At 49.9% G+C, this 110,563-nt stretch overlaps 8 protein-coding genes and 5 pseudogenes across 9 annotated transcripts; 3 read left to right on the top strand and 10 right to left on the bottom strand.

Annotated features, from left to right (window-relative positions):
* Positions 1 to 18,600: 18,600 nt before the first annotated feature.
* LOC120668562 (polyubiquitin 11-like) lies at positions 18,601 to 20,597 on the top strand. The gene is made up of 2 exons (XM_039948303.1): positions 18,601 to 18,759; positions 19,653 to 20,597. Exon 2 carries the CDS (start codon positions 19,653 to 19,655, stop codon positions 20,340 to 20,342), a length of 690 nt encoding a protein of 229 aa, XP_039804237.1. The 5' UTR covers positions 18,601 to 18,759; the 3' UTR covers positions 20,343 to 20,597.
* Positions 20,598 to 21,777: 1,180 nt separating this feature from the next.
* Positions 21,778 to 34,747, bottom strand: LOC120668560 (annotated as a pseudogene).
* A 2,987-nt stretch (positions 34,748 to 37,734) lies between these two features.
* LOC120668563 lies at positions 37,735 to 41,356 on the top strand (annotated as a pseudogene).
* A 1,471-nt stretch (positions 41,357 to 42,827) lies between these two features.
* Positions 42,828 to 44,312, bottom strand: LOC120669478 (ervatamin-B-like). Its single transcript, XM_039949220.1, has 4 exons — positions 43,808 to 44,312; positions 43,450 to 43,682; positions 43,210 to 43,350; positions 42,828 to 43,100 (listed from the first exon to the last, which is right to left on the bottom strand). The coding sequence occupies exons 1-4, from the start codon at positions 44,310 to 44,312 to the stop codon at positions 42,828 to 42,830; spliced, it is 1,152 nt and encodes a 383-aa protein (XP_039805154.1).
* Positions 44,313 to 52,397: 8,085 nt separating this feature from the next.
* LOC120669477 lies at positions 52,398 to 52,885 on the bottom strand (annotated as a pseudogene).
* Positions 52,886 to 58,355: 5,470 nt separating this feature from the next.
* Positions 58,356 to 60,058, bottom strand: LOC120668559 (zingipain-2-like). The gene is made up of 4 exons (XM_039948302.1): positions 59,486 to 60,058; positions 59,105 to 59,337; positions 58,821 to 58,961; positions 58,356 to 58,713 (listed from the first exon to the last, which is right to left on the bottom strand). Exons 1-4 carry the CDS (start codon positions 59,955 to 59,957, stop codon positions 58,465 to 58,467), a joined length of 1,095 nt encoding a protein of 364 aa, XP_039804236.1. The 5' UTR covers positions 59,958 to 60,058; the 3' UTR covers positions 58,356 to 58,464.
* A 13,822-nt stretch (positions 60,059 to 73,880) lies between these two features.
* LOC120668558 (zingipain-2-like) lies at positions 73,881 to 75,527 on the bottom strand. The gene is made up of 4 exons (XM_039948301.1): positions 75,023 to 75,527; positions 74,674 to 74,918; positions 74,434 to 74,574; positions 73,881 to 74,323 (listed from the first exon to the last, which is right to left on the bottom strand). The coding sequence occupies exons 1-4, from the start codon at positions 75,525 to 75,527 to the stop codon at positions 74,051 to 74,053; spliced, it is 1,164 nt and encodes a 387-aa protein (XP_039804235.1). The 3' UTR covers positions 73,881 to 74,050.
* Positions 75,528 to 86,032: 10,505 nt separating this feature from the next.
* On the bottom strand, positions 86,033 to 86,520 carry LOC120669476 (annotated as a pseudogene).
* Positions 86,521 to 88,237: 1,717 nt separating this feature from the next.
* Positions 88,238 to 89,950, bottom strand: LOC120668557 (zingipain-2-like). The gene is made up of 4 exons (XM_039948300.1): positions 89,389 to 89,950; positions 89,008 to 89,240; positions 88,726 to 88,866; positions 88,238 to 88,602 (listed from the first exon to the last, which is right to left on the bottom strand). The coding sequence occupies exons 1-4, from the start codon at positions 89,858 to 89,860 to the stop codon at positions 88,360 to 88,362; spliced, it is 1,089 nt and encodes a 362-aa protein (XP_039804234.1). The 5' UTR covers positions 89,861 to 89,950; the 3' UTR covers positions 88,238 to 88,359.
* Positions 89,951 to 91,724: 1,774 nt separating this feature from the next.
* On the bottom strand, positions 91,725 to 95,241 carry LOC120668556 (probable beta-1,4-xylosyltransferase IRX14). The gene is made up of 3 exons (XM_039948299.1): positions 94,168 to 95,241; positions 93,498 to 94,046; positions 91,725 to 92,178 (listed from the first exon to the last, which is right to left on the bottom strand). Exons 1-3 carry the CDS (start codon positions 95,010 to 95,012, stop codon positions 91,980 to 91,982), a joined length of 1,593 nt encoding a protein of 530 aa, XP_039804233.1. The 5' UTR covers positions 95,013 to 95,241; the 3' UTR covers positions 91,725 to 91,979.
* A 1,218-nt stretch (positions 95,242 to 96,459) lies between these two features.
* Positions 96,460 to 102,057, bottom strand: LOC120668555 (EH domain-containing protein 1-like). Its single transcript, XM_039948298.1, has 16 exons — positions 101,703 to 102,057; positions 101,523 to 101,602; positions 101,339 to 101,407; positions 101,186 to 101,243; positions 101,045 to 101,097; positions 100,911 to 100,953; positions 100,778 to 100,836; positions 100,122 to 100,235; positions 99,846 to 99,948; positions 99,708 to 99,757; positions 98,558 to 98,686; positions 98,228 to 98,479; positions 98,054 to 98,133; positions 97,674 to 97,800; positions 97,454 to 97,597; positions 96,460 to 97,026 (listed from the first exon to the last, which is right to left on the bottom strand). Exons 1-16 carry the CDS (start codon positions 101,785 to 101,787, stop codon positions 96,841 to 96,843), a joined length of 1,632 nt encoding a protein of 543 aa, XP_039804232.1. The 5' UTR covers positions 101,788 to 102,057; the 3' UTR covers positions 96,460 to 96,840.
* Positions 102,058 to 102,658: 601 nt separating this feature from the next.
* On the top strand, positions 102,659 to 106,528 carry LOC120669475 (annotated as a pseudogene).
* Positions 106,529 to 107,336: 808 nt separating this feature from the next.
* On the bottom strand, positions 107,337 to 109,652 carry LOC120668554. Of its 2 annotated transcripts, XM_039948295.1 has the most exons (5): positions 109,066 to 109,634; positions 108,868 to 108,960; positions 108,212 to 108,283; positions 107,656 to 107,737; positions 107,337 to 107,580 (listed from the first exon to the last, which is right to left on the bottom strand). In XM_039948295.1, the coding sequence occupies exons 1-5, from the start codon at positions 109,159 to 109,161 to the stop codon at positions 107,450 to 107,452; spliced, it is 474 nt and encodes a 157-aa protein (XP_039804229.1). In that variant the 5' UTR covers positions 109,162 to 109,634; the 3' UTR covers positions 107,337 to 107,449. The 2 variants fall into 2 exon arrangements, with proteins under 2 accessions (XP_039804229.1, XP_039804231.1); XM_039948297.1 differs by lacking the exon at positions 108,868 to 108,960 and having other exon boundaries at positions 109,314 to 109,652.
* Positions 109,653 to 110,563: the final 911 nt, after the last annotated feature.

The following is a 110,563-nucleotide window of genomic DNA, read 5'->3' as shown; positions in this document are numbered from 1 at the left end:
TTGATCCACACATGATCCAAGTTTTAATTTGCTACCGGAATCCTCATCTGCCGTAGCACACGGCACAGCTGCTAGACACTCTTTTCCAAAACAACTCACGCCATCCCAACCATTCCTAGAAGAAATACTAATTGTGTAACCAAACCGTAACTCGCCCAGTACTGTGGGCACGGCTATTCGAATATATTCTATACTCTGCAGAGGTGTGCAACTTTACCCACAAGCGCGGTACCACAACACGATCACCTTAGTGTCGGTGCAGATCCCAACAAAGCCATTACCCAACTTAGCTAGACCTGACTAGCCACCACGGGATCCACCAAGGGGCCATCGACCTATCTCTGAGGTTTAACCGGGGCATAAGTCACACAGAGCTTATCCCTTCTCCTTGGTCACCCGTTGCTCTCAGCTCTCCTGATGGCTATCAGACTAACTAGTGGGGTTTATGCTAAGCCATTGCCACATGCAACGGTCGAGTGGTTTGCATGATGGTAGAGTTAGGCAAGATGACACATCAACTCGGTCCTTAATTGTGATAAGATGGATATCTCTCAACCCTGCTCAACCACACAGATACGAGCACACCTTTTGGCAATTCACACAGAAGTGTCATCCATCTCGTCCTTCTTTTCGTTTCCAAAAATTTCCACATTTTCCCTTCCCACACACTCACACATTTTCTTTTTATAAACAAATTGTACCACGTTCAAGGTCCTAAGCGTTCTAGCAGCGATTAACATCCAAATAGAACAGATCATATTTAGATATTAATCTAGGTGGTCAAGGAATAGGTATAACAAATCAAGGGGTGGCTATCCAACCATGTTTTTAGCAGGTAAAATATATGCGATTTTGTAAAACAGGCCAATAGGTTGCATTTAAAAACTGGGACAAAACATGCATCAAATGATGGGATTGAACTTGCCGTTCTCAAAGTCTTCCGGGGAGTCCTGCTCGAGGTCACAAAACTAGTCCTCGCACACTTGCTCGTGGTACTGCTCATTGACGGGTTCTCCCTCGTTTACACCGTGATCTACGACGCACACAAGCAAACACACAATCAATAAAAATAAATAAAGGTTTTATCGTTGAGCTCGAATCGGGAACAATTAAGATATAGGGATAAGAGTAATATTTTTGGGCGGTTTTCGAATGGCGCAGCCGAAATTATGTTAGCAGTGGCGTGGTAAAGTTTTAGGCCAATCGGAGAATGTTTGACGCGTGAAATGATAGGTTAAAGAGAGGTTTAGGGGCTGAACGAGGGTTCAAGGGCCTTTTTGTAAATATTCTCGGGAGTGAAAGGACTTGAATAGAATTTTGGAAAATATTTGGGCTACTCTGGAAAGAGGCAGGGGTATATTTATAAATATGTTTATATGGTGGAAGGGTTGGTTTTGGAAAAAAGGATAACTAAAGGGGTTTCTTTTGGAAATAAACATACAGAGGAGGGGCTCTTAATGGAAAAGGGAAAAGGGCAGGGGGGGTATGGGCAAAATTTCCCTCTCTTCTTCCTCCTCCCTCCCGACCGAAAAACAGGGGAGGGGGCGGCGCACGGCGGTGACCCTGGCCGGCGGTCCTTGGGCCACGGCGGCGGCTGGGGGTGGGGCAAAAGAACGAGGAGAGCGAGGGGGTTCTTTTCCCCCTACTCCCTCGGGCTGGGGTGGAGCGAGGAGGCTTGCCCACGGTGGCCGGCGGAAGGCGGCGATGGAGCTTCGGGGCGGCGGCGCTAGGAGCTCGGGGAGGGAGCGCGTGGTGGCTGGAGGGGTTGTGGGGGTCGAGAGGATCCTATTGCGCCCCTTCCCTTGGGCGGAGATGGCGCGAGGTGGCCGGGCCATGGCGGCCAGCGGAAGCGGGCGGCAATGGTGGTGGCGGCAGCTCTGTGGGCGTGGAGAGGGGGCTAGCGGTGGCGATGGAGGTCGTGGAGGCGGTGGACGATGTTGAGGGCCCTTTTAAAGGCGGGGAGAGGCGATGGAGGAGGGGGTCCGCGGTGGTGGCCGGCCGGCGGCTCGGTGAGGCGACTTTAATGGCGCTCGGCCGCTTGCGAGCGTCGCGGAGCGGCGCGGACGTCGAGGGCGCCGATGTGCAGGGGTGGGTGGCACACGTGGAGGGGCCGGCTGCTGTGCTCGGCGTCGGGCTCTGCTCGCGAGCAGTGCGGCTCGGCGTTGCCGAGGCGGGCGCGTGCGGCGAGACGGGCACAAGAAGGCGGTGGCGGTGCTAATTGACGGGCGGCGCGGTGAGCATCGGGTTGCGTGGAACGCGTGCTGCGCACAGGGCGCGCGCAGCGCGTGGACAGGCGACGGGACGAGTTGGCAGCGGCGAGCGGCGCGATGCGCGTGGGTGCACGGCGCGCGCGCGTGCAGCGCGTGGGAGGGGCGGCGCTGAGCTGAGCGGCGTGCGGGAGGGCGCGGTGCGCGTGGGTGCACGGCGCGCGCGCGTGCAGTGCGTGGGAGGGGCGGCGCTGAGCTGAGCGGCGTGCGGGAGGGCGCGGCAGTGAGGAGAGGGAGGAAGGAGAGAGAGAAGGAGGGGAAAGAAAAAAGAAAAGAGAAAAAAAACAAAGGGAGAGAGAGAAAAAGATAGAAAGAGAGAGAGAGATCGCGCCGGCGGGATTCGCGGCGGTGACCGCGGCTGGACGAGCATGCGCACCGGTCGGCGACGCGCAGCGCGTTGCGCGGAACGAGGAAAAGAAAGGGATGGGACGACGATTGATTTCGGGAAGGAAATCGAAGGATTAGAGGCTCGGTCGGAAAAGGGGGTTCAGGGATGATTTGAGCTCAACGATGAAAGGAAATTTTGAAAATTATTTTTAGCACGTGATTTATTTTGGTAAATTTTTTGGATGTTACAGCTACGTTGGATTGAAGGATGAAGTTGGACCAATTAGGATATATAGTTCATGGATTGAATTGGACGTTTTCATAGTTCAGGGAGCCTAGCACCATAGTTCAAGGACGACAATGGCTATTTTGCCAGAAAAAATCGAACGCACGCTAGACCAGATGGTCTAGGCGGCACGCTTGCACCTTGCCAGCCGGGGTTCGAACCCCCTCGGGGCGGACTTTCAGCTGGAGGTGCGCACTTATGTGCACGTTCAAAAAATACCATCGCTTGTCCCACACCAAAGCACAGGTCTAAGGCCAACCTACTTTCACGTGAGTTGCAGTGCCGTTATGTATGGGGAGGGCGGGGTTCGGGGGTTTCGCGATCTGCTTGAGAAGATCTTCTTAAGCACAATGCCTGGGGGCTGTTTTACCCCCGCTGGTTGAGTTTTTCTTTTGCCAAAAAATAAAACGCTCCAAGACAGCTAAAAGAGGAAAAAAGATCTGAATAAAGCGGTGTGGTATTTAAATTTGAGGGTTAAAATTGGGACACTCGTGGTTGGTCTGGAGCTCCGAAAGTAGACTTCTTCGTCTAGCATTTCTTTTAAGAGTGATTTCTCCGTGTCTAGCATTTGACACATTCACTCTGTTCGGCTGGTTGTGGCTGGTAGGTGGTGCTAATTTGTTGTAAAAAAAATACTGCTGATAGACTGGTGGCTAATGACTAATGCTAATTTAATATGAGAGAAAATATTATTGGCTGGCTGGCTGACAAAACAGCTAAACAGAGCGATTGTTTTTTTAGCTTCAGCTTTACTAGTCTAGTTGGTTGAACTGGCGTCACTGTCCTAGTTGCATGCAGCTACACTAAATTATGAGGAGGCCGGATATGACTTATGCTACACTGTCCTAGTTGGTTGAACATTAATGTTCGTTTATGCATGGCCAAAAGGGTCATGTGGTACTACATTTACTGGGTCTATGCTTCGAGGATCAAACGTCTTCTATTGCATGCATGACACGGCATGGTAAGATATTTAGGGGGTGTTTAGTTGGTGAAAAATTTTAGGTTGAGTACTGTAGCACATTTCGTTGTTATTTGATAATTAATGTCCAATCATAGATTAATTAAGTTTTAAAAATTCATCTCGTTCTAATCAGTTAAATTGCAGTTAGTTATTTTTTCAAGTACATTTAATGCTTCATGCATGTGTCCGAAGATTTGATGTGATGGGTACTATAAATTTTTTTTTGGGAACTAAACACCCTCTTAACCGTACAGATGATATCATCGTAAGATATGCTGATCCTTGTTTTGACATTATAGTTGCAACTTGTACAAATGCAAAAGATATATATTTCCTCTATCCACAAAAGAATGTAACTACATGATCCATGCCAGTCAAACTACTTCGAGATTGACTAAATTTGTAGTAAATAGTATTAATGCTTATATCTTTAAATAAATTTATTATAAAAAATATATTCTATAACTAATCTAATGGTACTTATTTTGTACCGTGAATGTTATTACTTTTTTTAGATAATTTTAGTCAAAGTTCAAACTGTTTGACTTATTGAAAAGTGTGAATTGCGGCTTTTTTTTTTTGTGGACGAAGAAAGTAATATACTGAATGACTGAGAAACATGATCAAGATGTTTATGTCAGTGCCCTCTTCTAGGATCCGAAGAGGTCCATTTTTCAACCGTACCCTTGGACAGTTGGACTGCAGATTTTGCCGATAATGCTCAAATACCGACGACTTTGTACCATTTAGCTATTCAAATCAGGTTTAACTTTTCGGCTGTGTTTGCAGGTGTTTTTCCTTAAGTTGGCTGTGGTTTCACCACATGAAGAATAGGTCTGAATGACTACCATGTAGCTAGGGTTGTCCCACCAATTGTTTTTTTTTCCTCTTTTTTTTTCCCCAATCCGCTGACAGAACTGATGCATGTAGAAAAAACCCATCACCCTTTTGCCAAAACAAAAAAGGTTCCAAGACAGCTAAAAAATATATTTGAATAAAGCTGTGTGGTATTTAAATTTGAGGGCTAAAATTGGACTCTCGATCTCAGTTGGCCTGAAGATCCGAAAGTAGACTTCTCCGTTTAGCATTTTTTTAGAACGACTTCTACGTCTTCTTGTTTTTTTGGCTTCAGCTTTAGTTTAGTTGGTTGAAGTGTCGTCATTGTACTAGTTGCATGCAGCTACACTAAATTATGAGGAGGCCAGAGCTGACTTATGCATAATTGCATAAACAAATAGTTCGTTTATGCATAGCCAAAAGGATCATGTGGTACTAAATTTACTGGGTCTATGCTTCGAGGATCAAACGTCTTCTATTGCATGCATGGCACTGCATCGTAAGATATTTAACCGGATATATATGATGATATCATCTCGAAAGTTGTATTACGCATTTGCTTATGAGAAATGATTGAGATCTGATCTGCCGGCCTATGGCATCCTCGAGCATGCATGCACCAAGGTTCTAAGAAGCGCGTAGCCAACCCCAAACTAATTTACCCGTCGGCGTCTCCTTCAGCGGAAGAAGCAACCCAAATTAAACAGTGCTTAGTGCTAATCCTAACTTGCCTATTGGTCTCTTATATTAGACGCCACGCCAGCACCGCGATCCAAATCGATCTAAAGTTTTTCGCTTGTTTGCAGTAAACAAATTAGTGGTCGGCAAGAGCGTGGGTTCGGTAGTGAATACAGCGGCATCCGCATGCCGGCTTCGATCAATTCTGAGTTGGAGGAGCAGAGAAGACACTTCTGCTAAACCAGCTTGGCGAGTTGCTTGCTTAACCTTTGTTTTAATAATGGTTTTGGATTTTTTTTATTTTTCATTTTGCTGAAAACATGAATTTTCTTATGCACTAAACTCGTTTGAAGTTTTCAGAAACATCGTAGCATAAACAAGTTCTCAAATCTTCATTAGATATTTATCACTACTACAGAATAAGCCTTTGTTCTAGATCATTTATCCCGGTTACCTTTGGGCCCGGGACAAAAGGTGGCTTTTGTCCCGGGTCCAAAGGCTAGCCGGGCCAGCGGGGGGGGGGGACAAGGGCCTTTTGTCCCGGGTGGAGCCACCAACCGGGACAAAAGGCCCCCCTTTTGTCCCGGTTGGTGGCTCCACCCGGGACAAAAGGTCCAACCTCTTTTATCCCGGTTGGTAACACCAACCCGGACAAAAGGGTGACCCTTTTATCCCGGTTGGTGGTACCAACCGGGACAAAAGGACCCTTTTGTCCCGGTTGGTGTTACCAACCCGGACAAAAGGCCCCTCCACGTGATAGTTCAAAAGGGAGTTATTCTTTACTGAGTCACATGTACTACTTAGTTGAGTTGGCAAGGAAGTCATGCGCTAGGCAATAGGTCTTGGGTTCCAATCCCGCAGGGCGCAAATATTTTTTAGCGCGAGGGACATTTTGTCCCGGTTCTACCACCCGGGACAAAAGCCTCCAGCGCTTTTGTCCCGGCGGCCTTGTCCCGGTTCCAAAACCGGGACAAATAGCCCTTTGGAACCGGGACAAATGGCCCGATCTGTAGTAGTGTATGGAACCAATGGTAGTTTCGGAGAACTTTTAAGGTTGTTTCATTGTTTGAACCCGTAGAAAATTGAGATTTAAGTCAGCCTAAACAAAGATTCATGATCATCCATGCTACCATTTTTTTTTTGCGTGGTCCATGCTACCATTTCAGTGTACCTATACGGCTATACCGCCATGCTATGCCAATGACACGTCAATATGCGGGCTCTGGTCCCACATGTGAGATAGACTGACGATATCTCCGATTACAATCGGGGCGGGGGAGGCGCCGGCCCAGCTCGGCCATGTCGGCCGAAATTCTGTGGCCCGTGCGATTTCTATCGCCTAGTTCGCGTGCATGCCGGATCGGCAGCCGGGCAGCTTTGCCGGTGCTTATCCGGGGAGTAGTTGTTGCTTCGCTTGGTCTTTCACGCATGGTGAATCGAGCAGTTGTCTTGCTGTTGCTGCGCGAACCTCTCGCCGACAGGTACGCTCTCTTCGGCACGACACGTGGTTTTTTACTGCTGTGGAGCGTCGCTGTCCGGACGATCCGGGATAAATTCCACCCCGCCGCCAATTGACTGATCCTCATCCTGTGTTTGTGTTTAGTTCCTCCTTCAATTTTTTTTTTTTAAAAACTTGCTATTTAGAAGTATTAACCTACTAAAGAACACACCTTAAACGGTCACTTGCAGTGCTGGAATCCTATGTAATATATGCAGACCAATTACGATGTAATATACCTTCTACTAGTCCCTATTTTCATTTCCATAATGATCACCTCTAGAACACTATAGTTCGCGCGCATGGGCACGCGCCAAACACTAGTAAATAGAAGGTGTTGTTGACACTCAAAATTGGCAAATACCGAGTTTGCTGGATAATCTGGGCGAACTGGTCAGGCCGGTCATATAAACCGGTCAGACCAGTCTGGGTAACAATGTCAAAATACCAATTGAACTGCACCATTGCATAGATCTCGTCGAGACGATTGAAATGCATATATAGAACGTCCAATTTGGACTCCAGATGAGGAAGTTATGCCGCCCGAAAGACTTGCACCCCAGTCTGAATGGTCATACCAATCCTGGACGGTCAGACCGGTCCGAAACAGCCAATCCGAGTTAGAAATTGTATTTGACACGGAATTTATTAGAATTTCGACTCCTAACGGATATAGACCTCCCCACCCTATATATATATGAAGGGCTACGGCCGATTGAGGAAACGCTAATCGAATCAACACATTTATCATTTATTTTTATCTCCAAATCCTAGTTTTTCTAACCCTTTGCTGTGCTTCGTTTGTCTGTACGGCATTCGAGGGCGTTCTGGGTGGCCTGCCGACTCCAGGACAACTCTAGATCTGCGAGCTCCAACGGGTCCCTCCTGAGCTCACAATTTTAGGTTTTTGTGGCGTCTCTGCCTCAACCGATTTGACTAGTCTGAAGAACCAGTCTGACCTGTCTGCGCATAACCTTGCTGATGAGGATTATTTACGATCCGCGCGTGCTAGCGCTTTTGTGTGTTGACCAGATTTGCATCAACAGGTGCACCTCAAATGGTGATGAAACTGTTAGTAGAAAAAACACAGCACAGTGGCAGGCCCCCCTTCTCACAACACTTTGCTTCCTTTTCACTTTTTTTTTTACCTCAGCCCAATTTAGCAGCTCAGCCCAACTGGAAACCGTGCCAACTTCCAGCCCTCAAACCCTCTGCTATGGCTGGGCATAATACCCGAAGCCCGAAGCCCGAATCCGAAAAACCCGAGCCCGAACCCGAAAAATCCGAACCCGAAAAACCCGAACCCCCATTCGGGTTCTAACCCACGGTACCCGAAATTATTACGGGTAGTTCGGGTATTAGGTCACGGTACCCGAATTACCCGAACTACCCGAAAACAGAGCCATCAGCAAACAGAGCAGCCGTGGAGAAGTCAACACCTCCACGCTAGCAGAGGACAGACAAGGCACGGCCGACAGCAGAGCAACCCCGACCAAGAACCGAGGACTAGGTCCCCAGCAGAGGAGGGGGAGGAGATCTGGCATCCGCGAGCAGAAGGAATCGAAAGGCAATGGGGAGGAACACCAAATCAAGAACTCGGTAGAGCATCCAGCAGCGGAGTCGAGGGGATCAAGGTGGGAGAGCCGAGCAAGAAGCCACCAGATGCACACCGGCGGCGGCGGGGGGAGCAGGATGCTGCCGCCGAAACAGCTGCTGACCATCATCATCGTCATCTTCTCCACGCTCTCCTTCATCAAGCTGCTCCTGCTCACCAGCTCCTCGTCCGGGGGCCGGGCCTCCTCCCCCCGCAGCCCGGCGTGGGACGCCGGCGGCGGCAACGGGACGGCCAGGAGCGCGCTCGCCGCCAAGGAGCTCGCGCTGCTCCGCTCCCTCGTCGCCGCGCGCGCGCCGTGCAGGCTGCTGGTGTTTGGCCTCTCCCCGCAGCTCCTCGCGCTCGCCAGGCCCCCAGACGACCAGACCCCCGCGCCCCGCCGCCACCAGACCCCGCGCCCCACCGGCGCCGCCCCACCCCCACCCCCAGTACGCCCGCGCCGCCGCCGCCGCCCCCAGGCCTCCAGTACGCCGCGCCGCCGCCGCCACTCCGTGAGCGCGAGCTTCAGGGGCGGAGGCGATGGCACGACGCGCGGAGGCGAAGTCGCAGCCGGCCACCCTCTCCGGTCGCCGCTCCCTTCCTCCCTCACCGGCACTGCCCTCTCTCTCTCCACCTCGCGTCCCCGCCGGTCCCGAGTGGCGAGTGCCGCGGCGCCGCCCTCGCCACCCGCCGCTGCGCATCGATCTGGGGGAGAGAAGGAGCACCGGCGCCTTGCAGTTGCAAATCGGAGGACCTCGGGTATATCGGGTATACCCGAACCCGAACCCGAAATTGCGGGTACCCGAATTGTCGGGTAGTGATTTTTCAAAGTTAAAATCGGGTAGCATTTTCTGTTACCCGAATTTTGTATTACCCGAATTACCCGACCCGAAAAATTCGGGTAACCCGAATGCCCAGTCATGCCCTCTGCGGCCCAAATTGCGTCTCCTCTCGGTCCCAGAGTCCACACACACTGGGAGTCCGGAGTTTTTTTTTAATATTTTTTTATTCGATTTATCAAAAATATATGTGGCTATTTTTTTTCAAAAATGTCACCCTGCCGCCGGTTCGTTTGGCGGTAAGGAGTTGCCGCCGGTTCGTTTGGCGGTAAGGAGTTACCGCCGGATGAACCGGCGGTAAGATCCTTGGCCCACGGCCCATGGAAGCTACCGCCGTTTGATCCGGCAGTAGCTCCTTACCGCCAAACGAACCGGCGGTAAGTGCTACCGCCGCGCTGTAGCCCGGCTATAGCCGGCTGTAGCTGCCCTGTAGACGGCAGCGCCCTACCGCCGTTTGAAACGGCGGTAGGTGTTCCCACAATTTATTTTTAATTATTTTATATGCTTTCACTGCTATAATTAATTGTATAATTATTTTAAAGACTGTCTGAACTGTAATTATTTTCTTTACGTTTAGAGATATTTCAGAAAATAATAGAGATAGCGGAGGTTAGGGAAATATTTTTTTTAAATTTATACAAATTAGATTTAACTCTAATAGTCTGTGAAAATATATTTTCATGAGATATTCATGAGTTTCAATTACGATTTCGATGTCTTGTCACCTTGCATCAGATTCTTCTGCACCCCCGCTATAATTAAAAATGTGGGAGTACCTACCGCCGTTTCAAACGGCGATAGACATGCGTGAACCATGTCTATAGACCAAATAGCTCCATCTATAAATAAAACATCGCCCCATCTCATATGAAGTCAGTAGCCATCTCATACGAAGTCTTTAGCCATCCACGCACGGCCACCATGTCTTCCTCTGGTTCTACCTACATTCCGTGGAACAAGATTAGAGAACCTGTGCCTCAAGGAGTGCAGGTTCCAATGTGCTTCTGCGGTTCGTTGTGCAAGCTGATGGAGTCCAAAGTTTTGGGCGATGACTTCGGCAGGAGGTTCTTCATGCGTGAGAACTACGAGTACGATCCGCCAAAGCGCTACGGCAAGGACAAAGCGAAGGTATCACCTCGCACTATCTAGTTTGCGCCTTCGGAGTTCAGTATGTTAATTCTAACTCGGCTTGGAAATAGAGTCCACCACCTCTTTGTGATTTCATACAGTGGCTGGACACGGAGCAATCGACCGAAGCTAAGGAACACGTTGAGCGCCAAGCAAGGTGGGCTGCAGAAAGGTGGCAGCGAATGCTGCAAGAGGAAAAAATGGAGGAGAAGCGCAATAAAGATAAAGAAGAGATCGAGAAGAGGTTCGCAGAAGTGGAACGTCGGCAGGCGGAGGAGCGTGAAGCTGATAGGGAGAGAAAACGAGAGAGGGCCCGCCGTGCGAAGGAGGCGGGACCCGAGGCTATTAGGAAGGGGAAGTATCCTCGGTGCACTCAGTAGATGACTATCATGTAATGTTCGAATTTCATATTCCCTAAGGCATGTTAGATCTAGATGGAACACGACGTTAGCGTGTTCCATGTACATGGCAGTGCAATTGTTATTGTAATTTCAATAACAACCGAGCATTACCCATGCGTGTGGGCATTTGAAGAAACGCCGACCGTCATCCATCCCGTCGGTGCACATCTGCACTAAGCAGTCCTCACCATGTCTGCATTTTGGCCACGTTTCTCTACGGTTATCGTATTGTCGAATAGGAGTTTCATTGGTAAATTCAGTCTTGTGCTGTGGCGGAAACTCAAACACTGGTTCCGGAAAGGAATCAGGTCCAAGAGGCCCCTCCCATATTATGGGGTCTCCCTTTCTTCCCCCTTTTCCTTTCCCAAAACCGTAGTAATTCTTCCCGCTAGACCCACCTCCAGACATTGGGTATACAATGAGCTTTGGTGTTTGAGTGGTGCTGGGAGTTCACAAGCTTGTGAGTATTTATAGGCGCAGAAAGGTCTGATACCCGGAGTGTGGAGTGTAAATGTACATGATAAGCCTACTGTATTCGCACGCTCCACAGCGCTCACTCCTACCACTTTAAACACGGACACGACCTCTCGTTGCTCTTGATTTGTACCCTCGCACGCTCAACACCGCTCACTCCTCCCACTTTAAACAACGACACGACGTCTCACTGCTCATGACTTCAGCACTTGCACGCTCCACAGCGCTCACTCGTGATTATTGTACTGCAATGACATATCCCATCGCCCGGAGCACTGCACCGGCCTACTCATCATAATGGTACGTAATGGACACATCGAATCATAGTTTGCATATGCATACATAACATAGTATGACAGAACAAAGTAATTAACAAGCTACAACCTGTAAACTAGATGTGTCCGCGCTTGCCCCCTCTCCTCCTGCCACGTCGCTCTGCAGCTGGCCCGCCCTAGTGTGGTGCTGCAAGTACGTCAGTGGCTCCGGTGGGATGGTCTGGCGAGTGGACCGACGACCCTGCTCAGGAACAGGCGTCTGCTCCACCTGACTGTAGTCCTGCGTCGCGAGTGGGGCACCCCCCAGCTGTGAAGTGCCGACGACCTCCTGCGTCGGTGCAGAAGAGAAGAACGTGTTCACCCACTCCATCTGCGCGAGGTCGTCCACCTCCTGAATCTCCTCGTCGTCGTCTGTCCCTCCCACCTGTCGGTACTCTGATTCACAAACTTCAATCCATCAATATTCAATTAAAAATTCCCTTGTTACCGCAAACTAACAACTGGTCTTACACGTACCTAAATCGTGTATTGGACGACGAAGAGACGAAGATCCAGCGCCGTAGGGATCCATCGACGGAAACAGCGACGAGCCGGGCGCTACACGAATTAGAAGTACAAGTTAATGAATAAAGTTTTACATGATACGATATTGTAAGTGACACGAGGTTAGAGTACGATTTACCTGCCGAGTACAAATGTGCCGGTCGCGACACGTACGTGGGCCGAACTGCAGAACCCGAAGGTGTCGCCATCGTGTCAGGTGGCGGTGGTGGTGGACCTGACTGTGCCGCGGGTGCAGACCGTCGTGACGATGGACCGGTCACAGGAACCGGCCCCGAACTGCGAGGTGGGAGGAAGGTGTCGTCCTCACGACAGGTCACAGCTCGTCGGAATCGCTTGCACATATCGACGATCTTTTGCAGCGTGCTCTGGTGCTGGGCGGGCGTCATGTCATGGTAATGGCCCATACTCGACGAAGCCTCGGACTCAATCGCTCGTATGACATCGTACTGTACCGAGAAAGTAGTAACATCATATGCAACCAGTTTTTTTACTGCAAAATCAATCAGAGAAACATACCGCTATGGCGAAGTTCTGGTCTCGAACTACGGGGTACGTCTCCGACACCCTTGCGGCCTCGATCGGAGCCTCTGGTGGAACGTGCACGACACGTGTGCGCGTCCTCGACAGGTACCACCGTAGGTAGTCCGCGAACGCCTCGTCGCTGTGCGGCCGATCCTCGAAAACGACGTCGTCGAGGGCCGCGGCCCAAGAGTCGATGTAAGGACGGATCTTGTCGGCCCACCGCGAGCCTGGTGGCTGACCCTGCCGTGTCCACCTATAATAGAAAGCTTGAGCGATTCAATGATAAATGGTAGGTTAAAAAAATGATGAATTATTAACAAAACTATTTATTCGGTACCTGTGGACGTGGGCCTCCACTGAGTGCACAATCGGGACCGGGGTCTGCTGGTAGAGACCGAACTGCCTCATAACCCGGTGAACGTGGTACTCCTCGACGTGGATGTCGTAAAGGATCGGCTTACTCGTCATCCAGTACTCGTGATCTCGCAGGCATAAGGACGAAAGACCGCTCGGTGCCCGGGCGTAAATGTCGGCTGCAGTGTACGGAGTCCACCTCACGTCCGTGTCCACAAGAGCGTCAAACTATCCAACGAAGTCGTGGTACGACTTCCTCGTCTGCACGCCGACCCAAGAAGGCTGCATAATGAAAAAAATAAGTTAACCGCTAAATCGTACATTTGTGCACGCATGTAACAATAAGTAAAACAAACGATGTAACGTACCCTCCTGAGGCACCACAACGAACCCGTCGTCGGTCTGTCGACGTCGTCGTGGTCTGCGGACAGCTGGATGTACGGCTCGAAGTCCATCTCTGGCCTACCGACGGGAAAGCGCTCGTAAGATCAGAGTGTAACAGTAGAGGACACCCAACAAAAAAGGGCTCATCTGCTGAGACCTTCGTCACGCCCGTGCAAAGACCCCTGTAACTCACAGCCAAAACAGCAGAACCCCAGCTGAACTGTGGGATCTCGTGAAGTGGAGCGTCAGCTATCGACCTCGCCAAAGGAATGAGCTGTTTGGGGCACGAGTCACCCTGCGAGCTGCAGAACATGACCCAGCCGAACAGCCACAGTAAGTAGGCCTCGAAGTGCCTGGTAACCGTAAAGTCGTCTGCGTCTGCCCTCATGTAGTCCGCCTTCAAAATGGTACGAGTCGTCAATGCAAATACGTATCAATATAAGTACGGAAAGAATCAACATTTTTGTACTCACACTAAACTGTAGAAGCCACCTCTTTGTAGGTCCGTGTGCGTGGTTCGCAGGCAAGGGCCGGTACGGCAACGCTAGCTCGTTGCGCTGAACCCCGGCGAACCGAGCCAAAAGGTCGTCGCGCCACGAGAGTCCCACGTCCTCTGCACCCACAGCTCGTCCAGCACACGGCAAGCCTAGAAGCATCGCCACGTCCTGAAGAGTATGGGTCATCTCACCGACCGGGAGGTGAAACGTGTGCGTCTCCGGACGCCATCTGTCAAGAAGTGCCGCGAGGAGGGACATGTCGAACTGGAACCGTGGAGCCCTGTCCCTAGGTCGACGTGCAGGGTCCGCCATATCTCCCTCCACAAGTCGCGCAATCGGGAGAAGACCTGAAGCGCTTAACCTGCATCGCGAAAATGAAAATCAAGTTAGAACAAAAGGTTAAGGAAACAATTAAAATATGTGACAAATGTAACCCGTACCTAGGAACCCAGCGACGGTGAATCGGCATCGTCGACATGGGCACACGAGCCCGAAACGTCCCTAAGCTGATGCCACGGACCGCAGACATGTACGACCGGTGGCGCTTGTCGACGAGAGCATCTAGCAACTCAGGGGTAGCTACTTCCTCGTGCGCCATACCTGTATAATGAGATTTATTACAAATAATTTCATAACATAAATAACAATATTAAGCATAATAACATTAACGTAAAACAATACTAAATAAAATTTCAGAACATAAATTAAGTAATACAACAAATATTTAATAAAATACTAAATAAAACATAACGTAATAAACTTATAAATGATGCACAACAAATTACATATTATATAACTTCAATTTCCAATTACACCAATAAAGTTAAACATACATTTGCGCCACATATTACAACAAATATTCGTACGCCAAGACGAAATCAGTTTACGACATATTAGTTCATAATATTACATAATTTAACATCGAACATGATTCAATAGCGAATGACACAAATGACAATCGTCATCGATCACATAAGGCCATCGTTGTTAGGACGGCGGCCACGACGACCCGTTGCCTGCGGTGCCGGATTTGGAGCAGCTTCTGATGGGCCCGCTCCATCTATGCGGCCACCATAACTCAATGCCGTACAATACTTGTATGTATGACCCGTCTCATGGCACTTCGAGCAGAGGCGGACATCTCGACCAGCCTCCGATCGATCCATGTTATTTCTAATGCGTTTCTTCTTGCGTCGGCCCACCCCTTGAAACATTTCTGGATCTGGATCCGGAATGTAAGTTGCATTGTGTCCAGGATCAGTTATGAAGTCTCCAAGGATGCGAAACCCATATATCTCGTGCTTCCAAGTCATCCAAATAGTTTCCTTCATGAAGTAATTTGAGACATACATACGAGCCTGTAGTCCACCAGCTTCAAAACAGGCAGCAATGACATGTGTGCACGGCGGGTGCAGCAGCTTTGGCTTATGACATGAGCAAATACAAGCATCAGGACGAAGAACACACTCCTGCACATGCTTCTCACGCCGGCCCCCTATTCGACCTTTGTCCCTACACATCACCTCGTACCGACGTTCCATAGAGCCAACTGGAGTCACCCGATGTAAACGGGCCTTTTTGAAAGCTTCCTCCATATGCTCCGTAACTTTGTATCCGTAACCTTTGCGATTATCGACCATATCTTTCTGTGCCACAGCGTAACGGTCCCTGAAGTACTCGCAAGTGCGATACAAGAAGAACTCCACGATCCCAACAAGTGGCAATGATCTTACACCACGCAGCACCCAATTGTATACCTCCACTAGGTTCGTAGTCATTAAACCGTACCTAGCACCTCCTTCATCAAACAGTAAAGCACATTTCTCTTTTGGTTCGTGCTCAATCCACTCAGAGAATGTCTTAATTGCCCTTCTCCTTTTGCGCCTGACATTCGGACCGTCCAAGCCCACATCTTCAAGCGAGACCTGGTCGTCGTCCTCTGTATTGACAGATCTCTTCGCTAGCTCCGCCGTTTGCTTTTTTGTTAGCTCATCCAATTTTTTCCATAGGAAGTTGAATTTCCTTTCCTGATTCTGGCTGCATAACCGCTTGAATAGCTTCATAAGGATTTTGTTCTTGAACTGGGTATGAAAGTTTGCCCCCATATGCCTCATGCACCACCTACTCTTTAGGTCCGGCCAAAGTGCAGTCCTACTACGCTCAGTAGAACCATTCTGTATGTCATCGATTGCTTGTAATATACCCTTGTGCCGATCATGAATCAAACACACGTTCTCTACATCTTTGACAATCATCTGCTTCACCCTCTGCAAAAACCAATACCAAGTATCCCCTGATTCTTTCCCCACAAAGGCAATTGCCAAAGGAAACAATTGTCTGTTACCATCAGCTGCAACAGCTGTGAGGATTGTGCCTTTATACCTTCCTGTCAAAAATGTCCCATCTATACAAATGACTGGCCGGCAGTGCGGAAACGCCTCAATGCAAGCGCCCAAGGCCAAGAACGACCGTTGGAGTACCTGCTTTCCAGGCTTCTGGGCACATGGATACGTTTTCAAGTCGTAGTAGCTACCAGAATTTCTAAGACATATAGTGTGCAGCAATGCCGGCATATTGTGATACGAAGCTTCATACGTCCCCCACCTCATCTATAGCGCTTTCTGTTTCGCTCTGTAAGCTTTGTTGTAGCTAATTTTATATTTAAACTCCTCCTCAACAGCACAAATAATTGACTTAGGTTCATAACTAGGATTGTCCACGATCAAAGGGTACATGTAGTTAGCTATGAAACCTGCACTGAGGTTGCGGTGCTGTGGTTCTAATTGCTCAAGCAGGCATGTGTGCTCCACAATTTTTTTGACCTCCCAGAAATCCTGCCACTTGCCCATAGAAGCATACACCCTGAAAGGACATTCGCTTCTCACACAATGCACGTCATATGTTCTCGGACTGCTCTTGACAACTTTGAACTATCTTTGCAAAGAGAGAGTCGACCAACATTTTATAGCTTCCTTCATGTTGTCACTATTGGCATACACCGAACCGATGCATATCTCATTTTGCCTGTACTTCCAAGGCACCGCTTCACCTTCATTTACACTTAATTTTGAAAAATCATAACCGGACCAGTTGTGTGGGACATGATAATCTCCGTCATCATCATCATCATCATCATCATCATCATCATCATCATCATCCGAGGAGTCATCATTCATTGCATTGTGCTGTTCTTCACCCTCCCTCTGAAACTCTTCAACTATCTCTGGAATGTTTTCCCCTTCATCAGCCTGACCAGTTGCTTGACGAGGTTCGTGTCCAGCATGTCTATCATCTTCTAAAATCTCGAGTTCACCACCTTCTTCATGAGATTCATGCATCGTCTCAGTTTCTTCCGATACTATATCTCCCTGGCCTTCATGATCCCCGCCCGCTTCAGTTCTAAAACTAATCTTCTCGAATGCTTGAACAAACAACACAAGCGGTAAGCCTCGGCTACTACTTATATTGACATAGTTCCTCCAGTTTTACGTCCCTTCAAGCGGCAATAGCTCCCAAAATACTGGTTCCCTTCGACTGGCCACTGCCATGACAGAGATCTCATGTTCATCTCGACTAAGGCCGAAAGCTTTAAATAGCCAATTGGATATTGAAATCCAAGTCCTCTCTCTAGCTCGGGGTATTTTTTTTGTGATCGAGCTAAACTCTGACAAATTTACCCCTTCAGGACCATATCTAACTTCTCCTGACCCATAGAACACTTGAAAATACAAATCATCTGACATGCCTGCCAATATTTACGACAATAATTACTCTTCCTTAGAATTTAATCAATGCTCCAAAATAATTCTGCTATTTTTACATATATCTTAATTATTTCTCTACAATTTTTATTACTGACAATAATTTCTATTTTTCTGTAATATAATATTAATTAATAATATTTTTATGAGACAAATATGTCTGTTTGAACTCATTAATATTTTCAATTATATTCGTATGTAAACTAATATTTTCAATTACATGTTCTACGATTTTGTATCGTAATAATTTATTTTCGAATCACTAATATTTCTATACATAAAAAACCAATTTCTACACATGAAACTATATTCAAATAATTACACGCTAAAAACTATTTCTACACATAAAACTATATTAAAAAACACTAATATTTCTAATTCTAATGTACCAACTATTATTACTAAAATTAAATTTTAAAATATACCTGCGATCCGAGTGGCGAGCGCCGCCTCGGTGCGGGAGAGCGCTGCGAGCGAGCCGCGCCGCCGGCAAAGCCCGGCACGCGTGCGGGAGCCGCGCGGGGGGCGGGCGTGCGCGCGGGCGCCGGGGCGGGCCGGCGGCGGCGCGGGCGGAGCGGGCGGGCGTCGGCGCGGGCGGCGGCGTGGGCGGAGTGAGCGGGCGGCGGCGCTGGGGGAGCGGGCGCGCGCGGTTTAATACGCCGGACCTTACCGCCGGTTGAAACGGCGATAGGTTCCAGCCGAACCTACCGCCGTTTCAACCGACGGTAAGGTCCGGCCCACCACGGCCCACGGCGGAACGATCCTACCGCCGATTTATCCGGCGGTAACAACCTTCCGCCGGATGAACCGGCGGCTGGGTGACATTTTTGAAAAAAAAATCACGAAATATATTTTTGATAAATAGAAAAAAATAAAAAAAATTCGGGAGTCCGGGATGCAACCGCCTCTCACCGCTGGGCCCACACCGTTCGGTGCCGACGTGCGGGGTAGGGGTAGCTTCACGGGTCTCTCCCCGTTTCCGCCCCGTCCCCCGTTCATAAATTGGCAGCCTCCCCTCGGTTCCTTATCCATCCAAAAAAATCCCCAATCTCTCGAAACAGTTCTCCGGGCGACCGAAGCGAGTCGAAGGAGTCTCTCACGATCCTCTCAAGGTATGCGAGTTCGATACCCCCCTCTCGGTCTCCCCATCTGCTGCGTCTTGTGTGATTCCCTTCGTGTTCCTGTTCGTCGTAGTCTCGTAGATGCACACATGTTGCTTAGGGTTTGATTAGGTTGAGCGCCTGTCCAGTTCTGCTTGCGTCATGCAATCAGTAGTCGATTTGCGGGTAGCGCTGTAGATCCGCGGTCTGCGATGAGGTTATTTGGTGTAGATCGGTGCTTTGTGATTTTTTTACGTTGTATTCGAGTATATTGGATAAGGTTGGACAGAGGGTTCGTTTGCCAGCACTAGGACTGGGCTCATGTCGGCATGCGCGGGATTCCGCGGCTGGACTTGTGTTTAATTGTTGATTCACGTATTCACGTTAGACTTATGTGATATGATTTAGATTGTTGGGTCGATTCATCTAGGTGATGTGGTTCTGATGGATGCGGTTGCTGTTTATTTTTAGTAGCTTTAATCTAGATCGGTGACTATAGTCTGATGATAACCACTAATTGCTGTGGAATTAATTAGTTCTCTGTTGATCAATGTGGATACCGCTGCTTCTCTTGGCTAATTGGTTCATGCATAGCTCATTTGGATACTGTAGCATAATTGCTTAATTGTTTCCTCAGCACGCATGTTAGATTTGTTATTGTACTTCGACACAGTGTCCAACTAGACCATGTCATATGCTGTCCACTTCTATTGCAATGATGTTTTGGTATTGTGTTAATCTGCAGTTAGTACGATGTACTTGTTCCACATAGTACACCGAGCCCTTTATAGACTTGATGATATGTTCATTAATTCTTTCATGTTCTGAATATCTGTTTCCATATAGAGATTTTATTTGAACTATCTATATATGGTGGCTTACTCTGCTTCTGCTAATTTTTGCAGATGCAGATCTTCGTTAAGACCCTCACTGGCAAGACCATCACACTCGAAGTTGAGTCCTCGGACACCATTGATAACGTCAAGGCTAAGATCCAGGACAAGGAAGGCATTCCTCCTGACCAGCAGAGGCTGATCTTTGCTGGCAAGCAGCTTGAGGATGGCCGCACCCTCGCTGATTACAACATTCAGAAGGAGTCGACCCTCCACCTAGTGCTCCGTCTGCGTGGTGGTATGCAGATTTTTGTCAAGACCCTCACTGGCAAGACCATTACCCTTGAGGTTGAGTCCTCGGATACGATCGACAATGTGAAGGCTAAGATCCAGGACAAGGAAGGCATCCCCCCTGACCAGCAGCGTCTCATCTTCGCTGGCAAGCAGCTTGAGGATGGCCGTACCCTCGCTGACTACAACATCCAGAAGGAGTCGACCCTTCACCTGGTGCTCCGCCTACGTGGTGGCATGCAGATCTTTGTCAAGACCCTCACTGGCAAGACCATCACCCTGGAGGTGGAATCCTCTGACACCATTGACAACGTGAAGGCAAAGATCCAGGATAAGGAGGGCATCCCCCCAGACCAGCAGCGTCTCATCTTTGCCGGCAAGCAGCTGGAGGATGGCCGCACCCTGGCGGACTACAACATCCAGAAGGAGTCCACCCTTCACCTGGTGCTCCGCCTCCGTGGTGGCCAGTAAGTCCCTGGCCATGGAGCTGGCTTTTGTCCCTGGGTTCACAAGTACGGTGCAGGTGCCTCCTGTGTCTCTGGAGATTGTCTGTGTTTTGGGTCTTGGTTGAGTCGTGGTCTTTTGTCTGTCCGATGTTGAGTCATGTGTGGTCCGGTTGTATTTGTGAACATTAGCTGCTGTGCAGCAGCTTCGTTGAACTATGTGATGAATAAGTGAACCCTGAACTTCATGTGGTAATCAGATTGTTCATGTTTTCTGCCTTTCTAGATATATCTTTGTTATGCACTATGCCCATGTTTGTGAACTGGAAGCAATATGTGCGTTGCTTAGCAATTCTGATGATGCTCAATATACTGACGATAGATGGTTTTGCAATTCTGCTACTTACTCAAATGCAGTTAAATTTTGGATCATTTTTCAGGTGGTCATGTGTGCTCTGGTTTTTGGGTTTGATACTTCAGATGAACATGTAGGTATTTACCTGGATTATCATTTTATTTAGCTTTTCCAGATGTCATAGGTGCTGACTATTTGGTTGCCTAAACTAATTGCATAGAACAAATATCATTGTACCTGAATCTTATGCACTCTGAGAATACCATTATTCTCTTTTTAAACATTAGCATGTCAGATTATTGGAAGGATAATTCTTGTTTCTTTTGACGAGTGCTAAGGATAATTCTGAAGATGAGCTGAAACATGTTGACAGCCACTCTGTCATATGCACATTAGTTTACCTGCTAGCGAATGGGATTGCGAAAACTCGATGTTCTCTTCATCCAATGGTTGATAAGATGAAATGCAGCCGAAGCGAAACAGAATGACGAAAACTCGATGTTCTCTTCATCCAATGGTTGATAAGATGAAATGCAACCGAAGCGAAACAGAAAGACAGAGTGCAAGTCTTGAATTATGAACCCAAGTGCTGCAGATCGAAAAAACCACAAAAACCCCTGAATAAACCTCATGGTATGATTATCGGCATCAGCAGCAGCCGCTGACTGTGCCATTGAGCTCCCGGTCGTTTGCAGTTTTATTTGCAGCGTGATGTGTGCATTATGGCCAGTTCAGTTGTGACATCAGTTCCTTCCCCTGGTTTTGCTTTACACCCACCAACTCTGATGGAAGCTCTGTGGTGGTTTCAGGGGAAGATGAGACCCCATCAAGCAGAGAATGAAGTCATATACTAAGCACAGACAAAAAACTTATTTTGTAACTTCATTATATTACCCCTAAAAAGGAGTATAATATTTATTACGACTTATTAACTTATTTCCGGAGCTACATGCATGCATATACTTAGTTCAACAAGATCCTCACCTCACGCATAACTCAGAACAACGCTAGTGCAAACAAGCAACTCAACTCCAGACACACACCACTGCAAGTCTTGCAACAAGCAAGGGCAACCTAGCGGCCGGTCATCGCCTCTCTTTCTATGTACCTAAGCAACGACCATCTCCAGCACGGCCATCCCCGCCCTGGCCGCCGCCGGGTTGCTGTTGGAGCTGTACTTCACCGGGTACGACGCGTCCATTGCGATGCCGCACTTGCCCCGGGGCGAGGGCACGTTGCGCGCCATCCGTATGTAGCCGGCCTCGCCCCAGCCGGCGCTCCACGAGTTCTTCACGATCCAGGAGTCCCTGCCGTTCTCGCTGCCGTAGCCCACCGCCGTCACGCCGTGGTCCAGCCTCGTCCCGCACATCCCGTCGAAGATGCCCTGTGCAGAGATCGATGATCAGGAAGAACACGGTTCAGAATTCAGAGCGATGAACAGAAGAGCTCAAGGCCGTAAGCAATGCTAGCTCTTGTGTACGTGTTCCTTCTCACTGAATGTCTGTCACTTTACCGACTGGTAGTGCTGGAACGCAAGACCGGCGGCATCAATGGCGACGCTAACGGGCTGGCTCGCCGTTGTTGGCCGCCACATCCACGAAGTTGTCTATGGTCACAACCTTTTCATTCACCTGCATCGAACAAAAGTACAAACCGCAGATTAATTTCCACCATTATCAGCTCTGCTTAAGTTGCAGTCTAGCTAGTGGAGCAACTTTTTGATGGTACTGACCCGGTTGGCGTCACAAGTGCCGTCGGTTCCGGTGAATGGGTAGTCGGCCTCGGGGTCGGGGTCGATCCCACCGTTGTTGATGACGAACTGGAAGGCGTTCTGCATCTCTCCGCCGTTGCTCCGACAGGGAGATGAGGTTGCCCGTCACGATCGAGTTGATCCTCTCCATGGCTGACACTGCCGAGAACGCCCAGCACCCACCTACGTGCATCGCTCACGGCCAAGAGAGATCATCAGACGATAACACATTAACACACCCTAAATGGTTGCACCCTCCTTGCGGCTGCTCTGCTCTTGCAACTATTCCTGACACCATCACGGCACTGTATCTTCAGGATTTCAGAGTTGATTGCAAGGGTGTATTTGGTCCCTAAAATTTTACAGTACTACAGTAACTTCGAATGTTTGACTACTAATTAGGAGTATTAAATGTGGATAACTGACAAAACTCATTCCATAACCCCCATGTGTAATTGCGAGACGAATTTTTTAAGTTTAATTTGACAATGATTAGACAATGTCATGCTACAGTAAACAATCTCTAATGATGGATTAATTAGGTTTAATAGATTCGTCTCGCGATTTCCCATCCGTCCGTGTAATTAGTTTTATAATTAAATCATATTTAGTCCTTCTAATCTTTGGTTGAAAATTGATATAGTGAATTTCGTCCAAAATTTTACAGAATCTAAACACACCCAAAGTTAGTTTCTTCTCAGATTACTCCTGAATTTTGATCACCGCGCCTTTTCGTCCTGTCTGGCCAAATCCATGCAATGTACCTTGGGATCGCGCTCTTCGAAGGATTGCACAAAAAACCAAACACAGAAATCGATCGATCTGCACGCACAATGGATGTCAGAAAATTCCTACAGGTTCCTGTCGCTGCAAAATTAGCATCCTACCACTTGCTTATCCCTCAAGTTAACATCAAAGTTGAGCTGCCGTCGGGCCTTGATGTCAGCAACCAGGACTTTACTGACAAGGGTGAGGATGATGGGCCTCGCAGGAGCACGCGGGCTGCTCGGCCTAGCAAGCGTTACGCAAATGGGTTATGCTGTAATGGGTTGTGTTCTGAGTGGGCCCAATAATGTGGCATATATATTGTAATAGAGTCGTCTAGATCGGGGAGACCTGAACCTGGAGAGAACTTGGCGGTGGCGGCGGCGAGACTAGAGCCGGCGACGTCCTTTGTATCGTGAATTCGTGATATTATATACTGGTATCCGAACTGAGAGCCTAACAATTGGGTTTTGCTTCCCCATAGTAAAAAAGATAGATGGTACTTGTAGGCTTTGTGTGGATTACAGGAGACTCAATGCCTACATTGTAAAAAACAAGTTTAAATGGCCGTTTAGTGCGAATAAAGAGCTAAATGATAGGTGATCAATTGTTTAACGTTTAGCGTGTATCCTAACATTTTTTACGTGGCTTCGGAATTGAAACAATAAAATAAAACTCTATTTCAAACAGATGTTTTAAATAGAAATAGAAGCGACCATGATATGTAGGTAAACAAAAGGGGAAAAAAATCAAGAGGCACAAATTAATTTTATCAATTTTTTAGAAAAATCACGTGGTTACCGTGAGGAGGAAGTCGTATGGATGGAAACTTCAAAGTTTACCATGAGGAAGTCGTATGAATGGAAACTTCAAAGTTTATGATGAAAAAAATACAACTAAAGGAAAAAATAGTTATAATGCTTTCAATAAATACATAAAACCATATTTCTCCACAATTAACCTCCCCTTTATCACGAAAATGAATTCACATTCCACACCACGGGCTATGATGATAAAAAAGACATTATCTTGGTCGGGCCACTTCAATAAAACAATGATAATAAAAAATAAAATCATTTAAATAGATTTATATCCATCTAAATATACAAATTTAGTACGAAAAACAATATAGCTACCCATGCTATTTGAGCGGGCAACCTTGCTAGTTTATTTTACTACTAAAATGTCTTCATCCAGTACATAATCTTATCCGTGGGCTTGTTGATCTTGTGGTATATCAAATACACGTACAAGAGTATACGTGCGTTGTGAGTGTCTGAGTTGTATTGTGTAATCTCAAAAAAAAAGTTACACGACTCACGAGATTATTTATTTATAAGTCCATAGTAATACATAAGCTCATCTCACCACAGATTACTTATAAGTGTAATTACTACACCAATCCCATATTTATAGATTATTTACGGTTGCACACACAGACACAGCATACCACACGCAGAGCAAGTGTTGTAAACGACTGAACGAGTGTCTCGTGAGTCCATAGCAAGGGGCAATCGCCATCGGATGGCGCCTTAGGCAGCAAGAGCCATCTCCAGCAGCGGCAAGCCCGCCCCCGCCCTGCGGTTCTTCACCGGGTAATACGCGTCCTTGGCGATGCCGCACTTGCCCGTGCGCGCGGCCACGTTCCTCCTCAAGCGGATGTAGCCGCTCTCGCCCCACCGGGGGCCCCACGAGTTCTTCACGATCCAGAAGTCCTTGCCGCCGGCCCTGCCGTAGCCCACCGCCGCCACGCCGTGGTCCAGCTTCGTCCCGCAAGCGCCGTCGAAGACTCCCTGCGCGCGTGATGATGATGATCTTTGTGAGGGATCTTTGTGAGGCTACAGGTGTGCTTGAAGCAGGGACTAAGCTTTACCTTTTTGTAGTGCTGGAAATCACGCCCGCCTGCCTCGATGGAGACACTAACGGGCTGCTTCGCCACCGCCGCCTTCAGTGCCGACTCACTGTGGGCCGGGACATGGTCCACTACTAATCTACTATAAAAACATTGATTTGTTCTGGTTGGAAAACCCCTGTTGTCCCCATTTCCCAACCGGGAACGCCAGTCCGGGATAAAAAGGGTGCTTTTTTGTCCCGGGTCTGGCGACCGGGACAAAAGATGACCTTTTGTCCCGGTTGGTAACACCAACCGGGACAAAAGGGTGCGCCAGCCATGCGCTGGCGCACCCTTTTGTCCCGGTTGGTGTTACCAACCGGGACAAAATGTTCCTTTTTTTCATATTTTTCTTTTCTCAATTCTTTTTCTATTTCAATTATACTTTTGCATTTCAATTAAACTTATGTATTGGAATTCAGTGTGTATGATCTCCACTAATATATACATATATATAGTTACATATATAATATTTGTCCTAGATAGTTTTCATATATAAATTAATTCACTTATATATATATATGTATACACATATCTTGATCTTCAATTCTTTGTCAAATTTGCCTGGATGATTTTTAGCGAATTCTTTCCAAATCCTGTGCATGATTAGAACAATTATAGTCAAGTAACAAAGTGATTCAAATTATCAGTCATCGACGAAGTAGTGGTAGAATTACTTTTTCATCATGTTAAGAAGATTTTCGTATTGTTCTGGAGGTCTCCTCAATGAGTCCATAACCACGAGTAAGCTCTTCTCGGGAATTATGACAATTAGAACCCAGTGTTCACTGCAAGATTATACGGAGGCAGTTCTTGGTAGTTAAGGTTTAAACAATTCGATTACAGAATAGAAAGAATTAGACGGAAGGAATCACTGACGCAAAGTTGTAAGAAAACAATATCATTTGCTTGTTGTGATGAACGCTTATGTACTTGAACAAGTTTTGGAATATCTCATCGGAATTGTCACGTAGAAGCCTCCAATTACAAGTAATTGGGTCGATGAAGCCGAGGTGAGAGTATCACTTTCTTCTGCAAGTATGTATCTCCATTCTACATGATACCGAATAAATCAAGAGATCAGTATGTTGAGATCATGCAAAACAATACGTAAGGAGAGTAAAATACTTACAGAACCCACAAGCCGACCATAGAGATGTCGAGGGCCTCCTGATGGATTAGTTGGTAAATTTCTTCCTAGTTTATCCATATAATGGCCTCCCCCGTAAGAAATCGTCATCTTTAATCTTTGCGCCCTACATGAAGATGCAATCGGCCATCGCACGCATGTAGTGCTGGTGCAGCTTATACATTTGCGTTGGAAGCACAGACACTACTTCGGGGGGTACAAGAGTTTTGCCGATCTCAAACGTCCATTTGACGACCACATCGGCCTTTGGAATATCTTTTCCCCATGCAATCTGAGCCGCTGTCAGGTTTGATTCTTTCAAAAATGTAACAAAGTCTTGTCCTTGCATCGTCTGTCCCACTACGAGAGGCTCTATTGATTGTTTCTTTTGGGCTCCGAGCTGTGGAACGTCGGACGACGATGACTTTGATTGTCTCTTTTTTTTCTCAGTAGTTTTGATAATTGTGCATTCGTAGTCTGAAGGGGGGTTTCTCGGAATGAATTTTCTCTTATTTGCTTCGCACATTCCCTTAAAAAATTTCAAATCTATCGGATTTATCACTTTCTCGGGCTCCGGCTTCGGCTTGAAGTGCTCTTTAACTCTTTCTTGAGTTATCCGATCGCATTCTTCAAGGCTCATGTCCCAGGGTTTAATAGGAGCCTCCTTGGTTTTCTTCTCCTTTTCCTTCTTCTTTGGAGGCTCCTTAGCCGGTGCAGCTACCTTCTTTGCCGGCGGCCGTTTCTGCTTCTTTGCCTGCGGCGGAGGGAGTGACTATGGAGGCGACGGTGACGCTTGAGTGTTCATCGGCACATGAGATGATGGTGATGGAGAATGTGCTGGTGAACCTTGCCAAGACAGTGCTGCCCTTGGGGAGTTTTGCGGAGATGCCGGTCTTGGAGAGGCATGCTGAGATGACGGTCTTGGTGTTTGATCATCCGACTTTAGGACAATGTAGCGCTTATCCCATAGGATGTAGCCATGAATGGCTTCTGCTAGTGTCCTCTCCCCATCGCCTCCAGGAATATCAAGCTCGAGCGTCTCCCAACCCTGGCACACCTGCTCCACGCCAACTCTTGTGTATCTAGGCGGAATTTGCTGCTCGTGGTACACGTCGCCTGATTAGGTTGGCATGCCGGTACCATACGCAACAGTGAACATTAAGTTCTTAACGGCAGTCTGCAGGTCACAAGGTGTCCGCTGGGTGATCTCATCCACTGGAAATCGCTACGGGGCCGACGCTTCAACTGCGGCCTGGATCCCCGTTGGCTCAGCGACGGCGACATCTGTGGAAGCGCAGCTGCTTTTCCGCTGAGACAGGTGATCGGCTGCGACATTAGGCTCTGGAGGCACCGTTTGCGCTTGCTGTTGCTGGCTCATTGCTATGGCCACTTGGCGTTGAACCTCTTCCTCCAGTCTTTGATCGTGTGACATGAGCCGTTCCTCTAGCCTTCGCAAGTGCTCCCGCTCATCATTCTTTCTTCTTTGCCGGCTTCTATATGATTCAATGTAATCCCTGAACCCATACTTCCACGGAACCACGCCTTTGCTTCTTGTGCGGCCCGGATGCTCTGGATTCCCAAGGGCGTAAGTCAGCTCGTCCCTCTCTCTATCCGGCTGGAATGTTCCCTCGGCCGCTGCTTGTATGGCTTCCTGTAGTCTCTGGGCTGCTCGCTGGATGTTTGGCCCATAGATGCAGTCACCAGTCAATGGGTCCAAGCTTCCCCCGTGACCATAAAACCAGGTCCTTGACCTTTCAGGCTAGTTTATGGTCGCAGGTTGGATGCCTCTGTCAAGCAGATCCTGCTCCATCTTCTCCCATTTGGGTACTGCAAGCTTGTAGCCTCCTTGGCCTAGAGTGTGATGGCACACTTTCTTCGAGGCGTTGTCTTTGGCCTTCTGCACCTTCTCAAGCCCAAGCTCTGAAGACTTGTATTCCACAAATGCATCCCAGTGACCCCTGAGCTTTTCGAGCTCGCCAATAAATACGGGTGTGGTCCCGGTTTTGATATATTTCTTCGTCAAAATTTTCTTGAATGATCGCAGCTGTTCGGCCATCTTACTCAGGGTCCAGCGCTTGCATATCTCTTCGGATTCAGCTGGAACCGTGAAGTTTTTCTTAAGCTCCCGCCAGCACCATTCTTTTTCTCTTTCGGGTACCGCATCCCGTTCCTCGCTTGGATTGGAAACTTTCCAGAGCCTGAAGCTGATCGGGATGTGGTCCCTGACAATACATCCGGATTGTCTTATGAATTATTTGGCGGCAGCTTCTGGAGCGATCGGTTCGCCATCTGGACCAACTTCCGTTATAATGAACCGCCCTTCCAGTTTTTTTGTTGGGCCTCGCTTCGTCTTTTTCTGCTGCGACGATGATCCAGACGGCTATAAAAAAACATTCATAGTATTCATATAGATTTAAATGAAAATATGATTGTCACTACAAATAAGTATAGTTGTGATATGTACATTAGCACTTTGTTCAGCAGCAGCGTCATCCTGAATAGATGGTGACTCAATTCCATCACCAGACATATTCAAATATATGTCGGTATTGCTGTCATCATCAGCTTGTTCAGGGACATCTCCTAGACCTTCGCCAATCATATTCAACAGGAACTGTTCGTCTTCCGCGTCTGTGTGTCGCAGGTCCATCAAAACTAAAATATGAATACAAATAAAACCCTTAAAAAATTCTCTAAATAATCCACATATTTGCGATCATTTGACTAAGTACCGATCGATGGACGAGGTCGAGTAATATTCTCTAAGTAATTCAAGAAATAAACTTGAAATATTCTATATATGAAATATTCTAGACAGTTTTTTTCACTAAGTACCGATCGATGGATGAGGTCGAGAAATATTCTCTAAGTAATTCAAGAAATATAAAAGAAATATTCTATCAATAATTTCACTAAGTACCGATCGATGGATGAGGTCGAGAAATATTCTCTAAGTAATTCAAAAAATATACACGAAATATTCTATCTATAATTTCACTAAGTATCGACTGTGAAATATTCTAGATGGTTTTTTTCACTAAGTACCAATCGATGGACGAAGTCGAGTAATATTCTCTAAGTAATTCAAGAAATAAACTTGAAATCATCTATATATGAAATATTCTAGACGGTTTTTTCACTAAGTAACGATCGATGGATGAAGTCAAGAAATATTCTCTAAGTAATTCAAGAAATATACATGAAATATTTAAAAGAAATTTAAACTCACTTTGCACATACATACATGCATACATACATACATACATACATACATACATACATACACACACATTTATACATTTAAAAATTTGTAAATATACCTTTATTTACACAACAAATTATGATTTCACTCTAAACAACAAATTATGATTTCACTCTAAATAACATGAACTCTAAATAATATAATTTCAAAAGTAATTAACACCCTATTTGTCATCAAAATTAAACGAATTAACAAATAATCTATATTTTACAACATAATTTCTAAACAAATAATCCATATTTTCAAATTTAAACAAATAATCCATATTTAAACTAATTTCTAAACTAATTTATAAACACATAAGGGTTAGGGCGGCGGCGGCGGCCGGCGGCGCCGGCTGGGCGCTGCAGTGGCAGGGCCAGGGTGGCGCGTGGCGCATGTACGACGAGGGCGCGCACAGGCGACGGCGGGGCGAGCCGGAGAACGCGGCGGGGCTCTGGGCGGCGGCGTGAGGTCGGCGGCGCTCGGGGATGTTGAGCTCGCGCGGCGGGGTCCGGGCCGGGATGGCGGACGTCGACGGCGGCGGCGGTGCTCGCAGGTACAACGGCACTCTGCGCGGCGGCGACGACGGCGGTGGTGCTCGGGGACGTTGGGCTCGCGCGGTGGGGGGAGCAAGGGACGGCGGCGGCACCAGGCGCAGATGAAACGACCAAGTGTTTGGGAAGGGCGACGGAGAAAGGAAATATATGGGGGGGCCTTTTGTCCCGGGTGAAGCCACCACCCGGGACAAAAGGTCCTTTTGTCCCGGGTGGTGGATTCACCTGGGACAAAAGGTGTTTTTGGGCGGGCCGGGAAAATTCCCAGCCCGCGGCCCACCTTTAGTCCCGGGTGGATCTACCACCCGGAACAAAAGGGGCCCGTTTTCCCTCGTTCCCGCCTAATCTTATGTTTGTTTTTGTTTCTTTTTACTTCTCTTTTAAAATTGGTTTTCATTTGTTAATTCAGTTAATAAAATTATGATTCCGAAAATTATGGAACAAAATTTCTTATCTCTATATAAACTTGATACACGCAACAAAAAATAATTAATTTTCATTCAAGTGATTGGGTCAATGAAATATCTAACTTTTTTGAAATCATATTTGTTATTTTGACCATGCAAAAATATATTAGGTGAACAAAATTTTTCAAACTATTGCTTTTCGACAAAAAGTGGATTCTATCACGATATTAACGTTTAAAAAGTGAATTTTTGATAAAATTAAGCAATTTCATTATATTAATGAGTAGTGTGTGAGTTTGAGAGATAGTTTGTGTTAGTGAGATTGTGTGTGTTAGTGAGAGAGTATAGTGTGTTAATGTAAATGTAATTTCATGAAATAAATAAAATTAGTTGAGTAATCCATTATTGAATGAAAATTATAATTGAGTCTGGTAATTAAGTGAAAAATATATAAAATAATATAAGTATTCGACTTGCGATTATGTTTTTATACAATAATATAAAATGATTCAAGTACATGAAGGATTAACGGTAACAAACTTTCTCTTCACAAATGTCACTTGATTATGATCACGGCGCAAGTATGGAGCATCATCATTGGCTAGCAGGATGCATGGATCAGCATTTACTTCGAAAGGTGGAATGGCAACAAAATTATTATATTCTTCTGACAAGTCTGTCTTGTCCTCCACTCCAACGATGTTTCTCTTTCCTGATAGAACTATGTGTCGCTTAGGCTCTTCCTTTTGCTTGTTTATCCCCTTCTTTGGCTTGCTGGACATGTCCTTAATGTAGAAAACCTGGGCGACATCCTGGGCTAGGACAAATGGCTCATCTCTTTACCCAAGATTGTTGAGATCAACTATTGTCATCTCATACTCATCTTTTGTTACCCCTCCTCCAGATAGCTTAACCCATTGGCAACGAAATAGAGGCACCTTAAAATTGGGACCGTAATCCAGCTCCCATATCTCTTCAATGTAGCCGTAATATGTGTCTTTTTTTCCATTATTGTCCGTGGCATCCATACGAACACCGCTGTTTTGGTTGGTACTCTTTTTATCTTGGGCTATCGTATAAAATGTGTTTCCATTTATCTTGTACCCTTGGTATGTTAAGATATTCCAAAATGGTCCCCTAGCCAATAAGAACAGTTGTTCACTTATAGGGGTGGGCATTCGGTCTATTCGGATATTTCGGTTCGGTCTATTCGGGTTTTGCGAATTTCGAGTTTCAAAAAATGAGAACCGAAATTTTAAAGACAAAATTAGGAACCGAACCCGAATAGACCGAATATTTCGGTTCGGTCTATTCGGTCCACCGAATTAACCGAATAATAAATACACCCTCATCTTCCATCAAAATATATGCAATGAATAGTTAAATAGAAGTACGAGTAATAGCGATAAGTAACTACGAAAAAATAGCATAATGAAATAGACATACAAATATTAAGATGAGATAACAACTATTAGCTAATAAGTTCAAAAATCACATAAGATATCATGGCATACCAAGAGTTTGAATGAATTTCGGGTTATTCGGTCTATTCGGGTTTTGCAGGCTAGGAACCGAACCCTAACCCGTACCCCGAATTAAACCATAAGTGTGGACCGAACCCGAACCCGAGAACCCGAATAGACCGACATTTCGGTCTATTCGGTTCGGTTTGGTTTTTTCGGGTTTTAAATGCCCACCCCTATTCACTTATATCCATGTTATGCATTAGATGCTTCCGCAACCAGCTGCAAAAAGTGTTCATGTGCTCACGTGTAATCCATGCCTCAGACTTTTCCGGGAAATTAGATAGCAGAATTTTCTTGTGTTCCTCGATATATGGGTCAACCAAGGATGATTGTCAAAGAACCGTATAATGCGCTTTCTTGAATGAGAAATCATCTGTGCAGACATAAGATTTTCTTCCCTAATGTACCATTTCCAGTTAGTCTCCCCTCATATCGCGATTCAGGGACTCCAATCGGTTTAAGGTCATCAAAAAAGTCAACACAAAAGTCAATGACCTCCTCAGTTCCGTAGGCACTGGCGATGCTTCCTTCTGGACGAGCTCTATTACGAACACATTTCTTGAGTACCCCCATGAACCTTTCGAATGGGAACATGTTGTGTAGAAATACTGGTCCGAGGATATCAATCTCTTTGACAAGGTGCACTAGAAGATGTGTCATGATGTTGAAGAAAGATGGTGGAAATATCAGCTCAAAGTCAACAAGACATTGCACCACATCGTTTTGCAGCTTTATCAAATTCTCCGGGTCAATTATCTTCTGAGAAACTGCGTTGAGGAAGGCACATATCTTCACGATGGTTAACCGGACGTTATCAGGCAGAATCCCCCGCAGCACAACCGGAAGAAGTTCGGTCATAAGCACATGGCAGTCATGGGACTTGAGATTTGTAAATTTCTTCTCCGCCAAATTTAAGATTCCTTTTATATTGGATGAGTATCCAGATGGAACCTTTATACTGCTCAAGCAGTCAAACATGGCTTCTTTCTCTTCCTTGCTAAGAGTATAGCTGGCAGGACTTAAGTATTGTCGTCCATTATCTCGCTGTTGTGGATGTAAGGCATCTCGTTCTTCCATACGTTGCAATTCTTGTCGTGCTTCTACTGTATCTTTTGTCTTTTCGTACTCCCAAGAATGCTATCAGGTTGACGCAAAAATTCTTCGTGAATACAAAAATCAACTATCCACAATATGGTCATGTATATAAGTACATCACATGAAGTGTCTACACTCATTTTAAAAATTTCTACTATCCACATACTCATCTAAATCTAAAAGAAAAGCACACCTACATATGCAATCTAGCTAAATGTCCAAGAAATGAGCTAGCTACACATTTTCTCTATTTCTAAAGCATGAAATGAGCTATACAAGCCAAGGAAGAAGAGAAAAACAAGCCCCAAACCTTTAGCGCCGATGGATGGACGGGGAATCAAAGATCTTCACAAATGTGGTGAAGAAATGAGCAAGAACTCCTCTCTCTCCTGAGCCGAGAACAGTAAGAAACAAGTGAGCTGAATGGCTCAGGCGGGGGGAGAGGGAAGGGGATAAGGGGCAAGGCCTCTTGTCCCGGTTGGAGACATCAACCGGGACAAAATGGGGGCCTTTTGTCCCGGTTGGTGGTTCCAACCGGGACAAAAGGCCCCTGTCCCCCGCTAGCCCGGCTAGCCGTTGGACCCGGGACAAAAGCCACCTATTGTCCCGGGCCAAAAGGCTGCCGGGACAAATGGCCTGGAACAAAGGCCTATTCTGTAGTAGTGGGCGTATGAATTTATGGACGCGACGCTCTTCTTTTTCTGCACTCAACCAAAATGCAAACCTCCATCACCATTGACGACGTGCAGTGCTGCTGCATCTCTGTACAAATTGTAAAGGAAGAAGAAGAAGAAGTGCGGCGACCTTGCAAGTCCCGTCGCGCCCGGTGAAAAGGGGTAGTCGGCCTCGGAAGCGATCCCGCCGTTTCTGATCACGAACTGGAAAGCGTAATCCATGCGCCCGCCTTTGCATCCGTGGCTCTTGCGGTCGCAGTCGATGAGCTGCTGCTCCGACAAGGATATCAGCTTCCCTGTCACGATCTTGTTGATCCCCTCCAACGCGGCCACCGCCGAGAACGCCCAGCACCCACCTGCATCGTCGTGGCTCACGGCCAAAAGATCATCAGATGATAGCTTGCTGCAAGTTCTTAGTTTCTTACCGGCCGGGCGGCCGGATCGGAGAATTCATGAGCAGCTCCTCCAGAGACAGGTACTACGGACCGGTTGAGCCTTGGTTCTTGACGCGGGTGACGGCGCCGCTCCTGCGCCAGTCGACGGCGGACGGCACTGCCGCCAGCTGATCGCCGAAGCCGTCCTCGTCCTCGTCCGCCGTGTCGTTGCGGCGGGGGCTCTGGAACTGGAAGCCGAGGACCCGGCCGCGGAACTCTTCCAGGGTGAGGTCGGCGAAGGGGGTGAGCCCGAGGCGGAAGTCGTGGAGCCCCGCGTCGGCCTCCGCGTTGCGCGCGTCGATGTAGCGCAGGTTGTCGCGGAACACCTCCAGGCGCAGGCGGTCGTCGCCGCCGTTGCCCGGCCGGCCGTGCTCCACCTTCCACGCCTCGTAGAGGTGCCGCACCTCCTCGTCCGCCCGCTCCCACGGCGCCGCCGCGGCGGAGGCGGCCATCAGTGCCACGGCCAGTAGCGCCGCCGCGGCGAGCATCGCGGCAGCAGCCGCAGGGGAGCGTGGTGGATGCATGGTTCTTGGCGGTGGAGCTGCGCGGACCGAGCCGGCGACCGTAGACCTCGATCGAGCGCTGCACTGTGGTATGAAGTGAGTTGTACTCGACTCCACCTCGTACTCCTACGGTCCTACCTCGGTGACTGTGCCTGAGCCTGTGAATGACGGGTCAATTTATAGGCACAGGAAACGGATATAAATATCCATGCAGCCGGCACCCCGTTGACCCAGCCCAAACACACCCCGACCCATTCTCCTCCATGCCCGCGCTAGCCCGGCCCGTCAACCGTGCCTAGGCTTGGGCCATCACCCCAGGCTGTGGGCTGGCCCGGCCCGGCATGGAATTAGTAGGCCTGCCCGATGTTGGCTCGTCTACCCCAATCCCCCAGCCCAGCCTAGTAGCCTCCCTCCTCGTTTCCTCATCCCCTTTCCCTCTGCCCCTCCCAAGGACCCCAACCCTAGCTACCGCCTACCTGTAGCATGCCGCCGCCGCCTCTCGCGACCTCGCCTCCCCTCTCAGCTCTCAGTCTCTCACGCGTTCGGCTCTCCCTCTCCCCTCCCGGATGGTCCTTCCCAGTCGCTAGCTCGCTGCCGGTGGCAAGCGGCCTCGGCACGGGTGGGCGGGCGTGCGGTGCGGTAGGAGCGGGTGCCATCGGTAGGAGCGTGCGCGGCGAGCGGGGTTGGCGAGGCCGGCGGGCGCGACGGCGTCACCGAGCGAGGCCGGTGGGGCCGGCGGTGTCGGCCGCTTGGCAGGCCGTTGCAGGCGAACGTGACGGCGTCGGCAGGCGGATACGGCGGCGTCGGCGACTACGACCAGCGGGCATGGCCGGTAGCGCAACGCGGGGGGCGGCCGGTGGGCGCGGCAGTTGGGGCTGGCCTGTGGCCGCCGGTGGGTGGCCTCCATCGACGGTGCGGACGGGCACAAGCACGCTGGCTCCACCGTGTTTTTTGGGCCAGTCCGGCATGAAACAGGCTCGTGAGCCCGTGCCGGGCCGTCGGCGCAGCCCGTGAGCTGACCCGGCACGACCCGCTAAGGAATAGGGCTGGGTCAGGCACGGCCCATAGGTGACCGGGCCAAGGGGGCCCGGGCTTCGGCCGAGCCGGGCGGCCCGAATGGACATATATATAGAAGCAGGGCGCCAACTGCAACTGCATCGCCCGGGTCCACGACTTACACCATTCCACAACCTCTTGAAGGTGTCTTTTTTAATTTTTTTAATCTCTATGTAGCGATAACCACTATGCTGATGCTAGTTTTGACACGATAGTTGTAACTTGTATGAATGGAGAAGCATGCATGCATGCTCAGTAAGATGTTTCTGTCAGTACCTTTTTTTAGGATCCGAAGAGGTACATTTTTCAACCCTTGGACAGTTGAACTATCAATTTTGCCGATAAAACTAAATACCAACGACTTTGTACCATTTAGCTAATTAATCAGGTATTTTTTTACTCTTCAGCTGTTTTGAAGGTGTTTTTCCCTAAGTTGGCAACGGTTTCACCGCATTATAGTAGGTCTGAATATATACCATGTATAGGATTGTCTCATCAAGTGTTTTTTTTTTAATTTCAATCCGGTGACATAACTCCTGCATGTAGAACAAGCACATCACACTTTTGCAAAAAAAAAAAAGCTCCAGGACATCTAAAAGACAATAAAATAACAGATTTGAACAAAATTGTGCAGTGTTTAAATTTGAGGGTTAAAATTGGACTATGGTAGTTTGAGGGCTGAAAGTAGACTTTTTTTTAACGAACGGCCACAAGATTGTGCGTCATTTCTATTAGTAAAGAAGGAGTTTACAAATAAGCGCTCTCAGCGGAGCGAATACAGGTGAGGCAAAAAAATAATTGTACAAAGAAACTGTGAACAATCTAAAGCACCACTCAGCAACGAAGCGAGGCGCTTCACCCCTGCCAGTCCCCAAGCTCGGGCTTCCTCCTTAATTTTGAGTAGCAAGGACGTGGCTGACTTCTCCTTTCGCTGGAACGTTCGTGCATTACGTTCCTTCCAACATTCCCAAACCACTAAAAGGATAAGAGAGCGTAGTCCACTTCGCGGAACTCCCGTTTTTGTTCCCAACATCAGCCACCATTGAGCCACACTATCACTTGGTTCCCAATGGGTCGGTCTAAGCTGTGGGTAGTGTGTCCAATCAGCGATCATCATCCAGATGCATGCGTCTCGAGTAGCGACAATCGGCGAGCAAGTGGTGGATTGTTTCTTGGCTTTGTCAGCAAAGTGGGCAACAATCATTCCTCGGCCATTCCCTAGTCGCAAGCTGGCGGTCCGAAAGTAGACTTCTTCATCTAAGTATTTGACACATTGTTTTTTGTGGCTTCTGCATGCTTTAGTTTAGTTGATTGAAGTGTCGTCACTGTCCTTTTTTTTTTTGAAACGAGTCGTCACTGTCCTAGATGCATGAAGCTACGCTATATTATGAGGAGGCCGGAGCTGACTTTTTTTTTTGTTTATTCCATAAGGAGCATATAGTACAGAATTTACTGTATATATGCTTCGAGAATCAAGCATCTTCCATTTGCATGCACTGCATTGCAAGATATCTAATCAGGGCAGATGACATCATCTCGAAAATTGTATTATGCATGTGCTCAAGAGTCAAGAGAAAAGATTGTGGTATCATGGACCACCCTATCACATCCTTCCAGCATGCACCAAGGTTGCGCGTAGTCAACCTCAAACTAATTTACCCGTCGGCATCTCCGCCTTCAGCGGGAGAAGCAACCCAAACCAGTGTTAATTTTAATCCCAACTCGCCTCTTGGACGCCATGCCAGTATCGATCCACAGCGATCTCAAGTTTTTCGCTTGTTTTGCAGTAAACAAATGGTCCGCACGCAGCGTCGGTTCGTGCATCCAGCGTCGTCGGTATGCCGGCTTCGATAAATTCTGAGTTGGACGGGCAGAGGCCTCTGTTTTGATGATTTTGGATTTTTATTAGGGATTCTTTATTTTTCATCACTTGCTAAAAACACGACTTTTCATGCATTAATAAAACTTGTTTCAAGTTTTCAGAAACATGGACGCAAAAACAAGTTCTCAAATCTTCATTACATATTAATGGAACCAATGGTAGTTTGGAGAATTTTTAAGGTTGTTTTGCACCTGTAGAAAATTGAGATTTCAGTCAGCCTAAAAAAGATTCATCCATGCTATCATTTCAGCTCTGACCCCACATATGAGATAGCCTGACGATATAAATAGAAGGTGCACCTAAAATGGTGATGAAAAAACTATTGCTTCCTTTTTATTGTTTCCTTTTTCACTTTTATCCCTCAGCCCAATATAGCACAGTACAGTGGCAGCCTGGCAGGCCCCCTTCTCACAGCACACTAGTGTTTGGCGCGCGTCCATGCGCGCGGTGAATCACAGAATTTGGAACGTCGTGCTCGACTAACTTGAGCCCAGACTGGGCGCGCTGCAGCACGACCGCAAGGGCCAAGCGTCCATGGTCACCACGCTGGTGTAGGTCCTGCGCGTGCCATCGCACGGTGCGGGCTGCGGGGTTCCCCCGGGGACGGCGGGCACGCCATGCTCTCTTTGCCGCGTTCAGTGGCTCGGGAGGAATGCCACGGTCGAGAAGCTGGTCACAGCATGGCCGTGCTCTAGGTGAGTAGCTTCGCGGTCCGGCCGAGCATCAGAGTCCTGCAGGCGTTCCCGCTGAGGGCGAGCAGGAACATGGCAGCATGCGCCTCCGCGCAAGACGGCTGCGCAGCTATGGCCAAACCAAAGAGAAGGGCAGAGCGAAACGAAAGCAGCAGAAAGTTAGCTCAGAAGGAAAGAAACAGACAAAGAGGAGCTGCCAATCGTAGGACCCTGAATTTTTGCCGGAAGATCACCATGGCGAGCGAAGCAGCACAGAACAGAGCACGGCGAAAAGAAAAGAGAGCCAAATCTTGCGAAGGAGCAGTGAATCGGGGGCGGCCAGAACTTCCCGCAACGGCCGCCAGGTAACGTGTCGATTCACTGTAAGGAGACGACAGCGCGTCGGTAAAAAGCCACGCGTTGCGCGGAAGAAAACACGGCGGAAAGGTGCGCGCTCGACGGCAGCGCAGCCGCTCCTGGTTCATCACACGCCGAGAACCAACCCATCGAAAATGTACGGGCGACAGATTACCTGCCGACGTAGCAACCGATTGTTAGTATAGATTGCTTCCTTTTCACTTTTAACCCTCAGCCCAATATAGCACTTTTTTGAGTGGGCTCAGCCCTATACAGCAGCGCAGCCCAACTGGAACCGTGCCAACTTCCAGCCCAATATCACACCGTTCGGTGCCGACATGCGGGTAGCTTCACGGGGAGTACGGCGGGACTCTCTTACCGTCTATCTCCCGTCTCCGCCCCCTCCTCCGTTCCTAAGTGTTTTTTTCTTTTTTTGGTTAATTGGATCTGTGCCATTACAATTTTGCAAGTTCGGAGATCTGTCATTACAATTCGCATAATCGGGTACGTGCCATTACAATTCCCACTCTACCGGGCTGACACCATTTTCTACGCCGGGCGCGACGTCGGGCCCATCTGTAGGGCACCATATACGAACCACTCTTCCGTATGGCCGATTTTGCCCCCGCCTGAAGAGATAAGGCCGTCTCCCCCCTACGTCGTCTTCCTCCTCCGTTTCCTCCTCCGTTCCCCCTCCTACTTCTCCGTCGCCATCGCCGTCGCCGTCGCCGTCGCCGTCGCCTACCCTCTCTCGGACGGGCTTTGCTACGGTACTCCAAAATAACTGTGGACTATAGATCTTGAGGGTGAAAATAAAGTATTACCTTCTAGGAGGTAATAGTATCTATATATTTAATTCTAAAAATAGAGAAAATATAGGAACTAACTTCCTATTAGATCTAACCTCTAAAAGATCTAACGGGACAGATAAAGTTTCATTGTTTTAACGTGACACAACTTCCTGCTCATGATGAGAGTGCGCACGAAAGAATTTCGTTTTTCAATGTGAACGTCAAAATGTGTCAGGTCACTACATGGGTGCGTCAGCCACCAAGAAGAAGATTTGAGGCACCTGCTTGACGTACACATGCCAATTGCTACTTCTCCCATCAAATGGCCATTTAATTTTTTTCCCCATAACTAAACGTGATATGGTTAATGGGTTGACACTTTAGAGAATAATAATGGCATGTGACATTTTAATTCTAAAAATAGGAAAAATATCTTCTTATTAGATCAAGTTATACAAGCATGAGTGTATTAGATCAAACGATTACTTTTTCCTAACATGAATGGTGAACGCGCGTGACATGGATTTGTTCATAACAAAAACGTGACATGGGAGACATGTGAAGGCACACTTGAAGATTTGGTTATTTTTATGGCACGTACCAAACAAGTAGTTATAAGATGAAATTTGTTCCTTCTGTAGGTTTGATTTGAATCATACAATATTTGGTTGTGTTGAGATGGCTGGCATTTTTTTCCATGATGCGTACGTGAATAGCTGCTCTCCGCGCATGAAAGCGTATAGGAAACGGAAGCTGCATGATTTGCGGGATATTGTTGAGATTTTTCTCCTATTTATTTTAATTACTTAATAGATGAAAATTCCAAAAATCAATGGCTGTGATTTCTTTTGACTCTCTTACCTCTTAAGAGGTAATTGGAGTACCGTAGCAAAGCCCCTCTCGGACGACGGCTTTAAGCCGACGATGAGTGAGGGTGGCAGCCCGCACCTGGCCTCATTCGGGTCGATCCCTAGCATGGAGAGGAATCGGCTCCGCCTGGTAGATTGCCCCAACTGAAAGTGTCGATTAATCTGCATTCGGAGCAACCAACCGGAAACGTTTAACCAATTGTTCTTCAAGTGCCCCAACAATGTGAGGGTGAGTTCTTTTGATTTCATTGCATCTCTCCTTTGCTTAAACCCCCTCCAATTTCTTCTCTGAGCTAGGGTTTGGACACTGTACTGGGAGACCCCAACACTTGTGGATGGATTAGGTCTGAGCGTCAGTACGAGGCTTACTTATGCATGATGGATGAGCGGAGGGAGAAACTGAAGCAGCATTATGGCGAAATCGAGGATCTTGTTTTAATTTTGTGTCTGCTGCTATTGTTTGTTCGATTTATGTCTAGTTCCCCACAGTATGCTGGCCCCTTATATTTACTTAATGAGATGTTCATTAATTTTTATATGTTCAGAAATCAAAATTGATCAGTTTCCGTGTAGCAATTTATGTGCCCCTTGCAGTACGGTGGCTTACTCTGCTTCTGCTAATGTTTGCAGATGCAGATCTTCGTTAAGACCCTCACCGGCAAGACCATCACCCTCGAGGTTGAGTCCTCAGACACCATTGACAATGTCAAGGCTAAGATCCGGGACAAGGAAGGCATTCCTCCTGACTAGCAGAGGCTCATCGTTGCTGGCAAGCAGCTCGGGGATGGCCGTACCCTTGCTGACTACAACATTCTGAAGGAGTCCACCCTCCATTTGGTGCTCCGTCTGCGTGTTGGAATGCAAATCTTCGTCAAGACCCTCACCGGCAAGACCATCACCCTGGAGGTGGAGTCCTCTGACACCACTGACAGTGTGAAGGCGAAGATTCAGGACAAGGAGGGCATCCCCCCAGACCAGCAGTGTCTGATCTTTGCTGGCAAGCAGCTGGAGGACGGCCGCACCCTGGCGGACTACAACATCCAGGAGTCCACACTTCACCTGGTGCTTCGCCTCCGTGGTGGCTACTAAGTCCATGGAGCTTTCTGTTCCTGGGTTCACAAGTAAGGTGCAGGTGCCTCCTGTGTCTTTGGAGATTGTCGTCGTGTTTCAAGTCCTGGTCAAGTTGTGGTCTTTTGCCTGTCCATTGTTCCTATGCTGTCTAGTTGTGTTTGTGAACATTTGCTGCTGTGCAGCAGCTTAGTTGAACTATGTGAGGAATATGTGAACCCTGAATTTTGTGTGGCAATCTGATTGTTCATGGTTTCTGGATATATCTTTGTTATGTGATATGCCCATGTTTGTCAAGTGGAAGCGGTGTATGTGCGTTGCTTCAGCAATTCTGCTTGTTACATTTGGGTCGTTTTTCAGTTGGTCATTTTGGGTGCTCTGTTTTTTTTTATACTGAGATTTCAGGTTAGCATATAGTAGGTGTTTACCGGGATTGTCAGTTCAATTAGCTTTCCCAGATGTCATTTGTGCTGACTATTTTGATTGCCTATCGAGTGATTATCATTGTAACTTTCATTTGTCCAGATGTGATAAGCAAGTTAAGATCGCCTGTGCAATATGACTGACTTGGTTAGATTAATATTCATATATACTAGAGACCAAATTCAGAAAAGGAACTTTAAACATGACTGCCTGTATAGAACTTATCATTACACCTGAATCTTATGCTAACTTCCTTTTGCCCTTCTTATTGTTAGCATACGGAATTCAAGCAGGCGTGGTTCAACCAGGCGCTGCATCTCTTACCTGGAGGGATTGACCACCATGCCTGAACCGTGACAGAGGCAACAGGCTCCTGTCTTGAAGATGGGTGAAACATGTTCACAGTCAAACGGGATTTATTCCTCTGACATGCACGTTTTGTTTATCAATTAGCCAACGGGTGTTTTCGGAATTTCAAGTTTCTCGTCATCCAATGGTTGATACAATAGCAATGGAGCCAAAGCCACACAGAATAAAAACTCGGCCTGCGAGGGTAAGCCGCCCTCCGAAAGCCACACAAAATGACAGAATGCAAGTCCTAAAATCTTCTTGCAGATCGAATAAAAGTATAAAACCCATGATCATCTGCATCAGCCGCCGCCCCTGACTGTGCCGTTGAGCTCCCGGCCGTTTGCAGGCCGATCCATTTGTGGCATCAACTCTGATGGAACCTGTGTGGTGGTTTCAGGGGAAGATGATCCTATAATACTCCATAAAAAAAGAGCAGTCATATGCTAAGCACAAACAACTTTATTTGTATAACTTTATTACATTACCCTTCAAAAGGAGTATATTGTTCATTACATGATCTATTATCTTAATACAGCATAACAACTTATTAGTAGCTTATTTCCGGTGCCACATACTAAGTTCAACAAGATCATCGGGCATCACGAGTTCACAACTCAGAACAACACTACTGTAAACGAGCAACTCAGCTCCATACACACACCATGACCATAGCAACAAAGGGGCAACCTAGCGGCCGGCCGTCGCCTCTCTTCTCTGCCTAAGCAACGACCATCTCGAGCGCAGCCATCGCCGCCCTGGCCGCCGGGTTGCTGTTGGAGCTGTACTTCACCGGGCACGACGCGTCCATGGCGATGCCGCACTTGCCCCTGGGCGAGGGCACGTTGCGCGCCATCCGGATGAAGCCGCCCTCGCCCCAGCCGTCGCTCCATGAGTTCTTCACGATCCAGAAGTCCCTGCCGTTCTCGCTGCCGTAGCCCACCACCGTCACACCGTGGTCCAGCTTCGTCCCGCACATCCCGTTGAAGATGCCCTGTGTGCACACGATCAGGAAGAACACAGCTCAGAACGAAGAACGGCTAGCCACCGTTAGCAGTGCTAGCTTTTATCTGCTCCTTCTCACTGAATGCTTGTCACTTTACCGACTGGTAGTGCTGGAATGCGCGACCGGCGGCATCAATGGCGACGGTAACGGGCTGGCTCGCCACCGCCTCCTGCAACGCCGTCTCGTTGTTGGTCGCCACATCCACGAAGTTGTCTATGGTCACAACCTTCTCATTCACCTGCAATTGAAGAAGAAGACGCAAATCGACCTCGATCATCATCAGTTCCGATCAAATTGCAATCTAGTGCAGCAGGTTGTTATATGATGCAGTACCGACCCGGTTAGCGTCACAAGTGCCGTCCGTTCCGGTGAATGGGTAGTCGGCCTCGGTGTCGATCCCGCCGTTGTCGATGACGAACTGGAAGGCGTTCTGCATCTCTCCGCCGTTGCAGCCGTTGTCCTGGCCGTCGCAGTCGATCACCTCCTGCTCCGACAGGGAGATCAGGTTGCCCTTGACGATCGAGTTGATCCCCTCCATGGCTGCCACTGCCGAGAACGCCCAGCACCCACCTGCGTGCATCGCTCACGGCCAAGAGAGATCATCAGACGATAACTCACTGGAGGAGAACATTCTAGAAGCTACTTCGTCGGCGAAGTTATTAACGAGCAGCATGGAGCGGAGGACGGAGACGGACCGCATTGCTCTTGGTTCTTGACCTCGGTGACGGCACCGAGCTGGCGCCAGTCGACGGCGTCGGGGAGCTGGTCGGCGTGTCGGCGCGGGTAGCGGGTGCTCCCTGCCCGGCGCGCCGCGCCGCGGCGGCCGCGGAACCCGAGGACGCGGCCGCGGTACTCCTCGACGGTGAGGTCGGCGAAGGGAGTGAGGCCGAGGCGGAAGCCGTGGAGCCCCGCGTCCGCCTCCGCGTTGTGGGCGTCGATGTAGCGGAGGTTGTCGCGGAACACCTCCAGGCGCAGCCGGTCCTCCTCCTCGCCGCCGGCCAGGTCGCAGTTGCCGGCGGGCGGGCGCGGGCGGCCGTGCTCCGACTTCCACGCCGCGTACATACGCCGCACCTCCTCGTCCGCCCGCTCCGCCGGCGGCGGGACGATGGCGTAGGGGTGGCGGGCCGCCGCGGCGGAGGCCAGCGCCACCGCAAGCGCGAGCAGCGCCGCGGTGGGCACCTGGGAGCGTGGTGGACGCATGGCGATCGTTTTGAGTTGGCGAGAGAGACGATGAGAAGAGAAGATCTGTGAACTGTTGCGGGTCACTGCCGTGGGCCGTGGCTTAGCCTGTGAACGGCCCGAGCATTTTATAGCCGCACGAGGCAACGAACTGGGCCACCCGGGCCCACCGCCAACACGACTCTGCAATAGGAACTTTTTTCATTTTTATATTTTTTAAAAATTAAAATTTCAAAAATATATGTCCGTTTTCAAATATTTCAAAAATATACCCCGGTCGCCCTCCCATATGGCGACAGGCCCAATGTGTAATTTTTTTTTTCAAATTTGCAACGAAGTCCCTGGAGAAAAAAAAGGGCGGGGGGACCTGTCGCCCCCCCAACAGGCGACAGGGGCCTGTCGCCCACCCCTCGGGCGACAGGGCCCTGTCGCCCGTTGGGGGGGCGACAAGCCCCCTTTTTTTTTCTCGGACTTTTATTTTTGCAGGGACCTATTTTGAGCTATTTGAGCGTGTATTCGTCATCATCGTCGGCAAGATCTCGGCCGCTAACTTCTACCGCACGTAACTTGTCCTTCATTAAATCACGGAAAAAAATCGCAAGAACTTCCCTTATTTCACGAGCATTATGGAACCCACAAACATAATAAGTTCACATAAATAATATCTATAAAAACAAATGACAAGTAACCTACCACAATCATAAACATCGGATACAAATAAGCGGTCCACAGCTATCTCATTATAAATAAACATCATATACATCAAACCACCCCTAGGGCGTCGGACCCTCTTAGCCCTCTGCTGGGCACGGACATGTCCCTCGGAGTAGGTGAGAACATCCGGAGACCTCACCTGTCGCTCAGGACGCGCAAGGGGCTGCGGTGTCTGCTGCTGAGAGATCCCAAGTGGTGCTCCTCCTAGCTGTGAATACCCCAAGACATCGGGGTCACCTTGCGCGGCAGGCTCTTCTGGACTCAAGCTGTCGAAGTCGTCTAAGGTGAATGTCTCGTTATCTGGTCGAAAGGAGGAAGAAGAAAGTCCGGCGCCCGCATCGGGGTAGAATCCTACGCAAAAAATATGGATGTTAGCGTACGCTCGTATATTTCGTAATGACATGTAGAAACCGAAATACGAAACATAAATTAACCTGTGTACGCCGGTATCTGTGGCCCCGGTACCATCCCTGGATATGGTCCGCCAACTGGTGCTGTCCCTCTAAACATTCCAGTATGGCCGAACGCAGTAGCTGGATCGTATCCTGTATGTGATATTAGTAAATATGTAGGAACACTTGATGTAATTTTAAAGAGATATGTACGTTACCTGCACTTGGGAAGAACTGCGACGTCGGCCCGTGTATGGTCGACGGACACGGGAACGACGACGACACCTGAGACGACCCGTGGCTGTCTTCGTACTGCACACGGCTTCCGAAGTTGTGCGTTACCTGACGCAATTGATTGCAGGATACCTGCATGCCTATCACTAATAAGGCACACATCTAGACGTGCAGCAACAACATGATTCTTCACTCATTCAAGGAACCAATACCAACTGTCTATGTTCTCATTCTCAACAAATACAAATGCGAGCGGAACAATTTGGTTGTTGCAATCTACACCGATTGCGGTGAGTATCTGACCTTTATACCTTCCAGTCAAAAATGTGCCATCAATGCAGATCACCGGAAGACAAAACTGAAATGCTCTAACAGAAGCACCTATGCAAAAGAAGGCTCGTTGCATAATTCTTTGTCCCCTAGTCACGGCTGGTAAAAGGTATATGTCATAAAAGCTTCAAGGACAAAACATTTCCAGTTTGACTTCCATTTTCCCTTGAATGCATGTACTCGCCATGGACATCCAGCATTCACACACTTCACCTCATATTCTTTACTGCCAGACTTCACGACTCTGAATTCTCGTTTCAATGAGATTGCCCATAGTCTCACAGCATCTTTTACGGCTTCAATGTTTGGATATGTTGCACCTTGCACTACCTCATTCCCTCTGTACTCTCACTCCTGATTTCGTACATCTTCTGCGATATGACTGCCAAAATCATGCTCTTTCCACTCTTTTGGCAATGAGTACTGCTCGTCATCAGATGAGTCCTCATATTCTTCCATCTCTATTGCGGTTTGGTCTTCTGCCTCCATCTCGTCCACAATGCTATGTATCATCTCTCCCTCATCAGCAAGGCCCTGTGGTCCCATGTTTTGGTTCTCTGTCTCTTCTGACTCATCTTGCTCAACATAATTGGTCTCTCTTCGAATACTCGGAGTTCCTTGATCTGCACAATGTTGGATTTCATTTTGTGTCTTCTCCCGGATTTGAACAAGAATGGCCAGAGGCCACCCACGCTCTAGAGCTGCTTGCATGTACTTCTGCCAGTCATCAGTGCTGTGTATCATCATTAATTCCCATAATTCACTTTCTACCTCCCAATTAACAAGAGACTGGACAGTGATCACATGTGTCAACGGATCAACATGGAACCCACGCTGCAGCCACTTACATATGGAACCAAAACTCCTTTCCAGAGGTTTATCTATGCCGCTAGATGTGCGCTTAAAGGCAGAAAGATCTACTCCATTTGGCCCATACATAATATTGTATTCACCATAAAATACTTGAAACTGCATTTTGCTCGACATATCTGTATATCACATAATACTTATCGAGTTATACTCTTTACTTCACTACCTTATTCAATAATCCGTAAAAACTAAGTATGAAATTCAACTACAACGTATAAGTATTCATAACTACGTGATGACTCTCGAATTCTATACTGCATATGCCAAATTCTATTCTAAATCATAATTAATTTATAAACATGTCTCTAATAGCACTGCAATTGTAATAATAAATGCGTAGAACTAATTTTCTAAACTAATTTACTACTACGTAACTACAAACTAAAGTATCATTGAACTCCTACTTAAATGGATCTACTATAGCACTAATTAAATTAAATTACTCATATTTAAATATGTAGTACTTAAATATAACAATATTTAAACTAAATGTACTAACCTGCAGATCACAAGTGCTGAATCCGGCAGGGCTTCGCCGCTTTCCTTCTCCTCACTCCTCTCTTTTTTTCTGGATTTTCGGTGGAATTTTCGGGCTCAAATGAGGAGGGAAGGGGAGGGCTGGGGCTTTTATAAGGGGGGAGACCCCGGTCGCCCGCGGGGGGGGGGGGGGGGGGGGGGGCGACAGGCCCCCTGCCGCGACTGTGGGCCGGGCCCAGCGGCGGTCGCCTGTGGGCCAGGCGACAGGCCCCTGTCGCCGCCCCCAACGGGCGACAGGGCTTGTTTTTTTTTCTCCAGGGACTTTGTTGCAAATTTGAAAAAAAAAATTACACATTGGGCCTGTCGCCCTATGGGAGGGCGACCGGGGTATATTTTTGAAATATTTCAAAAAGGACATATATTTTTGATTTTTTTAAATATAAAAAAGAAAAAACCGCCTGCAATAGCCTCGTCGCTGAGGCCTGACGCCTGTCTCAAACAGAGGGAGAGAGCAGCCGCCACGCCACCATGCATGCCAAGGTGCTGATAATATAGGATGCATGGCTTGGGATTTTTTTGGTATAATATAAAAAAAATCCTAGATCAAATTGCACGTGCTAGGTTGCATTTTTTAACAGAAAATGGATTAAATCATGTGAATAGATGTGCAAATGAGATCAATATATATCCATCTCAATTCTTATAGACCAAACGAGCCGTCATGAACTAAATCCTCATATGTTAGGGAAAAATTCATCGGTGAAAGAAAAAAACGAGAAATCTGATAATCGTGTTTATCGGTGGTGACCGGTTTGTAGAAATTTATCAGTAACTTCGCATCCGTGCCCATCCTCTTCCTCCTAGTCCATATATCTTCTCATTTCTATACGTTATGATGTCTTCCTTTTTTTTGTTAGATTATTTGGACATAATCTAGATTATTTTGTGTATAGTTTGAGAATTTTTTTTAAAAAAAATTGTTTGAAAGAAAAATGACGAATCCGATAAATTTCCAAAAAATCCGATAAACACGTTTATCGTCCACCTCCGATTTTTTTCCTTTACTGGTATTACCAACATACCATGTTATTTGTCTGTCATTGTATAATAGAAGTATCATATATATGTTTATATCAGACATGAGGCTACTTGAAGGAAAACAGATATGGATCAGCTGATCATTATTATTCAATTCGGATCGTAGTTGCCTGATTATATATAGAGCTTAACAACAATCAAATTATCCACGGTCGCACTCGCACCCTCAGCAGTGGCAATACGAAAACATACAATCTCCATCAACAGGGGCGGATCTAGCGTGGGGGCAGGGGGGCTCAAGCCCCCTACCCCCAGAAACTCCATGGAAAGTAGAGGCAAGGAGGGAGAAGAAGGGGAAAGAAAGGAGAAAGGAAGAAGAAAGGGGGGCAGGGGAAAGAAAGGAGAGAGGAAGAAGAAAGGGGGGCAGCCCCCCAGGGCAAATCGTGGATCCGCCACTGTCCATCAACATGCGACCAAACTGATGTGGTGGGTAGGGCGGCTTCATGGCCTCCACCGATGGGTGATAAGGTACTCGGGTTTGGACGAGCCCTCTGCACGGCCGCGGGTAGGATTAGAGCGGCCGGCCGGTTTAGCGAACACGATGGAGAGTAGTGGCACCCCATTTACCCCCAAGCAAGTTGAGCACATCATGCTTTTGCCTCTAATAAAGTCTTGCCACCACTAGAGGCATCGAGATGCTGATTGGCACCGTGCCTTCGCGCTACTCGAACGCTCCCCAGGCGTGCATCCCTCTTTTGCCCGGAACCGTGTGCGCCGGCGGGCGGAACCGTGAGCGTTGCGTGCAGCCATGCCGCCGCCGGCGGGCTCCGTCGGCTGCGACGGTGAAGAACCGGGGGAGCTGCCCCTGCCCGGCCGGTACGGCAGTCCTGCGGTACGGTGGTGTCGCTTTTGGCCAACCAGCGCCTTTCTGCGATTCCAGGAGACCACGTACGAGGCCTCTCCCTCTCCTGCTTTTTGGCGCAAGAACAGCGTGCAGGGCATGCTCGAGGAGTGGACGTTTTAGTGCAATATCTTACCTGGGTACACAGCTCTTGACGTCCGTTTGATTTTTTTGTATTATCTCTTTTTGGAGTAAAAGGTTGCCCCCCCGCCCCGCTCCTCTGCTCCTGCAACTGTTCCTGACACCATCAGGGGCACTGTATCTTCATGTTTTCAGAGTTCATATTCCTGAATTTTGATCTCCGCGCCTTTTCATTCTGTCTGGCCAAATCCATGCAATGTACCTTGGGATCGCACTCATTGAAAGATTGCACAGAAAACCAAACACAGAAATTGATCTGCGCGCACACAGGATGTCAGAAAATTCCTACAGGCTCCTGTCCCTGCAAAATTAGCATCCTACCCACTTGCTTATCCCTCGAGTTAACATCAACGTTGAGCTGCCGTCGGGCCTTGACCTCGGGCACGGCGAGCTGCCGCAGCAACGGGAGAGTCCAGTCCGAACTCCGGCAGGAGCTCCTCCACGGTGAGGAGGACAAAGAAGGGCCGTTCACAAGGAGGAGGCGACCGTCACCGTCGCCGGATGCAAGCAGCGAAGCGCGGGACCAGCGATGAGGTCGCCATGAGCTTGAACTCCTCATTGCTGACGGTGCCGTCGATGGCTGTGCCTACGAGGCTTGGTGCTGTTGCAACCACGATCTAAGGCGCGTCGTACTGCTGCAGCGCCGAGCTCGCCCTGCCCGAACCCCCGGCGTTCGTCGCGTCCAGGAGCACCTACGACGAGGGATGAGCCAGCCATTGTGTTCGGCGTCGGCCGGCGCGCGCGGCGCTCCATTCCTCGGCGACAAGCTTTTCGACGAACGCCGCGAATCCCGAGTGCGGCAACGAGTCCGGCAGCGGCCCGCCGGACGCCAGGGGCAAGCCAAAAAGCCTGCGCAAGCGAGAATGCAGCGGCCGCCGTGCTTGGCGAGGCGTGGACCGAACCCCCGGCGTGGTCGGGGAACGACCAGGGGGTGCCGGGGTGGACGGTAAATGAAATACCGTCCACCCCCAGGGTCCCATCGCGGCCGTCCGATCAAACTTTTGCGACCGAGATTTGCGTATTTACCGTTCTAGAAGGACCATTTGAAGAAATTATTGACCACGAGCCGGTTGTCGAGTAAAAAGGGTGGGGGCACGGCGAAGCCAGCAGCGCACCGGCACCGCGACGTTCATCACGTCCGCCACGACTCCATGAAGCCATCTGCCGCGGTGAGTTCCAATGATGCTGTTCACCTGATGCCGTGCGGCCCTCCAGCTCCAGGCCTCCAGCTTCCTACCACCATCAGACGTGGCCGGTACTCTGTTCAACGGCTGCAGGCTTGACGAGTTGCAAGCAGCGTCGGCGCGTACCTGCCTGCCCACCGCGTCGTCCTACGAATTGGACTTCGGCAATGAGCTTGAACTCCGTGTCGCTAATGGCGCCGTCGCCAGCTCTGCCTAGGAGGCTAGATGTAACTGTGAGTTCGACCGTGACCAGCGCGCCAACGGGTCCTCGATCGACCTGGGCGCGGCGCGCCCTGCTGCCGGCTGCAGCGTTGAGCTCGGCAGCTCGCCCTGTCCGAATTGAACTCCAAACCCCTGGAGTTCACCTCATCCAGGAGCTTATACGTCTACGATTTGCCGGGCATTGCGTTCGGAGGCGTCGGTGCGTCCGTGCGTGCGGCGTGACCTCGGGAATGGCGGCACTGCAGCAGCCCCAGTGAGCGCAGCTCGAACCGCCGGCGTTCATGGTGTCCAAGAGTTCCCGCGTCCTATCAACAAGGAGGCGGTTATCGGCGCCTCGCCCTCGCCGGACGGGACGGGCGGCCTTGAGAGCGGGCGGATGGCGAACTGCAGCAGCAGCCGCGCTTGGCGAGACACGGCCGGAAGCCATGGCGTGGTCGCGAAATGAAATAACGACCTGGGGTGGACGGTAATTAAAATGCCGTCCACCCCTGGGGTCCCTCGCAGCCGTTTGATCGAGATTGTGAGGCCAAGATTTGCAGTCTCATCGAAAGGGTGGGGTCCGTCGCCTACCTCGAGCCGAGGAGCGCAGGCGCCGGCTGAATGCAGCCGCGTGCCGCGGCGTCCATCGCATCCGCCATGACTCCATGAGCCAGCTGCTGCGGTGAGTTCCGCCGGAGTCGTTCCCCTGCAGCCGTGCGCCATTCTCCAGCTTCGTGCCACCACGGATGTGGCCGGTTACCCTCTGTTCCCTGGCTGCAGGCCGGCTTGGCGAGTTGCAAGCGGCGTCGGCGCGTACCTGCACGCTGCGTTCTCCGCATCGGACTCGAGGCTCAGGGTGCAAGCAGCAAAGCCCGGGGGCAGCGACGAGGTCGGCCATGAACTAGAACTCCTCATTGCTGATGGCGCCGTCGCGGGCTTTTGTGCCTGTGTGCCTACGACGCTAGGTGCGACCCCGAGCTCGACCGCGCCTCTGGGCCTCGATCGATCTGCAGGCAGCACTGCAGCAGCAGCAACAGCGAGCCCAGCTCGAACTGCCGGCGTTCATGGTGTCCAGTCCAGGTGTTCCTGCGCTATCAACATGGAGGAGACCGTCGGGGTCGGGCGTCGCCGTCGCTGGACGGGATGGGTGGCTTCGAGCCCGGGCGAACGGCGGACTGCAGCAGCCGCCGCGCTTGGCTAGACATGGACAGAGAGGCCTGCCGCCCTGGGCACGGCGACTGGCGTGGTCGGTAACGAAATAACGACCTAGGGGGTGGACGGTAAACGAAATACCGTCCATCCCTGGGTCCTTCGAAGCCGTTCGATCGGACTTGTGCGGCCGTGATTTGCAGACTCACCGGTCCAAGGGGATAATTCGCGGGTTTTATTGACCGCTGTCACCTCTCGGGAGAGCAAGAGCCGGACCCGGACGGAAAGGGTGGGCCCGGCGGCGACCTCGAGCCGCGAGTGCCGGCACGGCGGACGGCGGCAGCGCACCTAGCGCGAGCACCCGGGCGTTCATCAGGTCCAGGAGCACCTCCACCGTGAGTCAGCCGCCGCGGTGAGTTCCACTGGAGCCATTCCCATGCCGCGCGGCCGCGCCATACCTTCCAGCTTCCCACCACTACCAGAGGTGCCCGGTGCTCTGGTCCATGGCTGCCGCCTGCAGCCTTCTCGACTTGCAAGCTTTGCGTTTTCGTCTTGTACGTTGCTCAGCCCACGGAATATCATAGATGAACACCACGGGTACACAGCAAACTAGAAACCGTTCCAATTTCCAAGTGTAGGTGTGGCAGCGTAGGTTCGATCTAGAGTAGGTCGGCCATGAGCCTCTGAACTCCTCAATGGTGATGGCGCCATCGCCGTCGCCGTCGCCGTCCAGGCACTCGACGATGGCCGCGCAGTCCTCGGCGCTGGCGGCGCCCACGACGCTGAGCGCCCTGGCGAGCTCGTCCGCGCCGACCAGCGCGCCCCCGTCGCCCTCGAGCGTGGGCAGCGCCGACTGCAGCAGGTCGCCGAGTGCGCGAGCTCCCCGGCGTTCATCACGTCCAGGAGATCCTCGATGCTGAGCCGCCCGTCGCGGTCGGCGTCGGCGTCGGTGCGCGCCAGCATGTCGCGCCTTGACCTCGGGCATGGCAAACTGCAGCCGCAACAGGGACGGCAGGTCTGCCCTGAGAAGAGCCGAGGATGAGCACAAGTCGGATGACAACAAGGAGATGACCGTCATCCTCGCCGTCGCCGGACGCGAGGGTGGCCACGGCACACAAGCTCGAGCACGGCGGAGCGCAGCGGCGCCGCGCGTGGCGAGACACGGGACCTGGCCGTAGCTTGGTCGGGCGACGAAACAACGACAGGGGTGGACGGTATTTCATTTACCGTCCACCCCTTGGGTCCTTCGCGGCCATTTGATCGGGATTGTGCGGCCGAGATTTGAAGAAGTTATTGACCACAGTCAACTCTCGGGGCCGCGGGAGCCTGTCGTTGGATCAAAAGAGGGGGCCGGCGGCTACCTCGAGCCATCGAGCGCCGACGCGGCGCGCTGCAGCCGCGCGCTGAAGCTCCACGACGTTCATCACGTCCACCGCGAGCCAGCCGTCGCGGTGAGTTCTGAGCCATTCCCCTGCGGCGGCCGCGCCGTACCTCCATGCCGGCGAGGCAGCCGCCACGGCGCCGGCGTGTACCTACTTGCCGCGTCCTCCGCGTCGGACTTCGAGGATCAGGATGCAAGCAACGAAGCGAGGGTCCGGCGATGAGGTCGCCATGAGCTTGAAGTACTCCTCATTGCCGACGGTGCCGACGATGGCTGTGCCTATGAGATTGGAGCTTTTGCAACCACGACCTAGGGCGCGTCGTACTGCAGCGCCGACCTCGCCCTGCCCCAACTCCCGGCACTCGTCGCGTCCAGGAGCACCTACGACGAGCCAGTCATTGTGTTCGGCGCCGGCCGGCGCGCACGGCAAGCCACTCCTCGGCGCGATGGCGACAGGCTTTTCGTATGAATCCGAGGCAAGCTCGCCGCGAAATCCGATGGCGGCGACGACGCCATTGGCGGCCGCCCAGACGGACGCAGGGCACGGCGAACGCGGGCACGTGCGATACTGCAGCCGCCGCGGAGCTCGACAAGGCACAGACCGAAACCCTGGCGTGGTGTGGACGGTAAATGAAATACCGTCCACCTGGGGTCCGTCGCAGCCGTTTGATCGCACTTGTGCGGCCACGATTTGCACATTCACCGCTTCAAGGGGATGCTCGGGCGAGCAAGAGCCGGACCCAAAAGGGTGGGGCCCGGCGGCTACCTCAAGCCGCGGAGCGCCGGCACGGCGAACGGCGGCACCACGCCGAGCGCGAGCTCCCAGGTGTTCATCAGATCCAGGAGCACCTCCACCGTGAGCAGCCACCGCGGTGAGTTCTACTGGAGGTTCCCCTGCCGCGCCGCGGCCGCGCCATACCGTACCTTCAGACTCCAGCTTCCCACCACCATTAGAGCAGGGTGGCCGGTGCTCTGTTCCATGGCTGCAGCCTGCAGCCTTCACGAGGCCGTAAACACGCGCGTTCTCTTGCACGTTGCTCAGTCCACGGAGGATCATAGATATGAACATCCACTTGATTATTTGCAGAGAAATCCTTTTTTCGAAAAAAAACACGCACTTGATTATTGTCAAGCTCAGTACATAGATGAACACCACGGGCACAGAACAAACTAGACACCGTTCCAAGCGTAGGTGCGGCAGCCTAGGCTCGATCTAGAGCAGGTCGGCCATCAGCCTGAACTCCTCGATGGTGATGACGCTGTCGCCGTCGCCGTCCCCCGTCCAGGCACTCGACAACGGCCGCGCTGGCCAGCATCTAGCTTTATTTTTTATTGATAGTATATATTTGTAACTAGGAAGGTGACCCGCGCAGTAGCTAGTATTTTTTATGTTGATATTTAAGTTTTATTATTTGAAGAAACGGGTGTATAGTTTCATTTAATCCTGTTATGGAAGTCTTAATGATCTAGACTGAAGATATCGCCTATGTTTTCTTCACCATCATATTTTGTGCCTTATTCTTTTGGTAATATGGGTAAGAAGAAAAAGGGAACAATTTATGTAGAGATATTTTTTTAACTCAATATACACTTTAAAATTTCTTAACATGAGTATAATTTTTAATTATTAGCTGGTTATGTAAATTTTTGTTTCAGAGTCTTTGCTATGTGATAAATTCCTTAAACCATTAAAAGACGATCCAGATGAGTATCGATTAGAGATAATATTATTAATTTAATTGAGTTTGAATTTTGAAATGATACCTTAATGCGCATAAGCTAGATCATCTTTTTCTTATGGTGATTGTACCTTTTTCCACCATTAATCATGCACCAGGGTTAGCAAACTCATCGTTGTATTGGTAATATACAACCCTTTCCTAACTAATTAATATAAGACTGTTCCACTCTAGATATTTCAGCTTCAAGTTGTGGAGTCGCTCCCAATTCAAACACCATTACTCCACAAAACTTAGAGTAGCTGTCTTCATGAATATGAAGGCCTCCCCTGCTAGTTCATGCATTTTTGTGGATTTGAAGGCCATGTAAAGTGGTGCTTCAGAAATTTGTGGAGATACACCACCATGGAGTTTCTGGAGTGGACCTGGAAAACTGGAGTGAAGCAGTCCCAAACAGGTCATGTGCTCACTTCGTCTCTCATCATTGCCCGTGGTCATCACAATGCCTCAGCTCGGTGATGACATCGATGCTCTGCTATGTTAGGGTGATACACGACCTCCTGACTCGATAGGGATTGTGTTGCGACGTGCGCTCTCCAAGTCGAGCACTAACTCTCATCACTTTCTAGATTGAGATTGCTTCTTAGCCCTACTGCCCTTCCTCTTCTATCTTCTGATCGTGGAGGCTTCTCCAAATTTGTTGTCCAACTGCGCTTCTTCATGGCTAACACATTGCTTTCACCACGGTTGTCGTCAGCCTCTTGAAATCTTGCCCTCTTTCATCATCATGTAGATTGCAATCGTGTCAAATCTCTACCATGGCCACACCATCCTCACATTTTTTTCTCATTTCTTAATTTTGATAGTAGTTGTTCCCCATGTGCTACCATCAATGTGTGCCTCTCCAAGTCTCCATGATCTCTCCAAAAAAAAATTATTAGCCCCTCTCAAAATTGTGCATAATCCTATTGCCTTCAAGTTTGAAACCACATCACATCTACATAATACCTACACCAAACCATTGTTGTTTTCGAGAAAAAATGGTGTACCCCTTTATGCAAACTGTCTTCAAGAGATCTTTTGGCTTCGATTTTGATCCTTGCTACAGCGGATTTAAGGGGAAATATCCATTCGGCAAACAAAGCGTTGGAGGTAGTCGCTATGTATATATTTCCCAATAACAAATGGAGAAACAATAATATATTCTTCTTTTGTATTCTTTGTTTTGTGTATACCTTTACCTTTCATTCGTGATCAATTGAGCTGAGAATGATCGATGTAACAACTTAGCTTCTCTAAAAAAAATGCCACAATTGTTCTCTCGTTTTTAGAAAATTGAATCATTGTATCTGGAGCAAAACATAACATGTTTTTGCTCTTATTCTCCGTTAAAGGGCTACACAATTGAACTTTTTCCCATGTTGCTCATAGCTAGGCTGCTTCCTCGTGCCTCGGATGCTTGGGAACAATTGTACATGGATCTCTACTGTGGGTATGCGTGCTCCTCGATTGAGGAAGCTAAAAATGTACCCGCAAAAAAGAGCTAAAATGTATTCTAGTTTCATATTTTTTTGCAAGTAAAGAGAAAATTTTATTAATTATTCAAACACTTCAGAAGGGGATTATACTATCCAAGCAATTAAAGATATTTATTGCTTTTAACGCTTCAGAGAGAGATCGTGCCATACTACGCTATGGTTTAGCAGCTTCGTGGTCTAAGCTAGATCATTTGTGATATTGTTCTGCTCTCTTTCACATGACTCGATACTAATTTTGAAGCATTCTTGCAATATGTAGCCTCTTGGTTGGTGAATAACAGAATAAGTATGGCGGGCCCCTTATTTCGATAGTAGTGAATGACCGCCATACAGTCGGACTAAATAATCTATGTAGGCTGAAAGTATGACTTTACATGTGTGATCCCCACTCACAAGGCCAATACCAGCTTGTGATTCTGCATAGAGACAACATCATCAACATTGATTTTGATATGTCCAGTATCAGTGTCAGGAGGCTCCCACAACAGCAATTTCCTCTCATCATGTCCCGGCCATCAGGTGCAAGTGACGTTCGTTCTTCTCTCCTGTCATGACTCATGTCCAGGCCTAAATTTTATTGGACGGAACACAATCAAAGAATTTCAATGGGCCGCCAATAGTTACCTTAGAGCCTGATATTTCCTAATTGGCTAATTGGATTTGGATACTGTATTACAAAATATATTCATGTATAATGACAAAATAAGGACAACATACACGTTGCTACAGCTGCCGGTCTACCTCTCCCTTATTTGGGTTGTTGTTAACCCAGGCTAAATCAGCTAACAGCTTCCTTCTCCCTATCACAGGATTGGACGGGCAAGTACACGTGCAGCGGCCAGACCATGTGCCTGCCGTGAGGCGCGGCCTAGTGCTACCCGGCCGTTCGCTTTCTTGTCCGGCTAGAGCAGGGATGTTGCTATTGTTTTGTCTCGAAGTTTACCCCGTGGCTCAATGCCTTGCAACCCTAGTATCTAGGGCAAATGGAGTCGCCAGCCTTGCCTTTGCAAATGGAGTCGCCACTGTGTCCTACATGAGCTTTGAGCGCACAAAAGATGGCCTAGCAGCGTGCAAGCTGATGAGGACCTTTTGAGATGCTGGCCGGCAGGCTTCTCAGTTCTCATCTCATCTACTCCTCCGTATCCTATACATCTTCGTGCCTCATCTCATCTACTCCTCCGTATCATATACATCTTCGTGGGGGGAAAGAGATAGAAAAGAAAAGGAAACATATATAAAGACAGTATGTATCACGTTGATGAATTGCTTATTTTTAGATTCCTAATCTAGTTATATTTATAATTCGTATTTGGCTTGGACTCTTTAGGTTAATATAGACCCTTAGATCTTCATAAAATCCGACGGTGCAAATCCTTTTCTTTTTAGATTAACGTGGGAATTTCTAGACTCTCACGACGAACGTGGTGGCTTTTTTAGCTTCTTCTAGTATTTGGCTTGGACTCTTTAGGTTAATATAGACCATTAGATCTTCATAAAATCCGACGGTGCAAATTCTTCTCTTTTTTAGATTAACGTGAGAATTTTTTGACCCTCTCGACGAACGTGGTGGTTTTTTTAGCTTCTTCTAACACTCCCTTATTAATATAATAGATTGATACATAGCTAAATGATATTTTATATTTAATTTTTCATAATGGCATTGGTGGGTGATTTTAAATTAGGCACATGGGTATTTTAGGGTAATTTTATCATAACGGTAGTGGTGGGTAATTTTTATTTTTTCTATTTTTTCCAATTAACGTGAAAATTTCTAGGTCTTGAAAGCGAACGTGGAGGCTTCGTTTGTTAGCCAAATAATAAGATAATATATTTATTCGTTACATAATTTCATCAATACTCATTCCCGGTGTAAACGCATCACGATTCACCACAACACACTTGTAAACGAGCAAATCTAGAGTCCACATCCCACACCAAGGGGGCCTAAGCAAGAGCCATCTTAACAATCCCAGCCTTCGCCGTCGGGTTGGGGCCGTTCTTCACCGGGTACGAAGCGTCCATGGCGATGCCGCACTTGCCCGTGGGCAAGAACACGTTGCGCGCCATACGGATGAAGCCGCCCTCGCCCCACCCGGGGCCCCACGAGTTCTTCACGATCCAGAAGTCCCTGCCGTACCCCACCGCCGTCACGCCGTGGTCCAGCTGCAGCCCGCACACCCCGTTGAAGATGCCCTGCACGAACACGACGCTCGGGACGAAGAGCAGTTCGTCAGAACAAGAACGGATGCTTTGCATTGATTATCTGGGTTCCTTCTCCTTCATCCAGATGCTTTGCTTACCGAGATGTAGTGCTGGAACGCAGGGCTGTTGGCATTAATGGCGACGCTGACGGGCTGGTTCGCCACCGCCTTCTGCAACGCCTTCTCGTTGTTGGGTGGCACCATCTCGTATAAATCTATGGCGACAACCTTTTTGTTCTCCTGCATTATGATTTTTTAGCAGAAAAAAGAATGCAAATCTCAATCACCATCCACACACAAATACGTGCTCACAAATTCTTGCGCTTACGATTAAGCTGAAGAAATTTGCTAGTGCACGAATTGGTGAGTGAGAGAGTACGGACCCTGATGGGATCACAGGTCCCGTCTGTTCCGATGAAGGGGTAGTCGGCCTCGGTGTCGATTCCGCCATTGTTGATCACGAACTGGAAGGCGTTGCCCATGTCGCCGCCATTGCAGCCGCTGTCATGGCTGTCGCAGTCAATCAGCTCCTGCTCCGAGAGCGACACGAGGTTGCCCGTCACGATCTTGTTGATCCCCTCCATGGCTGCTACTGCCGAGAACGCCCAGCACCCACCTGCATGTATCTCTCACAGCCCAGAGGTCACCACTGCAAATCTTACCAAGGACAAGGAGCTTGCTAGCTCTAGCTCGGTGAGGTAACTCCCAAGACGAGAGCATGCATAGCCATAGCTAGGATGGAGTTTGTGCGTACGGATACGAACCGCAATGCCGTTGGTTCTTGACCTCGGTGACGGCGCCTGCAAGGCGCCAGTCGACGGCATCGGGGAGGTCGTCGCCGGCGCGGGGCAGGTAGCGGGTGCTGGCGGCCCGTGGCGCCGTGGCGTTGCGGAAGCCGAGGGCGCGGCGGACGAACTCCTCCAGGGTGAGGTCGGCGAAGGGGGTGAGGCCGAGGCGGAAGGTGTGGAGCCCCGCGTCGGCCTCCGCGTTGTGCGCGTCGATGTAGCGCAGGTTGGCGCGGAACACCTCCAGCCGCAGCCGGTCCTCCTCGCCGGCCTGGCCGCAGTTGCAGCGCGGCCGCCGGTGCTCCGACCGCCACGCCTCGTACAGCCGCCGCACCTCCTCGTCCGCCCGCTCCAGCGGCGCCGCGACGGCGACGGCGATGGACGCGGCCAGTGCCACCGTGAGCGCGAGCAGCGCCGCGGCGGGCACCGGACAGCGCGGTGAACGACGCATGGCGATCCCTGGACTGGTTTGGGATGACCTCAATCTCGATCGGCGAGAGATGGCATTATGGCAAGAGGCGAGCGGGAGGAGGCGACGAGAGGAGTCTCTCTCTGAAGTCTGAACTGATGCGCTGCAGTGATGGCTTAGCGTCTGAAACGAGCCGATCAATTTATAGCCACCAGGGAGGCAACGAACTGGGCCACCGGGCCCACCACCAACACTACAAAAACATCGTCCCTTTTGAGTTTTGAGTTGTTGACGCCTGTCTCAAACAGAGGGCTGCCGCCATGGCAAAGTGTTCATTTTGATTCAGCATTTCAGCTGTGTGTGAAGGGATAACCAAAATTGACTACGCTTGTTATTATGGCACGTTTTCTGCTTTAGCTTGAAGTACAAAAAAAAATGCAGGAATCCACCTCACCATATGATGAGTTTAGAAGCCGTGGCTGAAGAAAGCAGTTGTCTTGTTTAGTAGCAAGCTTCTAGCTTACAAGGATGCAGCAGTGACAGCTGACAGAAGTGAATCGACGGCATATATGACCTGAGAAGTAAAGAAAATCCTAGATCGCGTGGTTACAAGTTAGAACACAATTCCTTGAAATAAAACAACACTTTGTTTACGAGAAGCGGCGAACATTTCGACATTCCATCCTTCGAACCAAACACACTTTCTAGACATGATCTTTACAAGACGCGAGGGATCATCCCGCTGTTCAAACTCCAGAGAGAGAAAGAGAGCTTGATGACCAGATTATCCGTCATCCTCCCACGACCGATCACTTCGTTCAGATTACAGTCATCCACCATCATGGCATCATCTCCAGCCTATCAAATCGGTGTCTACGTTGCCCGTTGGACGTCAGCGTCAGCGTCCAAAGTGTCCCCTGTTTGCGATTGCCGGATGAATGCATCAATCCGAAATTAGGTGCCTCTGTGGTCGGATTTGGACGAAAGCAAGAGAGATCCTGATGACTGGCCGAGCGCCTCTGGCATGCGGCTGCCATTTTCGCGAGCCGTGTGCGCTGGAGGGTGTAACCGTGCAGCCACGCCGCCGCCGCCGCCCCGCGGGCACCACCGGCGAGGAACCGGGGAGGCGCGCCGCTCGCGATTCCGTCGTTCAGGTTCAGCTGTTGCCTTTCTGGGCTGGAGGTGGGTACGCTGCTCCGTGGCGCGACCAGTCCCACCAGTCACCGGGGAACGTGGTACGGTGCCACATTCCTCATTCCGGAAACTCTTTGTCTTAATAGTAGTGTTTAAATCACTTTCAAACAACGTAAAACGTTCCACATATACGTTTCTCGATCCATCGATCCGGAAACTTTTGTGACTGTGGGCACGACGCTGGCTTGGCTGGCTTCGCGGAAATGGTCGCGCGACATGGTGGGTGAAGATGAGTCGGGACGCTTCGCAAGCGGTGCGTGGTCTGGTTTGCGCCGCCGTTCCAACTTGTTGCTGCGGCATCTTCTGATTACCCCGCTTTGTAAGATCTCCGACGCTTCGATGGGTTGCCAAATGGCTAAGCAAAGTTCGCGAGAGATGCAGGAACGGCCGGCAGCAGCTTTGCTCCAGCCTGCAGCATACTCCCTGAGAGTACTCTAACCTGCTTGTGATGAGTGAATTGTCAACCATGCGGTGTGATCGTGCGCTTGGTCTTTGGATTGCAGGTACACGGGCGTCGAGTGTCGACGGGGAGCTGCCGTGGAGGTGCTGGGCTGATGGACCGTGCGGTGGACGGCGGTGAAGGGCAGCCGGGACCGGAGCTCGGACCGGGCGGCAGCTGTGGCGTCCACTCCTGGATCAAGGGCGCAAGCGGCGACGGAAGGCGGGTTTCTTGGTTTGCGCCACAAAACCAAGGAGGGGGACGGCGGTTGAAGACGCCAAGTCGTGGAGGCACGGGCGTCGGTCTCGGGACTGATGGAGGCAACGAGTGTCGACGGCGTCTAGGGGTTCGCTGCGGGCGATGAGGTGATGGGCGTCGGGTGGCGTCTAGGGCCGTCAGAAGGCCGAGACGGTAACGGCGTCTAGGGCCACGGCGTGGAGGCGGGAATCTTCCCGCGCGTGAGGTTTTGGCGGTTTTCTCAAAACCGGCCACCTACCCGGGTTTCGCGGACCCTCCAAAATTGTGGACCTGATCTTCATTAAGATGGCGGCATCGCGGAGAAGACTTCGTTTCGAAGAAAGAACCTCGACCGTCGGATGAGATCGTGTACAGGGGGTGCTGCAGGCCAACCGGTCTGACCGGTCCCTGACACCGGTCTGACCGGTCTAATCAACCGGTCTGACCGGTCCAGCGTACCGGTTTGACCGGTCCCGCGGGTATAAATACCCCTTCACTTGTGTTAGGTTAATTGCGGCTTTTTTAATCAGTTCGTGAACTCTTCTGTTCTCCAGGCCGCCGCCCCTGTGTCTCCCTCCCTCTGTTCTTCTCTTTAGAGTAGAATTAGTCCATGGATTAGTGAGAGTTTGTATTGGATTTGATTGGGAAAGGAGGCCCCATCCTCTTTGTGCCCTTTGGGCTTTTGAATCGATCCAATCTCGTCATTTTTGTGCCCGTTTGTGATGGATTTTGGATTCGTTTTTGGTGCACACGATTGCGACGATTCCATGAGCTCTTTGTAGTGGTTCCTCTGCTTTTAGCCTCGTGCCAAACCTTCTGGAATCGCTAGCTCGTCATAATTGGAGTTCTTGAGTTTTTGAGGAAACCCCAATCCTTCTTGATCTCCCTTCGAATTCTCAAGATTTGTTGATTTTTTGGACGAGATCTCTTAGGGATATGTTCACGGGGTAGGGGCGAAGCTATCCCCCAAGTTTCATCGATTTTCGTGGTCGTTTGGTTGAGATTCATCGTTTGAATCCAAGTTTTCGAGGGTTTTCTGGATGCCACCGGTCAGACCGGTAGGCAAGACCGGTCAGACCGGTCTGCTAGTTTTTTTGAACAGCCGCGACCGATCAGACCGGTCCAGTGCACCGGTCAGACCGGTCCTGGCAGATCAGTTCTGTGGTTTCTCTCGATTTGCTTCGTGGTTTCGCTCGCTCGTTCGTGGCCTCTTGTGTTGGTTTAGCTTCTCAATAGCTACTCCAAACATTGGTCAGAATGCTTGAGGGCTTGGGTGATTTTGAGACATTGGCCGACGATTCGAATTTCGAAGAAATTTTGATCGGCTCCCATTCACCCCCCTCTGGTCGCCGGCTTCGGTCCCTCAATTGGTATCAGAGCTTGGTTGAGGTTTTCAGTACCTTAACTGGTTCGAAAACCACTCGGCGACCATGGCGAGTCTTGGTAAGATCTCGGTGTTTCCCGGCGAGAACTATGCCTACTGGAAGGTTCGCATGAGAGCCTTCCTGCAGAGCATGGGAGCCGATGTCAGGGAGATTACCACGAACCAGATTTACGAGGTGCTTGATGTTCGGACCACACCTCTCCAGGTGACCCAGCACGAGGCTAACGCCAAGGCCGTCAATGCCTTGTTCGTTGGCGTTTCTCGTGCGGAGTTCTCACGCGTCCAGGGTTTTCAGGAAGCCCACAAAATTTGGACGTGCCTTGAGAACTACCACGAGGGTACACCTCAGGTGAAGGCCAGACTGTTCGAGACTCACCGGCGTGAATACGAGAACTTCACACAGGAGCCGGGTGAGAGCATTGACTTGATGTTCAGTCGATTTCAGTCGATTGTGAACAAAGTCAATGCGAACAGATCTGCTGGTGCCCTTGAGTACACAGAGCACGAGAAGGCTCTCAAGTTGCTCTACGCACTTGACCGCTCTGTGTGGGATCTCAAGTTGAACACGATCATTGAGTCTGTAGGCTATGAGACTCTGACCGTGAACGAGCTTTTCAGCAAGCTCAAGGCCACGGAGGTGGATAACCAGACACGAGCCAAGCTCAATGGTGCCCCTCCTTCCAAGAGCGTCACTCTTGTGACTGGCCCAGGTGGATCGAGTTCTAACGCTAACTCTGCTCTTAGCTTTTCTCTTGCCTCTTTGCCTTCTGTTTCAGATGAGCAGCTGGAGACGCTGGGCGACGACGACTTGTGCCTCCTCATCAGCAAGTTCCAGCGCGTCTACCACAACAGGCAGAGGAAGAAGAACCCCGGGTGCTACAACTGCGGCGATCTGAACCACTTCACCGCCGATTGCCCCAAGAAGTTCGGCGGTGGCCAGAACAACTCCTTCGAATACTACGCCACCGCGACCGCGACGAGTGAGGCTCCAACAAGGAGCGTCAGCGCCACAAGCACCACAGTCGTGACCGGGGAGGACGCTTCGACAAGGAGTCGCTTAAGAAGCACTTCCAGTACAAGGCCAAGAAGCGGTAGAAGGCCTTCCTGGCGCAGCTCAGCGACCTCGACAAGAGCTCCGACACCGACCGCTCTTCTTCACCGACCTCCGACGATGACGACAAGGAGAAGAAGAAGCGGGACAAGGAAGCCACCGGCTTCATCGGCCTTTGCTTGGCGGCCGGTCGGCGCAAGAGCTTCTGCACCATGGCGGGCGAAGCCGATGGTGCTCGTGCGTCTTCGGGTGGACATGCTACACTGACGTACTCCGGCTTTTTTTCTAGATCCGAGAGCGATTCAGAGGTAAACTCCACGATCGATCTGATTGATACAGAGGTTAGGGAGTTGTACGCCGCTCTTGACAACCAGAAGAGGCTGCTTAAGGAAGCAGCTAGAGAGCGTAGAAAGCTTAGGGCTGAGCTGGCTTGTGCTAGGGAGAAATCTAGTGAGGATGAGTGCGCTGGCTGCATATCTCACATGAATGATCTTGTTGCTCTCCGTGCCAAGCATGATGAGAACGTCGCGAACTTAGATGTTGCTAAAACTTCGCTTTCTGACGTGGAGTCTAGCCCACCTATTGATTGTCTTGTTTGCCCTGGTCTGATTTCTGACTTGGATGATCTTGCGGTAGAGAAAGCCAACTTGGAGAATGAGAACACATATCTTAGGGCGATTCTTAGTTGGGTTTCTGGTCGTAAGCCGCAGTTGGGCATGATGATCAAACAGTTTAAGCGTGGAGATGGGTTTGGGGTAGGTTACACCTACACGCAGTCAGACTTTGACATGCTGTATGGTAAGATCGGCAAGGCTGCTGGAGTTCCGAGTGCTCTAAACACTGCTAGTACGAGCACGCAGCCTTCGCTTGTTGACCCCGTGGAGGGTGTGCTGAAAGAACAACCAAAAGCACCTCCACAGAAGCAGGTTTGGGTTTCAAAGCCCAATGAGCTGAGGAATCCCCTCGATACGCTCCATGCTGTCACAGCCCAGGTTGCCCAGAAGAAGGGGGCTACTCCTTTCCGTCCAAAGGTGGGGCCTCCACCTCCCAAGAGAGAGGTGAGGTACCACTGCGAGTACTGTCACAGAGGCGGTCACTTGGAGGAGTTTTGCTTTAGGAGGAAGCGGGTTGTGAGGCGTGAGCAGGAGAGACGTAACTCGGACATGTACTCTGCTCGAGTGCATGGTCCTCCTCGGCGTGGTGGTAGGCAAGATGCTAGGGCGCGCCGTGTAGGTGGAGGACAGGGAGACGGTGGTGATTACCATGCTCCAGCGGGTGGTCGCTTTGCCGGTCGTGCTCCTGGTCGTCCTCAGTATGGCTATGGACCACGGGATTGAGGCTTTGGAGGAGGTTACGAGACACCACGCTTTCCTCGCGGTGGTGGTCGTCAGGCTCGCGGTAGACGGGACGGGGGATACGCTTTGCTTGATTTTGCTTACCCTTCTGTGGAGCAAATGGCTCGACACTGGTTTGCTTCACACTTTCCTAACCCCAGTGTTGAGACATTTGCTCACTCTTTGTCTCCGGAGGCTTGGAGAACAGGTGGATCATGGACTCCGGTTGTTCGCGCCATATGACCGGGAATGACAAGTGGTTCTCCAGCCTCACCCCGATGCGCTCAAAGGAGTACATTGTATTCGGGGACAATGGAAGAGGAAAGGTACGTGAAATTGGCGTTGTACGTGTTTCCGATCGCTTTACCCTGAGAGAAGTTGCTTTGGTTTCGAACATTGGGTTCAATTTGCTCTCTGTTTCGCAACTTCTTGATGAGGGGTTTGAACTTCGCTTCAAGGAGGGTTGTTCTCGTGTTTTAGATTCCAGATGAGATTTGGTTTGCCGGATTTTACCTCGCGATCGGGTTTTCTTGGTTGACTTGATCTTGAGGTTGAAAAACAAGCTACCCCATGCCATGAGAGCGATTCGCAGTGACAATGGCACAGAATTAAAAAATGCTCATTTTGACACCTTTTGCAGTGACCAAGGTCTTGAACACTAGTATTCTTCCCCCCTACACTCCACAGCAGAATGTGGTTGTAGAATGGAAGAATCGGACGCTGGTTGAGATGGCTGGGATGATGCTTGATGAGCATAGGACTCCTAGAAAGTACTGGGCTGAGGCGGTTAACACTGCTTGTTATGTGTCCAATCGTATTTTCTTGCGTGCTTTCATGCACAAGACTTCTTATGAGTTGCGATTTGGACGCCAGCCCCGTGTTGACCATCTCAGAGTTTTCGGTTGCCAGTGTTTTGTGCTAAAAGAAGGAAAGACTGACAAATTTGAGTCTCGCTCGTCTGACGGAATTTTTCTCGGTTATGCTTCTCATTCCAGAGCCTACCGTGTGTTGATTATTGATACTAACATCGTCAGAGAGACTTGTGAAGTCACTTTCGACGAGACTGCACCGTGCAATGCTTCTGTCTTTGAAGTTGCAGAACATGATGAGCTCGGCACCTCCATCTTTGAAGATGAGGAGGAAGAAGCTGCGGAGGGTGATGATGAGGCTACCACGCGTGCTATGGACCCTGCCGCCTCCGCCACGAGCTCGGACGTTGATGACGGCCCCGACCCGACTACAACCACTTCCCGGGGGCCGATCGAGCAGGTGACTCAGCCTTCACCAGCTGCACCTGAGGAGACACCAGTTTTGGTTGAGGAGGAGGCGACTTCGACAAGGAAAGCACCGCGACACATTCAGCGTCGTCATCCACCTCAACAGATGCTAGGTGATCTTAACGAGCGAGTCACAAGGTCTAAGGTAACATTGTTATCGCCATAAATTAACAGGTTAATTAATGGGCCGCGAGTGAGTTGGGCTTAATGAAGAAATTAAAGGAGGCTTACGAATCGGCTCCTGCGTGAGCGTTTGGGCCATGTGGGCCATGTATCTTTAGATTTAGTTCAGTTTGAGTTAGAGATAGAGTCCGATATGGACACGTTAGTTTAGATTGTTGTCCAAGTCTCCGGACTATAAATATGTACTCTATGACATTTTTCAAAGGGGAACGTCATCACGTTTTGCAAACAACAACTCTCGGCGCACCGCCACCCCTAATTCTAGGGTTTCGTCCAAGTAAGCGCCATGCTGCCCTGATCGCTTCTTGCGATCAGGGCAGCATTGTTCTTGCTTTAACCTTGGTATTACTCATACTGAAGCATTTTTGATGGCGAGTAGTGCTAGTTATCCTGATTTTCATAGCTTGATTTTTAGTAGATTTATCGTGCTTTTGTTGCTTATCATCTACGAACATCATGTCATCTCTGCGCGATCATGTTTTAATCTTATACTAATTCTCGTTGCATGGAATTAGTCGCGTAGAGATGACACTCTGCTCCTTTTTATCTAGTAGATCTAATCTGTTATGGTTAGTTCTTATACTTAAGAATTGGCGTAATATCTGCTAGTTTAGGCCTTGCAAACGGGTTGGACGATCCGGCGATGTATTAGATGCTTTGCCATGATCTTAATAGGGATTGATCCGGGAATCGGTTTTCGCTTTTTCTTTGGCCTCTTTTCTGGTCAAGGTTCGGTTATCTTTTACGCTCGTTAGGCCTAACTACGTATAGGATGTTCCGATCTAGCAGTGAAGCTTTTACCGTCGTGGATTAGATTAGCTAGATTTAATTGAAGCAGTTTTTGCAGTTATTTGCTTTATCCATTACCATCTGCATATGCAGATCCAATCTAACACCGGGACTCGATCGGCTCTTTAAAGCCGATGCAAGAGTCGTTCCGGGGAGCCGACCACGGCTCGGACTAATGTTTACACATGTCTGTGTTTGTAGGCAAATCGTCAAAGGCACGTTCGCACCCTCCTGATCGGGTATAGATCAGGTGGCACGCCCTGCATCTCCGGAAGCGACGATTTGTGCCAGGATCTGGGCTGTTGACCGAGGGATCGGTGCCAGCCAGCGCCCCGGCAGCCTCCCGGCTCCTCGTGTTGCCTGTCACTACTCGCCGGTGGGTTTTGACCGACAACAAACATGTATCGCTGGCTTTACTCATTCGGCATTTGTTGCTTCTTTTGAGCCCAAAGATGTTGGACGCGCACTTTCTGACTCCTATTGGGTCAATGCCATGCATGAGGAACTCGAAAATTTTGAAATGAATCAGGTTTGGGTTCTGGTTGAGCCTCCGCCTGCTTGTAACCCCATTCGAACCAAGTGGGTTTTCAAGAACAAGCAAGGTGAAGATGGGTTGGTTGTGCGGAACAAGGCTCGACTTGTAACCCAGGGGTTTTGCCAAAAGGAAGGGATAGATTATGAGGAAACTTTTGCCCCGGTAGCACGCTTAGAAGCGATTCGAATTTTTCTTGCATTTGCTACTTCCAAGGGTTTTAAAGTTTTCCAAATGTATGTGAAATCCGCCTTCTTAAATGGTTTTATTGAAAAGGAAGTTTATGTGAAACAACCCCCTAGTTTTGAAAATCCCAAGTTTCCAAACCGATTTTATAAACTTCAGAAAGCTCTTTACGGTTTGAAACAGGCACCTAGAGTTTGGTACGATAGGCTTAAAAACTTTTTGCTTGCTCAAGGTTTTAAAATGGGATGTGTTGATAAAACCTTGTTCCTCATGCGCTCTGGCTCTGACTTTTTATTGGTTCAGATTTACGTGGATGATATCATCTTTGGTGGCTCTTCTCACGCTCTTGTTTCCAAGTTTTCTGAGCAGATGTCCAGGGAGTTCGAGATGAGCATGATGGGTGAGCTGCAGTTTTTCCTCGGGCAGTAGATCAAGAAAACTCCTCAGGGCACGTTCGTTCATCAAGCCAAGTACACCAAGGACTTGCTGCGGAAGTTCGACATGAGTGGCTTGTCTCCTTAGCCGACAACGATCAGCGCATCGATGGCGCTTGATGAGGACTTGGATGGCGAGGAGGTGGACCGGAAGGAGTACAAGAGCATGATAGGCTCCCTCCTGTACCTGACAGCGATGGAGCCGGACATTCAGTTCGGTGTCGGCCTCTGTGCGCGGTATCAGGCTTCGCCGCGCACCTCCCACATGCAAGTGGTGAAATGCATCTTCAGGTACCTCAAGTTCACTCCTGAGTTCGGTCTTTGGTATTCTGCGGATTCATCTCTTGTCTTGGTTGGCTTTTCGGATGCCGATTTTGGCGGGTGTCGGCTGGATCGCAAGTCGACTTTCGACACTTGTCACTTTCTCGGTACATCGCTGGTTTCGTGGTCCTCTCGCAAGCAAGCTAGTGTAGCGCTCTCTTCCACAGAAGCCAAATACGTTGCCGCTGCTAGCTACTGCTCTCAGATTCTTTGGATGAAACAAACATTGCATGATTATGGGTTGAGTTTTGGTAGGGTTCCCATCTTTGTAGACAACATGTCTTCCATTTGCATTGCAAAGAATCCAGTGCTCCACTCCAGAACCAAACACATAGACATCAGGTTCCACTTCCTGCGAGATAACCATGAGAGAGGCCACATAGACATGATCCATATACCATCCGAGAGGCAAACAGCAGATATCTTTACCAAACCACTTGAGCATGAGACTTTTGTTCACTTGCAAGGGGAGCTTGTGGTTTGTTACCCCTTTTAGTTGCTAGTTTTTCTTTGGTTAGCTTTGTAGGGCTTGATTCTTTTTCTCTTCGTTTTTCTAGGTTTGGTAGCTGCATTTTGCACTTGCATTGTACATTTCATCATTTTTGCATTGCCTCACTTGCACTAGCATTCTTGTATACATTGCTATGACCTCCTAGTGCTTGCTAGTGTGAGTTTATAAACGTGATCATGAATAGCTTGCTCCACTGTGTATATGATATCCTCTGAGTTAAGCTATTTTGTTTTGAAAATTCGACAACATGGTCACCCTGTCTTGGCTACTAGCATGTTAGGGTGTGTTGATATGCTTTGCTATCTTAATCATGCTAGTGTAGCTTCTTGATACTTAACTTGTAAAATTGATAAAATTGCTTGAATTGTGCTTGAAATGGAATGGAAAGATCCAGGTGTGATTGCTTATCGCACTGATCGAGCTTTCGGGACGGCTCACTTTGAACTTGTGAGAACCCGGGCAAGACTATGCATGACTGAAACGAGTGTCTTAAGCTTCTGATTGCCTTTGGCATAGGCTTGGCCTCATTGCTAAGTAAAGCATGACAAGCTTTTAACCCCTGGCATTAATAATTGCTTGATATAATTTGATTGCAAAATGGGTGTTTGCAACATGTTTTGGCTGTTTTTGGCTCACCTGTATGAGTTTGATTAGCACTGATTTCTATTCCCTACTTGTTAGTGATAGATCATGGGTGATGCTTTTATTTCTGCTAAACTGAACTTGCTAAGCTCTAGACATGATTTGATATACCCTGTTGAGTTAGATGCAGGTCTTATTTATGGATGCACACATGCTTGTGACAAGATGTTGCTCATATCCTTGTATCCCTGAATGCTTTCACTTACACCTCCTGCATTGCATTCATTGCATAGCATATTTTCAGGGGGAGTCTCAGTTTCAGGGGGAGTTTTAGGTCTGTTCAGCCTTGATGTGTGCATGTGCCAACAAGGGGGAGAAGTTTAGTGATCGAACAAGGAGGAGAATTGTTTGATTTTTTTAGAGAACCAAAAACTTGTTGTGCACAGGGCTTTGAGAGTGCATACATGTGGTGAGAGTTGCACTGGTGAGGGGGGAATGCATTTCAGGGGGAGTTTCGGCCTTGTTTGGCTCCTAATTTTCCTGGTTTTCCCTCCGCTTCTGGCATGACTATGTCGAGCCCGGCCTCTGTCCTTGAGGAGTCATGCTTGTGTTTGATCAATTGCGTCGAGCCGTTGCCCTTGTCTTAGGGAATCGATCTTTGCTTGGTCAAGTGACTTGTTCTTGCCTCTTTCGAGCTTTTGCCACTTGTTCGAGTTCTCCTTCTTCCCTGTTCTTCTCGGTTTTGCTTCTCTCTTAGTTAGTTTTTATTTCGTTTGTGGTGTGTTGACAATGCACTCATCAAGGGGGAGATTGAGGAATGTTGAGTACCTTCTCCTAGCTATGATGAGTGAAATTGTCAACCATGCGGTGTGATCGTGTGCTTGGTCTTTGGTTGCAGGCACATGGGCGTCGAGTGTCGACGGAGAGCTGCCATGGTGGTGATGTGGCCGATGGACCGTGCGGTGGACAGCGGTGAAGGGCAGCCGGGACCGGAGCTCGGGCCGGGCGGCAGCTGTGACATCCACTCCTGGATCGAGGGCGCAAGCACCGGTGGATGGCGGGTTTCTTGGTTTGCGCCACAAAACCAAGTTGGCGGACGGCGGTTGAAGACGTCAAGTCGTGGAGGCACGGGTGTCGGTCTCGGGACTGGAGGAGGAACGGGCGTCGACGGCGTCTAGGGCCTCGCTGCGGGCGAGGAGGTGACGGGCGTCGGGCGGCGTCTAGGGCCGTTAGAAGGCCGAGGCGGGAACGGCGTTCAGGGCCACGGCGTGGAGGCGGGAATCTTCCCGCGCGTGGAGTTTTGGCGGTTTTCTCAAAACCGGCCACCTACCTGGGTTTCTCGGACCCTCCAAAACCGCGGACCGGATCTTCATCCCCACAGCGGCATCGCGGAGAAGACTTCGATTCAAAGAAAGAACCTTGGCCGTAGGATGAGTCCTTGTATCTTTTTTCGGTTTTGCCCCTATGGGCTTTCTAGTGTCTAGTTAAGTCTAGGGGTAGTTTAGTCCTTTAGTTTTAGAGTTAGTGGGCATAAATACCTACTCACCCACTCTCTCTTCCTTGCTCCTGGCCCTGGCTGCCTAGACGTGCTCCTCTCTCCCAGGCGCACCTCCCTCTCTTCTCTGTTCCTCCCTGTTCTTCTCTCTAGGGTAAGATTTTGTCTATGTATTCTTGAGACTTTGTACGAAAATTGATCGGGAAAGGAGGCCCTATCCTCCTTGTGCCCTCAGGGCTTTTGAATTTGGATCAATTTTGTACTTTGTATGTCTTCCGTGTGATGAATTTTGGTTCTCCCGATTTGTTCTGGGTGCGTGAGATTGAGGGCAGTTTCTTGATGATTTCGTGACTCTTTGAAGTGATTCTAATCCATCTAACCTAGTGCTAAAATCCCCGGAATCACGAGTCACCTCAATCGGAGCTTTTCGAGTTCTTGAGAAAACCCCGTTCTTGCTCGGTATTTCTTCGATTCCTTCCTCCACATGGAGTGATTCTTCAATTCCTTTGGTGAACATGTTCACGAGGTCTTTGTGATCGTGCCTGCATAATTTGGTGGGTTTCGGACCTCGTTTGACCATCCAATCATCGATTTCTCAAAACCGAAAATCGAGCAGTTTTTCCTTATCACCGGTTGAACCGGCGTTCGCCAATGATCAACCGGTGATGAGGGTTTTCTCAGTGTGACAGGGTTTCTTGCGTGTGCACCGGTTGAATTCTTGAACTTTCGCTTTTCACTACGTCGGATCAACCGGTGCTAATGTTTTTGCATACACCGGTGCATTGAGCTTCTGGTTTTTGATCGTCGGATCAACCGGTGCTTGTTCTATCGTTTTGAGACCTCTCTGGACAACTGCACCGGCGATGGAGATTGATTTTGTCGGTTTAACCGGTGTTCGTTGAGTCATTTTGAGGTCTCTCTGGACAACTACACCGGCGTTGGGGTTGGATTTTGTCGGTTTAACCAGTGCGTTGTTTTTCTCGTGCTGACTGTTTAGTCTCACCGGATGAACCGACGTGTACAAGTTTATACACGTCGGATCAACCGGTGATACATACTGTGTTGTTCTTCTGTGCTGCCAGCTCTGTCTCACCGGTTGAACCGACGTTAACAAATGTATTCTCGTCGGATCAACCGGTGATATATACTGTGCTTCCGCGTGAATTTTTGAGTTTTAAATTTGCTCCTATTCACCCCCTCTGGTCGCATTCTCGGTCCTACATATAAGCAAGTTAAGATCGCCTGTGCAATATGACTGACTTGGTTAGATTAATATTCATATATACTAGAGACCAAATTCAGAAAAGGAACTTTAAACATGACTGCCTGTATAGAACTTATCATTACACCTGAATCTTATGCTAACTTCTTTTTGCCCTTCTTATTGTTAGCATACGGAATTCAAGCAGGCGTGGTTCAACCCGGCGCTGCATCTCTTACCTGGAGGGATTGACCACCATGCCTGAACCGTGACAGAGGCAACAGGCTCCTGTCTTGAAGATGGGTGAAACATGTTCACAGTCAAACGGGATTCATTCCTCTGACATGCACGTTTTGTTTATCAATTAGCCAACGGGTGTTTTCGGAATTTCAAGTTCCTCGTCATCCAATGGTTGATACAATAGCAATGGAGCCAAAGCCACACAGAATAACAACTCGGCCTGCGAGGGGTAAGCCGCCCTCCGAAAGCCACACAAAATGACAGAATGCAAGTCCTAAAATCTTCTTGCAGATCGAATAAAAGTATAAAACCCATGATCATCTGCATCAGCCGCCGCCCCTGACTGTGCCGTTGAGCTCCCGGCCGTTTGCAGGCCGATCCATTTGTGGCATCAACTCTGATGGAACCTGTGTGGTGGTTTCAGGGGAAGATGATCCTATAATACTCCATAAAAAAAGAGCAGTCATATGCTAAGCACAAACAACTTTATTTGTATAACTTTATTACATTACCCCTCAAAAGGAGTATATTGTTCATTACATGATCTATTAACTTAATACAGCATAACAACTTATTAGTAGCTTATTTCCGGTGCCACATACTAAGTTCAACAAGATCATCGGGCATCACGAGTTCACAACTCAGAACAACACTAGTGTAAACGAGCAACTCAGCTCCATACACACACCATGACCATAGCAACAAAGGGGCAACCTAGCGGCCGGCCGTCGCCTCTCTTCTCTGCCTAAGCAACGACCATCTCGAGCACAGCCATCGCCGCCCTGGCCGCCGGGTTGCTGTTGGAGCTGTACTTCACCGGGTACGACGCGTCCATGGCGATGCCGCACTTGCCCCTGGGCGAGGGCACGTTGCGCGCCATCCGGATGAAGCCGCCCTCGCCCCAGCCGTCGCTCCATGAGTTCTTCACGATCCAGAAGTCCCTGCCGTTCTCGCTGCCGTAGCCCACCACCGTCACACCGTGGTCCAGCTTCGTCCCGCACATCCCGTTGAAGATGCCCTGTGTGCACACGATCAGGAAGAACACAGCTCAGAACGAAGAACGGCTAGCCACCGTTAGCAGTGCTAGCTTTTATCTTCTCCTTCTCACTGAATTGCTTGTCACTTTACCGACTGGTAGTGCTGGAATGCGCGACCGGCGGCATCAATGGCGACGGTAACGGGCTGGCTCGCCACCGCCTCCTGCAACGCCGTCTCGTTGTTGGTCGCCACATCCACGAAGTTGTCTATGGTCACAACCTTCTCATTCACCTGCAATTGAAGAAGAAGACGCAAATCGACCTCGATCATCATCAGTTCCGATCAAATTGCAATCTAGTGCAGCAGGTTGTTATACGATGCAGTACCGACCCGGTTAGCGTCACAAGTGCCGTCCGTTCCGGTGAATGGGTAGTCGGCCTCGGTGTCGATCCCGCCGTTGTCGATGACGAACTGGAAGGCGTTCTGCATCTCTCCGCCGTTGCAGCCGTTGTCCTGGCCGTCGCAGTCGATCACCTCCTGCTCCGACAGGGAGATCAGGTTGCCCGTGACGATCGAGTTGATCCCCTCCATGGCTGCCATTGCCGAGAACGCCCAGCACCCACCAGCGTGCATCGCTCACGGCCAAGAGATCATCAGATAACTCGCCGGACTACCGGAGGAGAAATACTCTAGCAGCTCCACTTCGTCGGCGAAGTTATTAATGGAGCGGAGCACGGACCGCATTGCGCTTGGTTCTTGACCTCGGTGACGGCACCGAGCTGGCGCCAGTCGACGGCGTCGGGGAGCTGGTCGCCGTGTCGGCGCGGGTAGCGGGTGCTCCCTGCCCGGCGCGCCGCGCCGCGGCGGCCGCGGAACCCGAGGACGCGGCCGCGGTACTCCACGACGGTGAGGTCGGCGAAGGGAGTGAGGCCGAGGCGGAAGCCGTGGAGCCCCGCGTCCACCTCCGTGTTGTGGGCGTCGATGTAGCGGAGGTTGTCGCGGAACACCTCCAGGCGCAGCCGGTCCTCCTCCTCGCCGCCGGCCAGGTCGCAGTTGCCGGCGGGCGGGCGCGGGCGGCCGTGCTCCGACTTCCACGCCGCGTCCATGCGCCGCACCTCCTCCTCCGCCCGCTCCACCGGCGGCGGGACGATGGCGTAGGGGTGGCGGGCCGCCGCGGCGGAGGCCAGCGCCAGCGCCACCGCGAGCTCGAGCAGCGCCGGCACCTGGGAGCGTGGCGGACGCATGACAAGATTTTTTCATATCAACTTTCAGTGTTTGATTCGTGCAAACAACTATAGCCCTTGGATCCAACCAAACCCTAGCTTCTTCTCTCTCCCTCCCTCCTCCCTCTCTCTCCCCAGCACCTCCCGCGCGCCGCGCGGCATCGGCGCCTTGCCGCAACGCCGGCCGTGCTCCACGCACCGGCGCACTGCGTGCCCCGCAGGCCCCGCGTGCCTCCGCGTGCTCCGCCGGCCACGCGCCACGCGCCACAACGGCCTCGCGCGTCGCACGCGCCCCCGCCGACCGCCGCGGGCCACGCGCGCCTCACGCACCCCTGCCGGCTGCCTCGGGCCACGCGCGCCGCCCGCACCCGCGACGCCGCCAGCCGCCGGCACCAGAGAAGAAGACGGAGGAAAAAATATTTGTGCAACATTTTTAAAATTGGTTCAACATTTTTGAGATGTTGGCTCAACATTTTTGAGATGCTGGTCCAACATTTTTAAGATGCTGGTCCAACATTTTTAAGATGTTGATTCAACATTTTTTTTCAATAAAATGTTAAATGGGTTATCAGTTGGGTCTTAGTGGGCTTTATAGATAAGTTGTTTATCCATCTTCCGGAAAACACATAGGAGCCCCCATGCAATAGCTTCGTCGCTGAGCTGGATTCTATATATCTTCCGGAGGTTTTTTTCTTACTCATCTTCCAGTGTTTGAGATTCGTGCAAATCAATTATAATTCTTGGATCCCATTCAAACCCTAATCCCCACCTCCCTCTTCCTTCTCCCTCCTCTCTCCCACTGCCCGCCGCCCCATGCCCCTGCCCGCCGCCACCCACCGCCGGTTGCCGCGCCGCCGTGTCCCGCTGCCCCGACAGCCGCACTCCGCCGTCCTGCGGCCGCGCGCCGCCGTCCCCATGCTGTTGTGCGCCGTGCGCCGCTGCCGGTGCTGCACCGCACTGGGCCGCCGCATGCGTCGCCGTCCCCTACGCCGCTGTCTTCGGCCCCGCCGCCGGTGCTGCGCCGTATCGAGCCGCCCAGTGCGCCGCCCAGTGCTGCGCCGTAGAAAATCCCGCCGGGGAAGACGTTCGCCGGAGAAGAAGTAGCTGCGAAGAAGAAGTTCAACATTTCGATTTTACCATTTCAACATTTTGTTATTCTAGTTTCAACAATTTGTCTTCACAGTTTCAACATTTTGATGTCAAATGTTGAACCTATTTAAGAAAAATGTTGACTTAATTCTATTAAAATATTGAACATATTTGCAGTAACTAATTGGGCCAAATGAGTTTTAAAAATGGATGATTTATCTATCTTCCACAAAATGTATAGAAGCCCCGTCGCTGACGCCTGACGCCTGTCTCAAACAGAGGGAGAGAGCAGCCGCCACGCCACCATGCATGCCAAGGTGCTGATAATATAGGATGCATGGCTTGGGATTTTTTTGGTATAATATAAAAAAAATCCTAGATCAAAGTGCACGTGCTAGGTTGCATTTTTTAACAGAAAATGGATTAAATCATGTGAATAGATGTGCAAATGAGATCAATATATATCCATCTCAATTCTTATAGACCAAACGAGCCGTCATGGACTAAATCCTCATATGTTAGGGAAAAATTCATCGGTGAAAGAAAAAAAACGAGAAATCTGATAATCGTGTTTATCAGTGGTGACCGGTTTGTAGAAATTTATCAGTAACTTCGCATCCGTGCCCATCCTCTTCCTCCTAGTCCATATATCTTCTCATTTCTATACGTTATGATGTCTTCCTTTTTTTTGTTAGATTATTTGGACATAATCTAGATTATTGTGTACAGTTTGAGAATTTTTTTTAAAAAATGTTTGAAAGAAAAATGATGAATCCGATAAATTTCCAAAAAATCCGATAAACACGTTTATCGTCCACCTACGATTTTTTTCCTTTACCGGTATTACCAACATACCATGTTATTTGTCTGTCATTGTATAATAGAAGTATCATATATATGTTTATATCAGACATGAGGCTACTTGAAGGAAAACAGATATGGATCATCTGATCATTATTATTCAATTCGGATCGTAGTTGGCTGATTATATATAGAGCTTAACAACAATCAAATTATCCACGGTCGCACTCGCACCCTCAGCAGTGGCAATACGAAAACATAAAATCTCCATCAACAGGGGCGGATCTAGCGTGGGGGCAGGAGGGCTCAAGCCCCCCCCCCCCCCCCCCCCCCCGAAACTCCATGGAAAGTAGAGGCAAGAAGGAGGGAGAAGAAGGGGAAAGAAAGGAGGGAGGAAGAAGAAAGGGGGGCTGGAGGAAGAAGAAGGGAGATGAGCCCTCCCAAAGGGCAAATCGTGGATCCGCCACTGTCTATCTACATGTGACCAAACTGATGTGATGGGTAGGGCGGCTTCAGGGCCTCCACCGATGGGTGATAAGGTACTCGGGTTTGGATTAGAGCGGCCGGCCGGTTTAGCGAACACGATCGAGAGTAGTGGCACCCCATTTACCCCCAAGCAAGTTGAGCACATCATGCTTTTGCGTCTAATAAAGTCTTGCCACCACTAGAGGCATCGAGATGCTGATTGGCACCGTGCCTTCGCGCTACTCGAACGCTCCCCAGGAGTGCACCCCTCTTTTGCCCGGAACCGTGTGCGCCGGCGGGCGGAACCGTGAGCGTTGCGTGCAGCCATGCCGCCGCCGGCGGGCTCCGTCGGCTGCGACGGTGAAGAACCGGGGGAGCTGCCCCTGCCCGGCCGGTACGGTGGTGTCGCTTTTGGCCAACCAGCGCCTTTTTGCGATTCCAGGAGACCACGTACGAGGCCTCTCCCTCTCCTGCTTTTTGGCGCAAGAACGGCGTGCAGGGCATGCTCGAGGAGTGGACGTTTTAGTGCAATATCTTACCTGGGTACACAGCTCTTGACGTCCGTTTGAATTTTTTTGTATTATCTCTTTTTGGAGTAAAAGGTTGCACGCCCCCCCCCCTCCGCTCCTCTGCTCCTGAAACTGTTCCTGACACCATCAGGGGCACTGTATCTTCATGTTTTCAGAGTTCATATTCCTGAATTTTGATCTCCGCGCCTTTTCATTCTGTCTGGCCAAATCCATGCAATGTACCGTGGGATCGCACTCTTCGAAAGATTGCACAGAAAACCAAACACAGAAATTGATCTGCGCACACAGGATGTCAGAAAATTCCTACAGGCTCCTGTCCCTGCAAAATTAGCATCCTACCCACTTGCTTATCCCTCGAGTTAACATCAACGTTGAGCTGCCGTCGGGCCTTGACCTCGGGCACGGCGAGCTGCCGCAGCAACGGGAGAGTCCAGTCCGAACTCCGGCAGGAGCTCCTCCACGGTGAGGAGGACAAAGAAGAGCCGTTCACAAGGAGGAGGCGACCGTCACCGTCGCCGGATGAAAGCAGCGAAGCGCGGGACCAGCGATGAGGTCGCCATGAGCTTGAACTCCTCATTGCTGACGGTGTCGTCGATGGCTGTGCCTACGAGGCTTGGTGCTGTTGCAACCACGATCTAAGGCGCGTCGTACTGCTGCAGCGCCGAGCTCGCCCTGCCCGAACCCCCGGCGTTCGTCGCGTCCAGGAGCACCTACGACGAGGGATGAGCCAGCCATTGTGTTCGGCGTTGGCCGGCGCGCGCGGCGCTCCATTCCTCGGCGACAAGCTTTTCGACGCACGCCGCGAATCCCGAGTGCGGCAACGAGTCCGGCAGCGGCCCGCCGGACGCCAGGGGCAAGCCAAAAAGCTTGCGCAAGCGATAATGCTGTTGATAGTAATCCTTGGGTGCTAGATTAGTGCTTTCCTAGTTTAGCTAATGGCTTATTTTAGAAAGTTCTGATTGTGCTCGGCCGGATTGAGAGGGCCAAATTAGTTTCCTTGTAATCTGTTATATAAGCATAGCAATAGACCATGGAAAAGCGGCCAAGTTTGACAGCAACAAAACGAGATCGAGTCCTCTGTGTTCGCGTGAGTTTTGTGTTGGCCGTGAGCTCGCCGGCGACGTGATCCGCGTCGTCTCTCCGGCGTGTTCCTGACATTTGGCATCAGAGCCGGTTTTCGGACCGGGGACTGATGGGTGACGAGAAGAAGCCGAGTGACACGCTCGCCAACAGCTCCGCCGGCGATGGCGTCGTGATCCAGCAGGTGATTCGTGAGGTGAGCGGCGGGAGTAGCTACCCCGTCCTCACCAAGACCAATTACTCCGACTGGGCACTGCTGATGAAGGTGAAGTTGAAGGCGAGGTCGCTCTGGAACATCGTCGAAAAGGGGGGCGCCGACGAGCATGACGAGATGATGGCGCTCGAAGCTCTCTGCATTGCGGTGCCGCCGGAGATGGTGTCTGCCATCGTCGGCAAGGAGTCGGCAAAGGAGGCTTGGAAGACCATCGCCGAGATGCGGGTCGGCAGCGAACGCGTCAAGAAAGCGTCCGCGGAACAACACCGGCGGAAGTTCCATATGGCGACGTTCGGCGAAGGCGAGTCCATTGAGGACTACGCGCTGCGCATCAACAGCATGGCGTCGACCCTCGCCACGCTCGGCGATCCAGTCGAGGAAGGAAAGATCGTTGGTAAGATCATGCGGAGCGTTCCACCGCGCTTCAAATAGATCGTGATCTCGATCACCACGCTCCTCGACGTGACGACCCTCATCGTCTCCGATCTAGTCGGGCGGCTGAAGGCAGCAGAGGACGTCTTCGAGGAGGCTCCGGGGTCGCTGCAACACGACGGGCGCCTCTACCTCACGGAGGAGGAGTGGGACGCCCGGCAGAAGAAGCGGGAGGCGGAGAACTATTCCGGCGGCGGCACAAGCGGCGGCTCAGGGCGTCGCGGAGGAGGACGACACGGGCGCAGCCGTGGGTGTGGAGGCCGGTCATCGGGTGGGCCTTCATTGGGTAAGCCCACTGGTGATGAATGCAGGAGGTGTGGCAAGTTAGGCCACTGGGCCCGCGACTGCCCCTCGCGGCCCAAGAAGGAGCAGGCCCACGCCGTCCAGGAGGATGAGGAGGCGTCGCTCCTTCTCGTCAAGGCCTCCCCGACCATCCTCCATTCATCGCCGCCACAATCCACTTCAGCACCGCCGATTGGATCCCCGTCAACCACCTCCCCGACGGCGATTCCGCTGCCGTGTGCTGCCCTGCCACTACAGAGGCCGGAGCAGGCGCATGGTGGTGGCAGTCATGGAGCGGCGGAGGCGGGATCCGGATCTCAGATCGAGATCCGGGAGCAGAAGGTGCTCGCCCAGCTCGGAGAGGTGGAGGAGCGCGGGGCGGAGACGTGGGTCCTGGACACCGGGGCAACCAACCACATGTCCGGGTCCAGGGCCGCCTTCACCAAGTTGGACACGGCAGTGCTGGGCACCGTGCGTTTCGGCGACGACTCGGCGGCGCGCATCGAAGGCCGCGGGACGGTCACGTTCGTCTGCAAGAACGGTGAACTTCGCTCGTTCGACGGGTCTACTTCATTCCCCGGCTGACGACGAACATCGTGAGCATCGGGCAGCTCGAAGAGGTCGGGTACAAGATCGAGATAGGCTCTGGGTTCATGAAGGTCCGAGAGCCTGGCGGCCAACTGCTGGCAAGGGCGCCGCGGGCGGCAAACCGGCTGTACCTGCTCCACCTCAAGATGGCACACCCGGTGTGCCTGGTGATGCGTGGGCGCGACGACGAGGTGGTGTGGCGCTGGCACGAGCGCTTCGGCCATGTCAACAAGGCGGCGCTCCGGAAGCTGGCTCGGGAGGAGCTGGTTCGAGGGCTGCCGGAGCTCGGACAGGTGGAGAGGATCTGCGAGGCTTGCTAGGCGGGCAAGCAAAGGCGCACATCCTTCCCGACGCAAGCAGAGTACCGTGCGCGGGAGCGCCTGGAACTGGTGCACGGGGACCTTTGCGGTCCCATCACACCGGCGACGCCAAGGGGCAACAGGTATTTCTTGCTTCTGGTGGATGACCTGAGCAGATATATGTGGGTAGCCGCGATTCCTTCGAAGGATCGTGCTGCGGCTGCCATCAAGGAGATCCAGGCGCGGGCAGAAGGCGAGTCTGGAGTCAAGCTGAAGGTACTCCGAACTGATCGAGGGGGTGAATTCACCTCGATCGAGTTCGCGGAGTACTGCATGGCGGACGGGGTTCATCGGCAGCACACCGCGCCCTACAGTCCCCAACAGAACGGTGTGGTCGAACGCCGGAATGGGACTGTGGTGGCCACAGCCAGGAGCATGCTCAAAGCGAAGGGGCTTCCTGGCTGGTTCTGGGGCGAGGCGGTAAGCACAGCGGTGTATGTGCTGAACAGGTGCCCGACGAAGAGTGTGGACGGCATGACGCCGTTCGAGGCATGGCACGGGAAGAAGCCGGCAGTGCACCACCTCAAGACGTTCGGCTGCATCGTCTACGTCCGCAACACTCGACCTCACCTATCGAAGCTGGAGGATCGCGGCCGCAAGATGATCTCCATCGGCTACGAGTGTGGGACGAAGGCGTACCGCGCCTACGATCCCATCACCAAGAGCGTCCATGTGACGTGGGATGTTGTCTTCGACGAGCAAGCCCAGTGGGACTGGGCAGCCAGCAGCAGCTCTAGCGTGGCGGACGGCGACGACGATGTGTTCACGGTGGAGTACTCCATCGTGGGCCAGGGACCTCCGACGGTTGCTGAGGGTGCTGTCGAGGCACCTTGGGAGGCCCCTGCGGACGGCGACACGACACCGCCACTGTCGCCACACGCCGCTGCGGGAGAGGCGTCAGGAGGTTCCGGCGGGGCGCAGGCAGTGGAGTTTGCCTCGCCACCCGCCGGCGGCGACGACAATCGGGACGCTGACAATGATGAGGAGGCTCCGCTCCGGTTCTGGAAGATCGAAAACATCCTCGGGCCGGCATCACCGCTCGGGTTCGCGCCGCGAGCACTGCTGATGGAGGAGCTGCACGCAGTGAGCCCCGATGAGCCAGCCTCATTTGCTGAGGCAGAGCGCTGCCCAAGCTGGAGGAAGGCGATGATGGAGGAGATGGAGGCGATCGAGGACAACAAGACACGACATCGACTACGATGAGGTGTTCGCTCCGGTGGCGCGGCTGGACTCGGTGCGCCTGCTCATCGCCCTTGCAGCGCACGAGGGGTGGGAGGTGCACCACATGGACGTCAAGTCGGCGTTCCTGAACGGCGATCTGCAGGAGGAGGATACGTGGAGCAGCCTGCTGGTTTCGTCATCACCGGCAAGGAACACAAGGTGTTCAAGCTGCGGAAGGCCCTGTACGGACTGCACCAAGCGCCGCGTGCCTGGAACGCGAAGCTGGTCGACACGCTGCTGTCGCTCGGCTTCAGAAGGAGCCCCTCGGAGCATGCCATCTACATCAGGTCGAACCAGGGCGCACAACTGGTGGTCGGGGTGTACGTCGACGACCTGGTTATCACCGTCAGCAGCAGCGACGACATCAAGCGGTTCAAGAAGGAGATGGTAGCTGCGTTCAAGATGAGTGATCTTGGTCTGCTTCACTACTACCTCGGCATTGAAGTGAAGCAGGACGCGAGTGGCATCTCGCTCAGCCAAGGTGCTTATGCTGCAAAGATCCTGGAGAGAACCGGCATGGCAGGGTGTAATCCCTGTCAGGTGCCCATGGAGACGCGTCTGAAGCTGAGCAAGTTCAGTTCAGAGCCGCTGGTGGACGCAACAGCATACCGGAGCATCGTTGGGAGCCTGAGGTACTTGGTCAACACTCACCCTGACCTTGCGTTTGCTGTTGGATATGTGAGTCGCTTCCTGGAGGAGCCACGCGAGGATCATCTCATGGCAGTGAAGCATATCCTGCGCTATGTGGAGGGAACCAAGAATTGGGGTCTCTGGTTCAGCAGGAAGAAGGAGAAGGAGGCTCATCTAACGGGTTTCAGTGACAGCGATTATGCTGGGGATGTCGATGCTAGGAAGAGCACGACAGGGGTGATATTCTTTCTCAGCAGCAGCCCAGTCACTTGACAGTCTATGAAGCAAAAGGTGGTGGCGCAGTCAAGCTGCGAGGCTGAATACATTGCAGCTGCTAATGCTGCTTGTCAGGCATTGTGGCTAGCCAGAGTGCTAGTTGAGGTGCAGGGATCAGCACCAAGAGTACCAATGCTGAGGGTGGACAATAAGTCCGCCATTGCTTTGATGAAGAATCCAGTACTCCACGGCCAGAGTAAGCACATTCAAGTGAAGTACCACCTGGAAAAGCGGCCAAGTTTGACAGCACCAAAACGAGATCGAGTCCTCTGTGTTCGCGTGAGTTTTGTGTTGGCCGTGAGCTCGCCGGCGACGTGATCCGCGTCGTCTCTCCGGCGTTCCTCTGTGTTCGCGTGAGTTTTGTGTTGGCCGTGAGCTCGCCGGCGACGTGATCCGCGTCGTCTCTCCGGCGTGTTCCTGACAAATGCAGCGGCCGCCGTGCTTGGCGAGGCGTGGACCAAACCCCCGGCGTGGTCGGGGAACGACCAGGGGGGCGCCGGGGTGGACGGTAAATGAAATACCGTCCACCCCCAGGGTCCCATCGCGGCCGTCCGATCAAACTTTTGCGACCGAGATTTGCGTATTTACCGTTCTAGAAGGGACCATTTGAAGAAATTATTGACCACGAGCCTGTTGTCGAATAAAAAGGGTGGGGGCACGGCGAAGCCAGCAGCGCACTGGCACCGCGGCGTTCATCACGTCCACCACGACTCCATGAAGCCATCTGCCGCGGTGAGTTCCAATGATGCTGTTCACCTGATGCCGTGCGGCCCTCCAGCTCCAGGCCTCCAGCTTCCTACCACCATCAGACGTGGCCGGTACTCTATTCAACGGCTGCAGGCTTGACGAGTTGCAAGCAGCGTCGGCGCGTACCTGCCTGCCCACCGCGTCGTCCTACGAATTGGACTTCGGCAATGAGCTTGAACTCCGTGTCGCTAATGGCGCCGTCGCCAGCTCTGCCTAGGAGGCTAGATGTAACTGTGAGTTCGACCGTGACCAGCGCGCCAACGGGTCCTCGATCGACCTGGGCGCGGCGCGCCCTGCTGCCGGCTGCAGCGTTGAGCTCGGCAGCTCGCCCTGTCCGAATTGAACTCCAAACCCCTGGAGTTCACCGCATCCAGGAGCTTATACGTCTACGATTTGCCGGGCATTGCGTTCGGAGGCGTCGGTGCGTGCGGAGTGACCTCGGGCATGGCGGCACTGCAGCAGCCCCAGTGAGCGCAGCTCGAACCGCCGGCGTTCTTGGCGTCCAAGAGTTCCCGCGTCCTATCAACAAGGAGGCGGTTATCGGCGCCTCGCCCTCGCCGGACGGGACGGGCGGCCTTGAGAGCGGGCGGATGGCGAACTGCAGCAGCAGCCGCGCTTGGCGAGACACGGCCGGAAGCCATGGCGTGGTCGCGAAATGAAATAACAACCTGGGGTGGACGGTAATTAAAATGCCGTCCACCCCTGGGGTCCCTCGCAGCCATTTGATCGAGATTGTGAGGCCAAGATTTGCAGTCTCATCGAAAGGGTGGGGGTCCGTCGCCTACCTCGAGCCGAGGAGCGCAGGCGCCGGCTGAATGCAGCCGCGTGCCGCGGCGTCCATCGCATCCGCCATGACTCCATGAGCCAGCTGCTGCGGTGAGTTCCGCCGGAGCCGTTCCCGTGCAGCCGTGCGCCATTCTCCAGCTTCGTGCCACCACGGATGTGGCCGGTTACCCTCTGTTCCCTGGCTGCAGGCCGGCTTGGCGAGTTGCAAGCGGCGTCGGCGCGTACCTGCACGCTGCGTCCTCCGCATCGGACTCGAGGCTCAGGGTGCAAGCAGCAAAGCCCGGGGGCGGCGACGAGGTCGGCCATGAACTTGAACTCCTCATTGCTGATGGCGCCGTCGCGGGCTTTTGTGCCTGTGTGCCTACGACGCTAGGTGCGACCCCGAGCTCGACCGCGCCTCTGGGCCTCGATCGATCTGCAGGCAGCACTGCAACAGCAGCAACAGCGAGCCCAGCTCGAACTGCCGGCGTTCATGGTGTCCAGTCCAGGTGTTCCTGCGCTATCAACATGGAGGAGACCGTCGGGGTCGGGCGTCGCCGTCGCTGGACGGGATGGGTGGCTTCGAGCCCGGGCGAACGGCGGACTGCAGCAGCCGCCGCGCTTGGCTAGACATGGACAGAAAGGCCTGCCGCCCTGGGCATGGCGACTGGCGTGGTCGGTAACGAAATAACGACCTAGGGGGTGGACGGTAAACGAAATACCGTCCACCCCTGGGTCCGTCAAAGCCGTTCGATCGGACTTGTGCGGCCGTGATTTGCAGACTCACCGTTCCAAGGGGATAATTCGCGGGTTTTATTGACCGCTGTCACCTCTCGGGCGAGCAAGAGCCGGACGGAAAGGGTGGGCCCGGCGGCGACCTCGAGCCGCGAGTGCCGGCACGGCGGACGGCGGCAGCGCACCTAGCGCGAGCACCCCGGCGTTCATCAGGTCCCGGAGCACCTCCACCGTGAGTCAGCCGCCGCGGTGAGTTCCACTGGAGCCATTCCCATGCCGCGCGGCCGCGCCATACCTTCCAGCTTCCCACCACTACCAGAGGTGCCCGGTGCTCTGGTCCATGGCTGCCGCCTGCAGCCTTCTCGACTTGCAAGCTTTGCGTTTTCGTCTTGTACGTTGCTCAGCCCACGGAATATCATAGATGAACACCACGGGCACACAGCAAACTAGAAACCGTTCCAATTTCCAAGTGTAGGTGTGGCAGCGTAGGTTCGATCTAGAGCAGGTCGGCCATGAGCCTCTGAACTCCTCAATGGTGATGGCGCCATCGCCGTCGCCGTCGCCGTCCAGGCACTCGACGATGGCCGCGCAGTCCTCGGCGCTGGCGGCGCCCACGACTCCGAGCGCCCTGGCGAGCTCGTCCGCGCCGACCAGCGCGCCCCCGGCGCCCTCGAGCGTGGGCAGCGCCGACTGCAGCAGGTCGCCGAGCGCGCGAGCTCCCCGGCGTTCATGACGTCCAGGAGATCCTCGACGCTGAGCCGCCCGTCGCGGTCGGCGTCGGTGTCGGCGCGCGCCAGCATGTCGCGCCTTGACCTCGGGCATGGCAAACTGCAGCCGCAACAGGGACGGCAGGTCTGCCCTGAGAAGAGCCGAGGATGAGCACAAGTCGGATGACAACAAGGAGATGACCGTCATCCTCGCCGTCGCCGGACGCGAGGGTGGCCACGGCACACAAGCTCGAGCACGGCGGAGCGCAGCGGCGCCGCGCGTGGCGAGACACGGGACCTGGCCGTAGCTTGGTCGGGCGACGAAACAACGACAGGGGGTGGACGGTATTTCATTTACCGTCCACCCCTTGGGTCCTTCGCGGCCATTTGATCGGGATTGTGCGGCCGAGATTTGAAGAAGTTATTGACCACAGTCAACTCTCGGGGCCGCGGGAGCCTGTCGTTGGATCAAAAGAGGGGGCCGGCGGCTACCTCGAGCCATCGAGCGCCGGCGCGGCGGGCTGCCGCCGCGTGCTGAAGCTCCACGACGTTCATCACGTCCACCGCGAGCCAGCCGTCGCGGTGAGTTCTGAGCCATTCCCCTGCGGCGGCCGCGCCGTACCTCCATGCCGGCGAGGCAGCCGCCACGGCGCCGGCGTGTACCTACTTGCCGCGTCCTCCACGTCGGACTTCGAGGATCAGGATGCAAGCAACGAAGCGAGGGTCCGTCGATGAGGTCGCCATGAGCTTGAAGTACTCCTCATTGCCGACGGTGCCGACAATGGCTGTGCCTATGAGATTGGAGCTTTTGCAACCACGACCTAGGGCGCGTCGTACTGCAGCGCCGACCTCGCCCTGCACCAACTCCCGGCACTCGTCGCGTCCAGGAGCACCTACGACGAGCCAGTCATTGTGTTCGGCGCCGGCCGGCGCGCGCGGCAAGCCACTCCTCGGCGCGATGGCGACAGGCTTTTCGTATGAATCGGAGGCAAGCTCGCCGCGAAATCTGATGGCGGCGACGACGCCATTGGCGGACGCCCAGACGGACGCAGCGGCACGGCGAACGCGGGCACGTGCGAGACTGCAGCCACCGCGGAGCTCGACAAGGCACAGACCGAAACCCTGGTGTGGTCGGGCAATGAAACAACGACCGGGGGTGGACGGTAAATGAAATACCGTCCACCCTGGAGTCCGTCGCAGCCGTTTGATCGCACTTGTGTGGCCACGATTTGCACATTCACCGCTTCAAGGGGATGCTCGGGCGAGCAAGAGCTGGACCCAAAAGGTGGGGCCCGGCGGCTACCTCAAGCCGCGGAGTGCCGGCACGGCGAACGGCGGCACCTCCACCGTGAGCCAGCGGCCGCGGTGAGTTCCACTGGAGGTTCCCCTGCGGCGCCGCGGCCGCGCCATACCGTACCTTCAGGCTCCAGCTTCCCACCACCATTAGAGGGGTGGCCGGTGCTCTGTTCCATGGCTGCAGCCTGCAGACTTCACGAGGCCGTAAACACACGCGTTCTCTTGCACGTTGCTCAGTCCACGGAGGATCATAGATATGAACATCCACTTGATTATTTGCAGGGAAATACTTTTTCGAAAAAAAACACGCACTTAATTATCGTCGAAGCTCAGTACATAGATGAACACCACGGGCACGGAGCAAACTTAGGTGCGGCAGCCTAGGCTCGATCTAGAGCAGGTCGGCCATGACCCTGAACTCCTCGATGGTGATGGCGCCGTCGCCGTCGCCGTCCCCCGTCCAGGCACTCGACGATGGCCGCGCTGGCCAGCAGCAGCGAGCTCAGTTTTCCCATTAAAAGGAATTTATTCATTACATAACTTCATCAATACTCATTCCCGGTGTAAACGCATCACAATTCACCACAACACACTTGTAAACGAGCAAATCTAGAGTCCACACCACACCGAGGGGGCCTAAACAAGAGCCATCGCCGTCGGGTTGGGGCCGTTCTTCACCGGGTACGAAGCGTCCATGGCGATGCCGCACTTGCCCGTGGGCAAGAACACGTTGCGCTCCATGCGGATAAAGCCGCCCTCGCCCCACCCGGGGCCCCACGAGTTCTTCACGATCCAGAAGTCCCTGCCGTCCTCGCTGCCGTACCCCACCGCCGTCACGCCGTGGTCCAGCTGCAGCCTGCACACCCCGTTGAAGATGCCCTGCACGAACACGACGCTCGGGACGAAGAGCAGTTCGTCAGAATAAGAACGGATGCTTTGCAAGTTTGCATTGATTATCTGGGTTCCTTCTCGGCTTCTCCTCCATCCAGATGCTTTGCTTACCGAGGTGTAGTGCTGGAACGCAGGGCTGTTGGCGTTGATGGCGACGCTGACGGGCTGGTTCGCCACCGCCTTCTGCAACGCCTTCTCGTTGTTGGGTGGCACCATCTCGTATGAATCTATGGTGACAACCTTTTTGTTCTCCTGCATTTTGATTATTTAGCAGAAAAAAATGCAAATCTCCATCATCATCCCACACACAAATACATGCTGCGTTAATTCTTGCGCGTACGATTAAGTTGAAGAAATTTGCTAGTGCACGAATTGGTGAGTGATAGTACGGACCCTGATGGGATCACAGGTCCCGTCTGTTCCGATGAAGGGGTAGTCGGCCTCGGTGTCGATTCCGCCATTGTTGATCGCGAACTGGAAGGCGTTGCCCATGTCGCCGCCATTGCAGCCGCTGTCATGGCTGTCGCAGTCAATCAGCTCCTGCTCCGAGAGCGACACGAGGTTGCCCGTCACGATCTTGTTGATCCCCTCCATGGCTGCCACTGCCGAGAACGCCCAGCACCCACCTGCATGTATCTCTCACAGCCCAGAGGTCACCACTGCAAATCTTACCAAGGACAAGGAGCTCGCTAGCTCTAGCTCGGTGAGGTAACTCCCGAGACGAGAGCATGCATAGCCATAGCTAGGATGGAGTTTGTGCGTACGGATACGAACCGCAATGCCGTTGGTTCTTGACCTCGGTGACGGCGCCTGCAAGGCGCCAGTCGACGGCATCGGGGAGGTCGTCGCCGGCGCGGGGCAGGTAGCGGGTGCTGGCGGCCCGTGGCGCCGTGGCGTTGCGGAAGCCGAGGGCGCGGCGGACGAACTCCTCCAGGGTGAGGTCGGCGAAGGGGGTGAGGCCGAGGCGGAAGGTGTGGAGCCCCGCGTCGGCCTCCGCGTTGTGCGCGTCGATGTAGCGCAGGTTGGCGCGGAACACCTCCAGCCGCAGCCGGTCCTCCTCGCCGGCCTGGCCGCAGTTGCAGCGCGGCCGCCGGTGCTCCGACCGCCACGCCTCGTACAGCCGCCGCAGCTCCTCGTCCGCCCGCTCCAGTGGCGCCGCGACGGCGACGGCGATGGACGCGGCCAGTGCCACCGTGAGCGCGAGCAGCGCCGCGGCGGGCACCGGACAGCGCGGTGAACGACGCATGGCAATCCCTGGACTGGTTTGGGATGACCTCAAGCTCGATCGGCGAGAGATGGCAAGAGGCGAGCGGGAGGAGGCGACGAGAAGAGTATCTCTCTGAAGTCTGAACTGATGCGCTGCAGTGATGGCTTAGCGTCTGAAACGAGCCGATCAATTTATAGCCACCAGGGAGGCAACGAACTGGGCCACCGGGCCCACCACCAACACTACAAAAACATCGTCCCTTTTGAGTTTTGAGTTGTTGACGCCTGTCTCAAACAGAGGGCAGCCGCCATGGCAAAGTGTTCATTTTGATTCAGCATTTCAGCTGTGTGTGAAGGGATAACCAAAATTGACTACGCTTGTTATTATGGCACGTTTTCTGCTTTAGCTTGAAGTACAAAAAAAAATGCAGGAATCCACCTCACCATATGATGAGTTTAGAAGCCGTGGCTGAAGAAAGCAGTTGTCTTGTTTAGTAGCAAGCTTCTAGCTTACAAGGATGCAGCAGTGACAGCTGACAGAAGTGAATCGACGGCATATATGACCTGAGAAGTAAAGAAAATCCTAGATCGCGTGGTTACAAGTTAGAACACAATTCCTTGAAATAAAACAACACTTTGTTTACGAGAAGCGGCGAACATTTCGACATTCCATCCTTCGAACCAAACACACTTTCTAGACATGATCTTTACAAGACGCGAGGGATCATCCCGCTGTTCAAACTCCAGAGAGAGAAAGAGAGCTTGATTACCAGATTATCCGTCATCCTCCCACGACCGATCACTTCGTTCAGATTACAGTCATCCACCATCATGGCATCATCTCCAGCCTATCAAACCGGTGTCTACGTTGCCCGTTGGACGTCAGCGTCCAAAGTGTCCCCTGTTTGCGATTGCCGGATGAATGCATCAATCCGAAATTAGGTGCCTCTGTGGTCAGATTTGGACGAAAGCAAGAGAGAACCTGATGACTGGCCGAGCGCCCCTGGCATGCGGCTGCCATTTTCGCGAGCCGTGTGCGCTGGAGGGTGTAACCGTGCAGCCACGCCGCGCCTCGCGATTCCATCGTTCAGGTTCAGCTGTTGCCTTTCTGGGCTGGAGGTGGGTACGCTGCCGTGGCGCGACCAGTCCCGCCAGTCACCGGGGAACGTGGTACGGTGCCACATTCCTCATTCCGGAAACTCTTTGTCTTAATAGTAGTGTTTAAATCACTTTTAAACAACGTAAAACGTTCCACATATACGTTTCTCGATCCATCGATCCGGAAACTTTTGTGACTGTGGGCACGACGCTGGCTTGGCTGGCTTCGCGGAAATGGTCGCGCGACATGGTGGGTGAAGATGAGCCGGGACGCTTCGCAAGCGGTGCGCGGTCTGGTTTGCGCCGCCGTTCCGACTTGTTGCTGCGGCATCTTCTGATTACCCCGCTTTGTAAGATCTCCGACGCTTCGATGGGTTGCCAAATGGCTAAGCAAAGTTCGCGAGAGATGCAGGAACGGCCGGCAGCAGCGACCTGACAGGACGATCGCTTTGCTCCAGCCCGCAGCATACTCCCAAGTCTCCAACGGTCAGGAAAGCGCGGCTTGGCTCGATGTGTGAAGCATCTCAGTGTACGAATTGGTGTTGGAAATAAACAATTTGATCCCATGAGACCATAGTCATAAAGAGAAAAACTCTTTCCGCGAAGATTCAAATGCACACCATGAAATCATCCATCAGCCCGTGAAACTGGATGATCTAGTATCTTGTTTCATATTCATGTACCAAAATGAACCACCAACAATGTCTTAATCATATTCGATGTCAAAATTGGCACAAAATGCAGACATTTGAGTGCACGCCATGAACCGATGCTACCGAATGATCAGATACTAGAGCTTGCAAGAGTTTGAATCCTTTCTTCAGAAGCATAGACGACTTCCCATAATTCAGCCACCATCTCAGTTTCCAATGCAGTGTACATTACAACACAACAGATACAACTACAGAAAAAAGTGCCCATTCTACAGAAGTACGGGCCATCGCCACATGAGCAAAAACATCAGAAAAAATAAACACAACCACCACCAGATTAACCGGATATGCTTCCTACTGTGTTTGCAGGTGTAAGAGATATACATTATAAGGCCAGTACAATTTGCATCAGTTCTCTTGCCCTTGAAGGTCACCCTTCCGTTCCGTGGTGCTTCGGGGCCGAGATGATTTGTTCGCTCTTGACAGCCGCCTATCTTCCTGGTCTTGCTTGTCATCCAACAACTCGGATGGAAGCTCGGTGGTGGTTTCAGGCCATGGGGTGCGTTTTGCAGGAACGACAATGTCCAAAGGTGGCTCAATCACCCACCTGCAAAAGAACATATTTAGTTGCCGGATAACGAATCAAATGCTCATTGTGCGAAAGAATTAAAGGACATAAGCAAACAGCAAACCATGTCTGCGCAAAATAATCCAGTTTATTGGCCAAGGGAACCCAATGTTTTCACTCTTTGTTGGTTTCAGTGAAATAACTGTTTTTCTTCCAAGACAATGTTTAAGGTGCCAGGACAATGCTACTTATTGCACATGGTTTTAAAAGCCATCTCTTTTGGAGTCAAATGTTAATAATGATACATTGAAACTTCTCTGTTGTGCCTTGGCCAATCATTTCAACAGCATGTCCTGTTATGCTCTAGTACACATGACATAAGCAGTGATTGTCTAACAATTGCCAAATACACACATGCTACTTGGTCAAACTGTTGGCGCAACCAAGCCTTATTTTCGAGGACTCAGAAACATAAAATTTACGAGTGCAGCAGTTTATAATCAACATCAACAAAGCCTTTTGAGTCCAAGAAAGTTGGGGGTGGATACATCAACACATGATAGCATGTAGGCAAAGAATAGAAAATATATTTAGGCTGTGTGTCAAAGTTAAATCGCTTTTACAAAGCAAAATAAAATGTGATGTCTTCAGAAAGTAGCACAAAGCAAATTCCATAGGCTATAGAGTTCCCAATCACAGTGTTTAACAGTATTATTGCATATCTTAGACCAGCATAGAACTCTATAACTAGACTGGCTTTGTGACAGGACAACATAAACATTTTACTTGAGGTATTCAGATACTATTGTAAAGCAGCGATCAGTGACGCACTTATTTCAACACAATTAGCCAATCACATTTGATACGATAAAAACCAAAAAATGCAACAAATAACAAAGGGCCTGTTTGGCAAGAATTTATCGAGCTAGAGTTTGGTGTAAAGAGTGTCGGTGTGTCTCATTTTATTTTAAATTTAGACTAGACTAGATATTAATCCAATTTATTATAGCCTACAAACTCCAAATATGGCGTGGTCCACATGGAGCTTAGAGCTGGAGCTCTGCCAAACAGGGCCAAAGTTTCAGTTGCTGAGTAGCTATTAGACAGTTGGCCTATGTCCAGTGGTCATTGTGTTTCACTTGAGATGTTGAATTCAGGGAACCTAGCTAGGAAGCCTGCTCAGGTCTAACTAACTTAATAAAATTAAAAAAGGGAGTTTCTGACTTAAGACTGCTTTTCACTAGATGTTTGGAGTATTGGTTGCTAATAGAACACGGTAGCTTTTCCAATTAACATAGCTTGATGATAAAAAACGCCGATGAAAATATATACTGAAAATACTAACAAAAGGAACTCACCCCTGAGGAAACTTGCTATCAGCCCGAGCTTCCACACGGAGCCACCACAGTAGGACCTTCTTCCCACAGTTCCCCAGTGGTTCAACAGAGGACGGATCATTCAATAGAGTAAGTGGGTTCTCAATCTCCTCTCCATTCTCACCAACAGCATCAAGATCCTTCACCCAGTCAGGCTTGCCCTCTGCCTCCTTCCACAGCATTCTCGAGTTCAACACAAAGCCAGCCCACTCCAAACCCCTGGGCAGAACAGGGGCTGCCTCACCAACCACTGTGGCAGTCTTCCCAGAAAACGGCAATGAGTTAAACGTGTGCCATCCAGCCAGATGCCCCGAGGAGTTGCAAGCAGGGCCCTGGACTGGAAGAGGCATGTTCTGCTTGTCCTCCTTGCTGAGGCGTGGTTGGTCTGCCGCTCCAGTATGTGCTAGGATTCCAACGGATACAGCACCCATCCACTGGACCTTCTGCACCTCATCAAAGAGCTCCATGCTATGAACATTGCTGTCATCTGCAAATACAACTACGCCATCCATCTTCCTCTCTCGAATCGCCCTACACAAGCAAACCAGTACTTCATTCGCCACTTTTCTCTCTAGTAATAACTAACAGAAGAGGATAGTGCAACAAAACTACTAATACTGCTAGCTATGAGGAAGTAGGAAACCATACATACCGTAGGGCATGGAGGCGCATCCGGTTCTCAGTAGCATGGCGGTCTGCCCAGACATGGGGCATGCGGTCAGGGAAGGGGATGTGGACGAAGGTGAGGCCAGAGCGCGCAAGCAGGGACGCCGTGGCGTTGGTGGTGCCGCCCGCCTCGACCACGATCCAGGTAAGCGGGTACGGCACGTTGCGGAGGGAGTGGAGTAGGCCGGTGAGGTGGAGCGCCTGGAACGCGCGGGAGTAGGTCGGCGTGACGACGAGCACCTGCCTCGGCTCCTTGACGCCGTACCAGCGGCGCTGCTCCTCCTGCACGCGCTCCATGATCCGGTGCGCCCGCATCACCTCGACGGGGTCCGGGTGCGGCCACGGGCGGATCCGAATCCCGTGCCGCCCCACCACCACGTGGCTCTGGGGGTTCCCGGAGGTCGCGCCCTTGTCCGCCGCCGCTGCCGCCTCCAGCGCGGTGCGGTTGGCGGGGTTGGAGGGCGGTGGGTTCGCGGCGGCGAAGGAGAGCGTGAAGGTGTTGGTGGTGGTGGTCGTCGTGGTCGTGGTGGTTGTGGTCGTCGTGGTGGCGCGCAGGACCGCGGCGGCGGAGGAGGAGGTGGTGGAGTGGTAGAGCGCGGTGGTGGAGAAGAGCAGGAAGAAGAGGAGCCGCGAGAAGCGGAATCCGAGGAAGAGCGAGATGAGGCAGCAGAGCGCGTGGAGCAGGAACCAGAAGGTGGACGAGGCGGGCGCCCGCGCCCCGGCCCCGCCGCCGTCGGCCGCGGCCCCGTCTCCGCCCGCGGCGGCGGCGGCCCCCGACGGCCGCGCCGACGAGCGCCGCAGCTGGCTCTGCGGCAGCAGCGACTTCATCATCGCCGCCGGCACCCGGATCTGGGCTCCGCCCCTCCGAGCTCCGGCCGGCTCGAACCGAATCGACCGACCGCGCTCGTCGGCGGGCGGAGGCGGATAGTTTTTGAGGGGGGGAGGTAGGTGGGGGGTGAAGTGCGGTGCACGAAACAGCGGGTGCGGAGGTGAGGTGAGGTGGGCTATCAATTTGGTAGGCGGGGGAAAAAGGAGAGGAGGGGAGGGGAAGCGAGGTGAGCGTTGGGCTGGGTTGGTGCCCGACGGAGACGCGGCGGGGCAGGGGATGGGGATGGAGCCGTGAAGAAGCCAAGCGCGGGCGCCGTGCGGTGTGAGATGGGCGCGCGAGGCGAGGACGCGGGGTTGGGGGTCGGGTTGGGGGGAGTTCGGTTGGGGGTCGGAGTGGGGGCGGGAGGCCGAATCCGTGGCAGCGCGGGCGCCGTGCGGTGTGAGACGGGCGCGCGAGGCGAGGACGCGGGGGTCGGGTTGAGGGGAGTTCGGTGGTGGGTGGGGGTGGTAATGGGTCATGGCCCTAATGGCCTCTTCACAGCCCAATAAAGCCCTTAAAATTTTTAGTTCAAAAATACATATGTTTAGAGTCCGGTCGTTCTAAAGCCCGATTCTTAGATTTTCTAGTTCAAAATGTTGGGCCCTTTACCACCCCTAGTGGTGGGGGAGTGGGGGCGGGAGGCCGAATCCGTGGCAGCGCGGCGCGGACCGGGTCGGCGGCGCGGCGAGAGGGGTTGGACTGGACCGGGCCGCGGGTCGCCGGGGGTTTTCTTGATTTCTTCCGCGTTCGGTGACGGCGTGTCTGCGGTTTTTTAGGGAGTTTTTTTGTGAAGGAAATTTTTTTAGGGAGTTTTGGTGGTGGTTTCGTGTGTTCCTTCACGTTTTCAATGATTGAGTGAGAGGAAAGCTGCCGGCGTCGGTGGGTGCTCGGTTTCTGCCAAGTGCGTTTTGACTTCCCAGCTAGCGTCGGTTCAGGCGCTTTTTTTTTCACAACAAACCCAAGAGCGCATGTTTGGAGGGAGCAATTTTGGTCATAATAAAATATTTATTAGGATCTTGTTCAAATTCATAGAAATTTAGTTGAATATAAACCATGCACGATCAGGGCACCAGGCAAAGTTAGTCGGCGCCTTGGTGGCCGGCACGTAGGCACCAGTCCATGTTTAGGAAATTTGCAAGCATCTTTTCCTTGTCCAGGTGAAACTGTTACGCTTATTCCGTTATTCATACAGACAGAAAGTAGAAGCGCGAAAGTCTGTTCATTCCTAGGCTCCATTGTGAGAGAAATGATAGTATTCTTAATCTTAAAAGGACGATCATGAATAAAATCCTCAATTGGATTGATTTCGAGTGCTATGATATCAAGGCAGTTTTAGCAGATACAGATTTTACTGTGCCACAAGTCCACAACATATACAAGACATCCACGGACAACGCCCAGGACAAGAACAAATAAAGGAGCCACGCCCCACGCTGGTCCAAGATTCTTCAAGAAGCGCTGATCCTGACAGGACCACGTTATTCTAGTTGTTTGCCAAAATTAATAAATATACTCATTGGGAGAAACGATAATTGTAGCTCTATAGCACTAAAAATCACAAACTAGTTGATTTTACATGATCGGATGTCCGTGAAAGCTTGAGCAATTGCTCTCCCATTCTTATGAATACAGTTGTACAACAATGGTGAGGCGTAGATGGCAACGAAGGACCCACGGACCTTGATCACAATGATTAATGTAGCCAGACAGTTGCATCACTGCGGGAGGCATCTATCGGTGCCTGACTGATCTCTCGTTCCAGTGCAAGACCAAAATCATCTTCCAACCGGTTCACTCATATGGGTTCCTGAAGTTCTTGAGAAGTTCAGGAATGTCATACCCAAGCATATCATCCACTGCCTGTATCATCTTGGGCTTGACTTTCTCAAACTTGTCGAAGCTATACCCGCTCAAGACCTCTTTGAAGTGCTCCACGTAGGGGAAATCCCCTGCTGGAAGATGGTATTCCCGTTGCACCTGTTCCACCAGACAGCAGTTGTTGTTCAGACCATGAAAATTACATGGAACAGATATTTAAGGAAATGCTTCACATGCATCCAGTAAGAGAAAGATTAGTGTAACTGAAATGAAACTGGAAGGGTCCAGAATTCACACTATCATCAAAATTCAATCAGTCCTTACTGTCACTATTTTAGAATGTGCAAAATTAGTAAAATAATTAGAACTTAAGGTGCAAGCTGGTTAGGCAGAACGAGATGGCATGAGGCCAACATCCGCAGTGAATCCCTAAAAAAAATCCGCAGTGAAGCCACCCAAAAAAAACATGAGTGGTAACAGGACATCTGATAGACTTCCATCCTGACATAGGCAAGGGTCTCTGAGGCTTTTTAATCTACAATGGCCCTAGATCGACTAGAGAAGTTAAGAACCCCAAAATAAATACCTTCGCAAACTCATCCTGCAAATTGTCTATGAGTCGTTGTTGGGCTTTCGCTTTGCCCATCATTGTAGGCATCTCCTTCTTTAGATGGCCAATTATATAAGCATGAATCTTGGCAGCTCTAGCACGTTTAACAAATTCATTGATCTGCAATAACAGAATAGTACTATTAATATGTGAAAATCAGGTCTGGAAATACATATCCAAGAAAACAAAAACTTACTCGACGATCACATGCTTTCTTGGGGATATCTTTGAGATCAGAAAGGAGATCATCTTGCTCTCTCTCAAATAGTTCCTTTCCAAGTGGACCAACAGCTGATTCATTTACTGGTTTGTCATTGAATGACCTACAAGCAAACTTGGAAGTCACTTGAATAGTTTGCATGTATTTGAATGATCCAAGGTCATTACCAGAACAAGATTCAGATATACTATGATAAATCAAATACATCAATGGAACTTCTAGACTCTACTAGTAATCCTGAAACTACAGTTTGGAAATCTTATGTAATCCGTTATAAAATATCAAACATTGAAACAAGAAGAACAAGGTATCAAAATATCAAAGAGTGAAACAAAGAACAAGGTATCAGAAGTTACCCAATATAAACACGTGAAACCTCAGGTGTATTCAATACTTTCCCGAGAGACCACATCAATGCACCATAAACTCTCATAAGCTGCATGTCAATAAGAAAAAACGTAAATAAAAACAGCAAAACAAAGCAAAAATGCAACATCACGAGTAAGACGCAAAACAACCATGGCCAATACCTGTTGAGTGTCTACTTGATCTGCCTTGTTTAAGACAACACGTATTTTATCATCATGCCCGCGTAAAGATCCGATGACACGTTTGAACTCATCGCTGATATCAAGCTTATGAGGATCAAACAGAAGAAGAATAAGATCACACTTCGCAGCAAACCATGATGTCACACCAGTGAAATCATAGCTACGTTGTGTCCGTTGCTTTTCACCAGAAAGAACACCAGGTGTGTCGACAAATGTGATATGCTCAAGCAGCTTCAAGGTAAATGTTTGGTATCAGTATCTAGATTACATGCCTTTTAGGCTTTCACATGCAACAAAATTAAATCTTACTGGATGTCGCATCTGAGAGCACTCAAACTTGGATAAAAATGCAGTCCCAAATGTTGTAAGACCACTAAAAGGCATGTCAGCTTGAACAGCAATAGTATTCCCAGGAATAGTCCTTTCATCAGATCCTGACTGGCAAAGCATACAATGTTAACTGGTGCAACAAAAGGGGGGGAGTACAAAAACACATGCTGTTGTAATAGCTGGGCACACATGCAATTCATATTGTATACTCTAACAGGGTTGTCCTAAGTCGAAAAAACTAAAAGTGGTCGACGAGTTCAAAATAGATGATTAGCCTCTATTACAAACTCCACAGGCAAGAATTTCCATATCATATAGGGATGATGAGTTTAAACTTAATATTGATTGGTGATATGTGTATAATGCCTCTTTTGCATCAGCTAACATTCCCAATGGGCCCTAAGGAATCAGAAACCATCATAGATACCATTCCAAACAAATAATTGCAGCTCAGCATTTCAGAGAAAAGGGTAAAGGCTGCTAATCACAACGCAACAGCATAAAACAGACAATTGACAAGTGCTTCTATGAATCACAAACAAACAAACAGATCCCAAAAGAAATGGCAGATAGAAAGTTTTGAAAGCGCCATAGCACCTAAGGAAATTATACATGGACATTAGCATTATGTTTCTTTTGTAATATTTCTACCAAACAGAGATTCTAGATCAGCTTATACCCTTCACATCCTCTTTACTATGTAAATAAACTCCTCACATCCGGAAAAAAATGTGGCAGTATTTAAACTTTCAAAGATATAAAATCGATACTCCTATCTGTGCCATTTTCTATCAGTTAAGTGATTATATAACCTGGTAAGCCAGCATCAGGAGGAATCCCACAGATAACTAAATGATGTAACTTTCCTATCCAAAGTTTTGGGAAAAGCTGTGGACTGCTCCAAATCAGCAATTCATCAACTTAGACCAGCACAAACATAAGCACGTGATGACAATTTATCAGAATTGAAGTTAGAATTAAAAGGTTGTATATGTCCATATCAAAATGTAATATAATTCTCCGTTTTTCTTTTCTAGTAAACATCCTTCACAAAACATAATCAGAAGTTTATACATCTGATGCATCTATTATTCCTACAAAGAGATATCCTAAGTTTTGCTCAGTTTACCATGACTACGACAAATCTGTCTGTTGTTGGCTCTGGTCCAATATGGGCACCTGCAAGTGCAGGAGATGAACTGTCAGACAGCATGTTATTTAAACAAACCTGGGAAACTATAGAAGGTACATCTGGCAGATTAGAAACCTGGATAGCTTGTTCTTAGCAGATGCTTGATAAAAGTTGTTTTACCAGTAGAATATTGACCTAAGAGCATAACCATTGGCTTTGCATCAAAATCACTACTCGTCTGCAAAAAAGGAAAAAAAACAAAGAGAAAAATAACTGAAATTAACTGCATGAAAAGGACTTATTTGGAACAAAATGACAAGGGGAAAAAGATAATAATGACATAAAAAGACATAGGAAAGTAGTCATTTATGTCTCATACAGTATTTAGAAACTGGGAATATAAGTATATACCAGCAAAGGAGAAACAAAATCATTGAATTTGTATGTAACTTCCAAAGGCTTCAGCTTTTCGATGTATAATTTTTTCAAGCCATCGATGACAGAAGTAACAGCAGTCAGCGGTATCTGTTTATATATAACACCATAAAAGAAAATATCAGCAATAATGATATATGTGTCATTAAGGAAATTAGGGTCAATTGACAACAGTTATTTATACAGGGCAAACATTTCAGCAAACAGATACGTGTCTTAATATTTCACAATAGAAATACAATTGCTTGCTGTCTTACATACAATTCGCTAGACTGTTGGCTTCTCTTTAGCCAATTTATATGTACCATATTGCATACAAGATATAATAAAATAAATAGGTAAGTGGCCACAGAAGAGAACCAGAGATCATAAGCTTTTCCCATTGGTACAGATGATAACTACACAAGCTAAACGACTCAACTTGCTGCCTTTTTCCCTTAGTTAGCTAGAAAGCAACTGCTGAAAATATGAACATGTGCCCACACTACCATAATTGCACTAGTATTTCCTTCAAAATTTCCTTTGGTGCTGGTTCAATAAACGGATGGAATGCAATATTTATTCGCAAGAGCTAATATCCTAGGAACATACAGAAGTCATTGAAAAATTCTGAAGATAACATGAGTTATTACCTTCTTTGATGACTTTGAGCTGAACCATTTGTTTGAAGGTGATTGTTCCTGAGGAAATCCTGCATGGACATAAAAAGTTTGTGTCAGATTTCTCGCAAGCATGAATTTCTTATTACAGAGGAGCATTACTTACCATCCAATTCTGGATCCACCCGCTTCACCATATGCTTAGATTTCTGAAAAAACAATTGCTGACATATTACTATATGACATTGGGATAAATCACAACATTGATAAAGAAACAACTATAAGGATATAATACATTACCGCAAGTAGAGCATCCAAACCTTCCATCAAAGGTGGATTCAAACTGCCTAAATCTGTCAGATATAACCTTAAACTGGTTAGCTTACTTAGATGCATCAACATATGCTATCAAATAGGCATGATTTGGAGGCTAGCAACAACCATCGCGCTTAAGACTATCTTGAGTGATCTCATTCCCTGCCTGAGCCAGAGAGACTAGCTGCCAATTGATAAGAAGCCCATTACTGATGAACAATAACCCAAATCACCCGGTAGAAGCAGAGAGCGCAATAGCATTGAATAGACTAGGCAAACCTGCATTGCAGCGACAAATTCGGGGAAACCCAGGTACCCCTGCCGTCTGGAGTCCGCGATCGCCCATACCTTAATCGCAACACAGTTCGACAAAAATGGCACATGAGGAAAAGAAAAACCGATAGCTCCGCCAGCGGGGCAGACAAAACAGGAAGGCGGGAGGGGTCACAGCGATAGGCCGCACCTGCTTGAGGTCGGGGCGGGAGAGCTTGGACATGCCGAAGAACTTGATGGCGTCGGGGCCCGTGATGCGGCCATCCCCATCTGCAACACCGTCGATTAGAGCAGACCACAACCCAGGCGAGCAACAGCAAGAGCGGGAGATTGGGGATCGGAGGAGAGCAGAGCAGGGGGTGGATCGGACCTGAGTCCGCGAGCGCGAACCACTCCTGGTAGATCTTCTGGTGCTCCTTGGAGCAGCTGCTCACGGGGTACTGCCCGATCTCCATGGCCGGGCGGCGGTCGCGGCGCCCCCTCCGCCTCCGCCTCCCCGCTTTACCGCCGGGGAAAGCAAAACCCTACGACGTGGCCGCACTCTGGAAACAGAGCAGCGTTTTCAAATGGGCTTTTACTTGAGGTCGAGGCCTCGAGGGATGCCCGTGCGGGCGTGCCCCCGCCTCTGGAGTTTGGCTCGAACCCACGCGAGCTTGCTTGGCTGCTCTGCTGCCCAACGCGATGTGAGCGTTGACGCGGCCGTGCCAGCTCGTGGCCGACGGTGGGGATAAGTGGGAGTGGACCGGATCCTACGTTGACTGTTGGGCAATGGGCATGCCACCGATTTCAGTGATTTGGCTCCAAATTGACATTCTAAGCATGCCACCGGAAAAAAATCCAATTCGAAATCTGCCACCTGCCCACCTCTATTGAAATACGACTGACTTGATTTTTTGACCCAGCATATATGAGATACGGTGTAGTTGAATATACTCCTTCTGTTTCAAAATAAATATATTTTTAATTTTGAATCAAACTTTTAGACTACATTGTAAATCAAAATTTTAGTAGGCATATTTGGTGTCATAAATGCTGATCATCTTCTCAATAAATTTGATCGTACTGGCACCTACTATTTCAGATCAAAACTAGAAGTGCACTTATTATTCTATGACACCATTTTTTGGCAGATCAAAGGTTAAATATTATCTTTATCACGGTGGGACATAAGAAATTAATCATGTTATAATGTAATATTTCAGGCTATGTGGTACTTCAGTTCTTTTAAGTCTAGCAAATATGCATTCTTTATTTCGGTAAAATAATGTTGCTAGACTTTTTTTTATAACTTGTTTAGTCACAATTTAAAGATCTTCAAACTATACCATGATTGCTGATTGGCTAAATGCCCTCCTAGCATACACAAAAACTGCAAATGCTGAAAGAGACACGGTGCGCACCACGCTGGGCCCCCCGCGGCATGGACAAGCTCATCCACGACTACAAGGACGGCAGTACGGCACCACCATCTCCAACGACGGCGCCAACCATTATGCGCTTCCTCGACATCGTCCACCTCGCCGCCAAGATCCTCGTCGACATCGCCAGGTCGCAGGACTCCGAGGTGAGCTCACTGAAAGAGATCTGCTCCAACTTGCTCGAAGGTGCGCTTGGCCTGTTGTGATCATGTGATGTGTCATGTACGAGCTTGTTCCGCGCATTTTATAAGAATGATCTGCTTTGCGATGAGCTGAGACACGAGATTCCATTCTATTATCAATGTGCCATAAATGCACTGTAACGAAGTTCTGGATTTTTTGCATAGTCTTTCTTACAGGTAAATTATACAGTACGCTGCTCATGCTGTATCAACTAATAAAAATTGTTAAATCAACCTTTCTTAGCATAAAAAGTTCTGTTTATTTTTTTGTCCTATTGTGTTTCCCATTGTACAGTGCAGAAAATCATTTTAAATATATGGCATGTCTTTTTTGTATTTTGTCAGGATGTTTCATAAAATTTTGCTCGGATGCCCTCCTGTTAGTGATTAGGCTGATATTTGTGTTCTCTGCTATTTGAGTGAGCTGCCAGTTTTGTCATGCAATGTTTTTATCTCTTGATCAGTTTTAACCCTTAGATTTGTTTGCAGCCATGTGCTGCAGTTGTGCAGTAATCTGGACATGATAAAATTATGTTTTCTTCAGTTTAGTGATGGGACTACTACTGTGGTGCTTCTTGCCGGTGAATTCTTAAAGGAGGCAAAGTCTTGCATTGAGGACGGCATACACCCTCATAGTCTAATTCGTAGTTATAGGACTGCTGGCCATTTGGTTAGTACACTTACCAGTTTTCACTTCTTTGTACATCTTTGCATTGAGTGCCTTAACAATTTTTATATTTAACTTCTTAATCCTCACGAGTTTCTCATCAGGCGACTGAGAAAGTTAAAGAACTGGCGGTCAGCATAGAAGGGAAAAGCCTAGAAGAAAAGAAATCGCTGTTAGCCAAATGCGCTGCAACAATGCTTTCGTCAAAGTTAATAGGCAGCAAGAAAGAATTCTTTGCTTCTATGGTTGTTGATGCTGTGCTTGCTATTGGCGATGACGACAGGCTCAACATGATTGGAATAAAAAAGGTAATTCTGTAATATCTTAGTATCAGAATCTGTGTTCATTCTCAATGTTAAGATATGGTGGCTGGCTGGTTGCTACTGATATATAACTGGGTCTTCATTTCTTTATATGCTTAGCTGCTAAATTTCGCTCTTAATCAAGGTGTTCTTGTGTTTGAACTGTTATTAGGTTCCTGGGGGTACTATGAGAGATTCCTTCCTTGTTAATGGTGTTGCCTTCAAAAAGACGTTTTCATATGCTGGGTTTGAGCAACAGCCAAAGAAATTCTTGAATCCAAAGATTCTTTTGCTTAACATGGAGCTTGAGCTGAAATCTGAGAAAGAAAATGCAGAGATTAGGTTTGATAATCAAATTTAAACACAGTTACAGTGTTACCTTTATTTGTACTTGTGTGTTTATGTGCCCTCGGTTCTGTCCTTTTTTTCTCATTGCAGTCTTATTTTACTGTAGGTTGTCGGACCCTTTGCAATACCAGTCAATTGTTGATGCTGAATGGAACATTATATATGACAAATTGGATAAATGTGTTAACAGTGGGGCAAAAATATGCTTTCTCGGCTGGCAATTGGTGCTCTTGCAACACAAGTATGTACTCTCACTGCAGATCGTTGTTCTTCTTGCTCTGTAATTTGCATATATTCAGTGATGTAGCCTTGGCTCAATGAATCTTTCTTTATGCTGTATTTTGCAAACCGTGACATTTTCTGTGCTGGCCATGTCACGGAAGAGGATTTACAGCGTGTTGCAGCAGCAACCGGTGGAACCGTTCAGACGTGTATGAACAATTTCATTGACGAGGTATATATGCTTAAGTGGTTGTTTTTGGTCTATACTATATCGATGGATATTGGGCTGGACTCTAAGTTATATGTTTTAATGTCAACTATTTGGCAATAAAAGTAAGCTGGCCCTAAACTTATCATGCTTCTTTTTGTTGAAAAAGGTTCTTGGTTCTTGTGAAGTATTTGAGGAAAGGCAAGTGGGAAATGAATGGTTTAACATATTCAGTGGCTGTCCTTCTGGTCAAACAGCAACAACAGTCCTTCGGGGTGGCACAGATCAGGTCCTCTATTGCTACAATGATTTGTCAAGTTTGCAGATTAATCATAACCATACTAATTGTGTTGAGTGCTATTTAGTTCATTGAGGAAGCTGAAAGAAGTCTCCATTATGCCATCATGATTGTTAGGAGAGCGCTCAATAATTCAACAGTTGTGTCTGGTGGTGGTGCTATTGATGTATGTACTGTCAACTTAAGCTAAATGATGTGATCTTTCACAAATGTCGGTATCCTAACCTGTTCCTTTTATGTTAGATGGAAGTAAGCAAGTATCTTAGGCAGCATGCACGGACCATAGATGGGAAGTCTCATTTTTTTTTTGTTAATTCATTTGCTAAAGTCCTTGAGGTATTATCTTCCTGGCCTATTCTTTTCCATCCAATGTATATTCTCCTTTACTTTTGTAATCATACTTGATGGAGGAGCTTTTAAGATGTGTCATCAAGGGTTGCTCAGATTTTAGATCTCAGACCAAGGGTGGATTAACTACTTAACTCTCATAGTTCAAGATTCGTGCATCTTGAATGGGTGACAATTGTGTGATTGGCAGAAATACATACAAAATTAGAATTCACATATATCAATAGTTTGTGCCAGCCACTTAGTCTGGAAGTGCCCTTGAGCTTTGATAGGCTACTGGGGTTGAAGTTTCTCTGAAATAAAGAGAATGTGCATGTCAATGTTTTGTCTAACCACTATGACTTGTGAATAACATTAGAATGTCATAGTTATGTTGATGAGTCAGTCACTTTTGCTTGATGTTTGTTCAAGTTTTCAAATACATAGAATGCAAGCTCCTTAGATGAAATACATATTCCTGCAGGTTATTCCAAGACAGCTTTGTGACAATGCTGGATTTGATGCAACGGATGTGCTAAATAAGCTCAGACAGAAGCATGCATCTGGTAGGTTACATTTAACTTTGTTTCAATATTTAAGCGTCAACACAATTTCTGAACTTCTTCACGAACTGAGGATCTATTGTTTTTCCAACTTTTGTAATCCACTTTTATCAGGTGAAGGTGCTAACTATGGCGTGGACATCAACACTGGTGGAATGGCCGAATCCTTTTCTAATTTTGTGTGGGAACCTGCAGTTGTGAAGGTATATGTGTTTGGCCTTTAACTTCTTGGCGTAAATCACATTAGAATTCTTACATTGGTTGCCTCATGGTTGCATTTTTTTGCCAGATCAATGCTATGAATGCTGCTACTGAAGCTGCTTGTCTTATTCTCAGCGTGGATGAGAACGTTAAAGACCCCAAGGAAATGTACAGGATGCATAACGCCGGCCTTATAACTAAGATGTGCAAATGTTTTTCAAATTCTATATTGTCCACTACCAACACATTGTACTATTTAGTAGGAACTTCAGTCTTGTAATCATTTTTTCCAAATGTAATTGAAGAAACGAAGAAAGAGGCTGAAATTTCTTGACTCGGATTGGAGAGTTACTGCTATTTCCTGCTTTTATTGTTAAGGATTCATCCTTTTATGCACGTGATGTAACCACACTTCAGTGTGGTAATAAAAATTCAAAATGATGAGGACCCGTTCTTTTCACACCATATTCTTTTTATTATGTTGCTGCGCATAGAACTGACAAACCCAATACTGAATGCAACACATATACTTGCATTAATAATTTACAACCTCCAGGATGCTTGAGCGTTCTTTTTTCTCCAATGCTGTCTTAGTTTTGTGCATATTATTTCTCTACATATTGGTGCTAGAACCATGTTATTTATTATTTTGGTAGTACATATCTTTGATTTAAATCTATGTTTAGTAATGTGCAACTTCTGGAATATTTTGAGTTTACTGTCAGTCCTTTTTCCAGTGGAGAAGCTGTTTGAGCCAATCACACATCAAATTCGTGATCCTTTTTTTTTTGCAAGCTGTTTCTTTGCATATTGGTGCTACAATGTAGTTCAAATAATCTAACTGGGTTGTCATTTTTTTTCTCTAGTCTGAGTGCACAAGGCGGTGCTGGTGCTAGTGCGATGGGTGGACAGGGCTGCGGTGGAGCAGCAATGCGCGCCCGTGGTGGAAGGGGTACGAGGCGGCAGTAACCGAGTACTGCATTGTATCTTCGAATAACTTGAGTGGGTTAAATTTTTTTGTTTTGGGAGTGTCTATTGCATATTGGTGCTACAATGTAGTTCAAATAATCTAACTGGGATGTCATTTTTTTTTCTCTAGTCTGAGTGCACAAGGCGATGCTGCTGCTAGTGCGAAAATTCGAGTGAGCAGAGCTTGCAAATCACTCGAGTGAGATTTAGCTTTCCTCTTTTTCTGTGAAGTCGGCTTATAGGGTGCAGAGAGATTATGAGAAACGAAGTACTGTAGTAGGAGAGGGGTGCCATCTTCGTCAGGTTCTGGCAACCAAGACAGTTTTCAATGGAAGAAGTTATGGAAGGTCGAATGTCCAGGAAAGATCCGGCACTTTTTGAATCAAATGCACCACTAAACTACAGCTTCACTTTAGTACTCAGATATATTCTCCATGTGCTTAGACCACCACGATCTATAACGATATATCTCGACAGTATTGTAAATAGTGAGCCCAGAAGAAGCAGCGATCGGCAAACCACATGAACTCCTTAACGTCACGCCTGCAGTGGAGTAAACTGAATGAATGACATTCAGAATTCGAAAGAAAATGTTTGGTGAACTGAAAGCAGCATTACACTCTGAGGAATCAGATTCTCCGTCTGCTGCAGGAGGCTTTACGTTCCCCGGGGCACTAGGATCCTTCTTGGATGAACTCATCTGCAGTTAGATGTAGCAAGCTCAGACTCTGTTCTTTTTTGAAATGGAAAGACTCTTTGTTCTCAGTGTAGGATTTATGGGGCTTAACAAGAGCTTTGTGCCCGAGTAGGCATTTCAACTGAACAAGATACAAAAGAGGCAACTCGATTTGTATTTTTCAAGTGAAACATAAAGGTAATTAAACACCTTACAATTGCTCATAAAGAAGACTTTATTCTGTAAGAAGGCATGCAAAGGAATACACCAACCTTTAGTATCAGGAAACCACTGTTGTTTAGAATTTGATTTGAATCGATTCGATTTGATACCTATATTATTGATAACTAATTCGTAGTACAAGAATAAACCAATATTGCAAGGAAGAAAAGATGTTCCAACATGTAAGAAATCATAGTGACAAATAAATGTATAGTTAAACACTTAATTATCCGGGAAGAGTTCAATGCCTTTAGAAATATGAGCGGAACACTATACCTGAGTATTTTCAGTGGGAAGGCCTGAACTGAAGTTTCTTCTTCCAAAAATTGAATCAGAACCTGCTTGACCCTGAATGGGCAAATAACGTGCTCAAAATCAAATTAGGAAAACTGGTTCTTCCGTTAAAATAAGCAAAAAAGAAAAAACAAGAAATCTGCTAGTGCTAAAAAGATTATCCCATGACGAGTAAATCAGAGGTCAATTGATGTGTATATCATGTTGAATTAAGAAAAAAAAAATTTGTTCATGAAATTTTGTTTCTCAATGAGTGCTAAAGTTAAAAATTGTTCATGAAATTTTGTTTCTCAATGAGTGCTTAAGTTGAGTGCAACTTTAGCACCTATTAGCACTGGTAACCCATGCTAAAGTTTTTGGATCATAGCTAAAGCTTAGCTCACCCAATTAGCACTCCTTTTTGGATAATTACTCTAAATTTTAGCACCTTTAGGCATTAGCACTTGGATCTAAACACCTCCATATTCCAGGAACCAAGAAAAGATTCACAGGTTTAATTAAAAAAATTCATAGGAACATCATGTACACACAAATAACTTCAGTACATAATTAATAATGTGAGTATGTGACGAAAATCTTGACTGGAACAACACGCATAAACTTTCTAATCTACCGCAGCGTCAAAAAGTACTTACTACCTTTGAGGATGAACTGAGGCTATAGGTAGCATTGGCTCTAGGCAGTAGATCCTTGGCTCTTGGTGGGCAACCAAAGGCAGAGATCTCCTGTACCTGAATAGGAGGAACAGAGGAACCCATCGAACCTAGGGTTAGGAAAGAGCTCACGATCGACATTGTACCTGAACCCAAGCAGAGACTATCGAATCGCCTACGTACCGACGTTACGGCAGCCTTAGCCAGCGGGGGCAGCCCCCTCACGAGATGCCGCGGCAGGGCTTGGGGGAGCTTGGATCCGAGAAGGCGCAGCGCCATGGCTCCCGCGAGATCGAAATCTCAAGACAGATCCTCAAGGAGGAGATATGACGCAAATTCTCACCGGGCCAACCTTTATTAAGCCGCGGCGACGGAAACCCGTACGGTACGCGAGTCCACTCTAGTCGTACAGGGGAGTCCGCGCTGTCTACCTCCTTGCCGCTATCCTCGGCGCTCATGGCCTCCGCGCCGACGTCCCTGGCTCCCGCGGCCTCCGCGTCGCCGGGCCCGGCGCCCTTCGCTCCGACGTCCCTGGCTCCTGTGGCCTCCGTGCTGCCGGCCATGGCGCCGCTCGCCGTCCTGTGCGCATCTAAGGTTTCGGGAGGAACCATGAGAGGCAGGCACGCTCGGTGGTAACATCTGGTCACGCCATAGAATGGGAGCGGTATAACATCTGGTCACGAGCCTGTGGCTCGGTGGTAGGCACGCTCGGTGGAGCGCCACCCGCCCGAGCTCGAGACGCTCGAGTTTCGGGTGTCGCACGGGGATTTTTCCCCGAGGGGACTGAGCGCCTGCGTGAGTGTGTGCGGGTGTGTGTATAGGGTGCTCGGTGGCGCATTTTCGGACTTCTCGACAGCCTATCCATATGTGAGCGTGCGGTCCACACAAGTGCCCAAATTGAATTTTTATATGATTTCCTAATGCTTTTGGGTGCTTTCAAAAAAACATCTGGTCAGACCCCTGGATCCCCTGGATCCCACAACAGCCTGGCCTTGCGAAGGAATTTGAAGAGGAGGGGCATGGAAGTTGATGCACGCTTTGTGATGTGCAGCAGATACTGGGAAGATGGGGCACACTTGGTTTTCAAATTGAAAGTGATCGGGTATTCTAGGGGAGTGAATTAGGCACTATTAAAATCTTAACATATGGCTCCAACTAGTTTGCACAAGATTTAAACTAGATCAAGCTATCTAGATGTGCAACAACGGTTCACCTTAGTGTAAAAACCTCGTCCCAAAAGAGTTTAGCAACATATAGCCAATCCTATTAAGAAACTACTCTATGAAAATAAAGGCACACAAATTGCAATATGAAATGCGGAAACTTAAAGAGAAGGATGAGAGGAAGCGAACTCTCGACACGAGGATTTATCTCGTGGTTCGGATTGCCACAAAGTCGCCCCTACGTCCACGTTGTTGAAGCACTCACGAAGAGTATCGCTTCCGGCAATCAAGTCTCTTCCGTGAACACAATCACGGTCACCTTGATCCCGATCTTCACTAAGGGAGATTGTCCACGAAGAAGGGGTCTCCGTCCCCCACACAATGTCGTCGACGCCGCTCCACACCAAGCCGGAGGGTCGTTGACTTGCTGGCGAGCCACCAAATCTCCAAGGATGGTCGGCGCACCAAGATACAAGGATGGTTCACTCTAGAACCACAGTACAAAGATCTAAACCTTG

Source organism: Panicum virgatum, chromosome 4N (genome assembly GCF_016808335.1).
Source record: "Panicum virgatum strain AP13 chromosome 4N, P.virgatum_v5, whole genome shotgun sequence".
NCBI lineage: Eukaryota > Viridiplantae > Streptophyta > Magnoliopsida > Poales > Poaceae > Panicum > Panicum virgatum.
The sequence above is the reverse complement of the archived record's forward strand: the minus strand, read 5'-3'. Positions and strand labels throughout refer to the sequence as shown.

What these genes read in the sequence shown, in the direction of transcription:
- LOC120668562 (XM_039948303.1), top strand. Translation starts at nt 19,653, where the DNA reads ATGCAGATCTTCGTTAAGACCCTCACTGGCAAGACCATCACACTCGAA.
- LOC120669478 (XM_039949220.1), bottom strand. Translation starts at nt 44,312, where the DNA reads ATGCGTCCACCACGCTCCCAGGTGCCCACCGCGGCGCTGCTCGCGCTT. An exon ending in CAAGAACCAAGAGCAATGCG is followed by an intron (nt 43,683 to 43,807) that starts GTCCGTCTCCGT and finishes CGATGCACGCAG; the next exon opens with GTGGGTGCTGGGCGTTCTCG. An exon ending in CATTCCAGCACTACCAGTCG is followed by an intron (nt 43,101 to 43,209) that starts GTAAAGTGACAA and finishes GTGTGCACACAG; the next exon opens with GGCATCTTCAACGGGATGTG.
- LOC120668559 (XM_039948302.1), bottom strand. Translation starts at nt 59,957, where the DNA reads ATGCGTCGTTCACCGCGCTGTCCGGTGCCCGCCGCGGCGCTGCTCGCG. An exon ending in CAAGAACCAACGGCATTGCG is followed by an intron (nt 59,338 to 59,485) that starts GTTCGTATCCGT and finishes AGATACATGCAG; the next exon opens with GTGGGTGCTGGGCGTTCTCG. An exon ending in GGACCTGTGATCCCATCAGG is followed by an intron (nt 58,962 to 59,104) that starts GTCCGTACTCTC and finishes ATCATAATGCAG; the next exon opens with GAGAACAAAAAGGTTGTCGC.
- LOC120668558 (XM_039948301.1), bottom strand. Translation starts at nt 75,527, where the DNA reads ATGCGTCCGCCACGCTCCCAGGTGCCGGCGCTGCTCGAGCTCGCGGTG. An exon ending in CAAGAACCAAGCGCAATGCG is followed by an intron (nt 74,919 to 75,022) that starts GTCCGTGCTCCG and finishes CTTGGCCGTGAG; the next exon opens with CGATGCACGCTGGTGGGTGC. An exon ending in GCACTTGTGACGCTAACCGG is followed by an intron (nt 74,575 to 74,673) that starts GTCGGTACTGCA and finishes CTTCAATTGCAG; the next exon opens with GTGAATGAGAAGGTTGTGAC.
- LOC120668557 (XM_039948300.1), bottom strand. Translation starts at nt 89,860, where the DNA reads ATGCGTCGTTCACCGCGCTGTCCGGTGCCCGCCGCGGCGCTGCTCGCG. An exon ending in GGACCTGTGATCCCATCAGG is followed by an intron (nt 88,867 to 89,007) that starts GTCCGTACTATC and finishes ATCAAAATGCAG; the next exon opens with GAGAACAAAAAGGTTGTCAC. An exon ending in CGTTCCAGCACTACACCTCG is followed by an intron (nt 88,603 to 88,725) that starts GTAAGCAAAGCA and finishes GTGTTCGTGCAG; the next exon opens with GGCATCTTCAACGGGGTGTG.
- LOC120668556 (XM_039948299.1), bottom strand. Translation starts at nt 95,012, where the DNA reads ATGATGAAGTCGCTGCTGCCGCAGAGCCAGCTGCGGCGCTCGTCGGCG. An exon ending in ATGCGCCTCCATGCCCTACG is followed by an intron (nt 94,047 to 94,167) that starts GTATGTATGGTT and finishes TTGCTTGTGTAG; the next exon opens with GGCGATTCGAGAGAGGAAGA. An exon ending in GATAGCAAGTTTCCTCAGGG is followed by an intron (nt 92,179 to 93,497) that starts GTGAGTTCCTTT and finishes GTTCTTTTGCAG; the next exon opens with GTGGGTGATTGAGCCACCTT.
- LOC120668555 (XM_039948298.1), bottom strand. Translation starts at nt 101,787, where the DNA reads ATGGAGATCGGGCAGTACCCCGTGAGCAGCTGCTCCAAGGAGCACCAG. An exon ending in CCCGCCCCGACCTCAAGCAG is followed by an intron (nt 101,408 to 101,522) that starts GTGCGGCCTATC and finishes GTTGCGATTAAG; the next exon opens with GTATGGGCGATCGCGGACTC. An exon ending in GTTTGGATGCTCTACTTGCG is followed by an intron (nt 100,954 to 101,044) that starts GTAATGTATTAT and finishes TTGTTTTTTCAG; the next exon opens with AAATCTAAGCATATGGTGAA.
- LOC120668554 (XM_039948295.1), bottom strand. Translation starts at nt 109,161, where the DNA reads ATGGCGCTGCGCCTTCTCGGATCCAAGCTCCCCCAAGCCCTGCCGCGG. An exon ending in GCCTCAGTTCATCCTCAAAG is followed by an intron (nt 108,284 to 108,867) that starts GTAGTAAGTACT and finishes TTGCCCATTCAG; the next exon opens with GGTCAAGCAGGTTCTGATTC. An exon ending in AGAATCTGATTCCTCAGAGT is followed by an intron (nt 107,581 to 107,655) that starts GTAATGCTGCTT and finishes ACTCCACTGCAG; the next exon opens with GCGTGACGTTAAGGAGTTCA.